Source organism: Phascolarctos cinereus, unplaced genomic scaffold, assembly GCF_003287225.1.
Source record: "Phascolarctos cinereus isolate Bilbo 61053 unplaced genomic scaffold, phaCin_HiC Scaffold_5;HRSCAF=322, whole genome shotgun sequence".
Classification (NCBI taxonomy): Eukaryota; Metazoa; Chordata; class Mammalia; order Diprotodontia; family Phascolarctidae; genus Phascolarctos; species Phascolarctos cinereus.
Genome location: NW_027555958.1, coordinates 252,131,970 through 252,255,091, shown reverse-complemented (window position 1 = coordinate 252,255,091; position 123,122 = coordinate 252,131,970). Strand labels below are relative to the sequence as shown.

Genomic DNA, 123,122 nt, shown 5'->3' with positions numbered 1-123,122 from the left:
GGTTTGCTTTGTTTGGCTCCAGGAAGCAGAACCAAGGATGATGGGCACAAAATTGCCAAGAGAAGGCATGATATCAAAGGGAAAAAACCTTTCCTAACAATTAGAGCTAACCAGAAGTTGAATGAGCAGCATATGACCAATTGTTGGATAGGATAGAGTGGGGATTTCTGTGGATAAAGGCTGCACTAGATTTCTGCTTAAGTCTCTTCCAACCCTCAAATTCTATGATTTCTTTGCCCTCATCACCCTCCCTTGTACCATTCTTATTTGTGCATATTTCATATCTTTCCTTAAAGACTGTGAGCTCCTTATGGGCAAGACTGTTTAGATTTTCATCTTTTCTATCTATGTCCTAGACCCAGTGTTTCATGTTTGTTGAGGTGAACTGAGGACACATAATCACCTTGCCAACAAAGGTCCATATACTCAAAGCTATGATTTTTCCAGTAGCAACATATGGTTGTGAGAAATGGACTAGAAGGAAAGCTGAGCCCCACAGAATCGATGCTTTTGAACTGTAGTGCTGGAAAAGGCTTTTGAGAGGCCCTTGGACAGCAAGGAGATCAAAGCAGTCAATCCTTAAAGAAATTAATTCAGGCTATTCACTGGAAGATCAAATACTGAAGCTGAAGCTTAAATACTTGGGCCACATAATGAGAAGATAAGACTCATAACAAAAGATCCTGATGTTGGGAAAGACTGAAGACAAAAGGGGACAGCAGAGGGTAAGATGGACAGATAGTGTCATGGAAACAATGAACACAAACTTGAACAGATTTTGAGAGATAATGGAGGATAGAAGGGCCTGATGTGCTATGGTCTGTGGTATCATGAAGACTCAGACAAAACTGAAGGACCAAATAACAATAACGAACATAAATATAATTCAAATTAGAATGTAAATGCATAAGAGGACTTCAAAATCCTATGCAGTCAGATGTTGGAGAGAGCATTTTCCCATACTAGTAGACAGAGTGGTGCATCTAGGGATATATCTGACTGAAGAAATATGAGGTAGATAGTTGGGAATTGATAGGGTGACAAGGTCTCTGAGGGGCAGAGGTGGGGGAGGTAAATCATAGGGAGGAGGTAGGTCCATGCAAAGTCTCAGGGGAAGGATATGTATCTTACCCCGGTCCTGGGCTCCATGAAGCCCAACCTCAGTAATCTCTTTGCACCAAGCCTGTATCTCAGGATCATTTTCCACAGCCTCATCCCCTGCATAGTAGAGATGGACTATCCCCACCACATACCTGCCCACCAAGGGAAAATACAGCCAGGTTAATTGTGGATGTAGGACTGGGGGAGCTCCAATTCCAAACCTCTCTTCCTACAGATATATTCCAGTTCATCCCTCTTTGGCTCCTCAGAGATGCAGATCTTTGACCAGAAAGGTTTACCTTTTGATGATGTCCCAGAGCCGGAGGGCATCGTGAGCATGGTACCCCGATCAGCCAGGTCATTGGGTGGACAGAGTGATCTATAGGTCAGACTGTTCCCTGCTTTCTGGAGTACAGTGACATGTCCTCCGCCACCAGTGCTCACTACCTGAGGAAAGGGTGAGGATGAGCCTGAGGCCGTGAGTGATAAATCGAGAGGAGATTATTGATTAAGCTCTGGTTAGGGGGTTCTTTAACCATCAGAAAGTCATGGAAAATCCTTTGAAAAGGATTCAAATTCAAACAAGAAGGAATCTTAAGATGAGCAGAAAGGAAAGAAGCCTGGAGTGGGTATTGACTAAACCAGAGTCGATTGGGGGAGCATCCCTCAATTCATTGGACACTGGAGTTCAGAAGAACATCAGCCTCTTTGGAGTTTTCCCATTGTGTCCCCAAAGTATAGACTGAGTCCTCAATATCACTTCAACATAGATTTCCCTTAACTCACACTTCAGGATTTAATGCAAACACTCTAGTTTGCAAAGAAAAAGTGGAAGAGAAAAAACTTGTTTCCCCCACACACACCTTGTCCTCTGCACCCCCTCTTACCTGGTCAAATAATTCCCCATTCTTCCTCATACCTGGTCAAATACTCCCCCCTTAGAGACAAGCCCTGTCCGGGCTCTGATGTTGATCTCCATGGTGTAATGAAGGTGAGGGATCAGGATCTATTTATGCAAAAAGGGTGCATGTTAACAGAGAAGAGGGGAGGATATTTAGGTCCAAGAGGAGAAACCGAGGCAGATAGAAGGGGTACTCTCTTTCAGAGAAATGATTTATGATAACATGGACAAAATCTCTCAAGGAATCTTTAGGGCCAAAGAATCTAGGTTTATTTGCATGGTCCTTTTTGATTGTTTTCAAAAAATCTTTTTTTTGGTTTTAATTGCCCAGGCTTCCAAGCTCATTTAAAATATGTCCATTTCATTTTTCCATGTATCACTAGAATCAGGTGAGACAAACCCACCTAATTCCACCTTCTGTTGTTTGCTTATCTCCCCCCTCTCCCCAACATCCCTCTTTTCCTTTGTACAGCCCCCACTGGAAACTGTATGATCAAAAAAATTAGAAGCTTTTAGAACGGAAAGGGATGGCAGGAGACATCTAGTTCAACCTTCTCAAACATTAGCTTCCTTCTCTGGGCCTCAGTTTTCTCACTTCTCCTTCCTCACTTCCAAGTGAAGAAAAAGGAAGATGAGTAAGGCTTCCCAGAGAAGGAAGCCTATGTCTCTTTTCTGCCATTTCCATGGTTCCTTCTAATCTCATAGAGAGTATCTAAAAACGTTTATTGTTCATTTATTTATACAAGATGCAGCATTACATCGTGGATAGAGATCCCATCCAGAGATGGGGACAAGCCCTGCCTTTGATCAGGCCTGGTTGTGTGACTCTAGGTGAGTCGTAGCCTCTCTGTGGCCCAGGAACCCCTGGGTAAGTTTACAAGTGGGACAGCTGGTGTTGATCTGCACCTTGCCTTCTGCAGAGCTTCCTAACACCAGTGGTCTCCACATTTTTTTTGACCTTGCGTGTGTGGGTAAAACATTTTTTGAGCCAGCACTCGCTGGTTCCTGCAGTGTTCAGCTTAAGTACCACCTTCTGCAGGAAGCCTTTCCTGATCCCCTCCTCCCCGAAGCTGCTAGTGCCCTCTCCCAAGTTATTTTGTACTTGATTGTATAAACCTATATGTGTACATGTTGTCTCTTTCTCTTTCTCTCTCCCCCTAAGCTGTAATCTCCTCAAGGGCAAGGATTGTTTCACTTTGGTCTTCATATTATTAGTGCAGAACACAAATGTCTGGAACACAGCAGACAATAATTGATTGAGTGTTACCTCGTACCAGCCCACTGGGTCCTGCAGCTTGGCCATTGCTGCCTCCTCTGCCACTATCCTCTCATGGCTCTGAAGGTCTCTCCGCCTTCATCTGTTTCCATCACTACCACTACCGCCCAGCCCTTGGAGGTGAGGTAGAGAGGAAGAAGAGAACCAGCAGCCCTAACAGATAGGCCTCCTGAGTCACAACCATCTCCTTGACCATCCTTGTGCTGATGTTGTCACCCCTGGTCAGTTGGGTCTAGGGTCTGGTAGGGTTGTTGCCACTCACTACCCAGGCCCCTCAATCAGCCTCAGTCTTTCTCTGATGCCAGTGCTACAGCCTTTGGAGGGAGGTGGCATAAGAGAGGGAGCAGAGGCCACCCAGATAAAGTGTCATCTGCCAGAAACCTGCTGTGGAGGACATGGGAGACTTTTCTTTCCAAATCCTCAACAGTCATCTTATATACACCATGTGCTGTGTGGGCCTTCACTTTGGAAATGACCACCCTATACTAATGAAATGATAAGTATTATTCAAAACAAAGCAGAACAAAATAAAACAACAAAAACCACAAGGTTCAGATAAATATCTCCAACCTTTTGTTTGCATACTGATTAAATGAACCTCCTCATAAACTGAGAAGATGCATATCAAATGCTTGCCCTCTCCACCTAAATTTGTGAAACCAGGCAGTATCCCCTGAGTGTTGCATGAAGGTGAGATACCTTGAAGATGGGATGCAGTGTTGGGAGGCATCTCATGGTGGCCACAGAGATTGCCTCAGCCATCAGATGTCCTCTCAGCAGATGGTACTGTAGTTGGTGAAGCTGGAAGTCTGAGCTTCTGACCCAGGCTTTGGCGAGGAGCCATGCCATGGGCGGATCAGAGGGCAGGAACACCGGTGGTGTTGGGGTGCTCAAGGAGGGTGCCTGGATCTAGAACAGAAGGAATATCCTAGGTGCCTGGGTCTCTGAAGTGATGGAGGTGGAGGAAAAGAGGGGATGAATGACCATTGTGTGTGTATGTGGCTGTGAAAATGGGCCAGGTGTTTGAGGTCACCATGGGATCTAACTTCATCGGAGCCTTTATCTCTATTCAGCAGTCATTTTATTTAGCTCTTGTGCATTGGCTAAGGCATTCTACATGCTGGCTATTACATATTTTTCCCCCTCTCTTCAAGCCTCCCATCTTCTCCTTGATCTACTCCCCCAATTTAAGGTGCAAATCAAAGCCAGTCCATTGTGCAGCTCCTCATTTATCTGAAAATCTCTTTATATTTTTGCCCATCTTTTCCTCCTTCCTTCCTTTCCTAGAAAAAGAAGAAATTCTCCTCCAGATCTAACTAAACCCTTCCCATGTGACCTTGATCCCATCTCTCTCTGCCTCTTTAAAGGCATTTCGTGGTGCCCAAAGACAGGATGGTTTAGCCAACAGAGTTGGCTTCAAAGCTAGGAAGGCTGAATTAGTTGAATTCTGCCTAGGGGTACATACTGACCCTGAGCAAGTCATTTAACTTAATTTAATCTCTCTAATCTTCTAACTATAAGTTTCAGAGAAGGTACTCATTTATATTGGTAGAAGGAGTTTCTTTGCCTGGGACATCCCTATATTAGTGAAATCACAGATCTGGTCCTTATCTCTATTTTCTCTTTTTCCACTGGCTTCTTCCCCTCTGCTTATAAGCAGACTTGATACAGTGGAAATGGAAAGAGAGCTGGCTTTGAAATCAGAGAACCTGAGTTCAAATCCAGCCTCTGTCACTCAGTTTCCTCATCTGCAAAATGAAAGCATTGGACTAGATGATCTAACAGGACCTTTCCAGTACCTTTCCAGTTCTGAATCTATGATCCTGGGACCTTTCCTACACTCTAGTGATCTATGCAAGTAAAGGTTTATTGGAAATGGTATTAAAGGGTAGGATGGGAGAATTGCTTGCTGTCTCTGTGAAGGGATGTCTGGGCCTTCTTACTTGGATGGCCATGGGCAGCAGTTTCCCATCCGGCTCCAACTTCAGCATGACCAGGGGAGCTGCCAGGTACTGCTGGCAGCAGAGGATTACATTGCCCTGAATCCCATCCAGGAGAGAGAAGTCAGCTTCAAAGAGTGAGCCTTCCTGTTGGTGATAGAGAAGGGAGGAGGGAAAGGTGGAAGTTGAAGAGTGAGCACTGGAATCTTCTAGTCCTGCTTCACAGGAGCCCTCTCTGATCAACTCTTCCTCCTCAGAACCCAGCCTCTCATTTCAAACATAACCCGTTTCCACCTCCAGTTACCAAGGCCCTAGTTTGCTCTCTGCATTTGGTCTCCTGAGTAGGGATCTTGTCTCCTCCATCAAATAGTGGGCTTATTTTCTTCCTCTGGGTCCTGGACCAATTCCAAGGACTTTATGGCCACTATGACCACCAAATGCAGATTTCACAGGCTCCGTAGTTCTTCCTGCCATCATTTCCACGGACTCAATGTATCTCCATTTCTGGTTCCTCTGCTTTATCTTCCAGAATTATAGGATCCCAGCATCAGAAGGGACCCAAAAGGCTGTCAGCAATTTATACCTGACCTTTACAATCTCCCCCAAAGTGGTCATTTGTAGCCTTCATTTCAAGTTTGAGGAAAAACCACTATCTTCCCATGGTCACCCATTTCACATTGGGATATCTCTGTTAGGAATTTTTTCTCCCTTACATTGGGCTTAAATCTGACTCTCTGCCACTTCATCTGTTTTGCCCTTTGGTGACAAATGGAACAACTCTTAATACCTCTTCCAAATTTCCATATTAAAATATCTGAAGACACCAAACATGTCTCTCTCCCCCAGGCTAAACATCCCTAGTTTGGGGTCCAGTCCTTAAATGGCATGATCTTCAGACCCTTCATCAAATTGGTGGCCTAACTCTATCCCTTCCAGTTTAGCAATTTCCTCCCTAAAATATAGTACTCAGAATTCAACAGAATAGTTTAAATGAATAGCCTGACCAGAAGAGAGTTCAGGGAACCCTTATCTTACATGTTTTGATACAGCCTAAGGGTGAATTAGCTTTTTTTGGTTGCTTGTCATGACAGGATCATGTTAGTTATTCCTTCTAGCTTTGGTCATCATTGAGCATGTATTGCATACCTACTATGTGCCAGGCACTTCGCTAGGCACTAAGGATATAAAAACAATACTGAAATAATTCCTATCTTCAAGAAACTTTTGTTCTACTGAAACAACATATAAATTTAAAAGTACATTTTTATATGTTAGTATTATTATATGTCTCTCTCTCTCTCTCTCTCTCTCTCACACACACACACACACACACACACACACACACACACGTACATATTTGGGGGCAGGGGAGTACTAACAATTGCAGGGATCAGAAAGGTCTTCATGGAGAAGGTCTTGTTTGAGCTTGAAGCCTTGAAGGAAAATGGGGATTCTAAGAGGCAGAGGTAAAGAGGGTGTGCCTCCTAGGCCTGGATGTGAAGACAGGAAATGGAGTATCCCATGCAGATTAGAGAAGCATGCTATCAGTGCTTTCAACTAAGTCACTGGTAAAGCTGTTAAATAGCACTGGGTCAAAGACAGTCCTTGGGGACACCCCACAGAGACAACTTCACTCCTAGAGTTAACACTGACCCAATTAATAACTCTTCTTGGGTGAAGTTATTCAAGCATTTACAAACCCACCTACCTGACCTGTACTATTTTCTAGCCCCCTCTCTTTTTATCTTGTCTGTAAGGATAACATGAAAGACTCCATCCATTGTCACCTTCAAACTCATCTACTTCATAGAGTTTAAAAGTTTTACTAACTGAGATCCCAGAAGCATAGGCTTTTCCTTTTTATTTCACAGCAGTAGAAGAGAGGGTTAATATTATGGACTGTCTATAATGAAAGTATGATAAAAGAAGGTAAGTACTTGGAGATGGCTTTCTAGCTCTGCTTGAAGCTCCTCTGAGCCGACAGGCAGCTTCAGTCGGGTTGGGAGTTCAGTAGATCGTCTCAGGATCATGGGGTTAGCACCATTTAGGAACTGGTACCCAAAGAATGCATCATCCTTCCAGGAATCCCAAACCTTCTCTGTGGAGTTAAGTTGGAGAGATGACTTGGAGCCCCTCACAGCCCAGCTCTTCACCTCAGCCCCTAGGCTTCCTTTTTTTGGGGGTGGAGAGCATGGATTTGTAATTAGAAGATCCTAGCTATGCCATTTCCTGGTGTTGTGACCTTGAGCAAGTAAGTCACATTCCCTCTTTGGGCCCCTCTTTCTTTCTCTATAAAAAGAAGTGGTTCCACTAAATTAGCTGTAGGGTGTCCATCAGCTTTAAATTCCTTTATGATTTCTGTAGCTCTGTGTAAGAGTCAATGCAAGACTTAGAATGAGCCTTGTGTCAAATGTATGTTTAAATCTGAGCCCTTGGAGATTAAGCACAAATAATGTCAATTCTTTGGGTAAGAGTGTTTTCAGTCAGGATGGCATAATAAAAAGAACACTGGATTTGGAGTCAGGAGGCCTGTCACTTTTTGACTGTGAGCTAGTCATATCACATCTCTGGGCCATCACTTATAGATGATAAGTAATTGTCTATAATAAGAATAGTAAGACTTGCCCTGTCCTGCCCACTTCACAAAGTTATTTTAAGGATCGATTGAAACAATTCATGTAAAAATGCTTGGCAAATTGAAATGATGATGATGATGTGGAATTCATAAGGAGGAAGTGGTAGGTGTCACTGACCTGCCAGCCTACTCTGACCAGCCCAGACAATTCGGTTGAAATCTTCCAGGCTCTTCCAGGAACTCAGGATGTTTAAAGTGTCCTTGATGGCAAGGTCTTTAAGCCTGGGGTGGGGATGGGGGAGAAGAGGATGAGGGAAGGATCAAGGAAGGATAGCACCTCCTCTTCTTGATAATGAGCATATCTAGAACCCAGCTTTCTCCCAACCAGGCTTACATCACCAACCCAGACACCCATGGCTTCCATCTCACTCACCCCATGGCCAGGGAGCACTCAGAGTCAATTCTCTTGTCTTCATGAAATCTCTCATCCAAAGGAAGATCAGACAGAGTAGCCCCAGAGACTGGCCGGATTACATTATCCTTCCAGGAGTGCCAACTGTGGTGGTTGAGGTGGGGATATGGATTTAAAGGTTAAGGTTTGGAAAAGGGGCTAATTGGGTGGTTAGGCTCTAATAGGTTAGGATTGAGGTTTGTTTAGGAATAGCAGTGATTAGTCAGGAGTGAGAGGCCAGAGTAGGGAAGGATCTCTTTGTCTAAGGGGACAGGATCAAGCCTAAATGGGTTGGGGGTGGGGAATTTGAGAAGGGAGCTAAGGACTGAAAAGAGTAGGGAAAAGGTCTTTGATGGGAGGATGAAGTTTCAAAGACCGCAGCTGAAGAGGCTGCCCTTTCTCACCTGTACTGCTTCCTTCTCTCCTTTAGCTCTTCCTCTCTGTAGGTCTTGAAGAATCCCTGGGGGTCATCCCTGACTGTCCGGGCTTAGGGGACAAAGGAAAGTCTTCACTTAACATCCTTTCTTGACCCAGATGTTAGGCTTCCTCTCCAGTCTTCTCCCGCCCCCTCTTTCCCTTCTCCTCCTGCCTGTCCACCCACGGCTCCGAACATCTCACAATTCCAGATATCTCCCCTATTGCCCTCAACAGCTTCTTCATCTCTTCCCAATCCAATCCAGTTCCTCTTAATAAATGCCTACTAGGTGCGGAGACAGTGTGCTTGGCACCCGGGATACAAAGAGGATTAAGAGACTCAGACCCTGCTTCGAGAAGTTTGGGGGACATTTTAGAATATGGAGTGTGATAGAAGCAAAGGAAAGATGCAGAGAAAGCTCCGTAGGAGTCTAAGGTGGCAAAATACCTATCTTTCATGTTATCGCTAGTGGCCTCAATCGGTAGAAAAGGATCTGAGCCACGTCTTGGAAAAGAATTTCCCAGGCAGGTGTTGGCAGTTTTACATAAAAGCCTAAGAGCAGGAAAGGCAGGCCTAGATTGGAGAACTTTGTATAGTGTACATGAAAGGGAGTAAGGCGAAAAGCAAAACCAGGCTGGAGAGGTTGGTTGGCGGTCTCCATCCTGCCCCTCCCTCACCAGTGCCTTCGGGGAGGCAGACGATGCCTTCACCCAGCACCCAGCGATAGCACGGTGCTATCCACTCCGTTGGGGCTTTGCACGGTGATTCGGTTGCAAAACCAGTTGTCTTCCGTGAGGAGGCGACGTTTGTACACCTTCACGAACAGGAGGGGACCCAGGATCTTCGAGACTTCTGCATTAAATTCCTTTACCTGAGGTGGGTAAGGCAGGGAAGGGTCGATACGAAGCACGACACACGGAAGTTGAGTCCCAGGGTAGGAATCTCATACCCCCCAACCGGCTACTCTTGTCTCCCTGGTTCTAGCGAAGTAATGAAGGGATTGGGTTGGGTGGGTTTTGGGTGAGATTTGAGAGGGAAAGGGGGGGGAATTCAATTCAGGAAACAAGTAGTAAGCTGTGGTAGGCTCTGGGGGTACAAAAACTAAAAAGAAAGGGAGGGAGCTGGTCTCTCTTTTCTCCGAACAAAACTGGGGAAGAGCCGGGACGCCAAGGACTCCGGTGGCATCTTCGAGGGTCAGCTGAGGAACTTTAAAACAAAATAGGGCTGCAATGGCCTCGGGAGAAGCGATACCCCAAATCAACGCGCGGCGGGCGTGTTTATATGTGTAGCTGAATCAAAAGGAGGAAGCTTGAGTCCAGGGAGTGGGAGAAAATCTAACTGCTCTCCTTGATCCCTTCTTCCCTAGTCTCTGAATAAGGGCAGTATAACAGATCTCTCATCTCTCAGGCTTCCTCTTCCCTGCTCCGCACTACCCTACTCCGAATTTCAAATGCCATAAGTCTGGGGTCACCCCAGGCGCTCCCTGACTCAGCTGCTAACTAGTGAAATCTCTGGGAGACGGGAAGGGTAGCAGAGCGCAGCATCCAGAGTTAACACCCAACACTCCTCCACCCGCCCCAGGAGGGAAGACAGAGTCCAGTTAAGCCTCAAATGGGGAAGAGAGATAGGTAGAGATGAAAAGACGAAGGGAGGGTTATGATGTAGAGAAAGATGGAGAGGTAGAGATGATGGAAAATGTAGATAGATATGGAAAGACCAGGATAGAAATTAGATGAGTAGAGAAGAAGATGGAGACAGGAATGAGAGAATGAGAAAATTATGTAGCAATAGGAGTGGTGAATAGGGGATGCGGGATCCTTGGACACCAGTGTGCAGGGGCAATTGGCCGCCCATCTACTGTCAGGGAAAGACATCTGGCTGGAGGAAGAAGCAAAAGGGTGATCTGGTGTTTCGACGCTGTGTAGATAGTTTGGTTTGGGAGAGAAAGGGGAACCGTTTCTAAGAAGGTAATATTTGAAAAGCAGAAAACAGGACAAACCAAGGACACCTAGAAATTCTCCTAAACCCAAGACCCTAGAAGCTCCGGGCTCCAAATTCTTGTCCCTCTGGGATCCAGGCATTCCCGGTTCTTGGAATCTGATTTGGAAACCACCTCTTCCCATTCTCTAGCGTCGCAAAAAGGGTCTTTGGATCGCCACTGCCCGCGTCTCCCCAGATCTCATTGACCTTTCCCCGAGACGGTCGCAACCGCAGCTCCAGCGCCTCCTCCCCGTGCTCTCCGACTAGCCACAGCTGAACCTGATTGTTAGACCCCGCGAAGACAGAGCTCCCAGTTTCCACACCAACACGATAGCGGCCCATAGTGTCAGGAGAGACGGACGAGTTACTGCGGTGAAGGAGGGAGAGAAGCGGCTATTTAATAGGTTGGGACCCGGCTGGGCGGAGCCCAGAAGACTCTACTGGACAAATGAGGGACCCTCAACCCCAGAGTTCCCTCTCCAAAAAAGTGTTGCCAGCTAAACCTTGGAGAGCGAGGCTCAGAGTCAAGCACCCAGTGACACATCCCCATCTACACTGTTCCAACCTGGGCCTTGCTCCCTCCATCACAATTTCTAACCCTTGAATCCTTTACCACTGCGGGAAGAGAGAGAAGAGGAAAACGAAGTGAAGCGAGGGATGGGGAGGTTGAAAGATTCTAGAGAGGAAAAGGAAAAAAAAAAGGGAAGGGGGAGAAGAGGGAGGGAAAGAAAATCGGGGAATGATAGGCAGAGGGAGAAGACAGATGGATTAGAAAGAGATGAAGAGGAAGGAAAGAGATGAGGAGTAGGGGAAGGAAAAAGCAAAGGCTAGAGAAGGAAAGGAGAGACATGAGGGAGAGGTGGTTAGAGAACTAGGGAGAGATAAAGGGAGACGAAAGGAGAGAGGGAGATGGAGAAGTGAAGGGGAACAGAGGAGAGGGAGAAAGGGTTCTATAGAATCATACATCTAGAGGGGGAAGAGACCTCAGAGGCCATCTAATGCATTACTAAAGTCCCAAAGCCCAGAGATGTTAAGGAAAGGAAGGTCAATCAATGAACAAATATTTATTTAGCACCTACTATAAGCCAAGCACTAGGGATACAAAAAGATGCAATGAGGGGGTTGGGAGGAGATTGAGAAAAAGGCAGGGATGAAGTTGGGTAAAGACAGAAGGGATAACTACATATCTATTCTGATATCTATCTTAACCAAAAATCAGTATACGTGATCTGACAAGAACATTCCTTTTTCAAGTCTTGTTAAAAGTGTCATTTATTTTTCAAAATTGATCTGTTTGGAGGAAATCTGGGAAACATGGTCATCATGTTTTTTTTACCCAGTTCATCAAATCTTGGTAATCCTTCATGATATCATTCATATTTGTCCTTTTCTATTCCCCACAGCTAGCTCGAGTCCACACCCTCTTCCACTCATGCCAAGTTTGCTAAAATAATTGTTTGTCTTCCTTCTAGTCTCTCTTTCTTCTAATTTCTAGGACATCAGTCTTTCTAAAACATTGTTTTCTGTTTACCAGGTGGAAACTACTCTTTAGTTTTAAAGTCCCTTTACAATGTCATGCCACCCTTGTTTCCCAGTCTTCTCCCTACCCTGCCTACACACACACACACATACGCGCGCGCGTGCACACACACACACACACACACACACACCCCACCACCACCACCAACAACAATTCTGTTTCAGTAAGATAAGTCCTAGGATTGTTGTGACTTGAATGAAGAGTTAAATAACTGATGATCAGAAAATAAACTGCCATACTACTCAATCACTAAAACGATTCAGCATTGAATTAGAAGGAAGGCAGGAAACTGGAAAAAAAATTACAGCAAGTTTCTCTGATAAACGCTTTATTTCTCAAATATATAGAGAACTGAGTCAAATTTATAAGAATACAAGTCATTCCCCAACTGATAAAGTGAAAGGATAAGAACAGGCAATTTTTAAAAGAAGAAATCAAAGCTGCCTATAGCTATATGAAAACATACTCTAAATCATTACCATTTATTAGAAAAGTACATATTAAAACAACTCTGAGGTATCATCTATAAGATTGGCTAATATAACAGAAAAGGAAAATAACAGATGTTGGAAGGGATGTAGGAAAATTGGGACATTAATGAATGTACTGTTGGTGCAGTTATAAATTGATCCAACCATTCTGGAGAGCAATTTGGAACTATGCTATCAAACTGTGCATACCTTTTGACCCAGCAATACGACTATTAGGTCTTGTATCCAAGAGATTTAAAAGAAAAAGAAAAAAGACCTATATGTACAAAAATATTTATAGCAGCTCTTTTTGTTGTGGCAAAGAATTTAGGGGATGCTTATTAGCTGGGGAATGGCTGAACAAATTGTGGTATATGATTGTGATGGAATACTAATGTGTTCAGAAATGACAAGCAGGATGCTTTCAGAAAAACCTGAAAAAACGTACATGAACTGATGCAAAGTAAAGTCAGCAGACCCAGGAGAAGAGTGTATGCACAGTAACAACAATAATGTATGATGATCAACTGTGAATGATTTAGCTGTTCTCAGCAATACAATAATCCAAGACAGTTTGGGTTTTTTTTTTTTTTTAGGCAATTGGGGTTAAGTGACTTGCCCAAGGTCACACAGCTAGTGTCAAGTGTTTGGTCTGAGGTCAGATTTGAACTCAGGTCCTCTTGACTTCAGGGCTGTGAACTATCTACTGTGCCACCTAGCTGCCCCCTAAGACAGTTCTGAAGGACTTAAAAATGCTATCCATCTTCAAAGAAAGAATGAATAGAGCCTTTTTGGTTTGTGTTTTCTTTTGTAACAGCTGATATAGAAATATGTTTTGCATGACTGTACATGTATAACTTATATAAAATTACGTGACTTCTCAATGAAAGGGGGGAGAAAATTTGGAGCTCAAAATTTTATTTTATTTTTTTTTTTAAGGCAACTGGGGTTAAGTGACTTGCCCAGGGTCACACAGCTAATAAGTGTCAAGTGTTTGATCTGAGGCCAGATTTGAACTCAGGTCCTCCTGACTTCAGGGCTGGTGCTCTATCCACTGCGCCACCTAGCTGCCCTGGAGCTCAAAATTTAAAAAAAATGAACATTAAAAATAGTTTTTACATGTGCTTGAGGAAAAAAAAATTTAAATATAAGCTCATTTAAAAAAAAACTACTTGCCACTGATTAAAAAACAGAAAAGTAGATCACATTAGCTAAGCATACCTAAAAGCAATCTACTATAGTAGCTCAGAGTTTAGGTAAACCTAAATTCAAGAACACAAACTACTAAGATAAGAATTCTGTATTTGACAAGAACTTCTGAAAAAACTGGAAAACAGTTTGGCAGAAACTAGGTTTAGACCAAATCTTATAACATATACCTCAACTCCACATTAAAAAAAAAAATTAGAGGACAGTTACCTTGCACAGCTATTGCTAGGAGAGAATTTTTAACCAAACAAGGGATAGAGGTGGTCAAAAAAGATAAAATATAAAATCATGATTAAATAAAATTTAGAAGCTTTTGTGCAAACAAAATTAATGTAGCTAGAATAAGAAAAGAAACTATTAGTTCGGGAAAATCTTTATACAGGATACATAGAGTACTTTTACATAGGTAAAAATAGATAAGACCAAAATCCAGGCAGGTTTTTTTAAAAACTGATTTATTTTGAATTATCAGCAATCACTTCCATAGACTTTTGAATTTTAAATTTTTCTCCCTCTCCCTTCCCACCTCCCTCCCCAAGATGGCACACAATCTGATGTAGGCTATACATATACATTCCTATTAAACATATTTTCACATTAGTGACGTTGTAAGTAAAAATTAGAACCCAACAGGAGGAACCACCAGAAAGAGGAAACAAACACAACAGAAGAAAAAAAAACAGCAAATAGTATGCTTCAATCTGCATTCAAACTCCATAGTTCTTTCTTTGGATGTGGATAGCCTTTTCCATCATGAGGCCTTTGTAGATGTCCTTAGATCCTTATGTTACTGAGAAGGGTTAAGTCTATCAATATTAGTCATTGCGCAGTGTGGCTGTTACTGTGTACAACGTTCTCCTGGTTCTGCTCACTTCCCTCAGCATCAGATCATACAAGTTTTTCCAAGTTTTTCTGAAGTCAGCCTGTTTATCATTTCTTATAGCACAATAGTATTCCATTACATTCATATACCACAACTTGCTCAGCCATTCCCCAATTGATGGGCATCCTCTCAATTTCCAATTCTTTGCCACCACAAAAAGAGCTGCTATGAATATTTTTGTACATGTGGGTCCTTTTCCCATTTGTATGATCTCTGTGGGATATAGCCCTAGAAGTGCTATTGCTGGATCAAAGGGTATGCACATTTTTATAGCCCTTTGGGCATAGCTCCAAATTACTTTCCAAAATGGTTGGATCATTTCACAACTCTACCAACAATGCATTAGTGTTCCAATTTTCCCACATCTTCTCCAACATTTATCATTTTTCTGTTTTGTCATGTTGGCCAATCTCATAGGTGTGATATGGTACCAAGCAGTTTTTAAAAGACAAAATGTAAACTATCAACAACCATATGAAAGAACATTTGAAATAACTAATAAGAGAAATGCAAGTTAAAACAGCTCTGAGGTTTTACCTTACCTCCCTCATACTGGTAAAGATGACAGAAAGCAATGATAAATGTTGGAGGGGCTGTGGGAAGACAGAACTGAATTTTTCCATTCACTGTGGAAAACAATTTGGAATTCTACTAGAAAAGTCACTAAACTCTTTGATCCAGGGATATTACTATTACACATATATACCAAGGAGACCAAAAACTGAGGAGAAAGCCCCCATATATACAATAATATCTATTATAGCATTTTCTCTGCTAACCAAAAGTTGGAAACAAAGTTCCCAAGTACTCCACAAATAGACTTGTTAGGATAGCAAATATTTAACTTGAAGGAGAATATAGCCGGGAGTGATCAAGAGAACCTCTGATGAATTTCTCACAAACACACACCACAACCAACCTGATAAGGTCAGACAGTATGCACCTTACACTGAATTAGACATTTGACCTACTGCCTTATTGATTACATAGGTAACCGTTGGTTCCCAGTGATTGCTGCTTTGAGCATGATATGACACTCAGAATCAGGCAGGGACTTGAACTTGCTTTTAGAGATTTTCTGGATTAATACCAGTTGAGTAAATGAACCAAAGAAAGGAAACTTAACTTCCTCAATGGAAAGTCAGGCCCCCTAGGATTACTCTTGGGTCCATGTGAAGCCAGTGTCTTCATAGGAGTCCCCTGGGTTGAAGGTGACAGAAAAAATTCAGAGAAACTTGGAAAATACTTCTATACCTTCAGAGGACTGATGATCTACTTCTCAAAAGAGAGGGTTTGGACTATATACATGAAGAATAAAGTATACATCATCAGACAGGACCAGTGGATAGATTTTTTTTGTTACCATGGAGAGTTCTAAGTGGGGATGGAGTCACTCGGAAGTGTTATTGATGTTAAAAATTTTTTTTTTTCTTTTTAGGCAATTGGGGTAAAGTGACTTGCCCAGGGTCACACAGCTAGTTAAGTGTCAAGTGTTTGGTCTGAGGCTGGATTTGAACTCAGGTCCTCCTGACTTCAGGGCCACCTAGCTGCCCCCAAAATAATATTTTTTAAAAAACGAAAAAAGAAAGTTACATAACTTTGCTGTATATTTGAAAGGAATAGCATTCTACTTTGTTATGGAAATGCTTATTTTATTTAAGTTCAGAATAAAATAAATAACTTTTTATAAAAATGAATTAGGTAACTGAAAGTTGGGCTAATAACTAATTGCCCTTTTTGGATTAAGGGATCTAAGGTTTATTTGTAGTTTTAAAATATTTTTATTGGGGCAGCTAGGTGGACACTTACTAGCTGTGTGACCCTAGGCAAGTCACTTAATCCTGACTGCCTCAACAAAAAGCAAAAAAACCAAATAAAATAAAATAAAATTTTTTTATTGCTATGTTTTTAAAATATCTCCTGCATTTTGAAACACATCCCTCTTCTCCTTTCCTCTTTTCCTACTCAGTGAACTACTCCTCATTACAAGTTTTAATTTTTAAGAGAAAAAAAAAAGGATTTCAGCAAAATCAATCAACACATCAATTGAGCTTGCCACCACATGCAATATTACACACTGAAAAGCTTCCCCAACTCTGGAAAGAATATCTGAAGCTTTTCTTCTTGGAAGAGCATCACTGCTTTTCTCTATGCCAGGGACTGTGGAACTCCAAGTGTAGAATTTGGCTATTCCCTTCCCCTCAACTCACACTTGGAAGATGGGTCCCCAAGGGGTTACTAGGTGGTTGGGTCCCCAGGTTCAAGGTACTCTGTGGTTTCACAGTCCAAAAATTATACTGCATGATCCCCTAGCAGTGTTTTCACCCTTAATAATCAGCCAGAGGACACAATTAGCTTAAAGCAAAAGCATTTACTAGAGTGGCATTGTAAGAACAGTAGCCATAAAAATTTTCCCTATAAAAATGGGGTCTACTTTCCCACAAAATACACAGTGTCTGTGGGAAAAGAGGGCATGCATAGAGAGGCACAATCTTAGGGAACATATGTGGCCATGACCATTCATGCTTCAGGACCCCGGTGTCCTTCCATTTTTCATGGCGTTCCCTCTAGACATAGCAACTATGCTGGACGTGCCATTCTGCTAGGTTCCTTGAGCCTGCTCCCTTCTGGGAACACTGTCTTCTACTGGACAAGTATCTCTGCTTTAAAATGCTGTGGTCAATAGTATATGGAGGAGAAGAAAAGAGAAATCGCTTCTCCCTCCTCCCAAGGGTCAATGAGTGATTCCTTTTCAAAAACTAGGTTCTTCTTCCATAGCTGGCTCTCTTCTCAACTGCCAGAACTCAGAATCCTCAGAGGTGCCTCAAGCTTTGAATGATTTCGAATTGTTTTTCAAAGGCCAGTTGGGTCATGGCTTATCCTTGGGCCAGCCAATGGCTGGCTACCCTGTAATTTCATTAAATACGAATAATTTCTTTAATTTTCCTGAAGGAATAAACACATATTTATGCTTTAAGACCTGTGTGTCTGAGAGATGATCAGAGGACCCTTGATAAATTTTACACACACACACACACACACACACATACACACACATATAAAACCTATTTTTACCTCTCTCTGTGGCCTACAGGAAGTATAGTTGAGCAGTGTTGCTCCTAATAGCTTCTGCAAAATCACTCTAGTGTCCTCTCCTTAGCATTTGGCTTCCTGACTCTTCTTTGGGAAAGGAGGTGTACACGCCTTAATTATACTGGAGATAGAAGACCATGATACTGATCTGGTTTTTAATCAAGCTCTAACATTCAGACATTTTCCAAGAAGTACCAATTACTTCAGGTATCTTCTTGGCACCTTCAAGACCAAAACCATAGCAAGAATTAAAAAAAAAAGCAGTGTTTTTAACCAAGCAATATATCTCCCCTCTCTAATCCTAGAAATTCAACTAAAAATTAATAGACACAATTACTTTAGTAAAGTAACAGGAAATAAAATGTTCCCTCAATCATCAGTCTTTTTGTTCATTACCAACAAAATTCAACAGAGAGAAAAAGAAATTTCATTCAAAGTCATTGAAAAAAGTTTTAAAACTGGGGAATCCACCTAAGAATACACACATAGGAATTATATAAATAAAATTACAAAACATTCTTTGCAGAAAGAAAGGACAACTAAAATAATTGGAGAAGAATTAATTGATCATAATTGGGCTTTGCTACTGTAATAAAAATTACAATACTGCCTAAATTAATTTATAGATTCAGATCAAACTACCAAAGGATTACTTTATAGAACTAAATAAAATTATAACAAAATCTATCTGAAGGAACAAAAGATCAAGAAAAGGAGATATGCTTGGCAGTAATTAATCTCAAACTATACTGCATGGCAGAAATCATCAAAACAATTTGGTACTGGCTAAAAATGTAAATAGTTGATCAGTGGAACAGGTCAACAACACAAGACTGAGAAGAACACAGTAGCACAGTGTTCAACAAACCCAAGGACACAAACTACTGGGGTAAGGATTCATATCATTCTACAAAAACTGCTGGAAAACCTGGAAAGCAGTTTGAGAGAAATCAGGCATAAATCGACATCTAACACTATTTGCCACAATAAACACCTAATGGATGTAAGACATAGATGTAAAGGGTAATCTCATAAATAAATTATAGAAGATGGGAAGGAAATACTGTTTATATTTATGAATAGAGAGAAAATTACTGACCAAACATATGATAGATATGATCATGGGAGACAAAATGGACAATCTGCATAATATGAAACTGAAAAGGTTTTGTGTGAACAAAACAATACAGTTAGAATTAGAAAGGAGACAGGGAAAAAATCTTTTCAGCAAACTTCTCTAATAAAGGTCCAATAACCAAGACATGTAGGAACTGATATGAATATATGAGAACAAGAGCTATTCCCAAGTAGATAAATGCTCAAAGGACATGAGCAGGTAGTTTTTAAGGGAAGGAAGGGAAGATAACAAGCATATATTAAGCACCTACCATGTACCAGATGCTGTGGTAAGAGCTTTACAAATAATGTCTTATTTGATTCTCACCAGAACCCTAGAAGATAGGTGCTGTTAACATTTTACAGTTGGAGAAGCTGAGGCAGCAGATATTAAGTGGCTTGCCAAACATAGCTAGGAAGTGTCTGAGGCTGGAGTTAGGTCTTGTACCACCTGGCTGTCAAACTATCAACAACCATGTTTTGGATAAATGCTCCAACTACCAAAAATATAAGATAAATGTAAATAAATACAACTCTGAAGTTCTGTCTCACACCTAGCAAATTAGCAAAGGTGATAAAAAAAAAAGAAAAATGACAATTGTTGGAGGGGCTGTGGGAGGAAAGATATACTAATGCACTGTTGGTGGACTTGTACAGTGGTCTAACCATCCTGGAAATCAATGTGGGACTATAACCAGTGGCTAAGCTTTGTATTCCATTTGATCTAGGGATACTTCTATGGTATCTAGGGATACTATGCATATAAGTCAAAGAGGTCAAAGACAGAGAGACTCAGGTACACAAAAATTTTATAGTGATACTTCTTTGTTGCTGTAGCAAAGATCTTGGAAACAAAATGGGTACTCATCAACTTGGGAATGATTGAACAAATTATGGTACAGGAATATAATGGAATATTATTGCCCCATAAGAAATGACAAAAATGACAGGTTGAGAAAAACCTGTAAAAGTTGATGAGTGATCAGAACCAGAAAAAGTATTTGAAATACTTAAGAACTCTGACCAATAACTATGCCCAAAGGGCTGTAAAACTCTGCATACTCTTTGATTCCACAATACCAGTACTAGGTCTATATCCTAAAGACATTTAAAAAAAAAAAAAAGGAAAAGCACTTACATGTACAAAAATATTTATAACAGCTCTTTTTGTGGTGGCGAAGAATTGGAAATCAAAGGGATGCCCATCAACTGGGGAATGGCTGAGCAAGTTGTGGTATATGAATGTAATGGAATAGTATTGTGCTATAAGAAATATGACAAGCAGGATGATTTCAGAAAAACCTGGACTTACATGAATGATGCAAAATAAAGAGAATGTTATACACAGTAACAGCAGTATTATATGATGAAGAAGTATTCTCAGCAATACAGTGACCCAAGACAATGCTGAAGTATGCTATCCACCTCCAGAGAAAGAACTGATATTGTTTGAATATACACTGAAGCATGCGATTTTCCACATTCTTTCTTTCATTTTTTTATTTGAGTATTCTTGTACAAAATGACTAATATGGAAATATTTTACATGATTGCACATGTATATCCTATATCTGATTGCTTACATCTCAGGGAGGGGAAGGAGGGATAGAATCTGGAACTCAAAACTTTGATTAAAAAAATATGCATACGTATATATGTACATCTATACGTTTATGTGTATGTGTGTGTATAAATAAAAACTGACCAATGCAATGACTAATCAGTTTTCCACAAGGCCAATGATGAAGCATGTCTCCTCTCTTTTTGTGTAGAGGTGATGAAGGGGAAGTCACACATTTTTAGATGCAACCAACAAAGCACAAATTTGTTTTCCTTGACTATATTTATGTATAATAAGGGAGGGCTTTTATTTGCTGGTGGGAGAGTTGGGGGGGGGATAGCAGGATATACTGATACTTATTAAAAACAAAGAAAAAAGCATCAACGAACTATTTTAAAATATACAAAAGAAAGAAGTTCAGAAAGGAACAAAAATAAGCAGGGCAATGTTGGTGCCACTCTGTGAATATTTATAAGTATTTTTAAAAACAAGCAATAGCTTAACCATTTAATATGACCTTTTTCTGGCCTTCTCTTATAGGAAAATGTTCGTGTTTGTTGATAGTTTCCTCGTTCATAAGGAAAAACTTTTGTCAAAAAAAATAAAAGAAAACAGAAGGACAACAAACAGAAGAAAATGGGAAATGTTTGCAAAACTCATTATAATAAACTATTTTCTTCATCAAGGCTAATGGCCCCATTCCTATTGGATCCCTAGAGGCAGCTAAGTGATGAACTGGATAGAGCACCGGGCTTGGAGTCAGGAAGACCTGAGACACTTACTAGAGGTGTGACCCTGGGCAAATCTCAATTTCCTCAGCTGTAAAATAATAATAATAGCACCTTCCTCCCAGAGTTGTTTCAAGGATCAAACAAGATAAATGAGACGTAAAGCACTTAGCACAGTGCCGGGTACACAAGGTACACTTAATAAATGCTCGTTCCTTTCTCCCCCACCCTCTTCTCTAATATCACAGTCCCAGAAGTGGACAAAGAATGAAAAGCAGTTGTGTTGGACCAAATGTTCTGGGACTGATATACAAGGCGGCTGACTGAGAGGGAAGATATGAAAAGGCGTAGAAAAAGTCTCAGGCCTTGTTAATACTAAAAAGATGTGGTCAAGAGCATCCTTATCTATAGACCTATGTGTCTACTTGCCATCCATATACAATCCTTTGAGAGTCATTGAACTTGGGGGCAGCTAGGTGGCACAGTGGATAGAGCACCAGCCCTGAAGTCAGGAGGACCTGAGTTCAAATCTGGCCTCAGACCAAACACTTAACCCTAGCTGTGTGATCCTGGGCAAGTCACTTAACCCCAACTGTCTTAAAAAAAAGAGAGAGAGTCATTGAACTAAGGGCATCTTCAATGAGGAAACAAGAACTTTTACCTCCTTACCATTTCACAATTAATCAAAAGATGTAGACTAGAAGAGCCCAATGTTTTTATTATTTGTTGGTTATGAAAAAGCATTTGACTGGGTAGAACAAAACATAATCTTGCCATGCTTTTTCAAAATCATTAAGAATTCATCAAAATCATTCAGAATTCCCTGAACCATGTAACAACAGTAACAACCCTGTTATTTATCAACCCTCAAATCATAAACATCAGGAGAGGCTTAAAAGAGGGAGATGTATGCTCACCAAAGGAATTTAGCACTGTAGTGGAGAGACATATTGATGTAGGATTCCCTGGGCTTCGTGAGGTCTTTCAGATGTTATGTATATAGCCGAAGAATATTGCAGACTCCTAGAAGAGATCCTCCAAGGGCATTTGGCCTGACAATCTACATAGGAAAAAAAAGTGGACGAAAAATGTCTATTGCTCAAATTACAACATGCATGTGGAATGGACAACCCGTAGAGCCTGTGTTTCAGTAAGTATAACTGAGACAGATAGTAAATTGAGTCCAGGGTTGAAAAAGAGGAAGATATGGGCTGCAATAACAGATTGCCTTTGGGAAATTGCAAATCTCTGTTAATGACCTCAAACTTCTCATAAAAGCCCATTTTTTTTCTTTTAAAATAACAACCTTCCACTGGTGTTGCTGATATGACAGCAAAGTACAGAATATAAAAGTGTTTGAAGAATTAACAATATCACACGATGGGAGAAATGCAGGGTGGATGTGAGCCAATAGCAACATACACGGAGGACGAAGAAAAGCTAGCGTACAAGATGTAATTGAGGACTTCTATGATGGGAAGAGAAAATGGGATCTGGCAGGTGGACAGCCAGAGTGCTCCATCATGTCAGGGAAATGAAAGTAAGGGTCCCATCATGTTAGGTAGATCCACTTTGGCCAATCTCTGGTAGGACATGCATAAAAGGAGCACAAGATAGGCAGGGATAGATTATGATCTGCCACGTTACAGGAACTTTCACAAGTTCATAAGAAAAGATAAGACAGAAAACAAGATAAGAATTTCTCCCTAAGAAGCATAAAGCCTGGCTCCTAAGACTAAAGTCACATGAGGTTGCACTGGGCCCAGCCTCCGTGGCAGAAAACAGAAGTGTGAGGAGGAAGATACAGGCACCCTATTCTGATACCAAGAAAAGCTGACATGTCTGAAACCCCAAAGTCCAGAGATATTGAAGACCAGCCCTGGAGTCAGGAAGAAGAATAAGTCTAGTTACCTAAAGGAATGAAGACCTTGGTCTGGGTCAGAATTCATCTGTAGGAAACACATTAGGAGGCTCTTTCCACACACAATAGCCTAGGTTTGTCCAAAGATGACCATGAAGCATGGACAGCACTTCTACTGAAAAATAGTACTGGAAGGGGCTAAGATGATCAGAGACAAAGCTGTGATCTCAGGAAGGTACAGCCGGTCTTTCTTCTCTGAAGGTCCCTTCCTTAATGCTGTTTGTGGTTTTTTTTTTCCTCTTTATTCCTGGACAGTTTAGCATCTCTGTCATCCCTTCAATCAGACAGCATGAACTTGAGGGTATGGACTGGATCTCTGCTATGGGCATGGAAGTAGAGGGCAAAAATGCGACCAAAAAAGAGCCTTGCACCTTCAACACACGGATGGACAGTAATCCCAGTCTGAGGATGTAGAGTAACAAAAAAGTATTGGTTGTTAGATATGTTAATGCCTTTTGCTTTAGAGAGTAAACATGGTCTAGTGTGGCTATAAGGGCTGACCTAGTGGTCAAGAAGACATGGGTTCAAATCCTGCCACAAATCTGACGCTTACTGGCCATGTGACCTCGAGACACTCAGTTTCCCAGGCTAAGACTATAAAATGCTAATCTGCATTAGTAGAGTTTACTCATCCAAAGTTCTCTAATGAAATCACAAGTCAAACTAAAAACAAAAACCAAAATCTGCCCCCCCAAACTCTGAGGTTTTTGCCTGGAGGTTATGATAAAAAGGGAAAGCTGGGAATGGGACCAAAGTCTGTGGTATCTGTGTGGGCTGGTAAAACTAGGAGATGACAGGGGTGAGGGTGTAGCTGAACTTTTGAGAAAAAAGAAAAGTTTGGGGTAGAGAAACTAGATTGAGAAAGCACACAAAAGCATTAGACTGGAAAGAAATAAAAAGGTCTTTAATAGGCTATTGTGAAAGACTGAAAGCAGCAGAAACTCAGGCGGGGCCTCCCTCAGACCCAGGTCATGGGATAATATGGTGCAGAAATGGAGTGACTTAATGGAGGAAAAGTCTGTGCACAGAACCTAGGGAAGGTATCAATATGGCGGCTGGCTATTTGTGAAGAGCACAATTTTATCTTTCATAGTGTCCAGAAAAGTTTCAAAGGAAAAAACTTTGGATTGGATTGGTATTGAAAAGAAGCTATACTAACATACTAAATATTGAGAGAGGAAACAACTGTATGAGGCTAATCTGTGTGGGGAATTCATCTAGTTATAGTGAGGAAGACTGGACAGGTTTGTTCTCCTATGGAGAAAGGGTGACAGTGGAAGTCAGTGACCACAGGGCCCTGTCTTCGAAGAAACTCCTGATTCCTGGCAGTAGTGGGCAGTGATTCCATCTCATGGGTCTTTGCAGAGAGACCTTGGGATAGGAGGGAATTTTGTGGGATCTGAACTCTGAATTGGCTACCTCACCTCACCTCACCAGAAGAGTTGAGGGAGACGTGATCTCAGCCTAGGGACCCCAGTTAAGCTCTTTTGTGTTCCCTGTCCCTACATAGTTCTCCAATCTGGGGAGGAATTTCAGGAGCAGAGCTAGCCGCCTGCCTCTTAGTTTGTGGGAGTGGCTTGGGGCAGGACAATCAGGGTCTGGAACTTAGAGGGCATCAGGAGTTCTTGCAGTACTTCAGCAGCCTAGAAATAACAACTTGTCGCCTAGTTTGGAGCTGTTTTTTGGGTCCGTTTCCAAACCTGTGATTTCATCAGCACTGGACAGGGAAATTGTCTACCATAGCCTTTTGGAGTGGACTGGAATATTGAAAGGTTGTGACTGTCCTAGGGTCACAAAGCCAATGTGTTTAAGGCAGGATTTGAAGCCAAGTGGTACTGACTCTAGATCAGCTCTCTATCCACTGTGACATGCTGCCCCCTGTGACACCTAGTTAGTAAGAATAATTAGTTAGTACTGAAAGGTAACCAGGCGAGTTCCTTTTCTGCATTGCACTGCTCTCTACCCATCCATCTGCTTTCCAGGCAAGCTTTACCACCTGACTTTCGTGGATGTCCTCATTCTCTGTTTTCTCAGTGATCTAATTCCCTCCTTCAACTAAGGGTGAATTTGGAGCCATTTGCCCCAAGCAGAAAAATTCCTCACCTGTAAAACTGATAAAAAGATCTGTTGTGAGGACCCTAAAATGTGAACAAGTATTTTTATTTTTCCTGGAAATCTGGGGTCAGGGGTGGAAGACCATTTTAGGAGGTTCAAAAGCAGAAGATAACTGTCCTAAACCACTATTCGGGAACTAGAGACTTTTCTGTCTGAAGATGGAAGTATAAAGTGTAACAGCTGAGAAACTGGAGGAAGAGCTTGGAGGCAGAAGTGGTGAGGATAGCAAGAGATGCCTATAAATGCTGGACTGCCTTTGAATCTGGAGAAAGAGAACTGCAGACCTTCATGGCTATGCACTCTGAAGTTTGCTCTCTTAACATCTCCCAGGGGGACTAAAGAATATGCCCTCCCCATAGTACATAAAGAAATTTCTCTCACTCTATGCTCCTTACATTCAAAAATTTTTATTAGTGTAGCCTTTGGGTTAGGTGCACGGAACAAGCACACCAACCCCTACCCCTCTGCCACCAGCTAATCCCCTTATTCTCTTCTCCAGCTCACAAGTGGGCAGGCTCCGAAATATTCTTCGAAAACACCCAAACTGCAGAAACTCTCTAATTGGCTTGGCCCTTGTCCTGAAGTAAAACCAGGAAATCTTTTTCCATGAGCTAACTTTGACTCTCTCAATCTTGAACCAAGTTATGGTCTTTGAAAATATCAATGTCGGGGTAGCTAGGTGGCGCAGTGGATAGAGCACCGGCCCTGGATGCAGGAGGACCTGAGTTCAAATGTGACCTCAAACACATAACACTTACTAGCTGTGTGACTCTGGGCAAGTCACTTGACCCCACTGCCTACCCAAAAAAAAAATATCATTGTCAATGGCTACGTAATGTGTTATTGACAGTATAAAACACTATAGAAACACAGATAAGCATTTCAAATAATGCTACCATGGGACTCACATTCCTCTTTCTACGTTCCTATAAGCTACTCTCAGCCTGAAAGGGCTTTCTGAAGGAAAAGAATCCAATTTTCATTCCGGACTTAATGTTCCCAGTTCTGTGCTCTGCGAAAACAGGATAAAGCAGGATCTGTTGACAGGACTTAACTTTCTTCATTACCACATCCACTGATTCAGCCTAGTTTCAGATCATTTACTTCTGTCCCACACCTCTCCTCTCTAGTTTGCATATTCATTCATTTTATGCCTCTATCTCAACTCCCCTGTCTAGTGCCCCTAATCTGGGGTGGAATTCTCTTTCTCAAGGCCACTGGAATGCAAAAACAAACAATTGTCCAGTAGGTTAGTTTTATTGAGGAGGCAAGATGGTACAGAAGGAAAAAGCACCAAACTGTAGCCAAGAAAAGCTGTGTTCTGTGCAGTCTCAGGAAAAGGACTTCACTTTCCTGGGCCTTAATTTCCTCTTCCATAAAATACAGAGGCTGAACTGGATGGTCCATTTTTGAAGTCCCTTCCAACTCTATTCAGGGACTCTATGACATGACAAGATAAGACACTGGGCCTGTGCTGTTAAGTGCCAAACCAAAGGACACAGGCAGGAAGTACCACAAGAACCAAGAAAGATGGATTGCTGTGGAAATGGAAGGATCTGGGAAGGCAACATGATACATGTGGGAACTAAGGTGGGTCTTGAGAGACAGACTGTGTAAGGAGAGGGGAGGGCATTCCTGGTTGATGAAAGCTGAGAGGGATACTTAGCACATTAGATAAGGAAGTCAGGATTTTTAAAACTTGATCTAGCCAGAACAATGGAGCCAAATACAGTAAGATGAAATTTAATAGGGAGAAATGTAAAGTTTTACACTTATGTCTGGGGGAAAAAAAACCCTCAACTGCACCGAGACAATATAGAGGAGGTCGGGATAGGCAAAGGGTTTGTGTGAAAAAGACCTTTTTAGCAAACTCATAAGTTGACAGTGTGGCAAAACGAGTACACACGCGCGCACACCCCCCCCCCACACACACACCCATTACACAATCCAATACAAAGAGGGTTATGGCACTCTCTTACTTGGCCCAGGAGAAAGCACACACCCAGATGATTTAGGTTCTTTTCTAGGCACCACCTTTTATGGATACTGACAAAGTAAGAGTTGGTGACACTTGAGAATCAGTTGAAACTGCGATTATTATCTGGAAATGGGAAGATTTAGGTAAGAACCTGATAGGATCAGATTCTTGCTTTGCTATAGGACTAGAAATAATTGTTGGATGTTGCATTCAACCCAATAGAAGGAAATTTGAGATCAGTGGTCCCAGGATCCCAGATCTGGAGTTAGAAGCCCTTCCCTCCACCCATCTCTGCACCCCCACCCTGGTCATTTAGTCCAGCTTCCTCATTTTACATATTAGTAAACTGAGTCCCAGAGAAATAAAGTGCCTTTCCTATGTACACAGTAATAATTTTTGAAGCTAACTAGGATCTGACCTCTGGTTTCCCAACTTTAAGTTGAGTGCTCTTTGCAACACACCAAATTGCTTCTGAACAATTCTGGGCAACCATCTGCCACCCAATTTCTAAAGAACCTGAGACACAGACAACCTGCACACACAGGGACAGACCCCAGCACGTCTGGAAGAAGAGCAGCTGAAAGGGACCAGATTTGCTGCCAGGGCAAAGCAAGGAAGTGGGTGGGGAAAATCACTTAGCCACAGTTTATTCAATTTGAGTTAGGAGACTACAGAGATAATTTAGTCTAACTCTTGTCAGGAAGATGATGAGAACTAAAGTGCCTTACCCAAGGTTGTACAACTAGTCAAAGGAAGTGTTGGGACTAACAAATATCCAGGCCTCCAAATTCTTAGGCCATTGCTAGACTTTCTTCCTGGAGAGAAAACCCAAAGTATCAAGACCTGCCAGCAGCCTTGAGGAAATTAATGGTACTTGTTCAGCTGTACAACAGCGAGAGTTGAGGTTACACCCATTCTTCAGAATATCATCAAAGATTCTAAAATTCCATCATCTCTAACTCACTCATTCCTTTCAAACTTTATCAACTTCAACTCTCATGCCCTTTCAGCCTTACTTGTTCCAAATGAAAAGTCCTTACTTTTTAAGTCTATCCCTTAAATGGAAATCCAGTTGGGGACATCATAACATATTGCCTGAAAGGAGTACTGGATCGAGAGCTGAGGATCTGTGTTCAAATCTCGACTCTGCCACTTACTTGGTGTAACTTTGGCTGAAATCACCTTTCTTCTCTTGAGCCTGCTTCCTAATACCCCTAGGGGACTGGACCACATCATCCCCACTCTATGGATAACCCAACTATTACCAACCATTTCAGGTAAAGTGTCACCCCCGCTACCAGACCAAACTAAGCTGCTTGAGTGTAGAAGACCTGTCTTATTAGAGTCTGCACCCTGACCCATAATCCCTCTTCATATCCAGGCATAGGTCTGTATACCCTGGTATGGTATATAGCCCTAGTTCCTCCATAGGACCATCCCCTCTATATCATTTCTCCTTTGGGTCTCAGTTTTCTTTCCTGTAAAATGGGACCAACAGTACTTGACCCACCCACCCCCAACCTAATTACTTGAGGCAATACTGTGGTCCTATTATTATTGTTATGAGAGTTGAAACAATGACTATGAATTCTGAAAGCACTCTATAAAAAACGCTGCTATGGTCAGTCAGAGCCCAAGACATCTACCGATGGGAAAGAAAAGATGAGGCTGCTGAGTTTTGGTCTCCACAGAGATGTTTCGAGGGAGGAGAGAAGAGGGAGAGAGATGGAAGGACAGATGAGTGCAGAGGGAGACAGAAGGCCAAAGTCTCCTCCTGCCAGGTCTGAGATGTTTTCTAAGACAAAATGTTTGGGGTGCAGCAGGCAAAAGTAGAAGCAGAGGCTGTGGCTGATATACAGATAATGACTTTATTTAAGCTGAAGACTGGGAGGTGTGAGTGTGGAGGGGTGCTAAGAGTCAGGCTCAGGTGGGGGTGTTGGCTTCTCTTCATCAGGGGGGCAGTCAATGAAATCGGCCAGCATAGCGGCTGTGTCATCCTGTTCCTTCTGGAGAGGTAGAAAGCCACAGAAAAAAGGGAAGTATATAATGTTGGAAGCTATAATAAGCCGATGAAGCAGCCTCTTCCTCCTCCACCCACCACCAGCACCCCCCTCCTGTCCACATCCCTCTTACCTCCCCCATGGGTGCCATTTCGGTCTCTGTTGCTGGCGCCTCAGCAGCCTTCGCTGGGGGAGGCTCTTGACTGCCCCTCCCATCAGTCCCCTCCCCACTTAAGGCAGGGGGCTCATTTCCAGCCAGCTCTTCGGCAGGGGGTGCTTCTGGTACAACTGTTCTACCTTCCTCCTCCCTTTCTCCTTGAGGGGGTGAAGCCTCAAGGGCCAGGGGAGGGGCACCACCACCCTCCTTTTCATCCTCAGCACTGGGTTCTTCTACTTCCATCAGGAGGCCAGGCTCTGGCTCTTCCTTGGGAGGCTCTGAGGGAGGGGGAGGGGGGGAAGAATCTGGGGGAGGGGCTCCCCTATCCTCTACCTCACCCTCTGCTGGTTCAAATTCTACCTCCTCTAGCTCTTCTTCTTCTTCCTCTTCCTCCTCCTCTTCCTCCTCTTCCTCAAGCTCTCCCTCCTCTTCTTCCTCAAACTCCTCTTCAAATTCTTCCTCCTCTTCTTCCTCTTCTTCAAAATATTCTTCCTCCTCCTCCTCCTCCTCCTCCTCCTCTGGGAAGTCCTCTTCCTCTTCCTCCTCCTCTTCTTCCTCCTCCTCCTCTTCCTCATCACTGCTGTTGATGTTGATGACTGTTAGGTCTTCTTCCAGTGGAGCGGGTGCCCCACCAGGTGTCCCTTCAGCCACCAGCTGGGGTGGTGGGAGGGCTCCGGGTCCTGGTGGAGGTGGGAGGGGTCCAGGGGGAGGGGGCAGCTCCTCAGGCTCTTCTTTGGGTGGCAGAGGTGGGGAGGTAGGAGTAGCCACAACAGGCGGTGCCGGGGGTGGTGTGCCACCCTGGGGAGGCGCAGGGGGCAGGGGCAGTAGCCCCTCTGGCACAATCACCACACTGTCATCTGAGTCACTCTCCAGAGAAATCTCCACATCCGACGTCTCCTCCTTCTCATAATGAACAAATGCTGGTCGGGGAGGCCTTCCTCCAAAGGCCTCATCTGGGGGCTGGGAGGGCGGGGATGTCCCAGCAGGGGCTGGGGCAGAATCCTCACTAAGGGCTGCCCGATGGTTTTCAGGGCCAGGGAGAAGTCGAGGGGGCACAGACACTAAGCCTGGGACAGGGAGGCCCACGTGGTTAGCGGTGGCAGAGACTGGGGGCCGAGGACCGGGGGGATGGAAAGGTGGGGCCCGGAAGGGGGAAGGGGGCTCAGGCTGAGTTGGAGGAGCAGTTGGGGGACTGGAGGGCCCTGGGGACTGGAGAGGAGGGACTCGAGGGTGGGCCAAGGCAGCACAGGTCACTAGTGCCTCAGAGCAGAAGGAAGAGACCTAGAGGAGGGAGAAGAGAGAAAATGGGGGCTATTAGCACCATGGAAGAGAAGAGAAGGGAAGGGAAGAATCTAAGAGGAGCCAAGTCAGGAATGGGACCGGAAAAGCCAGAAAAGGAGAAAAACAGAAGCTGAGCTCCAGGGCAAGGGAAGACCTAAGATGTGACACAGTAAAAGGGAAAAGAGCAAGGAGCGTCCATAGACAGACTGGATTTCCCAAAGATAGTCAGAAAACCTGGGTCAGAGGTTAGAAGAGGAGGGAACATCTCCCAGAGAAGTGAGGGCATTAAGAGGTAGGTACCTCAAGGTTCTCCTCATGCTGGCCAAGGGAGAAGGCTTGCAGGGCACAGGTGAGGGGGGGAGGGCACTGTGGTGCTGGTGCCAGCAATAGAGCAAGTAGCAGGCGGTAGAGCTCTCGGCGACATCGGGCACTGGTATAGGGAGAACCTCCGGGAATCTCACCCTGTTGGGTACCCATCACCATGGGCAATGTCAGCTCATGGAGTCGCTGGGGGAGTCAAAAAGAGAGGTCACACACTAAGCGACAACCCCCCACTCCCTCTCCTCCCTCAATTCTGCCACCAAAGACAACATATTGTAGGGGGAGGAAGGGAAGAAAAGGCCAGTCACTCTAGTCACCAACATTCCAGGCTTCACCCCTTCACCCCTCCACCCCAAATCCAAGACCCCGATGCAGGGGACCAACTCTGTGAGTCTCTTCCTTGATGAGGGGCCCGCACATGAGGATGGTCCGGCTCAAACCTGGGAGGATGGGAAGGGGTTCACATGAGTGAAGGAAACTGGGCTGACTTCCCCAAATTAGAGAACATTTCTCAGTGCTGTCAAGGAGCCTCACCTCTCAGGGCAGTGGTACAGACATCACTGTTGGCATTGCTATCCCCCTTCCTGTGCAGGGGTGGGACCACAGTTTCCCCTGAGTCCAACTTTAGTTTCTTGGGGGCGCTAGGCTTCCCAGACTGCAATCCTCCATCCTGGGTGACCCGGGGACCACGAAGCTTGGGGACAGAGGTGAGGGTTGGGGAGGGGGCAGGAAGAATATTATTAGTAGGTAAGTTAGAAAGTATGATAAATAAAAAAGGAGGAAGGGAGCAGGGCAAGTAAGGAAGGAAATGAATAAAAGAGAGTCAGGTTGGAAGAGTATTTGGGAGAGACTGAGGTTGAAAACTCAGGCCTCACCTTGAGGGCATCAGCAGGTGGGAAGATGTCACTAAGCAGGTGAGTGAGCAGAGCCTCAGACTGAGCTCCCCCCTGGAGTACCCCAGCCCCAGCCCCACAGGTCTGTACCCATAGTTCCAGCACTGAGTACACCTTCGCCCGAACTGCACTGGGAGACAAAGGAAGAGAGTTATGGGTGTGAAAGGGGTCTTTTTTCTCCACTCTTCTCTTAGAAACCCACCTCTCAATCCTCTCAGTTGACTTCTCCCTATATCCCATCTACTCTCCCCAAAGCTACAACAACACTCCTAGAGCTTCATTACCTATAAGGTCTCTCCTGGCCTGGGGGAAGGGGGTCTCGCCCGGCACTCCAGGTGTTAAGGACCTGGGGAAGCAGGCGGCAGATAAGTCCCCCAAATCGAACAAGTCGACTCCCACACCTGGAAGAGTGAGGGGAGAATATGAACACTGAGATCATTTTCCCAACTCCCTCAACAACTCCCCCCTCCCCAATCACACTCACGAAAGGATAAGGGCAGAGAGCAGATCCAGGGCCTCCAGGTGGATAGAGGGCAACAGCAGTAGCCTTAAAGGACCATCCCCCAGCCAGCTCTGGTTAGGAGAGAAATCAGTATGTTCATGGGGCAAGGGAAGATGAGGGGTAGGGTATGGGGGTGGGAGGCAAGAAGGGAAAGGAGGCAATGGAGAAAGGAGATAAGGAAAAGTGAAAAGGTAGAGGCATTTTTGGAGAGGAAACCAGAGAGTATAAGGAGCCCTGATTCTTAGGGGTCAGGGGATCCTAGGGCAGGTAAAGACAGCACAGGTGATCTATGGAGATATGGTGAGTATTCTTCACTTACAATGTTCTTGCCACTAACACTGAGGGTCCGGCAGATAATGTCCAGTATGTCCTGCACTGGCACAGACACTGGTGCCCCAAAGTCTGAGCTGTAAGTAGAGGCAGGGACAAGATGCTATCAGGCCTGGCCCCTCCAAATGACCAGCCCTTTTTCCTCTGGTCCTTTCATTGCTTCTCTAGGGCCCTGCCCAGTATCATTTCTTGCCCTCTTACCCCGGAGAGCACCCCGACAAGAGCTGAATTCTAATCTCTCCTGACTCCATCTCTCACCCTGCCTCTTTCCAGGCCCTCCTCCCCTCTTCAACCTTTATTATTCTCTCCCACCTCCCAATACCATGTCATTCCCTTTCCCACACCTGAGCATGAGCCCCAGACATCGGGCCAGCCCTGAAAACCTTTGTCGAAGCTGGAGAAGACCATGAACATCATTATCTGCAGGGGGTGGCAGCAGCAGCTCCACTCCAGGGCCTTCATATTGTATCGGGGCTGGATACATACACATACACACACATACAGAGTGACAGCCAATAAACTCCCTACTTTTAATCATCCCTTGACCAAACTGTGCTCCTCTTTCCCCAAAATTCAAATTCAAGATATCTTCCCAGATTGACTCTACCCTGCTCAGGTTATACTCATGCCTTATACTCATGCCTAAAGCAGGCACGCTGTTCATCTCCACATGTCCTGCTCTGTTTCAACAAAATGAGGGGTTCTCAAGTTTTCCCAGATTCAACCTCAGTCACTGCCTTATTTAGAATAAGTGGTGTTTTCCCCACAGGAGGCAAGAAATAATCAGTGAATGAATGACCCCTTGCCTGTTATCCCCCAACCACACCATTCTAGCAACAATCTCCCTCCCCACCCTTCTCATCACTACCTTCCCAAGAACCACAGCAATCAAACCCTACCACCCCCACCATTCTCCCGGCCACTAATCCTGACCCAACCATACCAGTCTCAGCGCCCTCGTAGAGGGCCCCCAAAAGGCCATGTAGTGAGGCCAGTAGACAATGTAACTCTTGTTCCCAGCTCTCTGTGTGCTTCAGGCCCTGGGAGAAGCCAGCTCCCAGGGCAGGCAACCTCGCGTAACACTCACACGCCAACTATAGTAGGGAGGAGAGTCAGGAACTGGGTCACCCAAGGGAATCACTCTGTGATCCTCCCCAAGTACCAGTGAGAAACATGGAATGGGGGTGGGGAATGGTGGTGGAAAATCGATTCTAAACCTGAGGGAAACAAAGGAAGAAGGGAAGACCAAGACACAATGAGCTCAGAAGAAGACAGACATAAATAGGGGAAGAGACAAGGAAGTAGGTAGAGGTGTCTATGTGGGTTGTATAGGAGGGAAAGACAAATCTTAAGACCAGAATAAGCCAGAGGCAAGAGAAAAATTTAAAGGGGAAGACTGTATTGGGCAAAGATACAGAATCATCCCAATACTAGGGACCTTGTATTCTATATGACTGCCATAAAGTTAAATGCAGGGAGATCCAGCCTTTTCTGTATCCTTCCCCACCGTACCCTTTCCAGCCTCCATTATTATGTCCTCCCCACAACCCTTTTACCTGCTGGAGTTGAGGGCTCAAGGCTTCAACTCGGGATAGGAAAAAGGAGGCCAGTTTGCCCTAGAGGGAAAGGGAATTATTGAGAAAAATAAAAGAACTCCTTCCCCATTCCCCCCAACAATCCTTATAATCTTAATTAGTATTTACCAAAAAGGGGAAGTGAGGAACATTCAGAGGATCTCATACAGACTGATGGCAACAAAGGAACCCTTGGCTTATCTACTATGGATCACCAGGACTGCAGCTCTTGGCAAAGTGGGAACAGCTCAGGAGGCACCATTTCTATTATTTCTCTAAAATCAAGTTTGTCTCCACTCATCCTCCTTTTTCTAGACACAAACCAACCCCTTAACTAGGTTCTGAAGGATGGGTAGAATTTAGATGACCGGGGGTAGGGGGTGGAAGAAGCAAAGAAAAGGGCAGCTCAGGCAAGGGACCAGCTAGTGGGAGGCACAGTTACTGTAAAAGTAATACACAAGGGATATTTCAGATCAAAATAAGTAGACTGTTTGAGCACTAGGAAATATGATGGGAAAGGCAGCGAATGCCCGAGTACAGACTGTCTTCTACAACATGTCCAAAACAAGACTATCTCCCTCCCTGAACCTGTCCCTGCCTCCAAAATTTCCCGATTTCTGTGGAGGGCATTGCCAGCCAAAATAAACAATCTCTAGGCTTGGGTGACCCCAATTCTGCTTCTCTCTCCACTTAACATGGCTACCACTCTATCACCTCCTGCCTGAACTAATGATGTTTTCACCTCTTCTGCAAAAATAATCTTCCTAAAGCGCAGGTCTGAACATATCTCTCAGTGGCAGTTGGTGGGCCAGCAGATAGACTGCTGGGCCTGGAGTCCAAAAGACCTGAAGTCAGACACTCACTAGCTTCGTGACCTTGGGCAAGTTGCTTAACAGAGGTTTAACGGGCTGTTTTCCTCAGCTTCTTCAACAGTAAAAAGGAGATGATAATAGCACCTACCTTGCATAACTGCTGTAAGGACCAAATGATATATCTGTTACAAGTGCTTTGCGCAGTGCCTGATACATGGTAAGTGCTATATAATTGCTTGTTTCCCCATTCTCTGTACCCATTATCCAAACCCTTCAGTGGTTCCCCAATGCCTCTGGTATATACCACAAATTTTTCAGTCTGGAAGCCTTTCCGTGACCTGGCTCATCATTTCATTACTCCCTTTTATGCATTCTGGGTTCTAGCCAAACTAGACCAAACACATCCAAATTCCACATCCCACCTCCTACTTCTGGGCACTTGTACGGGCCATCTCCCATGCCTACAATGTGCCCCTATCTTTAGGTCTCAGAATCCCTGACTCTCTTCAAGACTCAGCTCAAGGGACATCCTCCTACATGCTGCTCTTCTATGGTTCCAATGCGCTCTCCTTCTCCAAATTACTTCAAGGGTAAATTACCTGTGTACATTTTAGACAGACCAGTCACCAGAATCCCAGAATTACAAAAACTGAAAGGACTTTTATTCCAACTCAAACCTGACCAGAAATCTCTTCTTCAACATCCCTGACAAGCTTCCACTCAAAGACGTCCAAGTGAAGGGGAACTCATGAACTCCTGGGCAGCCCATTCCATTTCTAGATAGTTATTCCTTATGATAGTGTTCATATTTATTATATGACAATGAATGATCTTAACATCTTTACTATCTAGACTGAAAGAGAACAGGTAAGAAATATAAAGTAGATAACTCAGAAATCATTTTAGTTTTGATTCCAAAAGTATTTCTATGCTTAACATAGATGTCACTCAGAATCCACACCAAATAACAAATTAAAATTCTAGTTTTTCCAATAAGAGTATCATTTCTCAGATAGTTGTTAAGGCCTGCATTAATCAACTAAGCTGGATTCCTGTGGCAAAGTTTTGGTTTATTCTACCCTTGCAATAGAGGTAGCCAATAATTTGACTTAAAAGACACAAAGTTGATCACACTGTTAATCTGAGATTCTGATCTGAGCAGAAAAATTTGTAAGAATAAACTAAAATTTACTTGTTACACTTAATTACTAAAAATCTGACTCTGCCTTGACCAAAAGCCAAAAAAGCCTTCCCCCTGTTTCTGAGGAACAGCGTTAATACTTTAGCAAGAAAGAGTGGTTGGAGTGAATAAGGGACAGAATACACCCAACAATGTTGGATATAATCTTCCCTACTGAGGAATCACTAGGGGCTGAAGTCTGCATGGCCCAGAGGATTCTTTGGCCAATCAGACAGAGGAAAAGAGAGATTTTTTATCTTTCAAAGAAGTGACAAAGTCTAAAAGTGCAAAACCAAACCCTTATCTTGGGTGTTGGCAATCTAGGGACCAACTAGACACAGCAAAACAATTAGGGTTTTGTTGGGGGGAAAAACAGGCAGGCCATGATTTCCTTAAGTTAAGCACACTTAGCAAGTGTTGAATCAGAAGCTGACTTGTACGAAACGCATTAATCCAGATCACACTTTAGTTCATATCCTGCTTTAAAAAAACAAAACGAATGAACGAAAAAAACCACAACAGACTCACAGAATATTACGGCTGAAAGGGACCTGAAACATCAATCTCTCTCATTCAGAGATGAAGAAACTGAGATCTAAAAAAGGGAAATGATTTGAGTTGGTGACAGAGCTAAGCCTAGGGTCTACACTAGCACTTCACGGCATCTTAAATTTAATGGAGGACATGGGGGTCAGGACATACCTAAATGGCAAATAAGCCAAAAGACTGACTACTTTCAATGCTAAGAGGAAAGTTTAGAAGCTTGAGGAAAAAACTGTATTGCTCAAGCATGGACCTCCTCCACATAAATTTGGTAAAGTCTGGTTGCTTTTCTCGACTTTGTTCCTGGTAGTCCCATTTCTTCCCCCACTCTAAGAGGTCCAGAACTATGACTATCCAGTCCAAGTGTGCTGGGCTATCTAGCATTCAGAAGAATCTAAACTCCTAGGTCTCCCATTAAAGGGGCAGTAAAATATAGTAGACTTGTAGAAATGTGTGGTGGCTCCACAGTCCTACACATACAGAACAATTGGTTAAAATGGTTTTTGCAAATCTTTTCTAGTTTCCTTCTGTGTGTAGTCCTCATTCCTTTGTTGTCGTTCAGTTGAATAAAACTCTTCCTAATCCCATTTGGGGTTTTCTTGGCAAAGATATTGGAGTGGTTTGCTATTTCCTTCTCCAGCTCATTTTACAGATGAGGAGCTGAGGCAAACAGGGTTAAGTGACTTGTCCAGGGTCCCACAGCTAGTAGGTGTCTGAGGCTGGATTTGAACTCCAGAAAAGGAATCTTCCTGACTCTATCTACTCTTTCTTAATGCTCTTAGGATGACTTTAAACTTCATATTACCCTCTTCTACTTCTCTTAGCTTTATAAAATGATACTGATCATGAAGGAGTTTATAGACATCTAATGACTAAGATGCTGAGTTTTCTTAGTCTCCTTGTTGTGCCAATTAATTTACATTGGTTAAATTGCTGGATAAATTTATTATAGTTAGTGTTAATATCATTTCTGATGTCCATTTCTAATTCTTTAAATTGTTTCAACTATTTCTCATTTTTCTTATTTTTTTAAAAACTGATTCTGGGATGCTGAATAGCAACAGATTTAGGTGCCAAAGACACCAACACCAAGTTAAATATAAGCTGATCTGTAAAATCTTATGAAGAATGATAAAAAAGAGGAACTATCTCATAAAGCAAAGACGTAAAACCAATTTAAAGAAAACCTTATAAGAGATACAACTAAACAAAAATCATTCCTAAGGAAAAAAATATCCTGAATCACATTATATATTTCAAGGAAAGGTATCATTTTAGTCTGAAATACCTGCTGTTGGGAGTGTTGCCTAAGAGAAGTTCTGCCTTCTTTGCCTTAATGAATACTTAAGACTCACTTGCCGAGGGCCCCCCCCCCCAAAAAGTTCACGGTGAAAACATCTCATTTCTTAAAATCCCTTAAAGACCAAAACAGCTAATTTTTGTAACTTTTGCCATAAGTGAAAAGCTAACATTCTTAGGGAGGAAATGTTTTCAATCAAGTAAATTAAAACATTTACCAAAGTAATTTGCTAAGAGATCTTTTCATCACTGTGCCAATGTAAACTTCAACCTACTCCCTGAGAAGTAGTTGTCAGTAAATAAGCATTTATTAAGCACTTACTATATACTAGGGACAGTGCTAATAAACAATGAATACAAATGGCCAAAAAAACAAAACAAACATAAAAAAACACACCCCACCAGCTTCACAGAGGTCATATTCTAATGGAAGAGATAACATGCAATTAACTACACAGATCCACACCCACACATCCACACCCACACCCCAGTTACGAAGGGCTTTAAATGTCAAATGTTGTTGTTCAGTCATGTCTGACTCTTCATGGCCATAGCATGCCAATCCTGTCCATGGGGTTTTCTTGGCAAAGATATTGGAGTGGGTGGCTATTTCCTTCTCCAGTGGATTAAGGCAAATATAAGTTAAAGACTTGCTCGAGGTCACATAGCTAGTAAGTATCTGAGGGTAGATTTGAACTCAGGTCTTCCTGACTCTAGGTCCTGACTCCACCAAACCACCTAGCCACCTCCAAATGCCAAATGGAAAATTTTATTTTTGATCCTGGAGCTAACAAGGAGCCACTGAAGTTTACTGATGGGAGGGGAGGGGGAAAGGGGGCACAGGCAGGACAGAAGAACAGACATGGACAGAACTATGCTTTAGGAAAAACATTTTGCTAACTGAGTGAAAGTTATATTAGAGTGGTGAAAGAGTCTTGAATTAAACTGACCAATGAGACACTACTGCAGAGGAGGAGTGATGAAAGCCTGTACCATGGTGATGGTTGTGGGTGGAAAAAAAGAGCCTGTATATATACAAGATGCCGTGAAAGTGAAAACAGCAAGACTGAGAAGAGACTGGGTATGTGGGATGAATGAGAGTTTTGAAACTGAAGTTTCAAGGCTGGATAACTGGGAGGATGGCGGTCTCCTCAACAGTAATAGGAAAGTTAGGAGCAGAGGAAATATAATGAGGTGTATATTTTTGTCCAAAAAGCAGTTGGTGATTCCCCCAATTCTCCCCTCCTAACTGGAGAGTTAAGAAGTAAATGAGAAAAGAGGATGTGGAGGCATCTGATTTCTCAGGAAGTTTAAACTGAAAAAGGAAGAAGAGATATAAATTTGTATCTCTTCCAGCTAGCAGGGGTGGCTGGATCAAGTGAGATTAAGAATAGGGTAGTTATATGCAGGTGTATAAAGAGAGGATGAAGACTAAAGGGAGGGGGGGGGATGACAACAGAGATGAATCTCCTGGAGAAGGAGGGAACTTCAAGAGTGCATGCAGAGGGATTTGCCTTGGCAAGGAGAAGCCTATGAAGGAGGAAACAGCAGAAGAGGAACAGTGGAAAGCCTCTGAATCAGGAGGGAGGTGGTGCAGTGTTATAGAAAGGACCTAGGTTCAAATCCAAGTTGTCACAAATAATTAATGATGTTTGTCAAAGCAATTTTCTAAGCAGGTCTTACTGCATACTTTAACCTAGTCCCTGAAAGGCAGAGTGGTACAAACCACAGTAAGTCAACAAGCACTTAATATGTGCCAGGCAAGTGATTTATGCTTGAACAAGTCACTTGAATTTTCTAGTTCTGTTTCCTCATTTGCTGTAAAATGAGGAATTGAGGACCTTTAAGATCCTTCAAGCCTAATCATAAATCTATGATGATATGACGCTTATTTGTTTAAAAAAAAAAGAGGGGGAGGGATGGAATGTGGCAGCTGTGTTTCAGAACTGGCCCTATAACTAGCTGTATATAAGACCTTAGGTGAAGTAACTTGACTTTCTCTGGATCTCAGTTTGCAAATCGATGAAAATATTCTGAAAAAGATAAGACCAATCAATCAACATTTATTAAGCATTTACTATGTGCCAGGCACAGTGCTACTTGCTAGAGCTTTAAAAAAGAGAACAAAGACACTTCCTGTCCTCAGAGACCTTACAATCTAATGAAGGAGCTAATATGCAATCAAATATATATAAAATAGGCTAGATAAATGATAATTAGGAAATAATTAACAGAGGAAGACACTGGAATGAAGAAGGGGTGGGGAAGTCTTCCAATAGAAGGTGGGACATAATGGAAGCCAGGGACTAAGCTGACAAAATCCTATCTTCCTTGTTATAGCAGAATTATTAAGAGCTTTGGCTAGCTTTTGTTTTTCTGTTGTTGGGAAGGGTTCAGTGGAAGGTGGAGGAAATCACTGCAGTGTAAAAATAAAGACAACAAAACTAAAATTCCCCCATTATATCCACTCCACAGTTGAAAAGCTTTCTTACACCATTTATCTGACACAGTTCTGCCCCCTGGAGGTACAGAGTTTAATGACAACTAGCTTTCAAATTTTCAAAGCATTTTACATATATTTGGTCCTCAACTCTGGAAGGTATATACTATTGTTATCCTCATTTTACAGATGAGAAAACTGAGGCTAAGAAAAATTAAGTGACTTGTCCAGGGTTTCAGGGCTAGTTAAGTGTCTGAGGAAGGAGTCCAGAACCGCCTCCACTGAATCCCCTCCCTACCTGCCTCCTTCCTCACTAAGTTTAATCCCTTCAGAAAGCTCTTCAAATATCTGAATAAAGCAATCACATTCACATGTCTAGACTAATAGCTCCATGGGCTCCTAAATCGGAAACTCCCAGACTACTCATCTGGTTGTGTTTCCATCTATCAATAACCTTCCAACACAAATAGTGCCCCAAACTGGACACAACAGAATCTGACCATAGCACAATGTAATTTGGTAAAGATCTTTCTATCCCTGAGTGAAGGTAAGTGCTTAATAAATGCTTGCTAGAATGGAAAAATAAATACAATGAAATAGGCAATACTAACCTAATTTGGGGGCAGCTAAGTGGCCCAGTGGATAGAGTGCTAGGCCTGGAAACAGGAAGACTCGTTCTTCATGAGTTCAAATCCAGCCTCAGAAACATACTAACGTGTGCTCCTGAGTAAGTTATTTAACCCTGTCTGCCGCAGTTCCTCAACTGCAAAAATGATATGGAAAACCACTGCAGTATCTTTGCCAAGAAAACCTCAGATAAGGTCTTGAAGAGTTGTGTTCGACTGAACAACAAATCTAATTTCTGACAGAGGAATGTCATAAATATATCTGCATTTCTCCAAGAGATCTGACAGTCTTTCAAAATGTCTTTGTGGACCAAATCAAGAAAACCTTAAATTAAAGCCATGAAATGGAATGAAGTTGGTTAAGTGACTAGGGGTCATCAGGTCTCTTTATGAATAAGTGGGAGAGATGAGGTCACAGATATGACGCTAATAAAACTGACAGTTAACATAAAACCAGGAGTGACAGCTGACACACCCAGACAACAAAAATGGGATCCAAGAATATCACTAGATGAGAAAAAATGGGCCAAATTTATTAAGATTAAATTTAATAAGAAAAACTATTCAATTTATAAACATAAGGGTTTTTTTTAGAAATCAACTATACAATGAAAGAGGGGAAACAATGCTAGACAAAATTTGAAAAAAATCTGGGGGTTCTCAGATTGCGTTGTCTCTTGGGGCAGGAGGTGGAGAAAAATTTAAAACTCAAAAGCTTATGGAAATGATTGTTGATAAATCAAAATAAATTTAAAAAAAAAGAATTTTCAAAAAATATAATTTAAAAAATCTGGGGATTTTAATGGGCTCCATATGAGCATAATAATACCTGTACTAACTACCTGACAGGTTATTATGATAAAAGTGCTTTATAAGTACAAAAAACATTATTTAAAGCACAAGTTATTATTATTACAACCAGTGCATTTAACATACTCAAATTATTTGCTGGCCCTTTGTCAGCCCTCACTGACAATGCAAATAATTCATAAACTAATTATAAATGCCTTATTTATTCAAGAAAGTTTGGTGGAACCTGTATTTGTCCAAAATTTTATAGCCATCTGTTCTGTTCTTCTACATTTGCTTGAAAATAACAGGATAATCTTTTCTTTCATTAAGGTAGGACTCCTTTTTCCTCAATGAACTAGTGAGGTACTGGATTTTCTTCAAAGCAAGCAGGTTGATGAAGAGTATTAGTACATGGAGATGGGAAAATGTAAGAAGGTGTTAAGTGGAAACCAAGAAATAGTAAGAACTTGAGATGAAAAGAGAGCAGGGAACAAAGAAAAGAAAAAGTATAAGAGAATAGGATAAATGGCAATGATCATAACTGTGAATGTGACTAAGATAACCTATAAAAATGAAGAGGATAGCAAAATGGATTAGAAAGGAGCATCCAAAGATACACTACTTACAAGAGACATATTTAAAACTCATACAGAGTTAAGATGAGGAACTGGAACAAAATCTATTATGATTCAGCTGAACTGAAAAAAATAGGGATAGTGACCATGATCTCAGACAAAGCAACATCAAAAACTCATTTGATTAAAAAAGATAAATAGGGAAGGGCAGCTAGGTGGCCCAGTGGATAGAGCACCTGTCCTGGATTCAGGAGGACCTGAGTTCAAATCCGGCCTGAGACCAAACACTTGACACTTACTAGCTGTGTGACCCTGGCCAAGTCACTTACCCCCACTGCCTCCCCAAAACAAAAACAAAAACAAAAGATAAATAGGGAAAATATCTTGCTGAACGGTATGAGATAATAAATGAGCTTCAATATTAAAAATACATGTATACATTTGCATAGCATTTAATTACTTAAAGGAAAAAATTAAATGACTTACAGGGAGAAATAGATGGTAAACTAGTGGAAGACCTCAATATACCACTCTCAGAGCTAGATAAACTTAACCAAAAAATAAACAAGAAGATATAAAAGACCTAAATAAAATTTCAGAAAACTTAGATGTCAAAGATTTCTGCTAATTTTTGAACAGGAGAAGCATACTTATTTCTCAGCTGTGCATGGCATATCTACAAAAATCAGCCATGTATTAGGGCATAAAAACATCACGAATACAGAAATGCAAAAATATGAACCACATTCTTTACTAACTATGATGCAATAAAAGTTATATTAAATAAGGGACCATTGAAGAAGGATTAAAAATTAACTGGAAGGGAAATTATTGACCACTATCATTAATGAAAAGTGATTCCAAAATTTTAAGTAAAATATACCACAGCAATTCATCCAAGAAATCATCATGACCCAAGCTGGATTTATACAGGAATTCAAGTATGGTTCAACGTTAGAAAAACAGTCAACACAATTAATCAGCTAGGAAGCTAGGTGGTGCAGTGGATAGACTGGAGATTTGCAGTCAGAAAGACCTGAGTTCAAATCCAACCTTAGACATAAGCTGTCAGTCTTCCTCCCTTTGCTTCAGTTTCCTTATCTGTAAAATGGAGATAAGAATAGCACCTACCTCCCAGGATTGTTGTGAGGATAAAACAAGATAATATTTGTAAAACACTTTGTAGATCTTAAATCACTATGTAAATGCTAGTTATTACTATTTTTGTGAAAAATCAAATGGAGGCTAAACTCGATCCTAAAAAACTGGTGGGTCACAGAACAAATCATTAAAAAGATAGATTATTTCATTAAAGATGATAACAATGAGAAACATTTGAAAAAAATGTTTGGATGCAGCCAAAGCAGGTCTTAGGGAAAATTTTCTATCTCTAAACACTTTCATCGACAAAAGAAATTAATTAATTAATTGGGCATGCAACTGAAAACACCAGAAAACCAATAAATTAAAAAATCCCAACTAAACACCAAAAAAACTGAAAACAAAAACTTTTTAAAATCCACACTGAATTGATAAACAAAAAGGAGTTGAGTCTGTCTCCCCTTTAATTAAACCATTAGCTAAATTAATTAAGAAGAAAGGAAAATCAGTTGATCAGTATCAAAAATGAAAAGGGAAAATTCACAACAAAAGAAAGGATATTATTAGAAATCTTTACATAATTACATGCCAATAAAACTGACAAAGAAAATGGGCAAGTATCTACAAAAAAATATATAAAATATTTAAACTAAAAGAACAATAAATAGAGAATTTAAACAACTCAATCTCAGAAAAAGAAACTGAATAAGCCACCAATGAATTCCTAAAGAAAAACCCCAAGTGAACTCTATCAAACACTGAAAGTACAATTAATTCTAGAATTACAAAAACTATCTGTAAAAGTAGCAAAACAAGGCATCCTTCTATGATACAAATATGGTCTTAACACTTAAACCAAGGCAAGTTAAAAAAAAATACAGACCAATATCCCTAATAAATATTAATGCAAAAAAAAGGTGTATATGTATATATGTGATATACATACACACACATGCAGTTCTCACTTTACATAAGGGGACCATTCTGCAGACCTCTACGTAAAAGCAATTTTTACTTGACATGCAGAAGTGGGGAAGGGAGGGAGGAAGGCTAGAAGGGGGCCTGTGGAGAGAGGGTGCCCACCACATGGTTCAAGGACACACGAAGGCCAAGAAAGAAGACATGTGAGGGTTGGACAGAGATACAGATAGGAGGGGACAAGTGACAACCGGGGGGCAGGGGAGTCAGGTGTGCTTCCCCACCAGGGAGAGACACTGGGGAGAAAGCTGAGGGAAGACAGACAAACCAGCAGACAAGGGCAGGCAGTCAGAGCAGGGCAAAGGTCTCCTTTCTCAGTGCTAGAGGTCTCAAGCCAAGCACCCACTCTGGTGGTGGCAGTCTCTCCACATGTCCATTCTGCTTTCATTTGGAAGGCTTGTTTTAAAAGTTTTTGGGGGGGAGGGGGTTGGGGGTGGTGAGGCTGTGGAGCCAAGCTGAGGGGCAGAAGCAGAAAAGGAGCACAGTACCATACAGTAAAGTTAACATAAGTATTTTTTGGGGGGGAGGGAACGCAGATTTCTTTCGTAATTCTTTACATAAAGTCAAATTTGCATAATCCAAGAACTGTCTATATAATGCATATGTAATATACACATACATACATACAAACACACACACACACATATAAAATCAAATTTGATTTATGCCAGAAATGAAGGTTTGGAAAATCTAGAAATCTGGAAAATCAAGAAACATAATTGCCCCATTAATAAGAACAAAAAAAAATCATATCAATATAGGTAAAAGATTTTGAAAGAAGAAAACAACTGTTTCTGTTAAAAATGCTAGAAAGCAAACAAACTGGCATTCCCCTAATCTGGTACACAGTACCTAAACAGTATCTAAAATGAAGAACCAGCATCATATGTAATGAGGATAAGCTAGAACCCTTTTAAAAAGATCAGAGTAAAGCAAGGATATGAATTATCACCCCTAGTATTTATTTGATAGTGTTAGAAAAACTAGTCTAAAAATAGACCAAGAGGAAACAAAAGCATCCCTTTTTTTGCAGATGACATTATGGTGTACTCAGAAAATCTCAGTCAACTAAAAAATTAACGTCAGTAAACAGTAACATCAAAAAAGTTGCAGGATATAAAATAAACCCAAGTAAATTATAACCATTTTTGCATGTTACCAACAGAACCCAGACAGATTTGATAGAGAAATTCCATTTAAAATAACTACAGAATATATAAAACACTTGGGAGTCTACCTACTAACATACACACAAGATCTATGTGAGTATAACTACAAAACACTTTAAGGAAATAAAGGTAGAACCAAATAATTGGATATATATCAACTGCTCACAGGTAAGCCAATATAATAAAAATTTCAATACAACTAAATTAATTCACTTATTCAGTGCCACATCAATCAAAATAACAACACATCACCTTATTAAACTAGAAAAATAAAGACATTAAACAGTCAAAAATCTCAAGAATAATAAATTTTTTAAAAAAAAGGAAGTAAAGGGAAAGGAAAAAGGAAGTATCAATACTAGATCTTGTACTGTACTCCAAACCAGTAATCTTTTTTTCTGCAAGGCATTTGGAGTTAAGTGACTTGCCCAGGGTCATACTGCTAGTACGTGTCAAAGTCTGAGACTGGATTTGAACTCAGGTCTTCCTGACTCCAGGGCCAGTGCTCTATCCACTGAGCCACCCAGCTGCCCAAAGTAGTAATCTTTAAAATGATTTAGTACTGGTTAAAAGAGACAATGACCAGTAGAACCAACTGGGTATGTCATACATAGAAGCAAACAGTAGTGCAAGTATCTGACAAATCCAAAGATCCCAGTTATTGCGGGAAGGACTCACTATTTGACAAAAACTCTTAGAAAAACTTGACAGCAATCTGGAAGAAATTAGATTTAGATCAACACCTCACACCATATATATTGAGATAACAAATTAGAGAAATAAAGAAGAAATTACCTTTCAGATCCATGGATAGTAGAAGCTTTCATGACTATATAAGCAACAGAAAGATTAACACAAGATAAAATGGTCTATTTTGATAATATGAAGCTAAAAAGGGTTTGCATAAACAAATCTAATAGTTAAAATCAGAAAGGAAACAGGCAAATGGGGAAAAAAAAACTTCGCAAGTTTTTCTGATAAAATTTTCATATCCAAAAGGAACTGATTCAGTATTACTAAACTAAAAACCATTCTAATAGATATATGGTCCAAGGATATTAACAGGCAGTTTTCAAAGGAAAAAATCCGGGCTATCAATAATCATATGGGAAAAATATTTGAAATCACTCATAAAATTAGAGCAACTCTGATGTTCACAACAATTAAACTAGCAAAAATGACATGCTGGAGGACTGCAGAAAGTCAGTTCCACTGATGCATTTTTATCGGCACTGTGAAGTGGACCAGTCATTCTTTTTTTTTTTAACTTTGGACTCAAACACCACCAGTCATTCTTAAAAGCAAATGTGTCCAAAAAGTTATTAAACTGTGTGCACCTTTTAACCCAGCAATGCTGGCCTATACCACAAAGGGATCAAAGAAAAAGGACTCTTTTGTTCAAAAATATTTATAGAAGCTCTTTTTGTTGTGTCCAAAGAGCCAAAAAGAATAAGCACCTGTAAACTGGGAAATTGCTGAACAAACTATCGTATGAATATAATAGAATTCTATTACGCTATAAGAAATGAAGAAAGATACCATTTCAGGGAAACCTGCACACTCATATGATATGATACAAAATGAAGTGAACAGAACCAGAAGAACAATTTATGCAACAAGATTATCAAGACAAACAACTGTGAAAGACTCAAGAACTCTGGTCAATGATCAATCTTGATTCAAGAGCACCAATAATGAAACATGCTACCCATTTCCAGAGAGAGAAAAGTGATAGATTCAATGTGCGGATTGGGACCCAGATTTTTAAGACATAAAAATGTGGGAATTAGTTTTGCTTGAATATGCATACTTATTTGAACTTTTTTTTTCTCCCAATGTGTGGGGTGGTGGAAAGGGGGAAGACAGAAAAGAGATCAAAGAAAGAAAAAAGGCCCTATATTCAAAAATATTTGTAATTTCTATTTTTGTAGTATCAAAGAACTGGAAACTAAGGGAGTACCCATCAACTGGGGAATGGATAAACAAATTATGAATGTAATGAAATATTACTGTGCTATAAGAAATAAAGAGAGTTTCAGAGAAACCTAGGAAAACTTGCATGAACTGATGCAGAGTAAAGTCAGCAAAACCAGGAAAATAATATGTAACTCATGAGTTTTACAGCCACTTTCTCAGTCCCACAAGTTTGATACTTCTGATGTATAACATTAACACATAATTTTGAGAGACTTAAGAAAAACGATCAACCATGATTCCAGTGGACTAATGATAAAGACTTCTACCCCTTTCCAGACAGAGAAGAAAGTGATATTCTGTATGTAAAATATGAAGACACACTTTTAGACATGGCCAATATGAACATTTGTCTTGCCTGTCTGCTTATTTGTTACAAGGGTTTTCTTTTTTCTTTTTATCCCTACTAGAAGTATAAGGAAGGTAGGAATGAAAAAATAAATGCTTGAAAACTGAAAAAATTAAATTTAAATTAAAAAATAATATTAGTATAGGGAAGGAGGGGGTTAGTAGGGTTAGGATAAAGTGCTTTTTGGAGGAAGAGAAGGTAGTAATGAGAAGTGAAATATCCTACAAAGTTTCCTCAAAAAGAAGGAGACTATAGGAGCACTGAGAACAAAGAAGGAAAGGAAAAGGGGAGAAAGGGATGGAGCAGAAGAAGAGAACACAAAACAAGTATGCTTGAAAGTGGCAAGCAGAAGAAAAAACAGACAGGATTATGGGCCTGGGCATTAGATAATTCTATATCCCCCAAACATGACTAACAAAATCACATCTCTTCCCCTCTGCATCTATTATATAGCTTTACAAACATCTCATTTAATCCTCACAACAACCTAGGTAGCCATATGCTATTACTATTTGCATTTTGCAGATGAGGAAACTGAGGGAAACAGGTTCAGTGCCCAAGGCCTCGCAGTTCATAAGTGTCTGAGGGAGGATTTGAACCCAGGTCTTCTCAACTCTAGGCCCAGCATTCTATCTATTGAACCACTTAGCTGCCTCTAATAGAGCATCAATAAGATTGTCCTCTTTCAATGCTACCATTCCTGCTATCCCATCCCCTTCCAAATCCCTCTCTATTTATATAAAATAAAACTTTTATGTCAAAGATATATAGACAACTAATAGAAATCCATGAGTAAAAACCATTCCCTACTAGAGAAGTGGTCAGAGGGAACCATGCTCTCAAAGAAAATGCTGTAAACTATTAACAACCATGTGAAAAAAAGCTCTGAATCACTAATAATAAGAGAAACACAAATCAATGGAAACAGTCAATATTGTGCAAAGACAAGCATGCTAATAATACACTGTTGGTAAAGGAGTAAAGTGAGTCCAACTATTTTAGAAAGCAATTTGGAATTATGAGAATGTGACTAAAATGTTCATGCCCTTTAACTCAGAGATTCTGTTGCTAAGCATACATATACCCCAAGCAGGTCACTGAGAAAAAAAAAATCATGGTGCATGCATATGATGGAATATTCTTACGGAATGCTGAATACGATAAATATAGACAAGCATGGAAAGATTTATATGAGCTGATGCAAAGTGAAGCAAAGCAGAACCAGGGATACACTCTACCAAATGACTATAGCAACATAAATAGAAAGAACAATAAAAACTGAATGCTTCAAAATTATAATGGGCATGTCTAGCCTCAAAGAAAAGATATGAGAAGACACCTACCCCACTACTCTGCAGAAGTGGGGGAAGACAGACCACTAGCAATGAGACTTTTTTTTTTTTACATGTTTGTGAGTTGTGCTGAATTTTTTTCTTTTTTCTTTTTCTTTTTGGTTCTGTGTTTTGAAACATCACTCTCTGGGAGTGGTAAAGTGGGTTAAGCAATAGTTAAGTAGGGAAATAGGAAAGATTTAAAAACAAGATTCCAGTAACATTTTTTTAAAGACTTCCAACTTCTCTTCACCTCAGACCGTTTCCTGTCACACTCCTCCCACTTCCTTCACTTACTACAATTTGTCTCCTCCTTACCCTGCCTCCCCCCAACATAAAGAAACTCCTCCTAGAAACTCCCTGTACCCCAGCTCCTGTCATGCCCCAAAGTCCAATACATTATACCAGGGAGGAAGGGGCATCCTTCTTGCCTGCCACTACCAACCTAGATCTTTCCTTTGTCCCCTCTGATCAGCAATCTCCTTGGGGTCTGTATTACATGCATATTACTGATACAGATTCTGGATGAATTGATAAGCCCCTAGGTCATTCTCTCTACTTTCTCCAGGAGTTCAGCACCTGGCTCAGTCTCTCTCTACCCAAATTCATGCTCTTATACATAGAATTATAGATTTGGAGCTGGAAAGGACCTTACGAGCCACCTAACCCTCATTTTACAAAAGAGGAAACTGAGGCACAGCGAGACTGTGTTTTGCCTAAGGCCATAAGGCTAATAAGTACCTGCAGCAGGATGTAAACCTCAGTTTTGCATGCATTTTCACTGGTTCTCCCTCCTGCCTGGAATGCTCTCTCTTCTCATCTATGCCTCCTGGCTTCTTTGCAGTCCCAGCTAAAACCCCACCTTCTGCAAGAAACCTCTTCTGATCTCCCTTAATGCCCATAAATGCTTTCCCTCTGTGCCTCCAATTTTTCCTGCACAAATCTAGTTTGCCCATAGTTGTTTGAACTGTCTCCCCATTAGACTGCGAGCTCCTTAAGAACAGACTTTCTTTGTATTACCAACACTTAGCACACAGTAGGCACTTAAGAAATGCTTGCTTAAGTCATTCCCCAATTGATAAATGGTCAAAGGATATGAACAGGCAGTTTTCAGAGGAAGAAATTAAAGCCATCTATAACCATATGAAAAAATGCTCTAAATCACTATTGATTAGAGAAATGAAAATCAAAACAACTCTATGGGGAGGTACCACATCACACCTATCAGACTGGCTAACATGACAAAACAGGACAATGATAAATGTTGGAGAAGATGTGGGAAAATTGGAACACTAATGCATTGTTGGTAGAGTTGTGAAATTATCCAACTACTCTGGAGAGCAATTTGGAACTATGCCCAAAGGGCTATAAAATTGTGCATACCCTTTGACCCAGCAATAGCACTTCTAGGGCTATATCCCAAAGAGATCATACAAATGGGAAAAGGACCCACATGTACAAAAAATAGCAGCTCTTTTTGTGGTGGCAAAGAATTGGAAATTGAGAGGATGCCCATCAACTGGGGAATGGCTGAACAAGTTGTGGGATATGAATGTAATGGAATACTACTGTGCTATAAGAAAGGATGAGCAGGCAGACTTCAGAAAAACCTGGAAAGACTTGTATGAGCTGATGCTGAGTGAAGTGAGCAGAACCAGGAGATTGTTGTATACAGTAACAGCCACGCTGTTCGATGACTGACCTTGACAGACTCAGCTCTTCTCAGACTTAGCTCAGCTCTCTAAGACAACACCAAAAGCCTCATGATGGAAAATGCTGTCCACATCCAGAGAAAGAACTTTGGAGTCTGAGTGCAGATGGAAGTAGACTACTCGCTCTACTTTTCTTTTGTTGTTTTGTCTTGTTTCTTCTTTCTTGTGATTCCTCCCATGAGTCTGAATTTTTCTTTACATCGTGACTAATGTGAAAATATGTTCATTATGGAAGTAGAATGTATTAAGTAGAACCTAAATCAGATTGCATGCCATCTTGGAAAGGGAGGAGGAGAGGGTGAGGGAGAAAATCCAAAACTAAAAATCTTATGGAAGTGAATGTTGCAAACTAAAAATAAATTGACTACTAAAAAGAAAAAGAAATGCTTGCTTATTTGATTTGCTGATCGAGTACATTCATCAACCTGCTTAATTCCCATGACATTCACTATAATCCTCACCATCACCCATAATCACTCCTCCTTTATGATCCAGAACTCTGAATTCCTCAATCTCAGTACAACTTCCCATCTCAGCACATCTCTTCCCATTTTTCCTAAAACTTTGATTTGTTCTTATACCAACCTCCAGGCACTCTATTACTCCTTCTAGCCTGTTTACTCCCTTAAAAAATCTTGATCCAATAGTTAATAAGTTCAATTATGCTCTCTCCTTTCCTCTCCTACCACCACCACCACTCGACTGTTCCTTTCATGTACGTGTGCTTCTCAACAATATTAAAGAAAATCACACGACCTTCTTGACTGGGATTACCATAAATTTTTCATCTAAACTCAACTTGTCTTCACTCCTACAAGGTAATACTTTTATTCTTGAATTTCTGTGCCATTCTATACAGTGGCTATTCTAAAACCTTTTTAGGACCAAGGCTCCTATGCTACCTCTTCCTCCTCCCTGTCAGAAGAGGCCCTAAACTCAAATTTTATCAGAAAACAAAAACCACTCCTCCTTATGTGCTACTGTTTCTTCTCACTTGGCACTTAAAAATCTCTGAACATTAAGCCATATTCTCACCTACATCACTGAAATCGTGGATCAATTGGTCTCCATAAAAAGGACAATTGCTCTATTTGTACACCTGATCCTTCACCCTCCCCATTTGCCACTCCCTCCTTGCTACCCTTCAACCTCTCTTTCTACCAGCTCCTTCCCTTCTATCTACAAACATACACAAGACTTTCTCATTCTTAAAAAACAAACAAACGGGGGCAGCTAGGTGGCACAGTAGAAAGAGCACTGGCCCTGAAGTCAGGAGGACCTGAGTTCAAAGCCAGTCTCAGACCAAACAATTGACACTTACTAGCAGTGTGACCCTGGGCAAGTCACTTAACCCCAATTGCCCAAATAAATAAAGTCTATCTTTTCATATTATAGATGAGGAATCTGAAGCCTAAGGGGTTAAATGATTTGGCTAAGATCAAGTGAGGTGTCAAATTGACACCAATACTCTTCACTTTGAACAGATCCAAGTTAAAATGTAAATACGAAATGTTTCACAAAATAAATAAAAGGCAATATAAAACCTCAAATTGTTAAAAACAACAGCAACTACATAACAAATTATATATAATTACTATTTATCATATTATTGCAATTATTAAATAAAATAGACAAAATTATTTCTAATTAATAAATGTGTTAATAGTTAATACTAATTTTATTAATTTGCTGGTCACAGGGATTTGTTTCTATTTCAGTTTGACACCACTGTCTTAGTGCTTTAATACTGTAACCCAGGCTATATAACTTGGGTCTCCTGACTACTCATCCATTCCTTAAATCACTCTGGCACTATGGCTGTCATTGGCAAACAACAGGTCCCAGCCCAAGCCTTACCTGGTTACTGTTTGGGCTCTGATGGCTCACAGTGAGTGTAAATAGCAACTGTTTCTGTTTTGGCCCAGAAACCCTGAGGGTCTTCCCCTCCCAGATTTTTTTTTAAATTAGGTAAAAGAGGCCATTTTCTGCCTTATTTTTTATCTAGTCGTAAGTTACTGAATGAGAGTTGCCTTAGTCAAACTGAGAACTGGGAAAGACCATAGCTTAAAAAGGCCAAGGTCTCCCACTGCATCGGGGGGCCATCTCCAGTCGTCCTGATGTGCATCGTGCCTCTGGGCCCAGATGGCTCCAGAAGAGAAAGTAAGGTTGGTGACTTTGCAGAGCCCTCCCTCACTTCAATCAAATTCACTTGCAAGTCGTGACATCACATTCCTGTGGTTCTCTTTGAGAAAGAAGGACAAACTATAGAGTCCTGGACTATCTTCTCTCTATACACCCACCCTCAATTAATTATCTATCAGTTCCCATAAGGATCAACTATCCTCTCACTCAAGAGTTCAATGACAGTTCCTAAACCTGTTCCAGTTGCTCCCTATTGCCTCTAGGATCAAATACAAACTCTATTCTGCATTTAAAAATATTCCTAGCCTGGCTCCAGCTCACCTTGTTTTTGGATTATTACAAGTTACCCTGATTCACCTACTCTACAATCCAGAAAAATTGACCTTTTTTTGTTGTCCTTCAGAAACATTCTATTTCCTGTCTCTGTGACTGGCTGTTGCCTCACACCTGGAAAGCATTCCCTCTTCATCACCTCTTAAATTCCTATTTTCCTTCAAAGTTTAGCTCAAGCTCTCTCATAATACTTTTCTCAACACCCCCAGCTGCTACTGCCTTGTTTCTCTAATTGCCTTATATTTTCTACATTAGTATATGTGTTTATTGTTTCCCACCAACATAACGTAAGCTCCTTAAAGCCAGGGACTATTTTATTCTTGTCTTTATATCCCAGTCTCTGACAAAGTACGTAGCACCTAATAAGTTATGTTAATGTATGGATCTCTATGCAAATGATTCCAGATCTACATATCTAACTCTAATCTCTCTCCTATGCTACAATCCCTCACCATTAATTGTCTATGGGACAGACTGGATCTCCCAACTGGATGTCCCATAGATAGTTATCTATCTCACTCTCAACATGTACAAAACAGAACTCAGTTTTTTTCCCTCAAACCTACCCTACTAGCCTAACTTCCCTGGCTAATTAGAGCTGAGAGCACCATCATGATTCTAGTCACTCAGGATCCCAACCTCAGCATCATTCTTCAACTAGCCTCTGACTCTCAATCCCTAAATCCAATTAATTTATAAGAGTGAATTGTGAACTGATTCAACCATTCTGGAGAGCAATATGTAACTATGCCCAAAGGGCAATCAAATAGTGATTTGATTTTTTGACCCAGCAATACCACTACTAGGTCTGTATCCCAAAGAGATCATAAAAAAAGGGAAAAGGACCTACATATATAATAATATTTATAGCAGCTCTTTTCATAGTGGCAAAGAACTGGAAATTGAGAGGATGCCCATCAATTGGGGAATGGCTGAACAAGCTGTAGTGTATGAATGTAATGGAATACTAGTATGATGATGAGCAGGCAGATTTCAGAAACACCTGGAAAGATTTACATGAACTGATGCCTAGTGAAGTAAGCAGAACCAGGAAAACATTGTACACAGTAACAGTAACACTGTACAATGATAAACTATGACCAACTTGGTTATTCTCAACAATACAATGATCTGGAACTGATTAATAATGACTTATTACAAAAAATGCTATCCATCTCCAGAGAAAGAACTGATGGTATCTGAATACAGACTGAAGCATATTTTTTTTTACTTTATTATTCTTGAGGAGTTTTTTGGTCTATGTTTTCTTTTATAACATGGCTATTATGGAAATGTTTTGCATGACTACACATATATAACCTATATTGAACTTCGTGCCTTCTCATTGAGAGGGAGTGGGGCGAGAGAAAAGGAGAGAATTTGGAACTCAAAATTTTATAAACAAATGTGAAAAACTGTTTTTACATGTAACTGGGGGAAAATAAAACTATTTTTTAAAAAAGAAAAGAAAATACTATTAAAAATAAATAAAATTATACTAAATCTGGTTAAGTCTATCTCCATAACATCTCTACCATCCACTTTGACTATTGTATCAACCTCCTAATTGGTCATCCTTTCAGCCTCTGTCCTCTCTAAACCATCTTCCATAGAGCTACCAAAATAAATAATCTTCCTAATGCACATCTGACATCCCCATCCTCAAGGACCTCAAGTTAACTCTCTGTTGCCTCCAGGATAAAATACAAATTCTTTATTTTGGCACTTAAAACCCTTCATGGTCTGGCTCTAGCCTGTCTTTCCAGACTTACTCATGTTATTCTCCCTCACATAGTCTAGGTTCCATTTAGACTGGCCTACTTGCTGTTTACAGTGCCTTGTACCTATTAAGGACTTAATAAATGACTTTTTCATTCACTCATTCTGAATCAAATAATCTTTTTCCAGACTCCTTGCTTCTATATAGACTGTCCTCCATTCCTAAAATATACTTCTTTCTCACTTCTGACTCAGAATTCCTGGTTTTCTTCAAGGTTCAGCTCACTGGCCTCCTCTGATATGAAGTTTTCCCGGATCTACATAGTGGTTAGTGCTTTCTCTATCTTTAAATAATAATTTGGTTACATGTTGCATCTCTCCACCTCCTTCAGCAAGGAGATGTAAGCTAAACGAGAGAGGGATTGTTCATTTTGTCATTGTATTCCCAAAGCTTATCATGGTGCCTTGGCTAAGTGTCAATGGGTTTGGTATAGAGAGATAAGAGCTACTGGCAAGTTTTGCAGAAGAGGGTAATTGCAGCCATTGGTAACAAACACCACTTTAAAGATCAACTGAAACTGAAGTTCTGGTCAAGAGAAGGGAGGTCTGGAAAGGGGTGCTGAAATTCTCATGTACAACATCTTTGGGGAATCAGTGGATTACTTATGAAATTTACAGCATGAGAGGGTAGAATCACAGAGCTAGCATAACTGACTGGGGTGGTGGCAAAGTGGCCACAGTCACTTACTCTGAGGGAGCCACAGGCCCGGGGGAAGTAGGTCATGCAGGCCTTCATTCCCTCCAATGCTGACAGCTCACACTATGAGGAAATAAGAAGGAAAGTGAGCAAGAGCCTCTCACACACCCTAGTTCTTTCAAATCCCCACCTGAGCCTCAGTACCCTTTAAGCCTTCATCTGCATTCGTCCTCCCCCATTTCACCTTTCCCAAGGACATATACCTTACCTCAGGCTTGAGGCCCAGCAAGGATGTCAGCAGGCCAGGCAAGTGGTTTGTAGAGATGTCTCGGGAAAGCTCAGGGAGCTGGGCTGAGTATCGGAGAAGATCTCTCAGAATGACTACAGCCAACTCCATAGTAGGGGCTGGGTCCTGGGACTGAAAAGGAAGAGGGGAGAAAGAGAGATGAGGCCAGAGAAAACCCATGTTCTTACTTCCTAAAGGAAAAGGACAGCACAAGAGGTTTCAGGAAGAACACCAGGGTTGATCAGAGGAGGCAACAGAGCACAGTAAGAAAAACTCTAGATTTAGAGGTGTCTAGTCAGTCAACTACCATTTCATCAAATACTTGCCAAGTGACAGCAATACAAATACAAACAGAAAGACTGTTAGGACAGTCAGTCTCTGACCTTAAGAGGCTTACGTTCCAAAGGGAGAAGACAACATATTAAAAAAAAAAAAAGAGAGAGACTGAAAAGGGAGGTGGGGAGAGACAAAAGTATACATGGAATAGTAGAGAAGAATAAAATGTTCATCAACTTTCATATCTTTTCCCAACCCTGACAGGGCACTTTCTGGCCGCATCTGGGTTGGAGAAGTTGCAGGCTGCCTAGTTTCCCCTTCCCCAACCACATCTCAACTCTTTCTAGCAAATTATTCCCTTCTGAAAATGCCCAGCAGTATCTCCCAGACTGAAGTCTGAGTCTTCAATCTCCTAGTGACATAAAGTTTGAAAAGTGCTTTTGTTGCTGTTGTTCAGTCATGTTGGACGCTTCACGATCTCATTAGGGTTTTCCTTGCAAAGACACCAGAGTGGTTTGCCATTTCCTTCTCCAGCCCATTTTAAAGAGGAGAAAACCAAGGCAATCAGGGTTAAGTGACTTGCCCAAGGACACACAGCTAGTAAGTGTCCAAAGTAAAATTTGAAGATGAGTCTTCCTGATTCTAGGCCCAGGACCCTATCCACTTTGCCACCAAACAGCCCATCTGATCTTCACAACAACCCTGGTGATGTTACTACCCTCCTACCCCTCTTTATAAATTAAAAACACCAGAGGCTGAAACTGACTCATCTAAGGTCACATAGCTTACAAGAGTCTGTGGCAGAATTTGAACTCCAGCCTTCCTAACTTCATGTCAGCTACCCCCTCCACCATTCTATATTGTCTATATAAGTAAAGCATCAGCTTGAACAGGATTGTTCTCTTTATCTCTAAGCTTGCTAGGTCATACCTTTCCTAAGATCAGGAAGGGAAAGGAGAGCTTAGATTTCAAACTCTTCCCAGGTTAAATGAATATCTTAAATGTGGAAGAACAAAATTCAACCCTTTTCTCCACCAGGCTGCTACCAGTCTACTGGAGAGGATTAAAAAGTCAGCAGAGATAAGAATGTTAATAAAGGAAGAAGTCAAGACATCTGTAGAAAAGTTAAAATGGGATGTGTTTTAAAGCAATTAATTTAATATAGTAGATAATAATGGTCAAAGAAGTTAGGTAAATGCAATGGCTAAGAATGACAGCAAAGAGCTGAAAACAGCATTCCTGTCCCATGATCACTTGTTTACAATGGATTGGGTCTTATTCCTTTACCAGATGCTCTTCCCATAAAGAATCCATCACATCCAGGAAATGGGGGGAGAAGGGGAAGCAGGGGAGGAGGGAAAGAGGACATGCTTACCTGAAGGACATGCTGAATACTACGGAGCCAGGAAACACTGTGCTGCTGGAACGTCTCAGTGGGACTCTCCGCCACCAGTAGGGAAAGCAAACACAATCCCTCAAACCTGGCAAGGGGATGAGGAGGGGCAATGTCTGAGAGGACGGGCTAGATTCCATTGAGTGATACCTCCCTCTCTTTACCTATCTCCTGGGACTTAAGTCCTAACTCCTAAAGGATGTGGGAATGTGGTTGGCAGAAAGTGAAAAAGAGCTCCAGCCTGAGAAGCAAAAGTTCAAGAGATACTCCTGCTCTGGTAAAAGAAGGCCTAAGTATTAATGTACAACCGGAAATGAGTAATAAAGTAATATAATTAGATGTAAATCTTAACCTCCAGTCAAGGGAAGTTGTAAAAACCAGGAGTGAGGCTTCCAGAAGACGCCACCACATCCAAGATATGGAAGCAGGGAGACGGACAAGGTAATCTCAGGAGGAACTAGGAGGTTCCTTCTTGAGTCCCAAGGAAAATTAGAAGCATAGGGATGGATATGTGGTTGAGTTGCTGAACTTGATGTGAAGGATAAAACTTGGTAAAGGACTCACCGAGTCTTAATGGAGCCAAGTCGGGCATTGCTGAGACCCACCAGTGCTCCCACAGCTGAGAGGTTCTATGGAAAAAAAGAAGAGAAGAATCAAGGTTAGGTAGAGGAAAGGAAGGAAGAGAACCCACAATGTATTACTCTTCTATCATCTGAAAAGTCCCAACCATTCCAAAACTCAGTATCATAACTCTGACCTGCAAACCCAACTCAATTCTCCCAGAAGTCCTCATACCAAGACTTCTACCCATTTATGCAGGTAGGCATTTACCTCTTGCCTCCAACTGATAAAACTCTTTAGCTTCATGCCTCATTCAATTCAATATGTATTTACTGAGTGCCTACTATGCTCAGTATCATGGGTTATACAAGAGAAACATGACACAGCTTGGTTTTCAAAGAGTTTGTCATATTGTTTGGGAGTACAGGAGGCCTTCAAGATAATTATATGAAAAACAATTTTAAAAAAAGACTCATGAGAATATAACTAAGAATCCCCAAAGAATGGTACTAGAATCTCTGGGAGATCAGAGGTCAGGTCAATGAAGAAGCCTAATTATCACAATAGGCTTCATCTAAGTTTGGAAAAATTTGGAGGACTTACATAAACAATGTGGAGAAAGGGGGAAGTATTCCAGATGAGGGGAAACAAAAGAAGCAGACGGAAGAATAAATTTGGTGTGTCCAGAGAGGCAATGAGATTAGCTGGTGGTTGAAAAATGGAAACAAAGTGAGAGATGTACAAAGAGGGGCCAAACTGCAAATGGTTCTGGATGCCAGGCAAATGAGATTGTACTATAAACATATGCTATATAGGGAGCCACCATAGGTTCTTGAGCAGGGGAGAGAATTGATCAAAACGGTGTAAATATGGTGTCTGGTCATGGTATGATAGGTGATTCAAAGTGGACAGGACATAAGAGAGACAATGAGTTAATCAATGAATCAGTGAACACTATTTACTGGACAACACCGAACTAGACAGTATAGAAACACAAAGAAACAAGGCAAAAATCTCTGCCTTCAAGAACAAAATCTTACTGCAGAAAAAAAACACATAAACATGAAGAACACTAATAACAATAAAACTCAGTATATAATCAAGTGACAAATGAATTGTAAAGCAAATGCTGTAAGAATTTGCAGGAGGAAGAGATCACTGATGGCTGCTGCAGGCAAGTATAAGGTAAGGTGAGCCACAGGGAGAATCTAAAGAGAGAGGTGAGGAAAAGAGGGAGCAGAAAACAGCATTCCAGACCAGGGCAACAATCAAGAGCAAAAGCTCAGATTTGTATGAGCTTTGAATAGTGCAGTAACAGTGACTAGACCTGGACAGCTTAAAAATTGAAACTGAAAAATGAGACAAAAAAGGGACATTGGGAAAAGTAATTCATTAAGGCCAACTTGGGCTTTGGGCAATGGAGAATCAGTGAGAGCTTAAGAGCACATGACATATAAGTGACATAAAGAATACAATATTGAAAGATATTACATGAATTCCATACATATAGAGAAACTGGTGAAAATATGACAAGTTACAAGATTCTTGTATCATCAGGCAAAAGGTAAAATGGGCCTATCCCATGACAGTGGGAAGACAAAGAAAACAGAATACTGAGAAAATGGTGGGAACACAAAGAAAAAAGTGAATTTAAGAACAAATAGCCTTATAATTTGTCCTAGTGCCTCTAGTTTCTCCCTCTTTCTGATCCACCCAGATTCATCTTCTTTAACACAAGACTTGGTGATAAATGGGATATAGATGACAAAGGAGAAAAGAATCATATTTCCAAAATGACCAAATAAGAGTCAAAGATGCTTCTAAAATACAGAGCTAGGGTAACTGGGAGTACAGTGGTATCACAGAAATCGTGACTCTTAAAGAGATTCATAATAAGATAAATAGCACTGAAAGGAAGGGACTATAAATTATCCAGTCCAAGCCACTCATTTTATGAAGAAAACTAAGGCTTAGATGTGGAAAGTGGCTAGACCCTATAGGGAGGTAGAACCGTGTCCCGGGCTGTACCATATTGCTTAAAATGGAAGAGATTAATTATAAGCCCCTTGAATCTGAGATAGTTTGAAAATATGGGAATGGAAGTCTGGAGAGGAACGGTCCCTGAAGATGATAATCTAAGACTCAGCAGGGGAGAGAAAAACCAATCGCAACTAGCTCTCCTCTCAGCCTCCTCAGGACTCTGCTCCAGGGTTCCTCTCCCTATTCCTTACAAAGAACCTATTATCTCGGGGATCCTCTCTACTTATCTCTTTTACCTGTGCCTCCTCCCTCCAGATTCCGCCCTTTAGGTCCCACTCGCAAGCCCACCTGGGGCTGAGCTCACCTCCAGCCACCTCAACCCAGCCCCACTCTCGAAAGCTCACCTGGGAGGGACCCCCTTCCCACACTTCCCCCCGAACCAGTACCCGCCCACCGGCGCTCGACTTCACCTGGGCCCCGCCCATCATCCCGTGCAGCCTCAGCAGACGCACGAGCCCCGGCACCAGCGGGGCTGTGGGGGGCGAGGGAGGCACAGCAGGCCCAGGCCCGAGGCTGCAGTAACCCGGATACGCTCTCCAACAGCAGCATGCGGAGACGTGACCCAGGACCTGCGGCCGGGAGACCGCCTGCCCCGCCCGGACCCCCAGCCCCAGAACCTGTGGGGCTCCCGCTCAGCACGGCTGCCGCCATCTTCACCTGCACTCTTGGCTGCTGCGCACTGTGATGACGTCAACACGCTGCGACAGTGCGGCGGGAGGAAGGGAGGGGGGCGGTGTGAGGGGCTAAAGGCATGCGTACTGAGGACCAGATGGGGCCTGGCGCCACAAAGAGGCTGCGCGTGCGCGTTGAAGCTGGTGTGGGACTGAGCAAGGGGGGTGGGACGCGTGATTTAATTAATATTGATGAGTATTTTCTAGGAAGGAAGGCGGGGGGGGGGAAACCATGGGGGGGCGGGGGAAGGAAGGGAGGCTTCTTTTCCCCTTCAGCATAGGATAACTTTTGAGTGAGCCCATTCCAACACCACCAGTATTGTAGCCCTCTAAGCTTGCTGGCTTGGGATCAGGGTGGAGCCAGGGATTTAGCTGGGGGAACCCCAAAATAATTTAGGGTCGAAATCGTTCATTCCTAAAGGAAATCCTTTATATACACAAAGTTCACTTGCTTACTAGTAAATCTTTATACTCCCCCTAAGTCTATATCTACTATTAGACTGAGAACTCCTCTAGAGGATCATGAAATTGCATGGGTCTGTGTGTTCGTCCATAGAGGTAAAAGTACAACCTAAATTCAAAAGAGAAGCTTAGGAATGTATCAGGGAATTCGGGAGTAGAGGATCCTGGAGCAGGGCATTGGAAAACAAGGTTGGCAGTGGGAGATACAAAGGATGTAATGTATAAGAATCATAGACTGTTAGGCATCATAGAATTGCAAGCCATCTTAGAGGTGATAGCTTCCATCTATAGCACTAAGATTTGCAAAGAGCTTTACTTATGATCTCATTTTTTCCTAATTAGAAGCACCTCAGGTAAATACTACAGACATTATCTCCATTTGAAAAACAAGGACACAGGCATAACAGAGTTTGAGACTTGTCCATGGTCACAGTTAGAGGCTGGTTTGGAATCCAGGTCTCCTCTGACTCAAAATACAGCAGTGTTCTCACCGTATCTTGCTGCCTTTCTAGGAAGAGACCTAGTATGGAGATCATATATAATTAAGTGTTGGATTGTGATAGTTGCAATCGCTAAAGGAATTCAAGAAAAAAAACCCACCCATTTTGTATAATAATTCAGATTCATATAGTGATTTAAGGTTTACAAAGCACTTTCTTGTTATCGTGAATGAGGCAGTGCAAATGTTAATTAGCTCTGTTTTAAAGATGAGGACATATGATCAGAGAGGTTAAGGAGTTCCCCTTAACACAGAGATAAAAAACGAATTGCAAACTGAAGTCTCCAGTCCCCAGGTTCAGAAGTTTCTGCTCTGTGGCTTTCCACCAGTTTGTTAAACAAATTTTCTATGATTCAATTAATGAATGAAGATGGAGTGGGGTGGATGAGTATGGAAGAGGAAGGTGGGAAGATATTGAGCCGGGGGGGGGGGGGCGGACAGAGAGTGCCGAGACCTGGTAAGGTATCCTGAGGGCCGCGCTAAAAGGGGACTTGCTAGTCCTCGGGAAGATACTCGTTTTCAGTGGCTCAAATGCATGCGTGTTGAATGTACACCATATGTACATCCCTCCTCTACTGACCCTGGTTCTGTAATCACTCATATCCTGAGAACGAAAGAGGGGTAGAGAAGGGAGAATATCTACTCCGCCAATGGGCGCGTGAGCCTGAACGCGAAGAGCCAATACACGGGCTTGTCTTGCTGGGGCGGGGATGGGGAACGGGGCGATGTCTCCCTTTCGAATGGGGAACCAAATAGCTGTCTGGAAATGCAGAGAGGCTTGCAGAGGGGAGGTGCAGACTGGCTGAGAGCTCTCCCGAGCAGTTGCTGAGGAAGCACCAATCAGCGCTTGGTAGTGAGGTGGGCTGCACTTCACCATCCAGTCACCTTGGAGAACTGAAGATTCGGCCAGGAGAGGGAGGGGTAGAATCCCCCCCTCCCCCCGCTGACGCGTCGGACCCGGGTTCAGTGGGATGGGGAGGGGAGAGAGGTGGTGAGGCGCTTGCGCAGTAGTGGCGGGGAGGAGCTGGGCCAAGCAGCGGGCGAGGAAAGCTGTGAGCTAGTAGCCGGGCGGACTGCTGTGCGCACCATGGGGGGAAAAAGCAGGGACCAGGTAAATAGGATGGGGTCTGCAAAAGGGGTGCATCGCTCAGAGTCAGGGTTTGCAGAACGAGTAGCCGCGGGCTTCTTGGATGGAGAGCATGGGGAGGAGAGCGGGGACCAGGCGCCTGGGGAATGAGGATGGGAGTGGGGGCAGGGGCGCTGGAAGGACCGGGCTTGTGGGTCCATGGGGACGTGAGGTGGACGGGAGCAGCATGCATGGCACACTAAAACGAGTGGGGACTCGGGGCCTGCATTCCAAAGGGACGGGGTCGGGGGGCTGCAGACGCTTGAGCTGTCTTGTGGCTGAGATGCTGGGACACCGAGAGGAGCAGCAGGTGGCCTGTTACCCCCAGGGACAGTGCTTGGAGAGGGAAGCCTAAACCCACTGGGGAGAGACAGCCCCCCTCCCTCCGTCTAGTACCAAACAAACAGGAAGTCGCCTGTACAGTAGTCCCCCGCCCTGGAAGAGTGCCCTCTACCTGCATCCTAGCCTGTGATACCCACATATTTTGTCTTCATCCCCCAAGGATTGCTAGAGGCAGCAGCTTTATGGAGAAGAGTACATATGGGGGATGATGTTGCTGGCAACCCACCCTAGCATGCTCCTGTGTCTCCTGTCCCCAGCACCATTTGCCTTTAGCATACCCTCTCCTCACATAATTTTAAGTCAAGGCCCCTTGTACTCTCTGGACCCCAACTTCTGTTTTTTTTGACTCCAGTAGAATCTACTTCCTGTTGTGACCCAATACCCACTCAGGGACCTAAAGCTGTTGGGGGTGGATGTCTCTGTTTCTGGTAGGAAGGGAAAAAAGGGGGGGGAAACCCTGGAAGAGCTGAGAGTGTCCTAGCAGCCTGATCTGTCATATCTCTTGCAAATTGCAGTCAAACCTTTCCTGGTAGAAAATGGGGGCCTAGGTTTCTGACCCCAAAGCTAAATGTTTGGGTAAAGGGGAGGAACAGTTCACAAGGGCAGGCCGTGGGATGTGGGTGGGTTAGAATCCCAAGGGAAAAAAGGGAAGTGGTTGACTTGAGACTCCCCCTTTTCTGTTCTGTGGCATGGGTTTTTTTGGGGGAGTGGACTAATGAGGGGACTGCTGACATGGCACAATTTATCACACATACCACCACCACCCCTTCTTTGAGCCACAGGAAATGGAGAGAATAGCAGGAAATGGGGGGGGCACCTGCTTCTGCTGGCCTTCCCCTCTGGGCAACTCCCTTGATCTCCCCCACTCATCTTCACCACTCTCCACACACATGAACTCCTCCCTAGATTGGGGCAATTAACCATATTCATCAGCTCAACTGAACAAATGTTTATTAAGCTCCTATGTGCCATAAAGCACTATGCTCAGTGTTGATGGATAGGAAATCACAAACGAAAAATAAATAATGCCTGCTCTCAAGAATGGATCTGCATCCTCTCTTGGGCAAGGGCTTTTGCTCCAATAACCAGCATCCAGGTAAATACCATCCTGGGGCCTCTAAGACGACAATATCAAAGAATTTAGAGCTGCAACCCTTGAGAAATAATCTAGACTGACTCCCTCCTTCTACAGAAAAGGAAACAAACACATTAACTTACCCAAAATCCACATGTGTATTAAGGAGCAGACCTAGGATTTAAAGACTAGGCCTTTGACACCAAATAAAATATTCTTTTTTAAAAATATACTATGCTGCCTCTCCCTTGGTTTAATTTGGAGTGGGGGATCAGGGAAGGGAGCAGGCAAACAAAAAGTAGAAAAGCATAGATACCCCCTTGGGTCTTTTGAGGAACATCAGAGCATAGTACTTGGCATGACAACAAGAAGAAAATAAATGGTGGCTGGCATTTACCGTTGTTCAGTCATGTCCAACTCTTCGTGACCCCATTTGGGGTTTTCTTGGCAAAGATACTGGAGTGGTTTGCCATTTCCTTCTCCAGCTCATTTTACAGATGAGGAAACTGAGACTAACAGGATTAAGTGACTTGCCCAGGGTCATACAGCTAGTAAGTGTCTGAGGCTGGATTTGAACTCGGGTCTTCCTGATTCCAGGCCTGGTGCTCTATCCACTGTGCCACCTAGTTGCCAGGTAGCATATTGAAATGTCATTCTGCTTTTCTGGAGAGGCCAGTGTGGGAGAATGGGAAAAGGGTTGCACCTGCTTGGTTCTAATAGCTTTCACTAAGGAAATTCTTGACTCCTCTGGGAGTCAAGAAAGGAAATGGGGAACTGGAGTTTGGGGAAGCTTGAAGTAGTTATCATTCAGTGTTGGCCATTTTAGGTTTATCCAAGAAGCATTTATGAGAAACAAGAGTGTCTGAGAGGTAAGTAGGGATGTGTCTTATGTAGAGAAGGGGCAGATCCCTTGGCAATTGCTATGAAAAATAAATTCTAAATGATGCCATGTTGGGGCCCCAAAGACTTCTTATCCTCATTCTGAGGTGAAGTCATAGCCTAAAAGACTGCAGAACCATCTCCAGGTAGTTAGTTCATACTGTGCGGTGAAACGCACTTGGGTGGTATCATGTAGTAGGTAAAATGATGGACTTAGAATCAGAAAGACCTGGATTTAAATGCTGCTTATGATACTGACTGTACATTTGATTGTGGGCAAAATGACATCCCCCTCCGCTTCAGTTTCCTGGTCTTTAAGCTGGGGATACCACCTCCCATGGTACTACCTCATAGGGTTGTTGCCACAGTTTTCTGATTTCAGCAACTGCCATAGTGGACTATATCAAGGGGGATGTCTGCTTTCCCTCAGGCAGACAATGGGGATGAGGCAAATGACTGGACAACAGATTGAAATGCCAGGTGGTCACTATTACAGCCCCTTACTGGTACCCTTGAGAGTGAGTCACCCTCTGAAAAGAGGAGAGAAAATGTGGTTTGAATTTTGGGGAGTGGTGGTTAGACCTAGATAGTGACTTTTGAAACCAACAGCTATGCTTTTGGTGGAGTCTTCTCTCTCCTGTGAGGGCTGGTGAAGAACAAATGAGGATAGGGCTAGGTAGGGAGAAGTGGCAGGGGCCTATCCCATTGCTCTGACAACTATCTATAGCTGTCATATTGCAGGAAGAACCCCCCCCCCACTCCCATTCATTCTCACTTAGGAAAAGACTCCTGGGGAACAACTAAGCTAGAGGGGGACAAGGTGGGTCTGGAGGATTGCCATGACCTTCCAAATCCCATTAACTTCTGGTCCAAGGTTGGGGCCCCCTTGGGGATCTGGGTTTCTGGGAAAGGTGAAGAGGACAGAGAATGAGGTAAGGGTTTGGAATAAGGGGCAGCATTCCAGGGTAAGGTAAGGGAGTCCTTTGGCTCTCTGAACATGATTGTGTTCTCCCCTTTGTTTTGGTAGGGTCTTCAAGAAGTCAAGTCCTAACTGCAAGGTGAGGCCCCTATGGCTCAAAGCTTCCTGCTCTTTCCCAATGTCCTTTCAATAGTCTCATCTTTCTACATAGGTTCCCCAACCCCTCCCCCAGCTCCCCACTTCCTGTCATATCTAAAAGCTGACTTCCCCTCCCCTTTTGCCACTATGGCAACATGCATGCCTGTGTATGTCCTAGGGAAGCTGAGGGTAGGTGTTAGTAGAGGCAGATGCCTTGGGCTCTGGGGACCAGGGGGAGAAGGGAAAAGCCTAGGCATCCAAGCTATAATCTGTTTACCCCATTCCAGGATCCCTAGTGAAGAGAGAGGACGGGCCTGGAGGTATTCTGACTGGCTAACTTGGGGTGGCATGTCCCTAAGGTCTTCTTTCCTGGGAAGGGTCTTGTTTGAAGTCAAGGGTGCTAGGCAGCCGTAGGGGAACAGGGAGGGGTTTTAACAGCATCCATAAGAAATAAGGGTGTGGGGAAGGTTGAAGATGGAAGGGGATTCCTTCTTGGTATCCAGATCTGAAAAGAGGATACTGTGAGCTTGAGGGCATTCATTCTCACTTGATCTTGATGGCTTACCTCTCACCCCCTTTGCCTTCCTGCCAGCTAACGGTGTACTTGGGCAAGAGGGACTTTGTGGATCACCTGGATCGAGTAGATCCTGTGGGTAAGTGGAAGGGCAAAAGCCCTGACTGGCCCTGGATAGAGAGAAAAAGGAAGCTCCTAGGGGAGGGCTTGAGTCAATATGTTACGTCTCCTCTGACATCTTTAACTGCCAAGATAAGCTACAAATTACAGGGAGGGACCAGGCAGGGTCTAAGGTTACACTGTGGGTCTCCTTTACAGATGGAGTAGTGCTAGTGGACCCAGACTACCTGAAGGACCGAAAAGGTGAGGAACCTCAGGGATTGGGGGCTTCAGATAGATCAGAGGTGGGGAACCTGTGGCCTCCAGGCCACATATGGCCCTCTAGGTCCTCGAGTTGGGCCCTCTGAACTCCACAGAACAAATCCCCTTAATTAAAGGATTTGTTCTGTAAAACTTGGACTCAAGTCAAAAGGCCCAACTTGAGGACCTAAAAGGCTACTTGTGGCCTTGAGGCCGAAGGTTCCCCACCCCTGAATGGAGGTGGGAGTGGAGAGAGAGGGGACTCTTTAATAGAATTAGTAATGGAACAGACAAGGCAGGTGTATGGGGTTTGCAGACTGTTTAACAGAAGGAAAAAATTAACCTGGGAAGACAATATCAAATGTCAGAAGGTCATGCTAACTAAGAGAATCCAAAGTGGGGTCTTTTCGGGGAAGGGAGGAGTTCTCCCTGATATCTTTTTCTCCTTCTCCTCCTCCTCCCCACCCACCCATAGTATATGTGACATTGACTTGTGCCTTCCGATATGGTCGCGAGGACCTGGACGTTTTGGGCCTGTCATTCCGAAAGGACCTGTTTGCCGCCACGTACCAAGCTTTCCCCCCCATCCCTGACCCACCCCAACCCACCACTCGCCTTCAGGAGCGACTGCTGAGGAAGCTGGGCCAGCATGCTCACCCCTTCTCCTTCACAGTGAGGATTTTTTTCACCTCTAGCCCTTCAGTGCCTTGCCTGTCAGGATCAGCCTGATTCCCTCTCTACAGCAAGTCCATTGGAACCCCCTCCTCAGGGTGGCATGGGGCCTGCTAGTGTGTTTGGGAAGACACCTCATTGTTAGCAGACTTGGGATCTAGACGTAATAGAGATATCTAAGGCTATCTAGGGATAATAGAAGAACAGGCGCCCAAACATTGTGCAAGCCAGTAATCTCCCTGCCAGCTTTCAGAGAGCCCTTAAGTGGCTTGTTTCCCTACTTAATTACTCCAACTAGAAAGGCAGCTCGATACAGTACCTAGAGGACCTTGGAGCCAGGAAGACCTGGATTCAAGTCCTGCCTCTGAGGCATACTGGTTTTCTGATGCCAGACAAGTCACTCTCTGTGCCTCAGGCAACTCTAAATATAAGATTCGGAGCAGATGTTGGTCTGCATTAATAGAGTTGGTTTCCTTCCCAGGAATTCCCTACATTCATGAAGTGAAAAGTCCAGTCCAAATTCCTCCATCTAGATGGGGTTCTCCCAGCCCTTCCTCTTATCATTATCATAGGGTTTTTTTTGGTGTTTTTTTTTTCAGAGAAGAGGTTGTAGTCTCAGACATTTGGGGAAGGATTTTTTTTCTTGGGGGAGGGGAGGGTCAGAGAAACTTGCCACCTTCCCCCCACTCTCCCAGATTCCACAGAACCTGCCCTGTTCTGTCACACTGCAACCCGGACCTGAGGACACAGGGAAGGTAATGGGAGCAGGGGCGGGGAGGGGTGAGGGGGGTGGGGGGGCAGCGTAGACAGGCACTACTGACCTAGACCTGAAAGGCAGTGTTAGGAAATGGATATAAAAGGAAGTAGGAAATGTTTTTTAAAGGAAATGGGAAAGATGATAGTTATACCTGTTAACTAATGATGTGAAGGGTGGGAGGGTGGTTGAGGGCAACAAAGAAGCTAAATTATGACTGGAGGATCTGGTAGGGAAGCTATGGATAGAAGAAAGGGAAGATGCTGACAAGTAACATCCTTCACGATAGGGTTAGGAGGCAGATGGGGGGAGGGCCAGTCGTTGAGGTCCTGTGCAGAGAACTGACTCTAGCTTCTGCCTCTTCCCATTGAGGCCTGCGGGGTAGACTTTGAGATTCGAGCCTTCTGTGCCAAAACATTGGAAGAGAAAATCCACAAGAGGTGAGGGGATCAATACCATCCACCTCCTGTCATTCCCCAGTCACTGTTACCATCCTTTTTGAGGTGGGAGTCAGCATGGAAATGTCTTGGCTCTGTCGCATGCCTTCCCTCTGTTGATTATTTCCAATTTATCCTGTATGTGGCTTGTTTGTACCTAGTTGTTTGCTTGTGATGTCCCTCTCTAGACTGTGAGCTCCTTGAGAGCAGGGGTGGTCATTTACTTTTCTTTGTATCCCCAGCACTTTCAGCCCAGTGCCTGTACATAGTAAGTGTTTAATAAATGTTTGTTGAGTGACTTACTGGTCAGGTTGGGGAGAGCTGGCATCTTGGAAAGTCAGGGGAATTCACTGACTACTAACAGTATCACCTATGCCACCCCCTGATTTCCTGGCCTAGGAATTCTGTGCGCCTGGTGATTAGGAAGGTACAGTTTGCCCCAGAGACACCAGGTCCCCAGCCCACTGCTGAAACTGCTCGACACTTCCTCATGTCTGACCGATCACTGCACCTCGAGGCCTCACTGGACAAAGAGGTGAGGAGGACAGGAGAGATCCTAATCATAATGAAGGGACCTAACACTCCCAACAGGGAACTTTTGGGGGCAGGGGGACAAATGACAGGATGGAAAAGGAGACCGTATTTGTAAAGCAAGCATTTAGCACAGTGCCTGGCACATAGTAGGGCCTATACAGATGCTAGCTATTATAATTATTTCAAAGACAAGGCCTGGATTGAAGGCCTGCCACAAATGGAGCTAGACTGACAGGGGAACATAATATGATGTACATAGACTGAGAAAATATGGAGAGGGTCTTTTTCTATATCTTCAAAGGAGGCAGTTACCCATTTTTGATAAAGTAGCACATCCGTCAAGAATAGTGCAGAACAGTGATTTGTAGCGTTTGATGGGTGATGTGAGAAACTAATGGGTTCCTCTCCCCTTCCTACTGCCTAGCTGTATTACCATGGGGAACCGCTTAGCGTTAATGTCCATGTCACCAACAACTCCACCAAGACCGTCAAGAAGATCAAAGTTTCTGGTAGGAAGTGAAGAATAAGGGCTGTGGAATAGGAATTGTGGGCGGCTGGAATGGGAGGGCACTGACTATAGAAGAGATATTTGGAGGGAACCCTAAGATTTTGAGGAAGACCCTGACTGGGACAAACTAGGGAATGTTGAGGTTGTAAGGGGATTCATGTGTCACGGTAGGAGTGGACCAGAATATGGGAGAACTTTAACATACTGGGCTGAGGACCCCTATTATAAGGGTGATGGATCAGAGAGGCAAGGAATTTGGGAGACATGGATAAAGGATGGATCTGGAATGGAGAGGGGTAGAGGGAGGGCTGTGAGAGTGGGGGATTACAAGCTGTCTCCCCATCTTTTGGGGATTCTATGACCCAACTTCTTTTCCTGTCCCTCACTCCCATTCTTTGCCTGGTGCTTTCTGCTGGTGATTCACCTTTTCTCCACCACAGTGAGACAGTATGCTGATATCTGCCTCTTCAGCACTGCCCAATATAAATGTCCGGTGGCTCTGATAGAACAAGAGTGAGTAATGGGGCCCTCCCCAGTGGCCTGTTTCTTGTGGGGGAAAGGAGAGATGACAAAGACCAAGAAAGAATTCTCCAGGCTGGGTGGGAGAGGGAGGGACTAGTTTATACCTAGAAAGGGGCAAGGAGTAATATAATCTTCAGTCATCCATCCAGTCTCTGCTTTGAATATTTTCAGTGGTGGGGAGCTCACAAGGTAACTGCCCTAATTTCTAGAAAGTTCTTCCTTAGAGCAGATACCTTGTTCCACTGTAACTACTACTCACTAAAGAATGGTGACTAGTGTCAGATAAGTAAATTTTAGTGGCAGTTTGGGACTCTGAGAGTTGGAGTCAAGCTGTGTTCTCCTCTCCAGCCCCAACATCTCTTACTAAATGACCACTCCTTCTCTTTTCAGTGACCAGGTGTCTCCCAGTTCCACATTCTGTAAGGTGTATAATATAACCCCACTGCTCAGTGAAAATAGGGAGAAACGAGGACTTGCCTTGGATGGGAAGCTCAAACATGAAGATACCAATCTGGCCTCCAGTACTATGCAAGTGGGCAGGGGGAATCCTGTTTTTGTTACACCTGTTATATATTCTTAGCTAGTTCATATCTTGTTTTTTTCCCCTCCTTATTTCCCACCTCTTTCTCATTTTTCTTGCCCTCAGCCTGCTTGCGAACAGAGCGGAGGCTATAATTCCTATTAGCCTCTTGGTACAAGCTGCTGCGATTCAGTGAAAAATTTTTTAGAGTGAAAATTTGGACACCTGAGTTCTAATCCAAGCTTTGTCAATTTGGGGAAGTAATTTCATAAGTCAGAATTCATGGCTGGAAGGGACCTTAGAAATTTCAGCCCCTACGAAGTGAAGCCATGTGCCCAGGGTTGTAGATGAGTAAATCGAAGAAGTATAACTGACCCCCACTTCCTGTTGACTCCCTGTTTTCTTGGCCTCAGTGCTCTGCCCTATCACACTAGATGGCTGAATTAGATGGAAGATCCTTCTAGCTCCAGATATTATATGTGGTTAACTCAAGTCTCCAAATCCACTGGAAACTTTCCTTTTAGTCTGCATTAGGCACTCCTGAAGCTTATAGGAGAGTTAGGGGTCTGAGGTGGGGTGGGGCAGGGGCCAGTCCACCAGGTTGGTGTTTATCCATGCTCTAGTTCTTAGCCCTAGACTAAGCATCTTCCCTCTTGCAGAGTGAAGGAAGGCGCGAACAAGGAAGTACTAGGCATCCTTGTGTCCTATAGGGTCAAAGTGAAGCTGGTTGTGTCTCGGGGAGGGTGAGTACTGGTCTTCTATTTTATTTCTTTTTCCCAGTGTCTAGAGCTACCTGCCTTTTCCCCTCATAGTGTTTCTTTCTCTAGGGATGTCTCAGTGGAGCTCCCCTTTGTCCTAATGCACCCCAAGCCTCATGACCACCCCACCCACTCCAAACCTCAATCAGGTGAGACTCTTTCACCTGCTCAAGCCATTTCCAGGAGTCTGTTAGAAGAACAGAATAGGAAAGGGCTATAAAGAGGAATTTATTCTTCTCTAGAACCACCAACTAACTGTTCATTCCCTTCATTTCCTTTTAAAGCTGCCCCTGAGATAAATGATCCAGTGGATACCAATCTCATCGAATTTGAGACCAAGTAAGGAAGACCTCTGCCTTTACCCCTCCTCCCCCTATCTCCATGGAAAAGGAAGAGGACTCCTTTTTGCTTTAAGTCTACTTTCCTCTACCCTGCTACAGCATCAATTCCCTGCCCTCTCTAATAATGGGTGGGGGTAAAGGGAGAAGAAGATTCGGAGGGATGAGGCCTCAACAAACCTGGCTTAGTGAAGAGGCTGCCCAGCAGCTCAACCCTGTCACTGCTAAATCTCCGTGTCATCTGTAGCACCAGCACTCTTGCTTCTTTCTCTTTTGGTTGGGGTGGTGGGGAAATCTGGAGCCTCTCTATCTCATGCCCTCCCTCACTTCCTTTCCCAGCTATGGCACAGATGATGACATTGTGTTTGAGGACTTCGCCAGGCTTCGGCTCAAAGGGATGAAGGATGAAGATTATGATAACCAATTCTGCTAGGGAGGGAGAGTGGAAGAGGAGAAAAAAGTGGTGGGGGGAAATAAGAGCAAGACCATGCTCCCTATTCTAATTAGGGTTCCATATGTTCCCCCAGGCATAAAAGCACTGTACACAATTTTTAATTGAAGCTGGGCATTAATTTTAGGCTGCAGTGGCCTGCTAAAGCAGCAGGCTGTGTTTGTACCTATATTTGGGGTGGTTGTTTTTTTGGGGGGGAGTGAGGAATAATTGGGAAGAGAGAGAACCCTCACCTTCCACACATATACCTGTCACTGCCTCTATAGAACCCCTTCTGGATTGTAAGACCCCTTTATTAGTAAGGAGGAGGAAAGTGGTCCCCTGGGAGGCAGGGGAATTGCTATGGATCTAAGCAAAAAGAAGAATAATTTTTTAAAGCTGAAAGTGTGTGTGTTTTCTCTGACCTTGGTGGGGGGGGGGTTAGTAAAAATTTATGGGGGTGGGGAAGATGTAGCAGTAATACCATTATATTTTTGTTCTTGAGAAGACCAAATGATCAGAATTTGAGAGAACGACAGCCCTGTGAAGTAGGGAGGAGAGACGAAGAAAGGAGGTACAGACAGTTGAAACCCCAAGGGTCACACAGGCAAACAAGCAGCAGGCTCAAATTCTTCTGAATCTGAGGGCAGTCCAACATAGTGTGTGTTCATCCCTTAGAATTGAGCATTCAGCTCACCAAGTTAAGAAATTCAATTTCATCACTTCCCTCTGAAGGATACAGCTTTCTATAACTAGAATTTCTTTGTCCTTTCCACTTCTGAAGTTCTTATGGGTTTTCTGGCCAGCATGCTAGAGTATCCCTATTCTTCTCTTTGTATGCTGGTGACAAACTGACAAAGCTCTCATTTTACTTTTTCTAGTTTTGGGGCTGGGAAGAGAATTAATGTCTACCACTGGCTCCCAGGTGGGCACAATATATGTCCAGTACCAGACCTGTGATACTCAGTAATGATGAGTGTTTTGAAAAGGGGAAATGTAGTACTGTGTAGGCAAGCTACCTTAACCAAAAAAAGCCACACATCCCGAGAACCTACAGCTTGTTTTCAAGAGGTCTTAAATACCCCAGCTGAATTTTTGCCAAACTCACCTTTTCACTTTGTTTCCAAAGTCTATCCTGGTGTTAGTCCTAGAGCCCTGAGTTCATCCACTATGAAACTCCTGAGGGGAGAAACCAGGCTATCCAAGACTATCCCCCACCTGCCTTGGGGAGACGTAGATCATAAGATGTTAGTTTGAAAGGTCCAACTCCTCTCATTTCTGAGATGAAGAGGTGTTGGAGAGGGAAGCTTTCTTGCTTAATGTCATGGAGATAGTGAATGGCTGAGCATTAATAATTAATAATAGCAAGCATTTATATGTGTCCCTAAGTTGCCCAATGGATAGGGTATTGGGCCTGGAGTCAGGAAGACTCTTGAATTAAATCTGACCTTGGACATTTACCAGCTGTGTGCCCCTAGACAAACCCTGTTTGCCTCAGTTTCCTCCTCCATAAAATGAGCTGGAGAAGGAAATGGCAAATCACTTAAGCATCTTTGCCAGGAAAACCCCAAATGGGGCTTACGAAGAGTCTGACACGACTGAACAACAAATATTTATACATTGCTTGCTATGTGCTAAGCGCTGTAGAATTATCTGATCCTTACAACAATCCTGGGAGATAGGTGCTAATATTCCCATTTGACAGATGAGAAAACTGAGTCACTGCATTTAAGTGCCTGGCCCATAGTCACACAGCTAGTAATTGTCTAAGGCCACATCTGAACTCTGGTCTTCCGAACTCCAGGTCCAGTGGTCTATTCACTGCATCCAGCTGCCCAAGATCTAATTCCACTTCGTTGCTTCCCGGGGATGCTGGAAGCCAAAGATCCCTCTAAACCACCCTCACCTCTACTCCAGTCCTAAGCAAACAGACACCCGGCAAGCAATTTACTATACCAAAGAAAACCGGCCAGAAGCCCGGAGTGTAGCTTAATTTATGGAACGGTTCCTAGGGAAGACAGGTTTGATTAACCCTAGAGGATTACTCCCCCACCTTACCCTAGTACTGTACTGTATTTCCAGTCTTGTGCAGCCCCAAGCAACTTGGGAGCTGTAGTCCACCAGAGGCAGAGAAGTGTCAACCTGCGCGGGGGTTCTTGGGAGCTGTAGTCTACCAAGAAGTAGGCTTGGGCCGGCCGGCTGCCAGGTGGAGGGGAGTGTCAGGCTGCGCGGTGTTTCCTGGGAGCGGTCGGCTACCGGGAGCCAACTGGAAGGCCTCCGGCTGCGCGGAGCTTCCTGGGAGTTGGAGTGCGTCTCCTGCCGGTAGTTCGGCTTCTGACGGGCCGATGTGAGAAAGGCTTGCGGGTTTCTCAGATCGGTGGTCCGCTAGGAAACAGTCGCGGCAAGGATTCCCGTTACAGTCATGGCGACTCATAGCCTGGCGAACGAGCGGCTGCGGGCCTTGGAGGATATCGAACGGGAGATAGGGACTATCCTGCAGAGCGCCGGTGAGAGTCGAGTTTGGGAGCGAGGAGGCCTGGTTTGCCGCACATGCGCCGAACCAATTTGCCTCTTGTCTTTCCCTTATTCGCGCGCGGGGTGGGGCGGAGACGCCTGGCCTGGGCGAGAGGTTGGGGGCGGAGCTCCTAGCTTGGGGGGGGGTCATGTTGGGAGCTCCGCCCCCCCAAGCGAAATTTCGACTCTCTGCGGGGTAGGAAATGTGATCCTGGAGCTGTCCAAGGAGAAGGCAAACGAACGGCTGCTGGACCGGCAGGCGGCAGCCTTCACCTCCTCCGTGCAGCACGTGGAGGCCGAACTGTCAGCCCAGATCCGATACTTGACTCAGGTCGGTGCCCAGGAGGGGTCAGTGCCTGGCGAGGGGGTGGGGAGTTAAAATCTGAGGCGTGGATTTGGGTGGCTGGACCGGGCAAGAGTAGGCGGTGTTTAAAACTTCAACAACCCAGGTCTTCATCCTCATCAGTTACCTCGATGGGGGAAAAACAATAGGAGAAAGAGTGCCCTGTACTGGGCATTCCCCTCAGGTTATCCAAAGCCGAATAGATGCCAAGAAACTGCATGGTACGGCAGGCTACTACATCCCAGAAACACGTGCACATTCAAATTCCGTGACTTCAGCCCTAAAACTTTGTCTGCTCTAAAGCCCTAAATACCTGAACGTTATGGTTTGTAGTGACAGTTTTGACAGGGGGAAGTGCAGAATGATGTAGCACGACTGAAATTGGAAGCCAGGAAGATCTGTTTTCAAATACTGCCTCAGAGTAACCTATTTGTGTGGTCATGTAATTGGGCTGTACTTTGTTGTAAAATTAGGGGACTGGACTTAGTAGCCTTTAATGCCCCTTCTAGCTCTAAATCTACGACCTCCTTTCCATCTCAAAATCGATAACTCTAAAGCTGGAAAGCAACTGGAAGGAAAGATTTATTAAACTGTAAGGTTCATGAAGGTAATGATTTGTTTATTTTTATACCACTCCCAGTGTCTTGAATAGGGCTTTAAGCATATGCTTAATGATTTTTGTTTGTTTGTTTTTGGTTAGGCAGTGGGGTTAAGTGACTTGCCCAGAGTCACACAGCTAGTGTTATGTGTCTGATGCTAGATTTGAACTCAGGTCCTCCGGAATCCAAGGTGGGTGCTCTATCCACTGCACCACCTAGCTGCTCCTTAATAAATTAGTGAAAGCAGCTGGACACCTGGGTCCTGAAGAAGTATATTGGTGGGGTTTGGATAGATGTCTGGATCCCTCAGGGGAGTTAGGTAGTGGGGTGTGGAATAGGGTAAAGATGAGGACCAGCTGACATCTGTGTTCATTTTTAGGTAGCTACTGGCCAGCCTCATGAGGGTTCCAGCTACTCATCAAGAAAGGACTGCCAGATGGCACTGAAAAGAATAGATTATGCTCGACTGAAATTGAGTGAGCTGGCACGAACCTGTGAGCAGGTGCTGGAGACCTAAAGCAGGGTAGAGGCCCTTCCTTGCCCCTCTTCCATACCTCTGTTGTCTTGGACAAAGTAAGAAGAGTGAGGAGAAGGAAGTGGTATCCCACCAGACTTCACCATTCAGAAAATCCATGGGAAATAAAAAAGATAGAGGTTGCTTCACCCAAGAACTCTCCACAAATTACCTCTTTAACCAGGGCTTGGAGATCCTAATATACAATTTCTTTCTTCCACCCTACATTTCCATTTTCCCATGATACTTTGGGTTCTTCTTGCCACTTTGGTCCAGCTCAAACACACAAAATGGGAGAGAAGATCTGACTGTTTTAATAAACGAGCCTATATTTTCCATGCATCATAAGGTAGGAGGAGATAAGGGCATCTAATTAATTAGGGAGGCCATAAAGAGAGAAGATCTGGGGGAATAGTGGGAGAGTGGAGTTCAAAGTCATGTAAGGGATGGAAAGGAGCAGGGCAGTACCTTGGGACTGAGATGGGGAGCAAGAAGAGAAATTAGTTGACTTGGGTTAGGTGGAGATATTGATGGGATGTACTTGGGGAAAGACAGAATTGTCAAGCAGAAGAGGATTTCTGGGAGACATCAATTGCAGAAAAGACTCAGAAATTAGAAAACAATCACATTTAATTAAACTAATACCAGATCTTTCGATTCAATGGGAGAAGCAAATATTATTGTAGAATAGTTGCCTTGGGAGAAAAGCCTAGCTGTTTCCAGATAGCTGAAGCATGGCTTATATCGAGTCAGGTGGATCTGTCTCACAAGGGATTATCAGCTCAAAATCTAAAAAGATGAGATAAAAAGGAGGCTGGACCCCTGAAGGGAATGGGAGTTGTGGGCAGTGTGTAGTGAGGGGTATTCCTGAAGGCTATGGAACTAGGCAACAAAACTATATACAATCTGGGCCTTGCCTCTTTCTCCAACTTTATTTCCCACCATTCCTTTCCTCTGCTCTAGCAAAACTGACCTATTAATGGCTCTTAGAACATGTCTTCTGTCTTTGTTCAAATAATTCATCCATCCTAGAATGTTTCTGGGCCTACTCTCTGTTTATCTAAGTCTTATGCCATCTCAGAAGCCCTTCTCAAGTCATGTGTGGAGCCTTTCAACTGGCCCCCTCTGTGCTATGTTGACTACCTCTGCCATTTGGCACTTGGCTAATCCTTGCACTGTTAACTATCTTTTTTAGGGATATCTCCTGTTTGCTCAATCAGGTAATAAAACTCTCAAAATCAAAGACTGTCTTGGCTTCTTTGAATTCTCAGAGGCCCAAATGGTGCTCTGCATATAGTAGGCACTCAGCATGTGGTGATTGTAGTGCTCCTCAAGATGAAGCCACCAATTCAAAGTCAGAGGACCTTGGTCATAGAAGACCTAACTGTGTCACTAACTAGCTTAGGTGCTCCTTAACCGGTAAGGATGATCTCAGTTGAGTCTTAGGAACCCTGTTTTCTCTTCTGTAAAGTGATTAATAGGAGACTGTGGTATAACGGACAGAGCACTGTACTCTGGCTTCAGCTCCTGGTTCTGCCACTTAAATTATAAGATTTTGATTTGGAAAGGTCTTTAAATCCCTTGTTGTACAGATGAGAATGAAGTCCAGAAAGGGGAAATTATTTCATAGCATCATATAAGCTAGAAAGGACTTTGGAGATCATCTAGTCCAAGGCCCTCATTTTACAGATGAGGAAATGGAGGCGCAAAGTCACATAGTGGCAGAGCCAGGATTTGAACCCAGTTCTTCCAACTCGAAATTCAGTGTTTTTTATAGTATATTAGGCAGCCTCTGAGAAGAAGGACCAGGGGCTAGAAAGGGAACTGAGTCTAGAAGGGCAGATTTCGTTGGTCCTTGATGCAACTGAGATTTATGGGACCAGAACACCTGGATCCCATGTTTACCTTTGGGGTGCTGATTTGGAGATTCTACAGCTAATCGCCTCCGACACAAGACATAAGCAAGAGCTCCAGTAAGGACAAAGACAATCCCAAGTAGGCACAGAACAGGTATGGTGGCAGAGGTGCCCCGCTGGTCCATTTGTCCATTCTCAGCTTCCCACTTCAGGTTTTCCATGCTGCTGTTCCCTGAAAGGGCACTGGTGGTGTCATTGAGATATCTATTCCTCATTCCTGTCGGCCGGGCTGTTGTTGACTGGTTGGTCTGAGAGAATGGATCAGTGGTGGTGAATGGGGGTGATCGATCCAGTCCTGTGGGTTTAGGGCTATGGATCTTGGTAGTGGGGTAGTCATCCTGGGTTCTCTGCTTTCCAGATTGGTATGTCCTGGCAAATCTACATTCTGGGAAGACAAGATGAGAGAAATCTGGGGAACTGGGGAAATCAGAAATCAAAGTGAAGGACCTAGTATAGATAATGGAGTGGGTAAGAGAGTTAAACAGAAGACTTAAAAGAGATGTAAAGAATATAACTCCTTAATCCAATATTGCCAACAATCTATTTTTGTTCCCCAATCAGTCAACAAGCATTTATTAAAAGTTTATTATGTAAAAAGCTGTGCTAAGCTCAGAGATACAAAAAAAAGTACAAACTATACCTGCCCTAAAGGAGCTGGCATTCTTTTTTTTCCTCCAGTTTTTTTTTTAATAAATGTAATTGCTATCTTTTGTTTTTTACATTCTCAGAATTTCTCCCAGTATTCCCCCCTCCCTCCCAGAGAGCCATTCCACATAAGAAATAACATTTTTTTTAAAGAAAAGGGAAGAGAAAAAAAAATCAGCAAACCAAACAAGGCTAAAATATATGTATACACACATATATGTGTGTGTGTGTGTGTGTGTGTGTGTATATATGTGTGTATATATCTATTTTATATTTTCATACACACACACACACATACAATATTTTACATCTGTGGATCTTCCACATCTGCAGAGGAATAAGAATGTGTCATGTCTTTTCTTTGGGGCCATACTTGTTCTCTGTAATTTTGTAACACTCAGTTTTGATTTTTTGGTGGTTCTTTTCATTTGCATTGTTTTAATCATTATGTATATTGCTTTTTTACTTTACTTCACTCTTCATCAGATCATGTAAGTCTTTCCATGTTGCCCACAATCTCTTAACTGCTAAATCCACGGGCCTTTTTTCAGTCCTTATCCTTCCTGACCTATTCAGTGTTTGGCAATGTTGTGATCGCTGATAGGTACTCTCCCCTCCCTGGGTTTTTATGCTTTCCTGGCTCTCCTGTGACCAGGTGATTGTTCCTCATTTTCCTTTGCTGGATCATTATCTTTGTCCCTTCTCCTTTGCCTAGATGTACCCCTGAGGCTCTGTCCTACGCCCTCTTCTTCTTCTATGTCCCCCTTACTTTAATCTCATCAGCTACCATAGGTTCATTTATTATCTCTATTCAGATGATTCCTAAATCTGTGAAGCCAGCCTTCACCTCTTTCCTAAACTCCAAAACTTTATCTCAGCCTTCAGTCAGTAGTTTTTTTTCAGTTGTGTCCAACTCTTTGTGATCTCATTTGGAGTCTTCTTGGCAGAAGTACTGGAGTGGTTTGCCAGTCATCTCCAGCTCCAGATGAGGAAACTGAGCCAAATGGGATGAAGTGACTTACCCAGGGTCACACAGCTAGTGAGTATCTTGAGGCTGGATTTGACCTCAGGAAGAGGAGTGTTCCTGACTCCAGGCCTGGCACTCTATTCACTGTACCATCTGGCTGCCCATATCTCAGCCTAGCTTCCTTCAAAGCCCAGCTCAGTGGCCCCCTTTCCTATTTAGCCTAGTTGTTAGTGCCTTCTCCCCTGAAATTTCTTTGTATTTATTCTGAGTTATTTCCACCACTAGAATGTAAGGTCAAAGACTATTTCGTTTTTTGTCTTTGCAGCCTCAGTGCCTAGCATAGTGCCTGGCACATGGTAGGGTTCAATAAATGTTTGTTGAATGGCCCAGTAAATGTTTATTAAATTTAATTGAGAAGAGGAGAGAAAGATCATAGCTTGGGAGGAGGCAGAAAGGAAGACACAGTTGAGCTGGAAGATAAAGGAGAGGGGAAGGTAAGGGAACAGAATTAACTGATGGGAAGAAGAGAAGGAACTGAGGTCAAAGGATGATAGAATTTTTTTTGAAAATAGAATACAGAATAAAGAGAAAGCTGAAGAGAGTGTTAATAATGGGAAAGACAGGGAAGAAGTCGTGTAGAGCTACATGGACTCTCACCGTGGTTGTCAAAGCAAGTCCTTAGCTTCTGGACCCAGGAGTTTTTGGAGCTTGAACACAGAGTTTTTCTGGGCAGGCGGAACCTGGTTAGGAATTGGGGAAGGTGTACTGCTTCAGTTCCCAATTCTGAAGTTTCACTTTCCCCCTTCTTTACACTGCTAGAAATCTATCTCAGTTGGCCCTTCCTCATTCCTTTTCTGTTTTTTTAAGAAGACATTTTTATTTCTTGAAGTTACTGGGTAAACTTAACGGTTTTGCCATGCTGCTAGTTTCAGTAGAGGTAAAAGGACTTTGATTAGTACAGGAAAGAAATATCAGCATGGTCACAAAACACACTGAGAAATGATCAGCTTGATTATTTTCTGACATCTTAAAAGCTGAACTGTATATATAATATGGCTCAGTTTTCTCAAAGCTGAAAAAAAAATGGTCTTTATAATTGTTTTCGTTTTTACATTCATTTTTCCACTTTCGGTTCCAAATTCCCTTCCTCATTCCTAAGCAATGAAATGGCTTTGGAATTCCCCAGCTACTGGGCAAGGTAGAGTTTACCTTGGGGGTGGGGCTCAAAATTTAAGAGATCCTGGGCCCTGGGAATTATGGATTCCTGGAGATACAGAGTCAAGAAAGGTGTTTTGGGAACAAGTAAGCAGTTGGGGGTGGGGAGGGGAAAGAGGGATGGGGTGAGTATTACCTTATGTAGTTGTGGCAGCTTTCATATCCCTGTAGATTGGTAAGTAGTAATTGCCACTGTGTAGGATTCGGGGGATCAAGCAGCTTCAAATCACAAGGGCAACTTCCTACAATGCTACCCTGGTTTCCAATGACTAAGGGAGAGAGGGAATAATAACGACCCAGGTGTGCCTCAACCACAACTAGACCCAGTCTATCCATCCCCAGGATTCAAGCGTCTTAGCTAGGACTCAGGTGTCTTAACCAGTACTTCCTGTCTGGCCAATCAACACCGCTAACCTGGAAGAAGACCCAAGATGAGCATCTCCCCCTCTCCCCGCCCCCACTTTCCCAAAACACACACACATACTCTGTCTCCGTCTCTCTCTCTCTCTCTGTCTGTGTCTCTCTCTCCCCCCTCCCTCCCTCACTTACAACTTTCCCCCAACCCTAGCACACACAACTTCTTTCTCCGCACCGGCCAGAATTCGGGCGTCTGACCTCCCTCAGAGGTATGCAAATTCGTGCTCCCTATAGGAGCCCGGCAGGTAGCCTCTCAGCCCTGGAACCTCAAAATGTCTGAAGACCTCTTTGCCACCTAACCCTTTGAGTCCTCGGGGATATAAATAAGTCTACCCCAAACCACAAGGACACTTCACTCTCCCCAGAACGCGGCAGTCCCGCCGTTCCCCTCCACCCCCGCCTCGACTTCGTTTCTCAATCCGTCCACTCCATGTCCCCGAAATGGACCCGACCCATTCGCCATCCCCTCCAACCTATCTGACTCCGCGTCAGGAAGAACAGCAGAATCCTCCAGAATTCTTTCATGCTCCGGTACTCTGTGTTGGCTAACTCAGAGCTACCAGCCATATATTCTGGCTTCCTGAACTACTCCGGTAGCAGTGAGGGGCTGGTCTGAATAACTTCTGGTCCCCGCCTCCGGAAAGATTAAATAACTGGCTCTCCCCAGACGAAGAGCTCAGAGGAAGAAAGCTCTGACTTCTTCATTAATCTGGGGTGTTGGGTCATTTTTGGTTTCGGTAGAAGGTGAAAAAAAAAGTGACGGCGTCTGCCTCCCCAGCTGGGAAGAGGATGGCGTGGGAGGGCAAAGAGAACACAACGCAGACGCAGATTTTAAGAAACAAGGGAAACTCAACAGAAACAAGCAGGGACAGGCAAAGCAATGGAAAGCGACTCCGACGAGCCAGGTTTTTGCTGAGCCCAGGAAATTCCCACTGTTTTCCCCAAGTTCATGACTGGAGTGCCTGGAAAGATGGCTAGGGCAGGGAGTGGGGGCATCGAGGAGGTGCCACAAGGAGTCTGGGATTCTTTACAGACAGATCTTGTTGACTCAAAGTACTTTCACCTCCTCTTTTTCAATGGTAGGCGCCAGTAAACTGGCGTTCACAAGACTGAGGAGAAGAAATACAAATTCAGGATTTAGCTGCTTCCCTGAGAGGAGAAACAACTAAGAAGGAACGTTGAAGTGTCTCCTTACACTCCTCAGCTAGGCAAAGACGGTAAAAGATGGAAATAGTGTGAAAGGGGTTGGGAGAAGAGTAGCTCACAATACCATATGGTAAGTTAGTTGCTCGATCTGAGAATTAGCTTAGTCATTCTGGAAAACAACTCAGAATCACATGAGAGAAGTCACTGAACTGTGCATTACCCTCTGACCCAGCGATTTCACTGCTAGTCAAAAACAGAAAAATCCCATATGTATCAATATTCATAAGAGCATGTGGTAGCAAAAACTTGCAAACAAAGTAGGTGTCCATTGATTAGAGGAATATTTTTAAAGGTGGTATGTGGATATAAAAAATATTGTGCCTTAAGTAATGAAAAATATGGAAAAACTCAGAAATTTGGGGAGCTTTATGTATGAACCCGAAGATGAAAGAAAACAGACCCTAGAGAACAAACAATATACACAGTGATTGATAATGTAAGTGAATACAACACTTAGATCACATGTCAATATTATCGATCAAAGGTCAATACAAGTTACAGATAACGGATGATGGAACATTCTACTTTCATCTTGGTAGAGAATTGGAGGGCTGTAAATGCATAAGGTTAAACTCTCAGTCAAGGTTGAGGTAAATGCCTTTGTTTAATTGGTTTTTTGTAATTGTTATAAGGGATAGTGCAGGGGAGAAAGGGGGATTACTGTTAAGTATAGTGTAGATAATAGTGCGTTCATAAGACATTTTTTAAAATAAAAGAAAGAAACAAAGGTACTTAAGTGTCGGCCTCAGAAGACTGCGGACTCAGCTGTAGGGGGAGTCTAGACTGGATGGGGGGTGGGGCGTTCTGCGCGAGGGTGCCAGGTCGGGGGGAGGGGGCGTGATGTCACAGCCCTCCCCCACGCCGCCAGAGTATTTACCTTCGAACAGAGACGGCCGCTGCAGGTAAGGGGGACAGGGTAGAGGAGAAATAGAAATGGAAAGATAGCCCCGCAAGTATATACAGAACCCAAATCTGACCTAGACAATGGGCAACCTGGCCCTTTTCCTTCTACTTTCTGATTATAGGCCGTTATGAAATTCACCTTTCTTTCCTGATGATTTCCCGGTCTTCCTCCCACAAACAAAAAAACTCAGCCCCAAATGAAATAATCTCCACCCCTGATTCAGTTTGTGGGTTAGACTCCATCCCTGTTAACCTCTATCTCCAGCCCCTATTCCCTATTCTCAGCAGCTAATATGTCCTTATTTACAGCCTCCATTCCTAACCCTAAATAGTGACTCTTAGTCTAATGCTAAACCATAGCCCTCCTTCCCCAACTCCTCCTTCTGCATTTAACTCTTCAGCCACTATCCCCAAGACCCTTATCCATGGTCTTCTTCCCTATCCACTCTTTAGTTTTAGCCTATTTTAGTTTGGTTTAGTGAACCCAGCCCTAAATCATAGTCCCTACTTCCCCATCTTCACTCCATCCTTTCCTACCCTAACTCCAGTTACTCACATTCCTGTGTTCCTTTCCTCTCTCTGTGACTTGACTCCTTTGCTCTTCTAGAAATCATGGAGTTTGTATCTGGTTATCGGGATGAGTTCCTTGACTTTGCTGCCCTTCTATTTGGCTGGTTCCGCAAGTTTGCCTCAGAGCGTGGAACTGGGGTTGGTGGGGGGAATGGGCCTGAGGGTCGATCAAGGTTGATGGAGGCCCAGGTAAGACGGTTGCCCCCAGATCCTGCCCTCTGGGTCCTTCACATCTTGCCCAACCGTAGTGTGGGGATCAGCTTGGGGCAAGGTGCTAAGCAGGGACCTGGACCAGGTCTGGGAGCTGCCCGTCTTTTGGGAGATGAGCCCCCTCTCTGTCTCAGAGACCTCAGCCCCTATGTCAGCTTTGTTAGCCTTGAGGATGGAGATGAAGAAGAAGATGGGGAGGAAGAGGGTACAGGTGGAGAAGAAGGTGAACTGGAGGAGGAAGGAGAGCAGGCCACCACCAGCCAGGAGCCTATCCAGGATACTGAGACACCTGGGGAACCAGAAGATGCTGAGGAAGAGGCAGGAGAGGACAGCAGCGGAGGGGACACCAGAGAAGATGGAGAAGAGGAAATGGGGCCAGAAAAGAGAAGGGGAAAGAGAGGTGGTGAGAGGCCTAAATACAACCTTACTCCCAGTTTTGACCCAACTACTCACTCTCCACCAAGAGTGGCTCTGTTCCTATGCTCGCTCTATCTTTTCTGCTTGAAGAGAGAAATATTCACATTGACATAGTCCCCTTATACCCTTGGACATATTTCTCCAACACAAGACATTTTGAAGTAACGTTTATAAGAATACTGAATGAGGAACATTTCACAATGTGGTAAAATGTAGTTAAATTTAAAATAGGATTAACATTTTATATGAACAATAGAAAAATAGTCACTTAATCTTTCAGGAAAATTCCTGGAGAATTGAGACAAACACTTTCCTCAAGAGCTCTTCCCTCTGCTTGTCCCAGGTTACCTGAAGCAAACAAAAATATCTCTTCCTTTGGATTGATTCCCTTATCCCTTTTGGGATAATGGGGACTAAGGGTAGCATCCTAAAGTGGGTCATTGCTCTAATCCCTTCAGGGGATGGGGAGAAAGCAATGATCTGTACTAGATCTGAGATATTTCTCCTAAAAAGGTTACCGTCCTTAACCCATTTTCTGGGACCTTTACCTTTCTTTCTCTACCCTTTTCACATTTTCCTAAAAGAAAAAGATTAGGCTTAAGAGAAAGGGCAGAAAGGTTTTTAGTGGAGGTCATTATTTCCTGAGAAGTTTAAGTAGTGATAAAGCTTTCTTCCCTGTGGTAAATCTGAAAAGGATCACCCTGGAGAAATATTTATTTCTTCATATTTTCAGTTGAATTAAAAGAGATTTTAATGTGCAAGATGTGTGGGGTAGGGGAGGAGCATGAACAATCCTTCTCCCAGCTCTACTGAATTTACCCTATATATGGGAATTCTTAATTATAGCTCTGCTTCTGCCTCTCCTCAGGCTCCCCCTCTTCCCTGAACTCCTAACCCCGATCCACATAGTCTTCCTTTGTACATCAACTCTACCTTTCCTTGAACCCCAATCCTCTTTCCCTTTCATCTGACTTCCCTCTCTTTTTCCAGATGCTGCCCCCCTACACCTGGCCTGCCTTCTTCTGGTGACTGATGAACATGGCACTATCCTGGGCATTGACCTTCTCATGGGTGGACCCCAAGGGAGTGGAGTCAGGGCCACTGGGGCTGAGGGCCTGGCCCAAAGAGCTTACACTCTCCTCTGCCACAGTATGGTCTGCCCCATGGGAGCTGGAGACCCTAGAAGACCCCGGCAGCTCACAGTAGGAGATCCCCAGCTACATCGGTACAGAGATGTGGGTCCCAAGTGATGTAGAAAATGGCACAGGAAGGAGAAAGGGGAAGCATGGGGTCCTAAATGCATTGGTTTCAGAATGGTATGGAGGGTGTGTATACCTGTGTCCCTAAAGAATATAGGGACTGGGAAGGGAGCTTGGGACCTGGATGCTCCATGCCCCAGTTCCCGATGGGGTGGAGGGCTGGGTCCTTATGCTGAAATTCATCTCCTTATCTACCCAGGGAACTGGAAAGCTTGGTCCCAAGGCTTGGGGTGAAGCTAGCCAAGGCCCCAATGAGGACATGGGGCCCCCGTCCTGGCTTCACTTTTGCCTCACTCCGTGCCCGTGCCTGCCATGTGTGCCACAGACACAGTTTTGAAGTGAAGCTGATGCCCTGGTGAGCAGCTGTCATGAGTAGGAGTTAGACACTGAAGGTGGAGAGGGACAGGTCTGTTAGGTTGTGTGTCCTGTCCTTCCCCATACTTGTTCTACTCTTGGTTTCATCTCCTCCAGCCCCCAGTGTGGTGCAGTCCTATACTGTGGGGAGACCTGTGTCTGGGCTGACTGGCGACGCAGGCCAGATGATGTGAGCCATCGATTCTGGTGCCCAAGACTTGCAGTTTTCATGGAGCGGGCTGGGGAGCTGGCAGCTTTGCCCTTCACCTATACTGCTGGTACCAGGAATACCTGAGCCCTTGGGGGAACCTAGGGGACCAAGAACTAGGCCTTTACAGAGTGTACAAAGAGCCAAGGAACTAGAAAGGGAAAAGATGCTGGGCTCCTAAGATAACGTGATGCAGGGTTGGTGGGGAGAGGAATGGGACACTCTGAGGCTTGGGGGCCAGAAGAAGGGTGTCTTGGGTGGGCACTTGGGGTACAAAACACTAGGATCTGGGTTAGTGTGGCAAAACTCCTTGGGGCCCAGATATCTGGGCCCTCACCCCTTCCCTCCTCCTCCAGAGGTAACAAGCGAGATGTTTAACAAGGAGGCATTCCTGGCCTCCCGAGGCCTCACACGAGGGTACTGGACTCAACTCAGCATGCTCCTCCCAGGTCCTGTTGCTCCAGGATACCTCCCAGGCAATGGGCCTCCCCTCAGCCTCCTCCTCAGTGGTTCGTAGGACATCCTGGAGGCTTGGGGAGGGGGTGGTGCTGTGACCCATTCTTTCCTATCACCTCCTTCCAGCTTTGCTTGTATTTATCCTGTTCCTAGGGCCATAGGATATACAACTACAGAAATGTGGGAGGCATTATAGGGAGGGGATGGAGAGAGGGCCAGAGGATGTCTTGGGCAGCAAGCAACAAGCATTTATTAAGTTCTTACAGTGCCAGGCACTGTACTAATGCTGGGAATACAAATAAGAGCAAAAAGAAAGACAAGTCCCTGCTCTCAAGAAGCTGACATTTTAATGGGTGTGGGGTAGACTACCACAAAGGGAGCTGAGGTGGTGGGGAGGGGAGAGGCGTTTCAGAGAAAATTTTCTAGCTCCCTCCAAATCCACTTGAAACACATACATATACACAAACAAGGACCATCTCAGGGACCATTCTGTCCCCAAGTATCTCTGCAAGCCAGCAGTTCTCCTAGCCCACTAACCCACACAAAAAAGTTTCTCCCCCTTAGTCACTCCATCCCCTATCCCCACCTCCCAGTTCCTATTCAAATGCCTCCAAGAGTAATTTCAGATCAGCTCCTCTGTGGCAATAATTCATTGCAGTACCTCTCCCTCCACCCAGACCTAGAAACACCAGCCCAGGGTTCCCCTGCCTCCAAGGTTATTGATAAGGAGGGCTAGGCTAATGGGGGCATCCCTCCCCCACCCCTACCTACCTCTTCTCTCAGGCGATCCTTATCAGCTGCTTCAAGGAGATGGACCCCCCCTGATGCCTCCACTGCCTCCTGACCCACCTCGAGGCCCTTTTGGTGAGGAGAATTAGACCCCTTCATCTCTGAAAGGAGGAGAGGAAGGTGGGGAAGACAGGAACCAGAGGCTAGAGGTCTGGCCCTGAGTCCCTAGGAACAAGTGCTCTGGTGGGAAGGAGTATGTAGAAGGGAACAAGGTTGGAGGTCTACATCTCACAGTATGACTTCATCTACCCATCCATTCACCCCTCTTCATTTTCCCACCACCACCAGGTTCCTGGCAAGATTACTATGCATGGCGTGGCTTGGGTCTGGACTCTCCCTTGGCTGTTCTCCTGACCTACCCACTGACCGTCTACTATGTTATTACCCACCTGGTGCCCCAATCTTGTAAGAAAGGAACAGAGAACATGGGTCGAGTTGGGAGGGACTAGACATGGGGGAAACAGTGGAGAGGCTTGGGGTCAGACTGAGGTAAGAAGAGGTAGAAAACCAGAGGGCTGGACATAGAGGACAGAATGGGAAGGGTTGGGGCATTATCAATTTAATATACTGTTCTCCCCCTCTGCCCTTCCACATATATACCTAGTCCCAGAGCTGAATATCCAGAACAAACAGTCCCTGAAAATCCACGTGGTAGAGGCTGGGAAGGAGTTTGATCTCATCATGGTGTTTTGGGTGAGACTCAAGAGGAAGGTAGATGGGGTGGATGAGACTAGGTAAATTTCTGACATGGAAGGTACCGAGGGAAGGCAGATGGCTGAGTCCCTGAAGAGGGGGGTTTTGGGAGGCTGAATTATTGTGGTCTTTGATGAGAGTGAGCTGAAAAAAGACAGACACCTGGGTCTTGGAAAGCGGGGTGGCAATAGTTGACCCTTATCCCCTAGGGTCAAGTAGGGAAGTTGAGGAGGCAGATACCTAGGACATTCAGCAGGAACTGGACTAGATGGAGATGGGAGAGGACAAGGGTGTTGTGGTGGTTGGGGGAGGGGGGTGGACAGTCAGTGTGACATTCCCTATTCTTCTACCTAGGAGCTCTCTGTTCTACTCCCTCATGTGGCCCTGGAACTGCAGTTTGTAGGCGGTGCTTTGCCTCCTGAGAATGACCAGCAACATTTTACCCTTCAGAGGGTATGAGGGTCCTGGGGGATAGAGGGTTTACCCTGATCTGAGCAGATCTGATGCAGCCCAGATACAGCCTCTGCCCCACCACAGCCACAGAAGAGCCTATGCACTTCTTTCCTATAACTAATCTTTTCTCTCACTTTCATTTCTTCCTCTCTTAATCAATATCCAAAAGCTTTTGCCCCAAGCTCTCTCTGATCTCCTCCCACCAGGATGGATCAGGAGTGTCTGTCCGTCCAGGCTCTGGAGTATCTGCTCATCCAGGCTCAGGAGCTAAAGAGAAGGGAAGTCGTAGAGATCTTCAGATCAAGGTTTCTGCCCGGCCCTACCATCTACTTCAGGGACCCAAGCCTGATCTGGTGATTGGTGAGATGCCCAAATGTGTGTGTGTGTGTGTGTGTGTATGTGTGAGAGAGAGAGAGAGAGAGAGAGAGAGAGAGAGAGAGAGAGAGAGAGAGAGAGAGAGAATGTGTGTATGTGTGAGAGAGAATGTGTGTGCATGTGTGTGTGTGACAGAGACAGAGGGTGAGAGAGAGAATGTATGTGTGTATGTGTGTGTGTGTGTCTGAGAGAATATGTGTGTGTGTGAGAGAATGTGTGTGCGTGGGTATGTGCATGAGAGAATATGTGTGTGTGTGTGTGTGTGTGTCTGAGAGAATATGTGTGTGAGAGAGTGTGAGAGAGAGAGAGAATGTATGTGTGTGTGAGAGAGAGAATATGTGTGTGCATGTGTGTGAGAGAGAATGTGTGTGTGAGAGAATGTGTGTGCATGTGTATGTGCATGAGAGAATATGTGTGTGTATATGTGTGTGTGAGAGAATATGTGTGTGTGAGAGAGTGAGAGCAAGAATGTATGTGTGTATGTGTGTTTGTGAGAGAGAATATGTGTGTGTATGTGTTTGAGAGAGAGAGAGAGAGAGAGAGAGAGAGAGAGTGTGTGTGTGTGTGTGTGTGTGTGTGTGTGTGTGTGTGTGTGTGTGTGTGTAGGGGAGAAAGGAGCTAGAGTATTCTCTTCACTCTCTCCTTTCTGCCTCTTCCTCAGGATTTAACTCTGGCTTTGGTCTCAAGGACACCTGGTTGAGTTCTCTGCCTCGATTACAGGTATGGAGAGTGGAAAAGAAAGGGCAAAGGAAGAAGGAGGACTATGGGGAATACTATCCCCCTTCTCCCTTCTTTCTATTACTGACCCCCCCCCTTGCCCACCTTCTCATTCTTTGGATAGCTTTAGGTATCTCTAGGACTTTGGTATCTAGGCTCATCTATCATCTTCCCCTTTGTCTTAAATATTGGATTCTCTAATCCTCTCTAATTCTCCAGTATGGACAAAGAGTGAAGTGCATCTGTGTTCTTATGCTCTGCTTTATTCCCTATGGCAAGTATCTCTGGGGGTGGAGTTATTTCCCATATGGGAAGGCTTAAAAGGGGGCCTCTAACCCTGAATATTCTCCTCCAGTCTCTTAGAGTCCCTGCATTTTTCACGGAGAGCAGTGAGTACAGCTGTGTCATGGATGAACAGACCATGGCTGGGGCCACAGGAGGGGGGACCAGCCCCCCACAGCCCAACCCCTTTCGATCACCCTTCCGCCTCCGGGCCGCAGACAATTGTATGCCTTGGTGAGGGGCTCTTCTGGTGCTTGAACCCATTCTTTCTCTATGCGGGAGTCCCCTGTCCTTTCCTTCTCCACTACTACTTTATTCCCTAACACTCCCCTATCATCATCCTGAACCTTCCGTTTCTAGGCTCCTAGACTTCTCACATTTCTTCTTCCCTCATGACCCTTCATGGTGCCCATTTCCTCCACCCCCTTTAACACCTCACTCCACATACCCAGATTTGTAATCTCCTATCTATAGAATTCCACTCAGAGACCTCACTACCTTCAGCCTTGCACCCTCTCATTCACATCCCTGGTCCCACTCTCACTTCTTCCCTTAGGTACTGTAATGCCTTCATCTTTCACTTGGTGTACAAGCCTCCTCAGGGGAGTGGGATCCGCCCTGCCCCTGGACCTACCCCCCCTGTCCCAGCCCCAACAGTCCCTCTAGTGCCTGCCAGAAGGCGAAGAGGAGAGAAGAGGCCAAGTCGTGGAGGCCGAAGGCGAAGGTGAGAGTCAGAGATGGAATTATCACTTCCCATAAAATTGTTAAAAAGAAGAACCTTCAGGCCAAGGGGAAGAGATAGCTGGGGAAACAGGAAAGGTGAATAAAATTACTGCTTTGAGAGGCAAATGAAACAATGTGAACTGGCCCACTTTGTCCTCACTAGATCCTCTAGGCAACTACATGGCACAGTGCATAAGAGTGCTGGATCTGGGGTCAGGAAAACCTGAGTTCAAATCCAGCTTCAGACACTTCCTAGCTGTGTCACCCTGGGCAAATCACTTAAATATTGTGTGACTCAGTTTCCTCAACTGTAAAATGAAGATAATAATAGTAGCCACCTACTTCCCAAGGTTGTTGTGAGGATCAGATGAGATAATATTTGTAAGGTGCTTACAACAGTACTTGGCCTACCCTAACTTACTCTCACTACCCCTTTCTGTGCTCCTACTCTTCAGGCCAAAACTTCTCTATAACAAACTCTGTAGTCTTGTCCTTTGTTTCCTCCTTCAAGGAGAGGTGGTCCTTCTTGAGAAGACCAACCCTGATATTTGTGACCTTGGTACCATCCCTCCCTTTTTCCTCCAGAAGCTTGTCCTATATATCATTCATTTCCTTTTTTAATCTTCAATACGTTCGTATCTACTAGCTTGCTCTCTGATGCCTACAAACATGCTTTGGTCTTCTTTGTCTTGTAAACAAAACAAAAAACCCTTTAGTTAGCCCCATAATTCCCTTAAACAACCCATCCTATATCTCTTCTTTTCATAGCCAAGTTCCTAATGTAAGTCCTATGGGGGAAGGGGAAACCTAAGAACAGGGTCCCAAGGAGTTTGTGTGTATACCAGATGTCCTCAACACCAAGCAAAGCTTAGCCTAGGCTGCTTCAGAACAGAAGGAGCCCCAGGCCAAAACTGTACCAGCCCCCCACAACTGTGGGAATCAACAATTTTCAGCCTTCTTTGGTCATAAGTCTTTTTGGGTTCAAAAGAGAAAGGTCTTGGCTACAATCTGAACATAAAAATAAGCACTCTGGAAAATTATCATTAAAAGCAAACATTCTTTAATTGACTCTGTCCCCATCCAGCCTGCATTAGGAAAATCCTACAATTCCTTTTGGGTTTAGCTATGCTGCTCTCAATCCCACTCCACTTACGCATAGTCACATTCTTTGTAAATTAATAACCATCTGAGGGGTTTTTTTGATAACAGTATTACATAGCATTAAAATGAAGTAAACAAGTGAACAAAGCTTCCAAATGACTACTACTGGGGCAGCTAGGTGGCGCAGTGGATAGAGCACCGGTCCTGGATTCAGGAGGACCTGCATTTAAATCCAACCTCAGACACATAACACTAACTGTGTGACCCTGGGCAAGTCACTTAACCCCATTGCCTAGCCTCCCCCCCAAAAAAATCTACCAAATGACTACTACTTTAGTTGCAACTGAGAGGGGATAAATAGCTTTTTCTCTGCCTAAACACACATATACTGGTTTGGAGGAGAAACAAGTAATAAATAGTGAACACATAAAAAGATCAGCTCTCCTGCTCCAGAGATGGAAGTAGAAGAAAAATGTAGCAGACTGAGTTTGTTCATCTCACCAACCCAACTAAAAGCCCAGTCTGCTCTCAGTTCCTTATTCTAGTCTTTATTTAGATATTTCCTATGCTCCAGCTTCTATCTCTACTATTCTCTGCTGTCTTCTGCTCTCATTCGCCAAATAAGAGATATCTACCAGCCATTACTCAGCTCAGTGGTCCTGAAGGGAGTACCAGAAGGTTCTCTATTCTGCCTTTCTGTCTTCCACACATTGCCTCCATTTTGCTCCTCCATATGGTTGCCACTTACCTGCAAAAGTCCCTTTGAGGTCAAAAGTCACAGGAATTAGGGGCAGCTAGGTGGCACAGTGGATAAGGCACTGGCCCTGAAGTCAGGAGAACCTGAGTTCAAATCCAGCCTCAGACATTTGACACTTACTAGCTGTGTGACCCTGGGCAAGTCACTTAACCCCAACTGCCTAAAAAAAAAAGGTCACAGGAACTTCAGGAACTCTGGGTAATGTCTTTCCACCTATGGGCATATACTTCTAGAGGTTTTATGGTACAGTAGAAAATATGCCAAATTTGAAGTCAGAGGATGGGGCATCAAAATAAACATCTCTTAAAATGACAAGGATTATTAGCCTGACATCAATGGTAATCACTCCATTTACATCAAATGTATGTTGTTACATTCAGCAGATGTTATTGTTGTTCAATCTTGTCTGACTCTACATGACCTCGTGGACATGATCATTAGGATTTTCTTGGGAAAGATACTGGTGTGGTTTGCCATTTCCTTCTTCAGTGTGTCCTCATTTTACAGAAGAGAAACTGAGGCAAATAGGGGTTAAGTGACTTGCCCAAAGTCACACAGCTAGTAAGTGTCCAAGGCCAAATTTGAATTCAGATTTTCTTGACTCCAGGCCTGGTGCTCTATCCACTGTACCACCCAGCTGCCCCTTCAGCAGACATAGCAAAATTCAAAGCATCATGTCTGTTACATGCAGGGCATTGTCAAAGAAAAATATGAATACTTCATTTTAGGCACAAGTCTGCCAAAGTAAATTTTTATTAAATATTAATCTAATATATAAGCATTTCTAACTTGGAGAGAGAAATGTCCAAACTCTACTAGGCCTTTCCATGCCCAAGAAATTTGAGATGACATAAGAATCTTTTTTTTTCTGCTTTTTGGTGAGGTGATCAGGGTTAAGTGACTTGCCTAGGGTCACAAAGCTAGTAAGTATTAAGTGTCTGAGGCTGGATTTGAACTCAGGTCCTCCAGACTCCAAAGCCAGAGCTGTCTTCACTGCTCCACCTAGCTGCACCCATAGGAATCTTGAACAAGGAAAATACAGTTTGGGGTTAACATTCCAGAAAAATAATTTAATCTTCAACTAGAACAGCTCAGTTCCTCTCTTGATCACTCCCCTCAAAGAATGAAAGGGAATTTCCTCCCTGAGATCAATATTGATCTCCTGAGATCAATATTGCAATCCTTTCTGAATAATAGAAAAGTACATTTCCCTTGGTTGTATCAAGGCGTGGGCAAGGCACAGAACAAAGCAAGAGTTGGGACTGGTTATCTCTCATAATCCATTTCCTTAAGAAGGGCCTTTTGTTCTACCCACTTTCCTAAAGGGAAAAATCTACAAATTGTTTTAGGTGAGGGAAAATACTACTTCTTGATATTTTTAGTTAAACTAAAAAGGTTTTTATTATGCTTCCACAATGTATTACATTTTGACATCATGAGTGTGCATGCATAGATACAGTACAAAAGCAAGAAGTCATACATTTTTTTAAAAAAGCACAGCTGTCAATAACATCATTAACAGGCCTAAATAGTATCAAAAAGCATGTATGCACATCGGCGTATATGAAAATAAACAAACACTTAGAACTGCACAGCTAAAAATAGCAATAGTAAATCTATGATACTAGCACATTAGCAAATAAACATGAACTGCAAAAAAAAAAACAGAAGCGTAACTGAGAAACGTGAAGTTAATAACATTTGCAACTATATATGCAATTGTATGCAAGAAACGTCACAAGGACAAACATTAGTATTGTCATCTTGATACATGTGTAGCCTTTCCTGTAACATGTTATTAGGGCCAAAGATAGGGAGAGATTTAGCTCCCTTATGACTGGGAAACTTTTCTGCCCCTAGTTGATGGCGAAGACTTATCAACATCAATCACCACCATCAAATCTAGTTGCCTACATTCCTAAACCTGACCTTAACTCACTCTGAGCATTTCTAGGCTCTGTAACCTAGGAGTCTCTAAAGCTGAAATTCTAGGCAGGAAAGGTGCTTCCTCTGGTTCCTCTGGGTCCTCTATCTCCAGGCAAAGTTGTTAGTGTTACAATATACAAAATCTTCATGCTTTTGAAACATCACTTTTGTAGCCATTATCTAGTTCAAATACTCTGTACAATTGGTGGGCTGTCTCTTTTACCGTAGAGTCCACTAAGCTAATCGTTCATTAGTTCTTTCCTCTTGTCCATCATGGAATCTGACTAATTCTTGAGCAATAAGAGCTTGTGATAAATTGTCTTTACAGATTCTCCCTCCTCCCCTGCCCACTCTCCAGGGCTATTATATAAACATACATATTGCCCAGTGGAAGTAAGGAAGAGACTTAGGAATTTCATCTGTGGTACTCCATGCTTACTCTATTAGTATAACTCAGAGTGTTATTTTCTCCTTTGGGGAGTACAGGGTGGGCCAGCTTTTACTACAGGGTTATAAGAAAACTTCAAACAGCAACCTGATGAGTCATCAGAGCAACGGCTCTTGAGGGTGTGATTTAATAAAGCCAATTCAGAGATTCTGTCAATTTCATAGACTTAGTGAGCTCTCTGAGGACTTACGAGTTAGCTAAATCAATTAGATGCTCCAGACAGGGAGTGCCTTTTGTCTCTTTTTAGGTGGCTGACATGGTGAGTTACTTGTACCTGACCCCCATAGGATGAGTCCTGTTGAAGCTGGCTTTCCAATAGTCATCTGCAGGGGAGGGGGTAAAGTTCCAGAAGGGAATGAGGTTTGATAGATTGGATTTATGCAGTTCCTCCATGGCCTGCCATATCCTGTATCTGACCTGCCTCGGGAGTACCTTCTGAGTGGAGCCCTACCAGAATGAAGGTAAACGTTAGCTATAGGACACAACCATACAAGCCTGGTGATATTTGAATAAGAAATTGGGAGAGCAGTGGTCATCAAAGCAAACAGCGCTATAGGTGCCAATGGGTGCTCTAAGAGTGGTAGAAGGCCCTACATCCACCACCCTGCTAGATGGTCAGAGGGTGATAAAACCCTCTCCTGTAGGGAGCTCCGGGTGTAGCTTCTGAAAGGTGGTTGATAAGAAAACAATTCTTAGTAGCTGATGGGGGTGCTAGTGAAATTTTATCTGGAAATTCCAGGACAGGCACAGGGCTCTTCACCTCTCCTAAATTTAAGGTATCCCCTAAGGTTCCTAACCTTAATGGCAGTCCTGAGCCACTCAGATCTCTTTCTTCAGATTTGAGGAATTTTGGAGATGAATCTGCCCCAGGCCAAGGCCAGGGTTTCCCTGAGCCAAGGATCATCATAGTTGTAAGACCTCAAGGGATCTCAAGGCCATATGCCACAGTTGTGATGACAGAGAGTGGTGGCATGTCAAATATATGATTTGCTGCTGGACACCAGCAGCTGGGTTACTGTAATACCAGAGGACCCTAAACTAACATGTAAAAACACTCTAATTTCCATTGGGAAGTTTTGAGAGGCAGATCACTGAGGGGAGAGGCATCCCTCCTCCAGTGGAAGACCCCCTGTGTGGATCACAGTTGTGGCTGATCAGAAGGAGTATATATGTGGGAATGAACATAATGAGTTCTTGGAAGTCAGTAACCTTTCAGGACCTTTTGGCAAGCTCCATATGGGTTATTGTGGGTAGGACCAAATGGCACCCCTCGGAGCTACCCAAACCATCCTATATGGCTAATGCCAAACAATACTGGATCCTGAGAGAGGGGTAAAAGCTACTTCCTCTCTGGTGATAAAGATGAAGAAAGCTGGAGCACTTCACATACCAAAGGCAGATGGCACCTGGCAGCTTAGAGTAGACTGCAGGAAGCTACACAAAGTCATCATGCCCACTGCTACAGCTGTTCCTGATCTTGGCAATGTGGTAACTAGGTATCCCAGACCTAGGGTGCGTGGTATTGGGATATCACCCTTGCCAATGCCTCCTCTATTCCTGTGGCTGAGATTAGTCAGGATCAGTTTGATTTCAGCTGGGAAAGAGTCCAGCATACTTTCATTGTCCTTCCCCAGGGCTATCTGTACTTGCTCCGATACTGCCACAGCCTGACAGGCAAAGACTTAAAAGAGACTTCCCTTCCTAAAGGTATTTGTGGGCATAACTACGCTGATGCTAAAATGTTGACTGGGCCAGATGAGGCAACAATGGCTGAGACCCTGGATTGAATAGTGACTCATATGAGTGACAAAGAGTAGGAAATTAACCACAAAAATCCAGTATCCAGCCCACTCAATAAAGTTCTTGGGAATACAATAGATGCAGAAACCCAGATGATTCCAGACATAGTTCAGAAAAGGCTTCTGACATTGGCAGAGTGGATTTTGGCAGACACCTAGGGGTGGCCAGACCAAATGACCATAAGGTTTCTGGAGCCAAAAACTACCCAAAGCCGCCACCATTATAATATTTTTGAAAATCAGTTGTTCTCTTGCTACTGGATCCTAGTTGCTACTAAGCAGGTGATACAAGTTCCTACTATCACCCTTCACCCAAAGTTGCCTATTATGAGTTGGATAATACAAGATGGGCTCTCTCAAACAAGGTGAGTAGGATGCAAGAGGTCTCTATTATCAAATGGAAATAGTATACTCAAGGCCACCTGGGCCCTTAATAAACAGGTGGTGACTACTACAGATTGAAGGCTCCAGCCCAAGCCCTCAGCTCCTGCCTATGTGGATCTTTTTTTAAAAAATTAATTTATTTTGATTTATCATCAATCACTTCCATATGCTTTTGAATTTAAAATTTTTCTCCTCCTCTCTCCTCACCACCCTCACCAAGACAGCACACAATCTGATATAGGCTATACATATACATTCCTATAAAACATTTTCATATTAGTGATGTTGTAAGTAAGAATTAGAACCAATAGGAGGAACCACCATAAAGAGGAAATAAAACTCAACAGAAGAGAAAAAAATAGCAAATAGTATGCTTCGATCTGCATTTAAATTCCATAGTTCTTTCTTTGGATGTGGATAGGCTTTTCCATCATGAGGCCTTTGGAGATGTCTTAGATCCTTGTATTGCTGGGAAGGGTTAAATTTATCAACATTAGTCATCGCACCATGTGGTTGTTATCGTGTACAACTTTCTCTTGGTTCTGCTCACTTCACTCAGCATCAGACCATACAAGTCTTTCCAGATTTTTCTGAAGTCAGCCTGTTCATCATTTCTTACAGCACAATAGTATTCCATTACATTCATATACCACAACTTGCTCAGCCATTCACCAATTTATGGGCATCCTCTCAATTTCCAATTCTTTGCCACCACGCCTATGTGGATCTTACTCCTGAATGTCATTTTGTTTGGTTTACTGATGTCTCTGCCTGAGATGAGAGGGGTATACAAAACCAGGTTTCACCATTAAATCCCAGGGGTGGGGGTCCTGGCAAGTGGTTCCTGGTACTTGTTTTTGTTCAGTTGCATCCAACTTCTCATGACTCAATGGACCATAGGACACTAGGCTCTTTTATCTGTCCAAGTTCATGTTTGTTGTTTCCATGACACTTCCTATCCATCTCATCTTCTGCTATCCCCTTTTCCTTTTGCCTTCAATCTTTCCCAACATCAGAGTCATTTCCAATGAGTCCCATCTTCTCATTACATGGCCAAAGCATTTCAGCTTCAGCTTCAATATTTGACCTTTCAGGGAATAGCCTGAATTAATTTATTTTAAGTATTGACTGCTTTATCTCTTTGCTGTCTAACGGACTCTTGAAAGTCTTCTCCAGCATCATAGTTCAAAAGCATCAGTTCTCCAGTGCTCAGCTTTCCTAATATTCCAACTCTCACAGCCATAGATTGCTACTGGAAAAACTATAGGTTTGACTATATGGACCTCCATTGGCAAGGTGATGTCTCTGCTTTTTAGTATGCTGTCCAGATTTGCCATAGCTTTCCTTCCAAGGAGCAAGTGCTTTTAATTTCACAGCGGCAGTCACCAATCAAAAGTGATCTTTGAGCCCGAGAACATAAAATTTGACATTGCTTCCGTTTCTTCTCCTCCTATTTGCCAATGATGGGGCCAGTTGCCAAGATCTTAGTTCTTTTGATGGTAAGCTTCAAGCCAGCTTTAACCCTCATCAAGAGACTTCTTAATTCCTCTTCACTTTCTGCCAACAGAGTGGTATTTGATATATAACTGAGATGATTGATATTTCTCTGATAACCTTAATTCCAGCTTTTGATTCATCCAGCCTGGCATTTCATATTATGTTCTCTGCATAGAAGGTGACAATATATATAGCTTTGTCATACTCCTTTTCCAATCTTAAACCAATCAGTTGTTCCATGTTTGGTTCTAACTGTTGTTTCTTGGCCCACTTACAGGTTCCTCAGAAGACAAGTAAGATGATCTAGCACTTCCATCTTTGAGGACTTGCCACATTTTGTTGTGATCCACACAGTCAAAAGCTTTAGTGTAGTCAATGAAGCAGAAGTATATGTTTTTTTCTGGAACTCCCTTGCTTTCTCTATCATCCAATGAATGTTGACAATTTGGTCCCTAGTTCTTCTGCCTCTTCAAAAACCAGCCTGCCCTTCTGGCAATTCTCAATTCACAAGCCTATTAAACATAACCTTGCTGGAGTGTGAAATGAATGCAATTGTTTGGTAATTTGAACATTCTCTAGCATTGCCCTTCTTTAGGACTGAGATATAAACCATCTTTTCCAATCCAGTGACCACTGTTGAGTTTTCCAAATTTGATGGCATATTGAGTGCAGCACTTTGACAGAATCATCTTTCAAGATTTTAAATAGCCCAGCTGGAATTCCGTCACATCCACTAGACTTGTTAGCAATGCCTCCTAGGGTTTACTTGACTTCATTCTCCAGGATATCTGGCTCTAGATCAGTCACCACATCATCGTGGTGATCTTCCTGGAGCTCTTCTGGTTCATTGTTACCACCTTATATTAGGAGATCAATCATGAACTGCAAAGATCTGGCATTACTTATCAAATGATCCAGACAGACTTGAAACTGAAGGATAGAGGAAAAGCCTAGGATTTCTGGATTTTGATCTTCACAATTTTTTTTTGCTTTGTTTCATTTTTTTTCTTCTGCTCCTTTCCCTTGCCAGAAAGACTGTCCAGTAAAAGCCCTACAAGCATTTGAATGGTGTAAGTTCCTATAGAAGATCCTTTGGGCCTTGCCACCATGGGGTGATCTACTGATCAGACTGTTTCCATGATGAGGTAAGGGAGGCTGCATCTACCAAAGCTAAAGATAAGTGCCGCTGTATCCTTATTGCATATCCTTTCTGTCCAATGACATGAATGCCTCATTTCATCCCAAAATTGGAACTGAACTAAGAAAGTGTTGGCATTAGAGCTACCACCAACAGGTGGTATAGTAAGATCAATTGGTATGAACATCTCCCTCCACCCCAAAACCACCAAAAGTCCAAGTTATAGTCTCCCAAGAATACATACGGAGTGAAGGGGAAGGTAGATTAATGTTTTGAGAGTACATGCAACTCCTAGTTGGATAGAAGTCCTTTTCTTCTTTTGTATGTTGAGTCCTCCTGATATTCCCCTTAGGTATGGTATAGTTTTCCATTGGTCTCCAGGAGTCTTGAAGCTTCTTTTTCTCAGTGAATCTAGTTTGACCTTTGCTCCCAATGCAGACACTGCCACTAACCATTACTGTTCCGTGAACATTTCTAGAACACCAATGAGAAGCCCAGATCCTCTAACTTGTTGAAGTTCTGCCTAAAGCAGGAAGAAGAGACCAAGGTCACAGTTATAGCAAAAGATAGCTCTGTTTCCCTCCTTGTGTCCTGCTAGTTGTATTCTTGGATCAGGCTGACATGGCCTATATTCCCTTGATTCCTTTTCTTTCCAGATGGAACCACTTTATTCACTATATTTTATTCACTATTCCATCTCTCAACGATTTTCTTTCGTTTCCTTGTCTTCAAATTGGTGTCTGCGGTGTGGCTCCCTTATTTTGCTTCCATGGCCATAAAAAAGAAGATGCTCTAGAGCTAGTCAAGGCCAGACCTTCCCAGGTTAATTCTGTCCTTGTGGATGTACATCTGATTTCCATCTTAGTCACTGTATCCATCAACTGGCTAATTTTGTCAGCATCTGTTTCATCCCGAGACCAAGGAGAGAGTGGGGGGAGCTCAAGGTGGCAGCACCACAGATGTAATTATCCTCTGCGTTTGTCTATGGCATCAATCTTTATCAAATGACATTTCACTCACTTATCAATCTACACATTCAATCTGAGAAAACAGAGATGGGGCATCTAGAAGAAACCTTCTGTCATACCTAAGCCAATGATAAATTTGGTAAATATACTGCCAAACATATGACAAATTGGCAGACCCTTAAAAGATCTAGGGACACTGATGAGATGGTTAACCACACATTCTGCTTCAGAGGAAGAACTGTTAGGGCAGTGACTGGGGAAGGAAGCAAAAAGAGCTTTTCCTATAAACTTTAGTGCTAATGTTCTGGGGTTTGTTTTTGTTTTGTTTTGTTTTTTGCCTTTTTTTTTTTTTGGTGCGGCAACTGGGGTTAAATGACTTGCCCGGGGTCGCACAGCTAGTAAATGTCATGTGTCTGAGACCAGTCTGCTATTGGAGGAAGGACTCTCAATTCAGATTCAACTTTGCAATGAAATGAGGTACTAGTAAGTCATTGAACATTTACAAAAGGAGGTTTACTTTGCCCTAACACAACAAGGATATGCAACGAGGATACAGTGACACACAACTTCTCTAAATCCAGCCCCTCTTATGTTCATCTGGAAATTCATCTGGTTAGTGGGGATCAGGGTATGGTGACTCACACAGGGTTTGGTGCCTATCAAGTCTGAAAGGCCCCAACTCTGAGCTGGGACTTAGATCCCTAGATGAGCAAGAAGCTACATCAGAGAAGCTGAGGCAGGTACCAGCGACGGCTTTGTCTTCTGTAAAACCTACTCATGCTATAGATTGGAGGCTAGAGAAATTTAATGATCAAAAAAACTGGTCCTGCCACACCCACCCTCAAGGAGCTTACATTCCAATAGGGAAGACAATACATAAAAAAGAAGCCCAAAAAGGAGGAGAAAGGTACCCAAGTAGGGAGAAAGAATTCCAGAGTCAGGAGCAGAGCCCAGACAGGAATAAAGGAATGTCTGGCTTGGGCCTCTTCCTAAAATTCCAGGAAGAATTGACCAGTCAGAAGAAAAGGCTAAAGGAGTAGAGTGATTTTCCAGCTTGAGAAAACTGCCGGGAAAGGGAAAGAGGAATCTCCCTGAATGAGGTGGCTACTGGGACATGGTTGAGAAAGAAGCCCAGAGAAGATTGAGGTTAATGGCTGGCCTGGGCAAAGAAATTTTCCAGACCCTACTTCAGGCTTGCTGAATTCTCAGGCTCATAGAAAAGTGTGTATTCGAGATGACAGATAAGAAAAAAAGAAATTGGGGTAAATCGATAAGAAAATCAGTTTCCTCTCAGCTCCCTAACCTATTGGGATGCACAATAGCTGGCAATCTCATCAACTCTGGATCTTCTCTACTCATGGCTCCTGGCCCATGGTTTAAGTCTAGGATTGCAGCCTCTGCTCATGGCATTTATGACTTAACAGAAAAAAAGAGGAACAGAAGGCAGGAATTACAAAGCAATAACATCAAAACTGTTTAGAAGATGAAACTCAAAATAGACATTTTAGAAGGTTGAATTCCAGGCACAAAAGAGGACTTGGGGGGGGGTGGAAAAATAACAAGCCTACTAAGTGCCAGGCACTGTATCAAATGCTTTACAGATATTATCCCCTTTAATACAGAGGCTAAAGAAAGATGAATAAGTATAAGGGCTGTGAATCAAAGAATAAAAGTCTGGAATAGACAAAATATTGAAAAGAATGAAGCAAAGAAACTCTTTTTAGAAAGAGGTGCAAGAAATTAAATACAAAACTAACAAACAAAACAAGTTGAAAAGGAGGAAAAGTAGAGGTTTTCCTCAACTACTTAACTGAAAGGGGGAAAAAAAGAATTAGATACTTAAATAAAGTGAAGAAAGAAAATGGAATGGTAAGCAAAACTCCAAAACTAGGGAAAGGAGTGACAAAGGGGAGAAGTGAATAAAGAAGAGGGGAAGAAAACAGGTGGGAATAGGGTTGCCTTCAAATAGATTAAGCTAAAAAAACTTGAAGACAAAGTACAAAGTCAGAAGACAGAAAAAAAGGCCCCATTTGCAGGATTTTACCCTTTCTTTCCTTTTAAACCCCTCTTTGTGATCCTCCATTGTTCTGTTGAGGAGTGATCTCCTCTAATCTACTCTCGGTCTTATTAACCTTTCCTTTATCCCCTTTCCCTTCTATTTTCCCTGTCAAGTACCGTGTATTTCTGTACCGATCTCTATGTGTATTCTTTTTTCTTTTGGCCAGTTCATATGAAAGTGAAATTCATGTCTCCCAGTCCCCTCCTCTTTCCTCATTTGTATAGCACACCCCAATTATGTGAGCTAACCCAAACCTAACTTTCCTCCACCCAGCCACCCCCCCCACACACACTTTACTCCCTACACATAGATGTGAAAATGACCAATGAAAGGCCAAAACTCCAAGTCTGTTTCTCAGAGCCATGGCTTGGAGGGGCGATGCAGGGGAGAAGGTAAGTGGCCCGAGGGTCACTGAGAGAGAGGAGAGGACAGGAGAGGAAAAGAGATACAGGCATTCTGCCCCAATCAGATAATTTTAAAGACAGACAGTTCTGGCTACACAGGCAAGCCAAAGAGGCTGCTCCCAACCGCATAGTCGGCCAACCAGAATATACACATTTGTGCCATTTCTCCTCTGCACACTACTCCCAAATAGGTGATAGGGACATTTTAGGTAATAGGGACATGCATCTATAGTTGTGTTGCTCCAGGATCTCAAAGACAGCTCATGCTGGGGATCTTCAAACTTTTAGTAATCCCAAAGTGAAACCACAGCGAAATATGAGTTCTGTTTTCTTGGTGTGAACTCCGTAATCTCAGCTCCTGGGTTTGGGTCTGAGCAATGGACTTGTCCTAGTTGGAATTCAGTCTTCTGGAATTCTAGTCTTCTGGAAAGCTGTGAAGGTTCAGAAGAACAATGGATCAGTCAATAAATATTAAGTTCTTACTAAATGACTGGCACCTAGTCAAGACTGGGGGGTACAAAGAAAGGCAAGAGGTAAGTGCCTTACCTCAAGGAGCTTATATTCTAATGGAGGAAAACAGAACACAAAAGAAAGCTAAAAGGAGGAGGAGGGAGAGATAGAGAAAGGAGGGGTATGGTAGAGAAATGAAAGTTCCCCTTTGTTCTAGAGTTCCTGTCTGAGTTATTCTGCTGATGACTTCAGACTAGGCTGGGGGGGAGGGGCCTCTGAAACTGAGACCCTACTCAGCTCCCAGGGTCAGAGTCACCTAACTGTATGCAACTAGACTAGATAGTGGCTAGATAGCTGGGCCTGGAGTCAAGAAGGCATGAGTTCAAATCTAGCCTCAGATGCTTATTAGTTGTGTGACCCTGGGCAAGCCAATCTCTTTTTGCCTCTGTTTCCTAAACTGTAAAATGAGGATAATAATAGCATATATCATATAGGGTTGTTTCAAGGATCAAATGACATAATATTTGAAAAATGTTTAGCACAATGCATGGAGTGTGGTAGGTTCCATATAAATGTTTGTTGTTGTTGTCATTCCATCAGTTCACAGCCTAGGGCCAATGACCACTCCTTGCCCTCAACTACCAACCCTCAGCAGCAGAACCCTTCACAGGTCCCCCGGTGGATCTGGGACCCAGCACTGAGTAGTGAGTGACAGAAGCTGCTAGTTGGCACCTGTCCAGAGCCATTCGGTGACCTCTTGGCACGAGGTCAGGTCCCATCTTTGAGTCTGGACCCTCCTCTGACCAACCTGGGCTCAAGCAGATCACCATCTGGTGGACAATTCAGATATTGAACTCATTCAATAATTGACTGACAAGCTGTCTTTCTATAGGTTTAAGAAAGACATCCCTTGACAAACACGGGCTGGAAGCTCAAACAAAGCGCCATCTGGTGGGCAATTCAGGTATTGAGCCCTTTCATTCAATAATGAAGAGGAACAAACCATCTTTTTGTAATTTTAAGGAAGACAGCACTTGAGCAACAGCCAAACCCAAAGGGGCCCAGCTAGGAGGTCAAGGTCACAAGTGTCAAACTAAAAATGTTTTATAAATCTCGATGTGCTGTGTCCTTCTGACAAAGTAGGTCTGGAACTTAGAAGACTTACCAGAACTGAAGATACAGATTTGGGAGCATGTACTTCAAGTTAAATTAAGTTTCAAATGAGCTTACCAAGAGAGACAATATAGCTGTTCTCTGAAGAGATGAGGATAAGGGACTTAACTTTAGGGAACATCTACTTTAAAAGGTTGGGAAGTAGATGAGGAGGCAATAAAGGGGACAGAAAATAGACAGGAAGGGGAAAAAGTAACTGATGCCAGGAGAGTAGAAAATACTCAAATAGCAAGTGTGGAAGCATATTTGAAAGGTTTTTTTAAAAAAAAATTAATAGAATTTTACTTTTTCCAATTACATGTAAAGATAATTTTCAATATTCATTTTTTGTAAGATTTTAAGTTCCACATTTTTCTGCCTCCCCCCTTCCAAAACGGCAAACAATCTGATGCTGGTATGCCCTATGTAGGGCAATCACGTTAAACATAGTTCTACATTAGTCATGTTGTGAAAGAAGAAACAGAACAAAAGGGAAAAACCACGAAGAAAAAAAAATCAGAAAAAGGAAAATAGTATGCTTCAGTCTGCATTCAGACTCCATAGTTCTTTCTCTGGCTGTAGATAGCATTTTCCATTATGGTCTAAAAAGTGTTTTGTTTCGTTTTTTAAGTAAAACTGAAAATATTAAGCAATATTTTCTCTAGTCTAAAACACCCTTTCCAGGCTCCTTGGAAAGGTTCCTTGAAAAAGTAAGAGATAGACTGAGACAAAAGGGAAGCCAATGGTTTAAAAGACAGTAACTGGTTTAAACAAAGATGGCCTCTTGTGTTCTTTATTGCCAGGAGAAGTGCCCTCTTCCATTTGAAGGAAAGCTCCTTCTCCTGTTGTTCAGAAAAGATTCTCAATACTGATCTCTGGGAGGAGTCCCACTGATTCCTTGAGAGGAATAGTCAAGGAAGGAATCAGATAGTGAATTTGTTACTCAACTATTCTGGAAAGTTAACCCCAGACTGAATTTTTAGATATTGTGATTTTCTTGTTGAAGATTTCTATAAATGTTGCCTAAAATTTCTTGGGATAGAGATACATGTTGGAGGGAATGGGAAAACTATGACAGTCTAGACATCTCTTTCCGAACTAAAAATGCTTGGATATTAGCTGAATACATTTAATAGTTTGGTAGACTTGTACTTAAAATACATAGTAAAATATTAATATTTTTCTTTTATTCTAGTATTAACATAGTTAACAAGTTCTTTACAGATACTATCTCATTTGCCCTCACAATAATCCTGTACCATGGGAGCTATTATCCCCATTTTACAAAAGAGGAAACTGAGGCTGAAAGATTAAGTGACTAACTCAGAGTCATACAGCTAAGTATAAGGTAAAATTTGAACTCTGGACTTTCAGACTTCAAGTTCAACACTATATCCATTGTGCCACCAAGCTGCCAGCAGATAGTCAGCAAGTGTTAGATTTTTTTTAAGAAGTCATCAAGAAGAGTGAAGATTCAGAAGCTGTCATTGAATTTGGCATTTAGAAGATTAAGTCTAGAAGTCAGACTGAAAGTAATTCAGGCAGTAGACAATGAGGAAGTGGCAACTTAGTGTGAAGATGACTCTTAAGTAATAAAGTAATTAAGTAATAAAGAGGGGGAGAGAAATGGGGCAGTAGGTGAATAGGGTAGAAGGAACAAGGGAAGGTGATTTAATTTTTTTTAATTTAAAATTTTAATTTAAAATTTTTTATTATTACTTTTTTTAATCTTAGAATTATGGAAAAACTGAATATGTCTATAGGTAATTTAGGAAGGTGACAGTGGGGAGGAAGATCCATGAGGATCTTCTATCCTATCCTGGCTAACACCTAGACTTTCACAGTAGTACTCAGATCTCTCTCAATTCCCAGTAAGGTTCAGGTCCTACCCAGTCTAGTCCTCTGATTCAATCAGTCAAACATTTATCAAGTTCCTACTATATACCAAGCATTATGCTAATTTCTGGGAATACAAAGAAAGGTAAAAGACAGTGCCAACATGTGAACAACTATGTACAAAAACTATATACAGGATAAATGTGGAATAATCCAACAGAGAGCAGGCATTAGAGTTAAGAAAGATCGGGAAAAGCTTTCTGTAGAATGTGGGATTTTAGCTAGAGGGAAGCTACAGAAGCCAAAAGGTGGAGATGAGGAGAGCCATCTGGGCATGGGGGACAGCCAGTGAAAACTCTCATAGCCAGGAGATGGAGTGCCTTGTTTGAGAAATAGCAAGGAGGCCAATGTTACTGGATCAAAGAAGATTTGGAGCTCAATGTAAAGTATAAGAATACTGGAATGGTCGGGGTGGGCTTTAAACAGAGGGTTTTATATTTGATCCTAGAGGTGATAAGGAGCCATTGGAGGCTAGGGGTGGGTGTGACATGGTCAGATCTTCAAATTTAGGAAGATGCCTTTAACAGATGAGTGGAAGATGACTCAAATGGAGAGAGACTGGTGGCAGGGACACCAATCAATAGTCTAGGAGTGAGGCGATGAGGGCCTGCACCAGTGTGATGGCAGTGTCAGAAGGAAAAGGAATATGTGGGAGAGATGACACAAAGGTAAAAATTGACAGGCCTTGGCAACAGATTGGATATGATGTGGGATGTGAGAGTGACAAGTTGTAGATGACACTTGGAAGGCCTGGGTGACTGAGAAGGTGGAGGCACCCTCAATAGTAATAGGCAAGTTGGGAAAAGAAGAGGATTTTGGGGGGAAAGATAATGAGTTCAGATTTGGACATGTTCAGTTTATGGTATCTAAGACATCTAATTCAAGGGTTCTTTCCATAATTTCTGCTATGCTTCAGTCTCAGTCCTACACCATTCCTGCTCTAAGGAGGAGGAAGTGGTTTCTCACTGTGGTCTTCTGTCTCTGAAAGGGGAAAGAAAATGAAAGAGAAGCTCGACATTTTTCCATGTATCCCTCAGGGGATGCATGGTCCATTCTGTGAGAAAACCCAGTCCCTGAGCTTTAGCCATGCTTTCTCTGTCTGCTATTTTTCTTTCCTCCTGGGATAGTTTTCCAATCTCAAAGGGAGTGCCCTGGTCTCAGGAGAATGGAGGAAAACTGGGAGAACTTGGGATTTCTCTGCCTGGAAAAGGTCTTCAGAAAACTTGTGGAGGGGTTTTGGAGCAATGCAAAGCAAGTGACTGCAGTTATTGGCCTTGACAACTTCCTCTTTGACGGTCAGCCTCCCCCTTCTCCGACATCCTCTCCCTCTTGCCCCACACAGAGCCACAAATGTCATCACCCTTTTATGTCTCTCCCTTATTGATCTTTTCTGGTTCTAGGTTTCTGCCACACCTCCCACCTGCCCTTTGTCCCTTGCAGCAGGCTCCCTACTCCTGAGATACCACAATCACTTTCTCTTCCCTCAACTCTCTCTGCTTTTCTATATTTCTTGTTCTCCCTCTTCCCCTCTTCTTCAGCAGGTGCCTGTCCTCCACTGATCATGTGTACAGGAAAGTGTGCTCGATGTGTTGGGCTCAGCCTCATCCCAATGTCCCTCATCTGCATAGTGGCCAACATCCTCCTCCTGGTGCCCAATGGCGAGACCAAATGGACTGAACATCTCAGCCTGCATGTGAAGCTCTCAGCAGGCTTTATTGGCGGGGGCATTATGGTAAGACATATAGTGGAAACAGGGATAGATCTGGAGTTAGGGGTTTGAGGGGAGAGGCTTGGGTCCCTAAGGAGATGGCATTTGGGGTGGAATGATGACAATATTATAATAAGATTTCTGAAGGTGGAGAGCCCCATTTTCCTAACCAACTTCTCTCCTGGGATCCCCAGTCTATTTTCTAGGAGTATATCTGTCTCTACCAATTACCTCTATTATTTGGAGGGGTGGTGAAAATACCTGGCTACCCAGTCTGTGTTGAGACAGGAAGAGTAACTGATGAGTTGGGGGTCATCAATGCACAATAATCAGCATTGGCTAGGGCAGAAGGGAGGGAGAAGGAGAGATACAGTGATACTGAGCCAGGAAGAGACAGTAATGGTCCTGCCAAGGGTCTTTCTCTCTGTCCTGCCTCTGGGCCCAGTACCCTTTCTCTTCTCATGTTGATATTTTGGTGGTTGGGAGACTTGTGAGAACAGGCCTTCCTGGTTTTCCTCTTCTTCTTAGCCACCCTTAGTCCTATTTAAGTTATTTTGAACTTTAATTGGACAGGAAGAGAGATTGAGATACACAGGTATCTACCCTCAACCCTGTGATCTGGTCTGTTTTAAAGACACTCAAATGGTATAGGTAAGGCATCTCCACCCACCCTGCTCCCCTTCCCTGACTCCTGGTCCCAGGTATGCTCTCATTCATATTTAGGAAGTTCCTCCCAAGGTCTAATCCTCATCTCTCCTGCTGTACTCCTTCCCAGTTGCCCTCTGGTTCTAATGGAAAGACTCTGGAGAGGGGCACCAGTGAGGATTGTTAACAATAGGCCACATATGTGGTTGCAAAAAGCTAGTGGTTCAAAAAAAATTGGGAAAGAACTTTGGCATTTTAAGTTTTACGATGTATGTTCCTCACAACATACAAAAAATATATAAATATATATAAATGTAATTCTTATATATTATATATGTATATACATACATATATACATATAATATATAATACTATATGTGTGTGTGTATACCCCATTTTATAGATGAGGAAAGTGAAGTTAAATGATAATGCAACCTAATCAGAAGACCAGGGCTTCAACCTCAGTTCTACTGCTAAATAGCTCTATAAGTAATGGAGCTAGCTACTTGATCTTTCTGTTCCCCGTCATCCTCATCTATAAAATAAGGGGTGAGAGAGAGGGTGAATTGGATTATTTTTATAATTCCTTATAACTCTTTGACAAACTCTGAATCTATAAATATGGGTCTAGAGCAAGAGAAATCCAGATTAGAGATGTACGTTTGAGAATCATCCATAAATAAAGCAGTAATGGAAGTCCTGGAGAATTGACAAAGGAGAAAATAGGGAGAGAAAGGCAGAGACCCCGGGACTGATCCTCAGGGTATTCCAGAATCCAAGATGAGCCCTACAAACATGTGCACCGATCATATCTCAGATGCTGACATCCAGGTTATCCCTTTCCCTAAGTCAGCACTTTCCCTTCCATCATTTCTAACCAAGAAAAAAAGATGGCGGGAATAGGAATAGAAATTGGCAGTTATCAATCTGTCTGGCTGTGTTTTCAGTCTTGGTGAGTAGAGGTCTGATAGTCATTCCTCTCCCTTTTCTCCTATAGGTGCTATGTCCTGGAATATCTGCTGTTCGAGCTGGGGGCAAAGGGTGCTGTGGAGCAGGCTGCTGTGGAAATCGATGTCGGGTAAGGCCCACACCCACACCCACACACTATTCATTATCAGGTGCTCTTTGCACGCACTACTCATCTAAGAACCCCCACCCCTCACATCAGGGGCCTGCTCTCGAGTCCATAGTCTTTAAAAATGCTTTAGCCCAGGGATGGAGAACCTTCAGCTTAAAGGCCACGTGTGGCCTTCTTATGGCCTTTTGACTAAGTCCAAGTTTTACAGAACAAATTCTTTTTTTTTAATTTTTAATTTTTTTTTTGCTTTTGTGGTGAGGCAATCGGGGTTAAGTGGCTTGCCCAAGGTCACACAAACAAATCCTTTTATTAAGGAGATTTGTTCTATGAAGTTTGGGCGAACTTGAGGACCTAAAGGGCCAAATGTGACCTCAAGGCCTGCTTTAGTCTTTTTCATGTAAATGGTACTTTAAGGTTTTCAACCCAGTAAGATATAATTATCCCTATTTTATAGGTGAGAAAATGGAGGTGCAGAGAAGATAAAATTAGGAAAACATTTGTGAAGTCCTTTGCAAACCTTAGTGTGCTATACAACTACTAGCCATTAATAATGATAATAACAATAATGTGAGAGATTGCCTCAGTTTCTTCACCTGTTAAATGAAGGGGATTGGGTTCATGGATTTCTCAACCACCTGCTGGATTCCCTTCTCCTCACTCACTATGTTCTCCCTTTTGCTGATCTCATCATCCCCCAAGACGACACCCAAATATACACATCTAGCCCATGTTTCTCCAGTTTTGTATCACCAGCTGCTTCCTGGATATCTCCACCTGGATGTCCCACTGGCATCTCAAGCTCAGTACTCAAACAAACACAAAACAGAACTCATTATCTTTCTCCCTAAACCCTTGTCTTCTTCCTAATTTCTCTGCTTGTCAAATCTATCCTTAAAGTCATCCAGATTTGCAACCTCACAGTTAGCCTGGGGTCTTCCTTCTCTTTCAACTCCCTGTCCAATCAGTTGACAAGTCTTACAGATTCTACATCTAAAACATCTGTCCATCTCTTCTGTCAGTTCTTTTCTCTCCATTAACTCTCTAGTTGAGGTCCTTATCACCTTTTACAATAGCAGCCGTTAGCAAACTATGACCGGAGGGCCAAATCTGCCTGCCTCCTGTTTGTATGACTAGAGAACTATGAATGGTTTACATATTTTCAAATTAAATAAAAATGTGTTTAAAAATATAAAAAGCATTCTCAGCTCTTAGGCTGCATAAAATGAGGCCACATGCTGGATTCCATAGTTTGCCAAGGCCTGGACAACTATTACATTAACCTTCCTGCCTTAAGTATCTTCTCTCTCCTATTCATCTTCCACACAGTTGTCAAAATCATCTTCCTAAAACACAGGTCTGACCATGTCCTTTCTATGATCAAAAATCTTTAGTGGCTTTTTATTGCCTCTTGGATAAAACAGAAACTTCTCTGCCTGATATTTAAAAGTCCTTCACAATTTGGTTGTAGCTTTTCCTTCAGACTTATTTCTCTTTTACACAATCTAAGTTCAAGCCAATCAATCTGACTGGCTGTTCTCTGGGAACTCAGAATTCCATTTCCTGTTTCTGGGCCCTTTGTAACAAGCTGTTTTTCTCCCTTGGCTGGAATGTACTCAATCAAACAACTAGCATTTGTTTATTTATTTACTTTGTAGCAAGCATTTTTTTCACTTAGTAGTATTTTGCTTTTTTTCCAATTACATGTAAAGATAGTTTTCAACATTCACTTTTATAAGATTTTTGAGTTCCACATTTTTTTCTCCCTTCCCCTCTCCCCTCCTTCCTACCCCCTCCCCAAGACAGCAAGCAATCTGACGCAGGCTATACATGTACAGTCATATTAAACTTTTCCACATAAGTCATTCAGCAAACATTTATTAATAACCCTCTGCTTCTTGGAATCCTGAACTCCCCTCGAGGCTCAGCCCACATGACAGCTCTTAACACAAGCCTTAGCTGATTCCCCTCCTCAGTTTTTAACATTCTCCTCCTATTTCCAAATAACTTTATAGATATTTGGCATTTACATAACTGTGTAATACACTATTCCCTTCAGCAGAATATAAGCTCCTTGAGGACTCAATTTTGCTTTCATCTGTCTTTGTGTTCCCAGTGCCTAGCACAGTGCTTTGCACAAAGTGGGCATTTAATCAGTGCTTGCTGAATGGAATTGATTGTTGATAAATTGACTGCATTCATTCCAGCTACTGGAATAGGGATGAGGAGTAGAGAGGTGTACTGGAAAAAGCTTGTGCCAAGGCCCAGGAGCAGTAAATGGAATGGATTGGCTGGAATATAGATTGTATAAAAGTTGGCAATCTGAAATAAACCTGGAAGAGAAAGCTGGAGCCAAAAGTAAAGGACTTTTAAATGCCAGGCTGAGAGGTTTGTGTTTTATCCAAGAGGCAATAAACAGCCATGGAAGACTTTTGATTATAGAAATAACATGGTCAGACCTGTGCCTTAGGAAGATGATTTTGGCAACTGTGTGGAGGAGGAATGGGAGAGAGAAGACACTTGAGGCAGGAAGAATGCTTAGGAAGATGATTTTGGTACCATGCAGGGAATGCATTGGAGAAGGAAGACATTTAAGGCAAGGACACCAATTAGGAGTCTGGCATGATGATCCAGATAAAAGCAATAAAAAGTCTGCTCTAGGGTAGTGCCCTTGTCCATGGAGAGAAGGGGACTGATGGAAAAGATGTTTCAGAGGTAAAATCTATAAGACTTGGCAGTCAACTGAGTATGTATGGTTAGCAACTAAGAAATTGTTGGTGACCCTGAAGAGAGCAGTTTCAAAGTTCCATACCCTTAGATCTCCCAGCTCTGCAAAGAAGTGGGGGAAGTATCTTCTCATATCTTTTCTTTGGGGCCAAGCTTGTTTTTTTTAAAATTTCACAAAATCCATCAATTATTTTGTGTCCATTTATGTAGCTATAGTCACTATATATTTTCTTGACTCTGTTGAAAGAGCACATTTAATCAAAGGGTTCAGGAGCCAGGTTGAAGGAGTTGAGAAATGAGTAGGAGGTAAGGCTATATAGCTTCCCCTCCCCCAAATAAAGAAGTTTGGCTGTAAAAGAGAGGTAACACATGGGACTATTGTTTGAGGCAATGACAGGGTCCAGTGAAAGGTTTGTTTTTAAGGATGGGGGAAGATGAACCTGGGTATGTTTTTAGGTCGAAGAGAAGCGGCCAGTGATAACTGGAGATTGAAAATGAGAACAAGACATAATGAGAAAGAGACAAGCTACCAAAAGGGACATTGGAGAATGAAGTAAAGGACACAATTGTAGGACTTGTCTTTGACAAGAAGAATGACTGCTTTATCAGAGCCTGGTTCAAAGGAGGAGAGAATGTGCATGGTAGTGGTTATATAGAGGTATTTTAATAAAGAAGGGGGATCTCATGACCTATTTTCTCAGTAAAGTAGGAGTGGCTGACCTCTGCTAGAGGATACAGAGGGTGAGAGGGAGATATAATAATAGCTAGCATGTAAGAAGAAAAGAGAAGATCTGGAATAGTTCTTCTAGGGAGGCAGTGTGTGATGGAGTCACTCAAAGAATAGATGGACTGCCACACAGCAGTGAGGGCCCAGTTGAAATCAAACGATATATTTGTAGGAGATCCTGGTTAGCACAGTTGTATCATCAGTATTTAGAAGCTGAATCAGTAAATACATGGTGATTAAGCACCACTTCCTTTGCTTCACCCAGAGATGGCTTTGGGGTGCTGTTAGAAGACATGCTGTGGGGGGAATGTGCTCTTGGCACCTGGTTAGGCCTAGTGAATGATGAGCTTTAAGATCCCTTCCTGCAATCTGACTTGTCCAAGGTCACATAGCTAGTCAGACAGGCTGAACCCCAAAATGTCCTGAATCCCCTCCTTATCAATGCTAGGTCAAGGATAGCATTGCTGCCTCCTTTGAATACGTGATCTCTTAAGTAATTGGAAAGTAAGTACACTGTTCTTGGGAAGCAGGACAAATGTTTTAGTCCCTTTAACTCCCCATATATGGCCCTGGAGAAGACATTTCTTCTCTTTGGGCCTCAGTTTCCTCTTCTGTAAAATGAAAGAATTTCACTAGATAGTCTTCAAGGTCCCTTCTAGCTCCAAGAGTCAACATATCTCCCTTCCTCCAGAAGACAAGAGTACTACACTTCCCTGGAAACCCACAGGGATTAATTCTTAATTTTGTGCCCTACAGGCTAGGGAGGTGTATTTTTAAATAGGGAATAAGTCAGTGGAGGCTGTGGAGGTAGGGTTTAGGCTGGAAGCAGTAATGCTCCCAGGGGAGGGGTGCTACCCTGGGGAGGGTGGGGCAAGGGATCACTGAGCCTCTGCACTTCCAAACCGTGGAAAGAGTATTGGATTTGAAAGCAAAGGATATGAGTCTGAAAGTGGTCTCTGTCACTTAATACCTGGATATCATCTTGGGTCACTTTACTGCTCTGCCCTCACATCCTAATTTGCAAAATGAAAGGATTGGACTAAAATTTAGTCATTTAGTCACTAAACGGACTCCCAAGGCCCCTCTAGTTTCAGATCTCTGTGCCCTGCTTTCCAGATGCTGAGGTCCGTCTTCTGTTCGGCTACCGGGGCTATCGGGGCCATTTACTGCCTCTCGGTGTCTGCATCGGGGCTTGAGACTGGGCCCAAATGCCTGACAGAGCTACCTAACACGTGGAGCTACCCCTTCGAAAATAGCAAGTAAGGCCAGATCTGACTCTCAATACCCCAGCCGACCTTCCTCGCCCAACACCTCAGAAAACCTCCCGATTCCAAAAGAAAAATCCCAGGCTTTGTCTTCCCAAACATAGGGCAAGACCCAGAGCGCACTCCTCCGCCGAGTGGGATAAACCCATTCCCAAGCTAAAGGGAAGCCCCTCCCACCGGGTGTGTGCGTGATACCTTTACCACTTCCTCGCGTGAGGAGTTTCACGACTGACCCCTGGCTTAGTCTTCTACCTTGGCCCCTGCCTCCGTAGTGGGAATTACCTGGGCAACAGTTCGTGGTGGGACCAGTGCCTGGAGCCTCCGAAAGTGGTTTTGTGGAACTTGACTCTGTTCACGCTGCTGACGGTGGTGTCAATTCTGGAGCTAGTGTTGTGCGGCATACAGCTAGTGAATGGTGTCCTAGGAGTTTTCTGCGGGGACTGCCGGAAAAAATGAGGTAAGGGCTCTGAGGTCTGCGGCGGAGGTGCTGGGGCCGGGGGCTTGGGCTTGCGAACGCCTGGGAATGGTCTCTTCTCTTATTTCTTCTCCAGATTCTTGAGCTCTGAAGCTGAGAGGGGCACGGGTTCTGCCAGAACGCCGTTTCCAAGGAGCTGGGAAACTGGGGTGGGTTGTCCCCACTTCTCTTTTCACCCCGACCCCATCAACTGAAATAAAGTATCCTGATTCGCACTGCCTTCGGCGATGTCTCTGTCTCATCTGAGAACTCTAGTCCTCCCCTCTCCTATCCAGCTGGACCAGGAGAAACCTTTGGGTGTTCTTTGGCCTTGCTCAACATGGTTTTTCACTTCAGGGCTGCACAAGGCTTAGGTGCAACAGTCAACTCCCAGCTAGGAAAAGTCTTGACTCAGCTAGAGTCCGTGTAGTGTAATAATAACTAAAATAAGGCCTTTAAACTTAAAATGTATATTATCTCATTTGAACTTCCCAAGAACACTGTGACTTGAGATTTACTTCCTGGGAGTGAGAAAAGATGTTGAAAACAATCTGTTTTAGGTTTTATAGAGTTCCCTGAAGCTGAGTCAGAGGGAGGGATTAGAATCCATATTTTGATTCCAAATCTAGCACTCTTTTTATTATCTCCATAGGATCATCATTTAAAGCTGGAAGAGTATCTCAAGGGCCATCTATCTGGTCCAACTCTCCTATTAGGGTGAAAAAAAAAAACTGAAGACTGGGGAAGTTTTGACATGCCCAATTTTATGTAGTAATAAATGGCATGATCAAGATTTGAACTCAAACCAAGACTCTCAAAGTCAGTGCTGTCCTCCATGGATACCACGCTGTCTTTCCCAGAGGACAGTGTTGGAACAAAAGTCAGGCAACCTGGGTTTGCTGTGTTATTTTTAGGCAAATTACTAAGCACTCTTCTATTAAGCACTTATTATGTGCTAGGCACTATGTTATATGCTAGGAAACAAAGAAAGGCAAACGTGTTCCCTGCTCTCAAGGAGCTTACATTTTAATGGGTGAAAACAACTAGTACATAACTAGGTACTTAAAAGATATATAAAGATTAAATAGAATGTAACTTGAGAAGGGACAACAGCAGCTAGGAGAACCAGGAAAGGCCTCCAGCAAAAGATAGACCTTGTCTTAAAGGAAGCCAGGGAAACTAAGAGGTAGAGGTGAGAGGGCAGAGCATTCTAGGCATGGGGTTGGTGCAAAAGTGTGGAGATGGGAGTTTGAACGTCTGGTTCGAGAAACATCTTAGAGTGTACAGAGGGGAATAAAGTGTAAGAAGCCTAGAAAGGTCAGAAGGTGTCAGGTTACAAAGAGCTTCAAATGCCGGAAGACTTTATATTTGATTCTGGAGATAATAGGAAGCTCCAGAGCTCATTAAGCAGAGGGATGACATAGTCAGACCTTCACTAGAAAAAAATCACTTCACCATTTGTGTGGTCAATGGTTTGGAGTGAGGACAGAGTTATGGCAGGGAGACCAGTTAAAAGGTTATTGCAATGGTGGAAGGAAAGGCAATGAGGGAATGAGCTAAGGTTATTACACCTGTGTGAGTGGAAAGAAGGGGACATAGAGGAGAGATTTGTGAAGGTAGAAAGTACAAGATTTGGCAACAGATTATATATATAGAGTGAGAGTGAGGAGTCTGAAGTTTCAAGCCCAATTGGTGGCTTCAATTTTCTCATCTCTAAGATGGGAATAACCACTGCACTGTTTCACAGAGTTGTGAGGGAAATACTTATTCTTATAAAGTAGAAAACGTTTACAGAGAAAAGGAGAGATCCCCCCCGACCAAGATCACAGAGCTATCACTAAACAATGTTCAGGACACAGTGAGGATGGGAGTGAAGGGTACAAAGAACAAAACCTGGTCCCTGCCTTCCTTGGCAGTTTACAGTTTAGTAGGGGAAATACATTGGAAGAGGAAAGTGGTTCAGCTGATACCTAGGTTCCTCAGTAACACACAAGATGGAGGATTGGGATGGGAAGAGATTTAATATTGATGAATAAAAGAGAAGGTTGGGGAGGGTGGGGTATATGTGGGGAGCACAAATCTGGGCAACACTAGATTCCCTTAAGGAGTAAACTACCTTTTGAGCAGGCTTTGTGGAGAACTTGGTGAGAGAGTTGGGGGAAGAGAGAAGTTTGAGGGGAGAGAAACTGATAAGCCATTTGTGATGGATCTCAGCTGCTACAACAGAAAAGACGAAGGTCATTGAGTGCTGTATCATCCCTGAGCCCACGGGGAGCCTCCTGCTTGGTTTGGAGGTCGCACACACCCTTGGGGCAACTGTCACTCCAGGACCCGAACTCGCCCCATTCCAGGCCAGGCCCCTCTAGCTCTTCACCCCCGGAGCAGCGGAAGCGCACGTTGTTAGCTGCGGTGTTGTCTCCTGGAGTCCTGGAATCTTCCACCCGTAGTGAGAAGGAGGTGAGGAAGCCGCCATCCAGACACCACAGAGGCTCAGACCATGCTCCCCACCTTTGGGAAGAGCAGAGGGGGTGGACCCACTGGGGTATAGAATTCTCCGTTTTACACTACCCTCCCCCATCGTTCCCCCAGGGACCAGACTTCCAGTTCCCAAGTTCTCCAAATCCTAAGATCTTCAGGAAATAGACTAAATTCTAGGTTGCATGAGGGAAGGTTCTTTTAGCTTCCCCATACAAGGGAAAAGCAATCGCTGGGATATATGGCCTGTTCACCTTCCCCTACTCTGGTTAAAGAGCTTTTGGCTTCCATCTACTTTCGGTATACCTTGAGAACTCCGAATCAATTCGAAGAAAGGGAAAACTCAGTACTGGGGTGTCTGTACACACACACACACACACCACACACACACACACACACACACACACACAGGATCCCATCACTCTACCCTTCAGCTTTTCTCTCCTATCCCTCTTACCCAGTGGATTTCTAGTTACAGAGGAAACTGAGTTCCTGTCCCTAGAACATTTGGATTAGGGGACCTGCCTTTGGGCACAGGTCAAACTGGAAGCGGCTAAGAAAATTTCTGGGAATCCTGTCTCAGGTATCCTCAAGGCCTTATCGTATCCTTCTTTGGTTTCCTAGAAGAGAGGGGAAAGGATTCTGTCTCTAGGATTTAATACCTTCCCGACTGAGATTCCACCACGTGAGTATTGAGCTCAGCGTTGCCTCGGGCGCAGTGAAGCAGGACCCCGTTTAGGGCCGTGTCATCTCCAGGGATGCCTTGGGGGGCTCGACCTTAGGGAGTGTGGGGGAATAAAGAATCAAAATCCTGGCTTCTCAAGCCAGGCAATAGGAGGAAACCAAGAACATGACGTCTCCAAGCCCCTCCCACCACCAGTCAGGGACCCAGACATCTAGCTCCTGTCCCCACTGCCAACTTGCATAATACCCCAGGGACCCAGACGTAGAGCCCCCAACCTTGAGGGAGAAGCCACTGGCGAAGAATCCATCCGGACACATCTCGGGCCACGCCCAGTCTCCCCAGGGGCCTCCGTTGGGCACCTCGATAACAGCTGTGTACAGGCGGCTCTCGCCCTCCCTGGAGTCGCTGTCGACAGCAGAACCTGGCCTGAGATGTGACCCCAGGAGGAGCAGTAGCAGCACAAGACGTGGTGCCATGGTTCCTGAAACCATCCTGCCTTTCTGTCGGGTCTTCTACCGCACTCACAATTCTTATAGTCACCACTCCTACGGGCTCCAATTGCGGAAGGGGCAGTGGCAGAGGTAGAGATTAAGGAACACCCGACACTAATCCGAGGCGCCTCTCTGAGGGGCAGAAAAGGGGGAAGAAGACCAAGCCATGGTGCTTTTGAGCTGAAGACTTTGGGAAACAGAGTTTAGAGTAGAAGGGGATGGCGATAGAAGGGGAAGGTCTTTTTTCACTTGTTTCTTTAATTATCAATTTACTAAGGGTTTATTAAAGGTTTACTAATAAACGAGACACTATGCTAGGTTCTGGGGTTACAGACAAAATGAAATCGTTTTTGCACTTAAGGAATTTGCATGGTATTTGGAGGGCGGGAGTGAGGAAGGGAAGCAATTCTTATTCTTTTTTTCATTTTTTAAAAAAAATTATTTTTAGTTTTCAACATTTACTTCCACAACATTTTGAGTTCCAAATTTTCACCTCATCTCACCCCTCATCCACCCCAAGAGGGCATGCATTCTGAATATCCCTTCTCCTAGTCTGCCCTCTCTTCTATCTCCCCCCCCATCCCCTTCCCCTTCTGTTTTCCTGTAGGGCAGGATAGATTTCTGCACCCCATTTCTTGTATTTCTTATTTCCCAGTGAAGCAATTCTTATTCTGATAAGTATCCACAAAATATAAACAAGAAAATATGAGATATTTGAGAGAGAAGGTACTAGCAGCTGAATTCCCCTATCAGGAAAAGTCTCATTCAAGGGGCATTATCCAGCTAAGCTTTGAAGGATGGAGAGATTCTAAGGCACAGGTGAATTCAGAATACTTTCTATGGGGGGGGGGGTTGTCAGTCTGTGCAAAAGCAGGGAGAGTTAGAAATGGAATGTTGCATATATGGAACAGCAAGAAGGCCAATTTGGCTGAAAGTGCTAGAAAAGGGGTAATATATTGTAGTAGAGGCTGAATTGGCCATCCAAAGGAAGCCTGAGCCAAGAGTCTCCTGAAAACTTCCAGGGATTTGGTGGTGACCCAGAACTGAAATGGCTTGTGCTTTACTATGACCCAGAAAATCCTGAGTAGTCCTTTGGCCCCTCCTTAGCCATGTGACAGTGAGAGTGGGCCAAAATGCTGTCTCACTTAAAAAGAGAGACCTTAAAAGAGGAGCCTTTCTACTTTCCATCTTCCAGCTAGGCATCATATAACTTGATACTTCCAAGGAAGGGTAAGGGGAACGTCAATCACTCTCACTTGGCAACTAGAGTAGGGGGAATTCCACTAGGCAACTTGCCTTTGGGCCCTAATGCCTTTTCTGCTTTTTTTTTCCTGAGTAGATAACCAAGCATGTCCAGGCTTCTAATTCTGTCCTAATCTGTATAACTTCTCCAATTTCTGTTTGCTATCAGCTTGGATAAATGGGTTTATATGCCATTTGATATTTGTGATAGCTTTGAAGAACTCGAGTGTGGCAGGAAGGAAGTCAAGCCTTGCAATATAGTTTGAGCTACTCTTTCTGTATCAAGATAAGGCAATGAAGAAAAAAGTCTTAAACCTAAAAAACAATAATAATAATAACTTCCACTAGGCTCACAATTTTTAGGAGGCTTGTTAGTCTCTCTGAGGAGAGCAGACTAGGCCAGCAGCTTGCTCCCCTTTAGGCAGGAATCAAAGTCTCCCTTGTAGGGGCATGGGGATCCATGCCTCCTTTTGAGCCATATTTAGAAAAATCCATATATATATATATATATATATATATATACATATATATACATGTATATACATATATATATATATATAGCCTAAATAGGCAAAACACACACACACACACACACACACACACACACACACATCCTTCACATTTGGAAGGAAGTAAAGGGAGGTTAGTGAAAGGGTGATGACCTGGGAAGAGCCCTGAGGGATGTAAGGGCTGGAGGTCCTAGTGAGAATAAAGAAATCTAAGGAATAAAACAGAGAGAGAGGTAGAATGTTAGGCAATTATGTTTCAATATTTTAGGCCAAGAACAAGCTGGCCACAAAAGCAAAGTTAGGATTTGGAGAGATTGAATAGAGGTGACAAGTTTAAAAAATGAACAACCAACCAAATAAAACAACCCATGCTCTTTTACTGAATTCTCATACTCAGCAAAGATTGATGTGCGCAACTCTCCCTCTCATTCCCCAACCAGGTTGATAGACACTGTAGCTCATGTTCGTGTGTGTGTGTGTGTGTGTGTGTGTGTGTGTGTGTGTGTGTGTGTTGGAGAGAGCAGTTAGGGCGGAGATGTCAGATTCCCAGAATGCACAGCAATGCATATTTTGGGAAAAACTTCTGAGGCTGTGCTTGTGTGGACTGTGACTGGTTCCTGGAGATTTCTGGAAAGGAGAAAGAAGATAAGAGAGAGAGAGGCTTGGAATTTGAATGGTAGATAGACGTTCCTCTTCCAAAGCTCATGACCTTACCCCCTACAGGTTTCCCAATCCTACATCCAGAAGGACTGTGAGAACCAGATGTAAAAAACTCCAGTTGGGTGAGACAACCCCTCTTCACAGAAGGTATCCTTTCCTCCTCCTCCCACCTCCTGCCCAAGGTTTTTATTATCTGCTTTCTCAAGATACTAAGCAGGAAGCTCTCTTACTCCTTGTAGTCAGAAAACTTGATCTCATACATTTCAATGTCTGCTTTTCAGCTTCCTTCCTTCCCTTGTCTTTCCATGACTATTCATATTTGCTCTGTCTATATAAGTAAATAACATTGATTTAAGCACAATAAATGCCGAACGTGTTATTTAGCTTATGAGCAGAATAGCTGAAGTAGAGAAGCCAGGTGGTTCTGGATATAATAGACTCAACCACTGCTTAGCTTGGGAACCCTGGAGGGAAAGTTGTGGGGAACACAATAAGCCATCTCCACAGTAGAACCAGCCCTGGGTGAACCAGGAGAAATACACCATGTGCCCAAGTCTTAATGCAATCTTGAGCACCCCCTATGTATCCCTGATAAAAGACCAGAACTGTATAAAGACTAGAGACAATTACTTAGTATT

General features: G+C 43.3%; 8 protein-coding genes and 1 long non-coding RNA gene across 10 annotated transcripts in view; 5 read left to right on the top strand and 4 right to left on the bottom strand.

Moving 5' to 3' along the window:
• The window catches only part of LOC110194258 (polyunsaturated fatty acid lipoxygenase ALOX15-like), a 13,162-nt gene extending 2,152 nt beyond the window's left edge, over window positions 1-11,010 (bottom strand). The window contains 13 exon segments of the mRNA XM_020966455.2: window positions 1,132-1,253; window positions 1,401-1,443; window positions 1,446-1,548; window positions 2,021-2,107; window positions 3,978-4,187; window positions 5,222-5,365; window positions 7,156-7,316; window positions 7,972-8,075; window positions 8,227-8,349; window positions 8,649-8,730; window positions 9,337-9,416; window positions 9,418-9,530; window positions 10,847-11,010. Of these exon segments, the coding sequence (XP_020822114.2) occupies window positions 1,132-1,253; window positions 1,401-1,443; window positions 1,446-1,548; window positions 2,021-2,107; window positions 3,978-4,187; window positions 5,222-5,365; window positions 7,156-7,316; window positions 7,972-8,075; window positions 8,227-8,349; window positions 8,649-8,730; window positions 9,337-9,416; window positions 9,418-9,530; window positions 10,847-10,981 (1,507 nt within the window). The 5' untranslated portion in view covers window positions 10,982-11,010.
• An 18,092-nt stretch (window positions 11,011-29,102) lies between these two features.
• Window positions 29,103-61,325, bottom strand: PELP1 (proline, glutamate and leucine rich protein 1). The gene is given in 18 exon segments (XM_020966444.2): window positions 29,103-29,259; window positions 29,387-30,691; window positions 30,992-31,198; window positions 31,397-31,452; window positions 31,547-31,706; window positions 31,888-32,035; window positions 32,190-32,306; window positions 32,390-32,478; window positions 32,727-32,814; window positions 33,082-33,211; window positions 33,681-33,831; window positions 34,294-34,353; window positions 56,135-56,206; window positions 56,352-56,501; window positions 58,021-58,126; window positions 58,603-58,667; window positions 61,050-61,143; window positions 61,145-61,325. Coding segments are annotated over 18 exon segments (3,240 nt in total). The 5' UTR covers window positions 61,291-61,325; the 3' UTR covers window positions 29,103-29,163.
• Window positions 61,326-63,274: 1,949 nt separating this feature from the next.
• Window positions 63,275-67,400, top strand: LOC144457651 (uncharacterized). Its single transcript, XR_013487124.1, has 3 exons — window positions 63,275-63,382; window positions 66,721-66,751; window positions 67,343-67,400. It is a non-coding gene; the product is annotated as an uncharacterized LOC144457651 (long non-coding RNA).
• A 2,361-nt stretch (window positions 67,401-69,761) lies between these two features.
• Window positions 69,762-73,502, top strand: ARRB2 (arrestin beta 2). The gene is made up of 8 exons (XM_020966428.2): window positions 69,762-70,022; window positions 70,446-70,530; window positions 70,970-71,042; window positions 71,442-71,579; window positions 72,231-72,314; window positions 72,399-72,478; window positions 72,614-72,668; window positions 73,007-73,502. Exons 1-8 carry the CDS (start codon window positions 69,978-69,980, stop codon window positions 73,098-73,100), a joined length of 654 nt encoding a protein of 217 aa, XP_020822087.2. The 5' UTR covers window positions 69,762-69,977; the 3' UTR covers window positions 73,101-73,502.
• A 1,523-nt stretch (window positions 73,503-75,025) lies between these two features.
• MED11 (mediator complex subunit 11) lies at window positions 75,026-78,310 on the top strand. The gene is made up of 3 exons (XM_020966458.2): window positions 75,026-75,604; window positions 75,812-75,942; window positions 76,933-78,310. The coding sequence occupies exons 1-3, from the start codon at window positions 75,520-75,522 to the stop codon at window positions 77,068-77,070; spliced, it is 354 nt and encodes a 117-aa protein (XP_020822117.1). The 5' UTR covers window positions 75,026-75,519; the 3' UTR covers window positions 77,071-78,310.
• On the bottom strand, window positions 77,680-82,890 carry CXCL16 (C-X-C motif chemokine ligand 16). Its single transcript, XM_020966456.2, has 4 exons — window positions 82,701-82,890; window positions 81,947-82,079; window positions 81,253-81,335; window positions 77,680-79,368 (listed from the first exon to the last, which is right to left on the bottom strand). Exons 1-4 carry the CDS (start codon window positions 82,792-82,794, stop codon window positions 78,839-78,841), a joined length of 840 nt encoding a protein of 279 aa, XP_020822115.1. The 5' UTR covers window positions 82,795-82,890; the 3' UTR covers window positions 77,680-78,838.
• Window positions 82,891-83,065: 175 nt separating this feature from the next.
• On the top strand, window positions 83,066-100,281 carry ZMYND15 (zinc finger MYND-type containing 15). Of its 2 annotated transcripts, XM_020966449.2 has the most exons (15): window positions 83,066-84,335; window positions 84,944-85,519; window positions 86,524-86,758; window positions 86,992-87,147; window positions 87,264-87,424; window positions 87,711-87,863; window positions 88,594-88,674; window positions 88,888-89,004; window positions 89,204-89,292; window positions 89,647-89,745; window positions 89,952-90,105; window positions 90,782-90,840; window positions 91,193-91,353; window positions 91,676-91,843; window positions 100,032-100,281. In XM_020966449.2, the coding sequence occupies exons 2-15, from the start codon at window positions 84,949-84,951 to the stop codon at window positions 100,054-100,056; spliced, it is 2,229 nt and encodes a 742-aa protein (XP_020822108.1). In that variant the 5' UTR covers window positions 83,066-84,335; window positions 84,944-84,948; the 3' UTR covers window positions 100,057-100,281. The 2 variants fall into 2 exon arrangements, with proteins under 2 accessions (XP_020822108.1, XP_020822110.1); XM_020966451.2 differs by lacking the exon at window positions 100,032-100,281 and having other exon boundaries at window positions 91,676-91,976.
• On the top strand, window positions 91,762-116,663 carry TM4SF5 (transmembrane 4 L six family member 5). The gene is made up of 7 exons (XM_020966457.2): window positions 91,762-91,843; window positions 108,949-109,116; window positions 109,363-109,553; window positions 111,172-111,252; window positions 115,820-115,962; window positions 116,241-116,425; window positions 116,520-116,663. Exons 2-6 carry the CDS (start codon window positions 108,987-108,989, stop codon window positions 116,422-116,424), a joined length of 729 nt encoding a protein of 242 aa, XP_020822116.1. The 5' UTR covers window positions 91,762-91,843; window positions 108,949-108,986; the 3' UTR covers window position 116,425; window positions 116,520-116,663.
• Window positions 116,664-118,632: 1,969 nt separating this feature from the next.
• On the bottom strand, window positions 118,633-120,073 carry VMO1 (vitelline membrane outer layer 1 homolog). Its single transcript, XM_020966460.1, has 3 exons — window positions 119,851-120,073; window positions 119,560-119,668; window positions 118,633-118,930 (listed from the first exon to the last, which is right to left on the bottom strand). Exons 1-3 carry the CDS (start codon window positions 120,071-120,073, stop codon window positions 118,633-118,635), a joined length of 630 nt encoding a protein of 209 aa, XP_020822119.1.
• Window positions 120,074-123,122: the final 3,049 nt, after the last annotated feature.

Bases quoted from the DNA above. Each gene is read 5' to 3' on its own strand.
- ARRB2 (XM_020966428.2), top strand. From the start codon at position 69,978: ATGTCTGACCGATCACTGCACCTCGAGGCCTCACTGGACAAAGAG. The intron at 72,315-72,398 runs GTGAGTACTGGT...TTCTTTCTCTAG, and splicing joins CTGGTTGTGTCTCGGGGAGG to GGATGTCTCAGTGGAGCTCC. The intron at 72,479-72,613 runs GTGAGACTCTTT...TTCCTTTTAAAG, and splicing joins CCACTCCAAACCTCAATCAG to CTGCCCCTGAGATAAATGAT.
- MED11 (XM_020966458.2), top strand. From the start codon at position 75,520: ATGGCGACTCATAGCCTGGCGAACGAGCGGCTGCGGGCCTTGGAGGAT. The intron at 75,605-75,811 runs GTGAGAGTCGAG...TCTGCGGGGTAG, and splicing joins GACTATCCTGCAGAGCGCCG to GAAATGTGATCCTGGAGCTG. The intron at 75,943-76,932 runs GTCGGTGCCCAG...GTTCATTTTTAG, and splicing joins AGATCCGATACTTGACTCAG to GTAGCTACTGGCCAGCCTCA.
- CXCL16 (XM_020966456.2), bottom strand. From the start codon at position 82,794: ATGGCTGGTAGCTCTGAGTTAGCCAACACAGAGTACCGGAGCATGAAA. The intron at 82,080-82,700 runs GTTGGAGGGGAT...TCTCTCCCTTAG, and splicing joins CCTGACGCGGAGTCAGATAG to TCATTGGAAACCAGGGTAGC. The intron at 79,369-81,252 runs GTGAGAGTCCAT...TTGTCTTCCCAG, and splicing joins GACTTGCTTTGACAACCACG to AATGTAGATTTGCCAGGACA.
- ZMYND15 (XM_020966449.2), top strand. From the start codon at position 84,949: ATGGAGTTTGTATCTGGTTATCGGGATGAGTTCCTTGACTTTGCTGCC. The intron at 89,005-89,203 runs GTAAGAAAGGAA...ATATATACCTAG, and splicing joins CCACCTGGTGCCCCAATCTT to TCCCAGAGCTGAATATCCAG. The intron at 90,106-90,781 runs GTGAGATGCCCA...CCTCTTCCTCAG, and splicing joins CAAGCCTGATCTGGTGATTG to GATTTAACTCTGGCTTTGGT.
- TM4SF5 (XM_020966457.2), top strand. From the start codon at position 108,987: ATGGAGGAAAACTGGGAGAACTTGGGATTTCTCTGCCTGGAAAAGGTC. The intron at 109,117-109,362 runs GTCAGCCTCCCC...CTTCTTCAGCAG, and splicing joins TGACAACTTCCTCTTTGACG to GTGCCTGTCCTCCACTGATC. The intron at 115,963-116,240 runs GTAAGGCCAGAT...CTGCCTCCGTAG, and splicing joins TACCCCTTCGAAAATAGCAA to TGGGAATTACCTGGGCAACA.
- VMO1 (XM_020966460.1), bottom strand. From the start codon at position 120,073: ATGGTTTCAGGAACCATGGCACCACGTCTTGTGCTGCTACTGCTCCTC. The intron at 119,669-119,850 runs GCTCTACGTCTG...CCTAAGGTCGAG, and splicing joins CTTCTCCCTCAAGGTTGGGG to CCCCCCAAGGCATCCCTGGA. The intron at 118,931-119,559 runs GTATTAAATCCT...CTCTTCCCAAAG, and splicing joins GTGGAATCTCAGTCGGGAAG to GTGGGGAGCATGGTCTGAGC.